A 136,756-nucleotide genomic window follows, 5' to 3' on the forward strand; every position below is an offset into this window, starting at 1 on the left:
CTAAGCAAAGTATTCCCTGATATTGTGAATGAAAGTCAAGGAGGTTTTATCAAGGGGAGGAACAATGTAGAAAATTTTATTATTTGTCAGGACCTTGTAATGTTATACAATAGGAAGACAATTTCTCCTAGGTGCCTAATTAAGATTGATCTTAAGAAAGCCTATGATTCAGTAGAGTGGGTATTTCTGGAACAAATGATGAACGCTCTAAAATTTCCTAAGAAGTTCATTGGTATGGTAATGGTATGTGTGTTCACTCCATCATACTCTTTATCTGTCAATGGTTGCTGCTTTCATTTCTTTAAGGGCAAAAGGAGGTTAAGGCAGGGAGACCCTCTATCTCCTTTCCTTTTCAATCTTTGTATGGAGTACTTATCTAAGATCATGGGGGTTATGGCACAACAAGAGGATTTTAGATTTCACCCCCTTTGTGGTCATAACAAGCTGAATCATTTACTTTTTGCTGATAATCTGCTACTGTTTTGCAAAGGAATCGAGGCTTCTATAATGTGGATTTTAAGAAGCTTTGTAACATTCTCTGCTGCATCAGGTCTGAATCTTAATAAATCTAAATCTGATATATATTTCAATGGGGTGCAGGCAAGTACAGTTGAGAACATTTGTTGAACCATATAAGATATATGTTTATGTTTTGACGATGTCAAGAGTTATTTATATTTCATATACTTGTTGCGCGTAATTGTTTGTTTAGTCTTTTAGATTGGACTTACTAATCGCAAGCATTAAGGAATTATGATGGAAGTATGATGCGTTTATATCATGATCAATCCTCAATCACGGATCAAGATATTACAAGATAGTGAAAGAATTATTCAAGCATTCTTGAGAAGATGAAACTCATTTAAAGATTGATCAAGCTTGAATGACGAAGTAGCCTACACTCGAAGATCTCCTAAAGAAGATTAGTATAGCGTAGGTGATTATTTCGTAATGGTAACGTAAGAATGGACTTCTTATATTGGTAAAGTTATAGCCTCACAACTATAACATTACTTATTTAAGAGCTCAATGTTATAGCTCTTCTATTATAACATTGAAATGTCAAGTTTATATAAATGCACGACTAAAATGTTTTCAAATTGTTTTTGAAAAATGTTTTTGTTTCTTTTAAATGTTTTAGCAAAAAGTATTTATTTTACAAGGAAGCCCATATTCATATTAAGTGTGGTTTTATTTTAAACCTATGGTTAGTGATTATGTTGGATCAACTTATAAGTTGAGCCATATTACTAATTAGAGTTTTAACATGGCATACTCTTAAACCCTAAAATCTAACCTAATCTCAAGCTAGGGTTTTCACGAATCACGAGGCATATGTGCCGTGTTATCTCGTGTTGCCTTAAGGAATAAAAGATTGTTATTGTTAAGATTTTATTCTCTAGAATTATCTTAATATATCTTTTATATTTAACTTGATATGGTTATTTATGATAAGGATATTTTTGTTATGGAAAATCTTATCATATCTTAAGATTTATGGAAAAGATAATAGAAGAATAATTTATATTTTACCTTTTGGAATATTCTCTATTATCTCTTAGGGTTTTAAGGAAAGAAATAATATGATATGATTTGCTTACATATCATATATTTCGGCCATGTAGGGTTTAAGGAAAATATATTAAGTATATATTTGATTGGATTATCTTATAATTATCCTATATCTTTTCTAAGAGATTGCTTAAATAAAATAAGGAAAGTTGTTATGATTTTTCCTTACTGTCATTCGGCATATCTAGGCATTAAGGAAAGAATATTTGGTGAATAAATGATAAGATAATCTATTAACAACTTATATCTTTTCCTAAGATTTTCTAGATAAAAATAATAAGATATGATTCTATTTTCATATCTTATATTTCGGCCTCTAGGGTTTCGTGGAAACCGAGTGCCTTGCTTCGTCCTTTATTATAAATACTTTACACTTTGCAACATTTGAAAGCAAGACCTTTGAGCATAACTTTAATTTATTTCAAAAAGCAAAACCGTGTTTTAAAGCAAGAAAACTGTTTTGTTAATTTTCAAAAAATGTCGTGTATTTTATAAACTCGTGCATTCGTTCTTATTGTTATCGTTATAAGATAATAGTGCTTAATTGATTTCTTACTTGTTCATTAACGTGAACCTTTGCAAGAATCATTAGTGCTTTCTTATTAGCGTAAGTTAGTCACTCGAGTATTTAACGGTACTCATTGAGTTACAACTAGAGTTAGTTGTACGAGTTGGGTTAGTAAATTTGTAATCCGTAGAAAGGTACTAAATTTATTAATCGAGAATAGTGGACGTAGGTTTCGATTTGTGAAACTGAACCACTTCAAAAACCGTGTGTCTCTCTCCTTCGTTCGTTTGTTTATTTTGTTTTTGTTCGTTCATTAGTTAATTAGTTAAAGTTTAATCAATAAAATTTACATAATTAATTATACATATACAATCGAAAAAGTTTTAATCCTCAATTCACCTCCCCCCCCTCTTGAATATTTCGGATTGATAGACTCTTCAATTAGTATCAGAGACTCGTCCTCTTGATTGCCTGACCGCAAAGAGGCTGATCTATCTTGTTCTTATTTATCTTATCGTTTTATATTCCGCTGCCTATCACGTGATAAATGGATTCCAAATATCTCAAGTGTCCCGTCTTTGATGGGAAGAATTACGGATTATGGAAAACCATGATGACTCACTATGTGAAGGGTCATGATTAGGAGTGCTGGAAGATAATCCAAAACGGACCAGTTAAAATCTTGGTTGCTTCCACTGCAGGCACTACTTACGAGAAGAAGGAAGAGGACTATATCGAGGCTGACTACAAGAAGGCTGAAAAGAATTCTAAAGCTATAAGTCTATTGTAGAATGGCATGACTACTAATGAATTCCATCTGTTCTCTTCGTCCTCAACGACCAAGGAGATATGGGATGGCCTTGAACTACCTTATGAAGGTACTTCCATTTTTAGGAAGCACCATATAGATCTGCTAATGTAGAAATATGAGCTATTCATTATGGAGCCTAATGAGTCATTGGATAGCATGTCTGCACGGTTTTCAAGTATAATAAACGAACTGAAAAACCTAGGAAGGAAGTTCAATACAGAGGACATTTGTAATACCCGCCCTTTTAGGGACCCGTTGACCGACCTTAGTGACATGTCTTGACCTTTGGGAAACCTTATGAGCTTTGTCTTGTGACTTGGTGAGTTTTGGGTGTGTTGTACTCGATCTATTCAAGGCTACTCGATCGAGTAGCTTGGAGGCTCGATCGAGTAGAGGCCACTCGATCGAGTAAGTTAGTTACTCGATCGAGTAACGTCTTTACAGCGAGGATTTATATATCGTGTCTCGTATAACCGCAAATCATTTTCCATCTCTTCCCAAAACCTAAATGTCGCCTCTCCTTCCCTTCACCCTAGTTCCTTCCATTGGAGCCTTTAAGGATGCTTGTGCCGTAGGGATGGGTTGCTTGAGTCAGGTAGCGGTCTTGACGCCGGAATGCTATGCGTAGCTATGTCATCATCATCATCATTATCGTTGCTGGTTTCAGTTAGGGTTGTAGTGGTTGTGATAGATGATTGTACCGTTTGTATAGGTGTGTTGCGTAGTTGTTTGACATCCTGTGATTGGAAGTGGAGTCGCTGCGGCGCGCTAAATGTAGGTTCGCCTACTCAGTACTGTTGATTGTTTAGAGTGTCTTTTGATGTGATTTGATTGATGTAGTGCCGGTGTGGTGGTCTGATTGTGATATTTGGCTGGTATTGTGTTATTTCGTTGTCATTGTTATGGTATAGCTGATTGTGTTGTTTGTCTCTGGTTCTCGAGGTGCGTTCTCGGCTGAGTGGAGTCACTTGCGGGAGAGGCTTCACATCCTAGTTTCGCCCTCCGTGGAACCCGCCACGGGAGGGGATGTGCACATCAATGGGACAGGGTTATCGCTCGGTATGATGAGCGGGGCTTAGGTGGGAATGGCTGCGGTCCCCCACTGGCAGGGCTGGTCCAGTGGACAGTCGGTGACGATGATTGATTGGTTGAGATATGGCTGGTGTGTGTGCTGTTGTGTCTGCATTGTTATGTCAGTGGTTGGTGTGTTTCTTCAGTTACTGACCTTGTGTGGTTTTGTCTTCTTGTTTGTTTCTATTGTGTCTGCTGATGGATTAGATGTCGTCGGGTCTCCCAATCAAACACATTTATGATACTCAACAAACAACTAGTTAGTGGTAAGTCGAGGTCGATCCATGGGACGGTGTGCTTTGGGTTCTAAGTCTATCTACCTCAATTTATGCTAGTGTCACAATTTTTTCGGGTTTGTAGTTGTGTTCTAGACTAATACAAACAATAAAGTATAACAAGCAATGAAAGGAAGGATGTAAACAAATGACTAAAAGTACTAGGATATCATGGGTTCATAGGGGATTCATGAGAGTTGACCATACAAACATGTTCACAAAGTTGCAAGCAATTAATGTTGTAAAGGAACCGAGTTGGTTTATGTCTTACGGTTCTTAGGAAGAGTTGGGTCCCGGAGCCGAATCGATTAGATTGTACAACACCTACAAGTCGACTTACTTTCCTCCTAATCACTTCTATGCATGGTCTAACAAGACTCTAGTTGGTTTATATCTTACAAGTCAAGTTGAATAGATAAGAAATGGTTATAAATGCAAGGATTCATAGGCTTGACATTTCATCAAACATAACATGTGCATAGGTTGACATCACAACAAGCAAGCAATTTAATTATGAAAACATATTAAATTAAGAATGATTGATCCCCATGTTGGTTTCCCCTAATTACCCACTAATCCTAGTTAAGAGACTACTCACTCATTATTATGGAAAACATGTCATTAATGGTGTCAATCATTACAACAAGTATAAACATGATAGGAGCTTAAAGAAATAAACAATAAAGGGTAAAGAGTAAGGGAATTATACCAAACTTGAGATGATCCAAATAATAAAGCAAAGAATAAAAGAAGAGAACTTGATTGATTGATGAAGGGTTATCAATCCTCCAATAATAAACCAATAGTCTTAAATTACCCAAAAGTAACAAACTTGAACAATAATTAAGGAGAGATTAATGTGAAATTTGTGGAAAGATTAAAGAGTAATCTAATCTAATCTACTCCTAATCTATTCTAAGAGGATTTTCTAATGTGAAAGCCCTCTTTGATTATCATCCAAATGGGGTATATATAGTAGTACCTCATTAGGTTAACTAAGGCTAAATTAGTAATTAATAATTCTAAGTTCTAAGTAGGGAAATGCAAGTATTTTGGAGAGATGCGCATCCTTGCTGAAGACGCCATGGTCCGCTCGTACACAAGGGTGGGACGCTCGGATTCTAGGCAGGTAGGACAAGCGGCCGAAGGTCGGGACGCTCGGATTGTAGGGGCATATGACGAGCGTCTTGAGGCTTTAGACGCTCGGATTGCTGTTCAGAATGCTTCCTCTCGCAGACTTCTTATTCTTGCAATATTGGTCTTTAGTTCTTGCCTCTTCTTGCACACTCGTTCAACCAAGATCGTCAATGTCCTTCTAAATAAGCTCAAGAGATGGGAATTTCCGCCTAATTGTCTCCTTTCCTACAAAACACGCACAAGGCGATAGGAAAGCAAAATAGAAAGCATTTGACGGATAAAATGGCTATGGAATGTTATAATAGTATGAAAATAGGCTAAATTAGGGGACTAAATGTGCACAAATATGGGTCACATTATCTGCCGTGATCCTTTATAGTGAGCAGTCAGTCTTAGCAGGTGATATCTTGGATGATAGCTGGATACTTGGCGGGATTAGTCTTTCACGAGTCATGACAGAAGTGTAGATAACATACTTGATAGTAGTCCGAGTTGTATCTTTGTATATCTTAGTTTGTTAATTACTGTAATGTAACTTAATTGTTCTTTTATCGACATTTGATTATTACTGTCCTTGGGAAACCGAGATGGTGATGCCCTTATAAGCTAGGGAAGGTCGTGTTAAGGCTCCTTGGTATATGGAGGTGTCACAAAGTGATATCAGAGCGACGATTTTAGAACCTGTAACAAATGAGCCTAATGAACGTAGTGAGTCTAATAAAATGAACCCGGTGTATGTGTATTGGGAGCCCCAGCTGATGCTAGATTTTGGGTGAGTAGGCGCCCTCATTTCAAAATCATGGCCCCATTATGCTTAAGTCAGTCACCGGTTATGGGGATATCGAGTCGGGATTATGTGCCTAGTGTGTAGAATGGTTATGCTAGGGATGTTTGTGATGGAGTCTTTATGGGTGCCAGTGTGTATAATTGTGATTAGAACTGTGAGAATCTATAGTTGGGTAGTAATGGGAGTGGTGATATGTTTATAATACGTAACAGTGTGTATGATGTGGTGTTGGTAATGTTTGTTCTAAATGATTGGTATTAGCACTTGATATGGAAGAAATTGTGAGTATGGTATGTGGTAATGATGGTAATTAGTAAGTTTTGAATGAGTTGTAGCAGCTGTCCAAGTAGTACTTGGAGAATGTGATAGATGAATGGTTGAATGCTTCCGCAATGTGGTGTAATTAAGTTTAGTAACCTAGTCGATAATTGTTGTGACATGGTTGAATTATTAGTAAGTTTTAATGATAAAGAAGGGTTAGATGTTAAATGAATGCTTAGGGTGATATGATTAGTAGTTGTATTGTCGAAGTTACAAAGGCGTGACTAGAAGTTATTTTGTTGTAATCCCAATTGTATGATTAGAAGTAAAAGAAATGTGTTGAAAGTATGCATGAGAAAGTTAAAAGTTTGGTCATTTGGTTGCGTAATGGTTATTATAGAATGAAAGGAAAAGTTAAATGGAGTAATATGTCTGTTAGAATTGATACGTTGTATTTGTGTGATAGCAATTCATCGTGAATGAGTATAATAATCTGTGACGAATTCCAAATTCATTTTGGAATCGACACGCGTTGCTGTTTTGCAGAAATCTTTAGTTAATCTTATATTTCCGATCATATACCTAGCCTTAATTGACCGAGTACGAGTGCCTACTAGACCGATTAGACCTCATTCGATCTAGTTAGGAAGCTATTATGTCGAAAAAGTTGGAATTTCCTGCGAAACCTCGACCGAGTAGCTTCAACTCGATCGAGTGGAAGCCACTCGATCGAGTAACATACTTACTCGATCGAGTAAGTTGCTACAGTGCCGCTGAAACACGGGGTCTTATACCCTTTTCTCTAATTCTTTCTTCCTTATTCTTTCACTCATCAAAACCTTAATCCCTAATCTCTCTCTCAAAGAACCCTTGTTCTTGTTGATTTTGTGCTTGAACTTTGGTGATTTCCTTGCTTAATTCGTTCTTTTTGCTTGTTAATCAATCAAGGTATGAATGTCTACCCTATTTTGATGTTTTTAATTAATTAGAAGCATTTAGGATGCTAGAAATTGCTGGAAACTCGACTTATATGGGCCAAAACATGTTGATAATTGTTGTAATATGATCTGATCACTTCAATTTGTTGATTATTGACATTGGTTATGCAAAAATCGAATCAAATTAGGGGTTTATATGACTCGAATTTTCTAGGGTTTCAGATTTTGAATTGAATTTTGGTTATCTTTTGTATGTAAAAGGCTAAAAATTGGGTAATATATGTTATACATATCATGTTTAGAGTTGATTTTGATGATTTTCTCTCAAAAATTTGCCTTAAAACTTCGTCTTAAAAGTGCCCCAAACTGAAATTCGTTTTATATTATTGTGAAATTTGTTTGTTTGCGAAGTTATTTTGAAGGAATGATTTTCAGAAGTGATAGAAATGATGTTAATTGGTGCCATACATGTCAAATTTTTACAGCTGTGAGACCGTCTGAAGATACATTTGGGGGTTTATACTTATAAATTTTGGATTGTTGGTGAAAGTGTGTACTTAGTAACTCTTTTCTATGCTTATACATGAATGCTTTGCATGTTTACGAGTATATGTGGTTTGTATATTTAAGTTATGTGTTGAAAACAAATGCCGAGACCAACCGTGAGAACCCGTCAGAGCAAGAGGGGGAGGGCTTCTGAGCCCGAGGTAGGAGCGGGGAGTGGACTTACGGTCCCAACAGTACCGGAGTACCCGTCCGTAGTCTTTGTGGACTTTACCCAAAGGGGTAACTTTGTGGCCTTGCAGAACCGAAAAATGAGACCTACCCGTTGTATAGACACAACCCTTCTGACAGACTTGGGGATTGAGACTGATGTTAGGCATATCTTCGAGACTTTAGGGATGACTGGGTTGTATCGTCTCCGGAAACATTCGTATGCTTTTCTCACCCTTAAATTTATGAGTTCGTTTAAGTACGATGCGGTGGAACAAACTGTTGAGTTCCGCCTTATGAACACAAGTTTTCTGTTGACAATGGATATGTTTGCAACTCACCTTGGCTTGGCTAAACCCGCCAAGGGAGCTCTCCATGATATTCCGTCTGAGTGTGGGGTTAGTAGCCTCATGCCTTGTCTTACTGGAAAACCCGCTCCCACTTCAAGTAACATATTGATAAACGATGTCCAACATGTCACTTTGAAGATTTTCCTCCGTGCCATGACTTGTCTGCTTTATGAGAGGAGGGATGTGAGTAAGTTAAACTCACACGAGTTGATGCTGCTGATGGCGTACCTTAACCACACCCGGTCTCAGAGAGTTATCTTTAGTGCCCCTGCTATAGTGTGCGCCAGTTTATCCCTGATGGCTTCTTCCGACACCCGGTTTCTGAGTTATGGTGCCATCGCCACTCGACTGGCAGAGAGGCTGACTTCCTTTGAGGCCTCTTCAGCCTATACCCCTTTGACCACCGCGGTGCCTATCTTGGACCGGGACTACTTCTTCGACCAGAAATGGTTGAGAACCTTGGGGGATGACAGTTTGGCATGGAGAGTGTGGGGTATGAGTTGGATGCGTATACCAGCTCCTGAGCACCTACCTACGACTGAGCCCTTACCATCGGTGGTGATAGCTGCCGATTCTGACGAGGAGGAGGAGGAGGCTCCCCAGAGGCAGCTCTACCTCATTGACCCAGACATCTTGCAGGTTATGCCCGAGCCGAGAAAAGGGGAGAATGTGGGGGTTGGGGAAGCCCAGCCTAGGATGGGGAGGGGACCACACCGAGTGAGGGAGAGGGTGGCTGAGACTCAGCCAGCGCAGCCGGAACAGCCAGTACCTCCACAGTACCAGTATCCCGGTTACCATCCTTTTTATAGCCCGGAGACACAAGTGAGCGACCTCACGGAGAGGGTGTCAGCGACCTTGACGCTCCGGAACCTCCATGATATGGCATATGTGCAGGGCATTGGGACTGAGGCAGCGCAGCCTGTGTGGTGGAGGGGTGTTGGGGACGACAGTGGAGTATTCCACTCTTTCGGCGTGGAGAGGTCTACTTGGGGAGAGCCTCAGTCGTATCCATATGGTTATTTGGCCCCTTGGTGCATGGGAGAAGATGCCGGTGTCGGTGGAGGTGCAGGTCATGATGCGGCAGGAGCGGGCACATATGGAGGCGGTGGCGGTGATGAGTTCATGGATGAGCAGCATGGGGAGTGATGATACTCCTTTCTTCTTCTTATGTTTCATGATTTGTAGCGAATATTATTTCGTTTTCGGTTGATACTTTTGTAGATCTTTGGTTTGTATGGTTGGCCATAAGGCCGTACTTGACTAGTTTCTAGACTTGTTATGCAGGATTATAGGGTCGGGAGAGCATCCCAACTCGTGATTACATGATTGCTTAGCTTACATGTAGCTTGTGGGGATTTCGGACCTGTTGGCTACTCGATCGAGTGCCCCTAACTCGATCGAGTAACTACAGGTATGGCATTGGAGGAGCGGTCTGATCTTAGCCTACTCGATCGAGTAGCTGACCAGCTCGATCGAGTAAGGCCAACTCGATCGAGTGTCACTGTTACAGGAACTTTTTGAGTTGAGATTTGTTTAAATCATCATATCTTTGAATGTTATTATGTTAATCTTTGTTGCGGGTATTTAGTAACCTTGTTTAGCCTCACCGTTGATTATATAATTGCGTGTGGTCGCCTTATGAGTATAGTTCTCGATATTATGTATATAGGTCAGAACGATAAAACAAATTGTTGCAGGAACATAATCTACGGTGGTATCGTGTTTTGTATTGGGTGTAAAGGTGAATGATGATGATGTTTGATGAACATACGTAGTGGGATGGTAATTCTAAACAGCTGTGTTGACCTGTGTCGGGTAATCGGTGGTGCTGACCTTAGTTTCTTCGTCGTGTGGTTCGGGAGAGGATGAGTCGAACTTCGGGGACGAAGGTCTTTTTAAGGGGGGAAGACTGTAATACCTGCCCTTTTAGGGACCCGTTGACCGACCTTACTGACATGTCTTGACCTTTGGGAAACCTTATGAGCTTTGTCTTGTGACTTGGTGAGTTTTGGGTGTGTGGTACTCGATCTAGTCAAGGCTACTCGATCGAGTAGCTTGGAGGCTCGATCGAGTAAGTTAGTTACTCGATCGAGTAATGTCTTTACAGCAAGGATTTATATATCGTGTTTCGTATAACCGCAAATCATTTTCCATCTCTTCCCAAAACCTAAATATCGCCTCTTCTCCTTCCCTTCACCCTAGTTCCTTCCATTGGAGCCTTTAAGGATGCTTGTGCCATAGGGATGGGTTGCTCGAGTCGGGTAGCGGTCTTGACGCCGGAATGCTATGCGTAGGTATGTCATCATCATCATCATTATCGTTGTTGGTTTTAGTTAGGGTTGTAGTGGTGGTGATAGATGATTGTACTGTTTGTATAGGTGTGTTGCGTCGTTGTTTAACATCTTGTGATCGGAAGTGGAGTCGCTGCGGTGCGCTAAAGGTAGGTTCGCCTACTCAGTACTGTTGATTGTCTAGGGTGTCTTTTGATGTGATTTGATTGCTGTAGTACCGGTGTGGTGGTCTGATTGTGATAGTTGGTTGGTATTGTGTTGTTTCGTTGTCATTGTTGTGGTACACCTGAGTGTGTTGTTTGTCTCTGGTTCTCGAGGTGCGTCCTCGGCTGAATGGAGTCACTTGCGGGAGTGGCTTCACGCCCTAGTTTCGCCCTCCGTGGAACCCGCCACGGGAGGGGATGTGCACATCAATGGGACAGGGTTATCGCTCGGTATGATGAGCGGGGCTTAGGTGGGAATGGCTGCGGTCCCCCACTGGCAGGGATGGTCCAGTGGACAGTCGATGACGATGATTGATTGGTGGAGATATGGATGGTACGTGTGTGTTGTTGTGTCTGCATTGTTATGTCAGTGGTTGGTGTGTTTCTTCAGTTACTGACCTTGTGTGGTTTTGTCTTCTTGTTTGTTTCTGTTTTGTCTGCCGTGATCCCTTACGGTGAGCAATCAGTCTTAGCAGGTGATGTCTTGGATGATAGCTGGATACTTGGCGGGATGAGTCTTTCATGAGTCATGACAAAAGTGAAGATCACATAGTTGATAGTAGTCCAAGTTGTATCTTTGTATATCTTAGTTTGTTAATCACTGTAATGTAACTTAATTGTTCTTTTATCGACATTTGATTATTACTGTCCTCGGGCAACCGAGATGGTGATGCCCTTATATGCTAGGGAAGGTCTTGTTAAGGCTCGTTGGTATATGGGGGTGTCACAACATTGCAAGGAAGGTTCTTAGAAGCCTGACTAAGAAGTGGTGTGCCAAAGTCACAACAATGGAGGAATCACGAGATCTTGAAAACCTATCCTACTAAGAACTCATTGGTTCTCTCATAGCCCATGAAATTACCCTGAATGCCGATGACGCTGAACCAAGCAGAGGTAAAAGTATGGCCTTAAAAAGCGAAGATGTTAACTCTGACATAGAAGACGAAACCGTCTTGTTTGCACGCCGTTTCAAAACTAGAATCTTTCGACACAAACAAGCAAAATCATCTTAAAACAATAACAAGTCGTCCAACAAGAAAGTAACAGAATCAAAGTCATCATTTGCAAACAGAGGTTGCTTCAAGTGTGGAGAATCTGATCACATGATCAAGGACTGTCCAACATGGGAAAAAAATCAAGGACAAGGCGAAACGCGAGAAGACAAAGAAAGAGTTCAAACAAGTAATGATGGCTTCGTGCTGGGGAGATCTTGACTCAGAAGATGATGAAGGATCCGAAGATGACGAAGTAGCCAACCTTTGTCTCAGCAGCGTTAGTCGTGACCTAATCTCCGACAGCGACGATGAAAGCACTAACTCACACTCAAATTATTGCTTTCTTGGAGAATCGGATGAAGATGACGATGAAGAAGTAAGTTATTTGGAACTCAAAAAACACGTTAAGAAATTATCTAAAAGTGCTTTAATTGAATTCTTTGAGCAATCCCTCGATAAATGTCATGAACAGGATATAGAACTAAAGGATCTAAAGGAACATATTCTTGATATTGCTGAGGAGAATCATACTCTAAAGGCTAAAGCTAAGAAGTTGAAATCTAAAGTTACAGCTGATAAAGCTACAACATTAGAAACTACTAATGCTGAAAAGAAGGAATTAGAATCCAAAGTTATAGCTAATGAAGCTATAACTTCAGATCTAAAGCTTAATATTAAGCACCTTCACGCCAAAACTATAGCTAATGAAGCTATAACTTTAGAACTTAGAAAAGCCAAGGAACTTCTTGAAACGAGAATCACATCTGATGAAGTAGTGATCTTAGACCAAAAGAAATAAATCGATTCTCTCACAAAGCAATTAAAAGAATCTAAGGCTGAGTTGATCAGTTTTAAGAAACAACATTCAGATGTTATACTTATTCTTAACAAAAGGTTCCAAGACTTTCGTGACAATTATAAGAAGGATAATGACATAGATCACAGGAAATGTCTCGAAGAAATTAAAAACCTAAAGGACTTACTTCTACACGCAAGGAAAATCCATGATAAGTGGGAAGGTAGCACAAAAGTCTTAAAATTCCTAACCGAACAATCTGACAATAATATGAAGATGGGGTTAGGATATGAATGCTACAGCCGTAGAGATCACTCTAAATGCAAATCAACACCTTCTGATTATGATTTTAGAAAAAGAAAATATGTTGATCTCCCTGAATATTTGATTTGCAATTACTGTGGTCATACAGGTCACATTCAAGACAATTGTGTCAAACGTACACATGATATACGAAAAAATACCGAATTTGTTAAAACAGTTGACACAACAGTCGAGGACGAAAAATCCCCTACAAAAGAACCTAATGAAGAAAGGAACAATATCTTTCGTTGGTTCTATGATATGGCTTTTGTTCGCACCAAAAAACCTAGCACTTCACAAATTCCTTGTCAACCTAAACAAAGTAAGCCTAACCACAAGCAAAATAGTCATGCTAGACCTAGAGAATTCCCTAGACCTAGAGAAATCCCTAAACCTAGAACTCCTCCTAAACAAAACTACCCAAGGTTTAGAAATACGACCATTAGACAAGTTTGGGTACGAAAGGATTTAGTATATAGAGTAACTAACCGTAAAGGACCCAACCTAGCTTGGGTACTTAAAAACTGTATCTAATCCTTTTGCAGGTAATGGTGAAAGAAAACAATCAATGGTATCTTGACAGTGGATGTTCAAGACACATGACTGGAGATAAGAATTTATTTCTTTCACTCAAACCTTTCAACGGAGGAAAGGTGACATTTGGGGACAACAAGAAGGGTAAAGTGATTGGTGTGAGCAAAGTTGGAATTTCTAAATCACACGCAATCAGTGATGTCTATTTAGTGGATGGTCTCAAGCATAATTTGCTTAGCATATCTCAACCATTCGACAAAGGTAATAAAGTTGTTTTTCATACTGATGGTTGTCGCATTATCATTGAAGGAACTAGTAATGTTATTCTTGAAAGCCATAGGAAAAGGAACGTATATATGGTAGATTTAAATGCTGTGCTTACTAACTCTTTTACGTGCATGAAAGTTACTCTTGATGATCCCTGTCTGTGGCACAAACGGTTCGGCCACATTAGCTCACTAACCTTGAAAAAACTCAAGAAGTGGGACTTGGTTGAAGGGTTACCTAAGATCAAGTTCGACCAAGAAAAGATGTGTGACACGTGTGCCAGGTGCAAACAAGTGAGATCATCTTTCAAACCGAAAAAAGTAGTAAGTAAAAATCATGCTTTGGAATTGGTACACATGGATCTTTGTGGTCCTATGAAGGTAAGAAGTCGAGGAGGATCCAGGATGAGGAAGAAGACTTGGACGAACCTGACTTTCGTCTTTCTAGAGACGATCCTCCAGAATTAGAATTGGAAGATAATGAGATTGAAGGAATAAGTGATGAACTTGATCATTCTTCAAAGGACAAGAAAGAGAAAACCAAAGTTATAGTTGATGATACTATAACATTGTCTCAAAATAAGGATTCCCAATCCAATGTTATAGGTGATGTTACTATAACATTGAATCCAAATCAAGGTACAGAGTCCGAAGTTATAAACGGCTCTACTACAACACCTGGATTGGATTTAGGGGGAACTTCCTCCAATTCTGAGCCAAATAAAATTGGGTCAAGTTCAAATAATGATGAAGAGCCGAGTACTTCAACTAAATGGAAGTACAAGAGCTCACATCCAATGGACAATATTCTCGGGAATATTAAGAAGGGTGTTCAAATGAGACGATCCTTGAATAATTTCTGCTCGTTCTATTCTTTCCTATCTACGATCGAACTAACAAATATCAAGGAAGCTCTTGCAGAATCAGATTGGATTATAGCTATGCAAGAAGAACTTCAATAGTTCGAATGGAACAAAGTTTGGCACTTAGTTCCTAGACCCAAGGATCGATCTGTTATTGGAAGAAGATGGGTATTTAGAAATAAGCTAGATGATGCCGGAGTCATTGTTCGAAATAAAGCAAGATTGATGGTCCAAGGTTATAATCAACAAGAAGGAATAGATTATGACGAGACTTTTGCACCTGTTGCCCGTCTTGAAGCTATTAGACTTCTGATAGCGTTCGCAGCTCATAAAGGAATGAAGCTCTTCCAAATGGATGTCAAGACAACATTTCTAAATGGGTATCTACATGAAGAAGTCTTCGTAGAACAACCCCCTGGATTTAAAGATAGCAAATTTGAAGACCATGTCTTTAAATTAGACAAAGCCCTGTACGGATTGAAGCAAGCACCAAGGGCTTGGTATGACAGATTATCAAAATTTCTACTTGACAGTGGATTTAATAGAGGATCTGTTGATAAAACCCTATTCCTAAAATCCGAGGGTACTGACCTTTTGGTTGTTCAAATCTACGTCGACGATATTATTTTTGGATCTACCAACCACGGTCTATGCAAGTATTTTTCGGAGTTGATGACTTCCGAATTCGAGATGAGTATGATGGGAGAATTGAAATTCTTCCTAGGTCTACAAATTCAACAAACTGAGGAAGGCATCAAGATTCATCAACAACAATACATTAAGGAGTTAATTAGAAAGTTCGGAATGGAAAATTCCCATGCCATGTCTACTCCAATTGTCGCAGACAAGAAATTAACTTTAGATGAAGACGGTAAGTCAATTGATGAAACAACTTACCGTGGGATGATAGGGTCATTACTATACTTAACTGCAAGTAGACCATATATCATGTTTAGCGTATGCGTTTGTGCAAGATATCAATCATCTCCCAAAGAATCGCATATGACGGCCGTAAAAAGAATTCTACGATATCTTATCAGCATGGCTAAACTCTATTTATGGTATCCGATGGAATGCAATTTCGATCTGGTCGGTTATTCTGATGCCGACTACGCAGGATGTTCTTTAGACAGGAAAAGTACGTTAGGTGTTGCCACATTCGTTGGACCTTGCATTATCAAGTGGGGTTCAAAGAAGCAGAATTCAGTTGCCCTTTCAACATCAAAAGCCGAATATATTGCAGCAGGACTGGTATGTACTCAATTATTATGGCTTAAGCAACAGTTATGTGATTATGGTGTTGACGTAGGTTGTATTCCTATTTTATGCGATAACACGAGTGCAATTATTATTTCCAAAAACCCCGCGTAGCACTCGCATACTAAACACATTGAAATTAGACACCATTTTATACGTGACCATGTTGAGAAAGGGAATATAAAACTCGAATTTTGTAGTACTAAAAAACAATGGGCAGATATTTTGACAAAGTGTGGACGCGGGCCCACGAGGGTCGCTCGGGAGGAAAAGCGAGCAAGCTTTGCATTTGTGGAGTCGCCACCAATTTATTGTGGAAAATTGGAAACCGTTCGAATACCTCGTGCCATGTCAAGACACAAAGTAGTGACATGAACACCAAAAACTCGTTACCCTTAGCATTCTATATCTAGAATGACTCTCGTGGATGCCAATGAACACGGATGTTCACAAAGATCTGGAGTAAGGGGTGAGGGTACGTATTAGGAAGCTCTTTTGATCGAACACCTAATCCCGCCCGGCTCGATAGCGGCCTCTACTAATGATTAGGGAAATCGTCTATACTCGATATGTTGAAGGTTATATGCATGCAATGCAACATTCATTAAATTAATCCTAGCATGTGAATTTAGACTAAGTCGGTTAACAATTAATTAGCACTCAATAGGTCGAAATAGGGATTTAGAATTGATTTCATGTGAGAGCAAGTAAATAATCATACAATACGATATATAAATAAATGCAATAATTAAAATTACAATAATTACAATTGATTAATTGATTTACGTCGAAAATACATTTAAAACGGATAATTTGAGAAAAGAAAGAATAAATAAATTAACGAACAGATTAGCAGCGATATTACAAATAATAGTTAATTAATACGTAATTAATAAAGTAGGTCAAGGCAGAAACGGGAGTTCAGAGACAGAATTCAACCCGGAAAAGGCGCAAGAAGAAGTGCGTCCTTTGGAAGAGCGCAACGATTCTTTGCGTCTATTTCGACGAATTCTAGTTCGTGAAGCGGAATTGCGTGTTGTTAATGTTAATTGGTGATTTAACGGTTGATTAATAATATTTGACTCAGATAGAAGTGATTTAGCAGGTTATTTACATATGAATTGGTCATAAAAACAATAAAAGACGGGCAAAATTAATTGGAATGAATCAATTACAAGATTAATGAATTATAAGATTAATAATAAGATTAACAACGAATTAAATTAAATAGGTTAAACAGGTTATTAACGAAGAACCAATGATGATGATGACGATAATTAACAGATGAAAATATACAAAAGATGAATTTCAGAGACTTGATATTGATGAATCGAACTTCTAAAAACCCGGATTGATTTTAACGACGAAAACCCGCAAATATGAATTATAAGGGATTTAAGTCGGGAATTAAAAAGATGAATTAATTATCAATGATTTACATGTCAAAATTATTATGCTAGAAATATCGTGTCAATAAAACATGAGCAATTGAAGGCAAATCAAAACGAACAGAGGAACAAAAGACGAAGGAAGAAGAAAGGAAGCAGGAACTGTGGCAGCCTCAGGAAGAGGCGCAGCAGGTGCTGCGTCCCTTCGAAGAGGAGCAACAGTTGCGGCGTCCTTTCTCGACGTTTGTCTCTTGTTATTCCGTAAAAAAGGTTTAAAACAAGGTTTTATAAATCGGTTTTGAATGTGCTTTGGACGTAAACCTTACAATAATGATTACAAAAATAAAGTACAATAATAAAATATGGGATTTACACCCTCAGATTTACATGTTTGAGGAAACGAGATTAACTAAGTTAACGTTTAGTGATGCTCGACTCGAATGTACGACGAAAGTGCCCTCTAAGAGGAAATTAAACAAGATTGATTAAGTTGATTGATGTGGAGTTGGTCAAATTGGTCGGTCATGCAAAACGAGGCTGGTACTCAGAAAGATCCGAGCTTACGTGGTCGAAAGTTCAAGCACGTAGACGCCAAAAAGCAAGAGCGTGGTCTTAGAATGCAAAGGGAGAAGAGAAGGGCGGACACTCGCATGAGAAATATGAGGAACGAATGTCCCTATTTATACTAATCACACGGAGGCATTAGGGTTTCGGAGAAACTTTGGAAGTGAATCTCGAAAAGATTTGAAAATACGCAGAAAGGAACTGGGGAAGAGGCGCAACAGCCATTGCGTCTCTTGGAAGAGGCGCAACACCTGCTGCGTCCTTTCCCAAGTGGTTTCCTCCTGCGGAAGAAAGATTTCCGCGTTTCTATTATGGAATTGCGGTTTGATCTCAACTTCCTTAATATTTTATATAATATTTCCGGGATATAATTTGCCAAAGAGATTAAAAGATTGAAAATATGGAACAGAAGTATCCGGAACATTCCCGAATATTCTGACTCGGCATTTTAAAACGGTTATTAGAAAATGAAGACGGTTTTTGACCCGGACTCCAAATGTACTCTAATTACTGTCAAAACGACTGTATCGGCGCGTATATGATAACCATGAAGTAGACACAAGTGTTTGAGCTATCACTTGATAATAAACTTACGAACTGTCATAAATCGTTCCGTGTACCAAACATACGGCCCAATCATCATCGGGTGGCTTGCGGGAGGCGCAGAAATGAGGTATCTACAGAGCCTCCACTTTGACTGAGGCTTGGACAAGGCGAAAGTCAAAGTATAGCCATCAGGTCAATCAAAGATTACAACCTGACGACTATGGCGACGCGAGGTGGCTCAAGGGGTCCGAGCCAAGGACCTGTCGTCGGGAACATTTTAGAGTCTGTCGACTATCGGGGAGGGTCGTTTAAAGTCCATTAGACTACGTAAGGAGGCTCACCAGCCATAAGAAGAGACCATACCTGAGATTCCTTGAGACTCCAAAGGAAGGCAAAATATGAAATCGAAGAGGCAGCAGGACGTCGGTAGGAACTGGGGAAATCTGCTCGGGTCGGTTTTCAAACAAACTTCAGGAAAACTTGAGGTTGATTTTTATCTCCACGTGTTGAGAGGGACAATTGGCTGTCTTGAACTCTCGCTGATGGAACATAATCGAGACTGTCCTCCGCGTCTTGAGAGGGACAATTGTCTGTCCAGAACTCTCGCTGGGGGAAAAGAATAGAGGTGTGTCGAAACACCTGTCAGAGGGTACTCGCTTATTATGGCAAGCGAGGTCTTGATAATGTACCGCAACAGTTCACAGTCGGCTTGAAAATGTGGTTCCGAGCGAAGAATAAACATCAAACAGACCAAATATATGGTATATGGTATTGAGGAAGAGGCGCACAAAAAATGAGCCCACAAATAACGAACCTATAAAGAATCTTTGAAAATTAATTTGGAAGGAAACTGAGGAAGAGGCGCAGCAATAGCTGCGTCTCTTGGAAGAGGCGCAGCACCTGCTGCGTCCTTTCCTGAGTGTGGCTTCGTTTGGGTAAAAACCCGATAAAAGTCGTGTTTTATTCATAATTTCGAAACATAATTCCGTCTAATACTCTCTCAAATTCCAACCATTTCTCGCCAAAATTTGATCAAAACCTTGCATTTTCCATGACTAATCGAGGTATGTGTATTATCTTTGCATTAATCTTCCATATTTGATCAATTTGGATCGACAAATTAGGGTTCCCAACCCTAAAAAAATGTCGAAAATTTGGGGCTTTTCCCCCAAACGATTTTACCTTACAAAATTGACTTGGTAGACGGATAATTGGTAATATAAGGATCATAACCATATGTTCATTTCGAATTTTCATTGAGTTTTGAGCATTAGGGTGAAATTGAGATGGTCTCACAGCTGAACCGTAAATTTCTTCGAAAATAGCCTTAGGATTGCCCATTTGCGATGAAACTTGATATTTAGAATCCTTGTACGATGGGTAAACTTCCTAGCATTTCGGAATTTTGATTTGTGACGGCTTTTTCAGGACACTTTTCTAGGGCATATTCATCGTTATAAAGGAATGCTGTCGAAATTCCGACTCGAACCCATGACTAGGCTTCAATTTAGACTTGACTTGAACCATACTACCACATGAGTGGTCGGTTTTTTGGGAAAATGGCCAAAGATGGCGAGAAAAGAGCGATTTCGGAGTTTTGGAAGCTCGAAAATCCCTTAACTAAGGCTCGTCGTCATTTGACGCGGCCTAAATTCACTTTAATTTTGCAGGTGATGAGGCTTCTACATTAGGGAGGGGTCCCATGGATGTGAACACGGCTCTTAACCTTTCTCGTACGCTTGAGAAGGCGTTAGAGCAAGCTTTTACTACTGCAGTGGCAGCTGATGAGGACGAGGTCGTTGAGAAGGAGGTTGTCCAGGAGGAGGAGGCCCCGAGGTGGGCTAACGTCGGACGAGGTGGTCATCAGCTGAGGGGAGCACCCCTGTGGGCTGAGAGTTGGGACAGCAGACACCTCATCTGGGCTGCGGAGGGTCACTTGTCCTACAGGACGGTGAAGAGCTTGGTAATTTGAACTCATCACTCTTTCATTTATCTTCTTTTATTCTTATTCGATATTCCTTTTCTCTTTCATTTGAGCTAAAGATAGCTCTTGCTTCGAATTAAAATAGGTGGCCGGGAACATCAGGTCCTTCTCGGGCTACACGATGATGATGGAGTTTTACGGGAGATTGTCGCCGGAGGAGCGGACCATCATCGAGCGGGGAGCATTTGGTGCCTTGGTACGAGCTTGGAGGGACATCAAGGGAAGGAAGATTTGGGCTAACCTTAGCCTGGTTCGAGCTTTCCTTGATCGATTTTGGGACACGACCTCTACCTTTCACATGCCTTTTGGCGAGGTTGGGGTCACGTTGGAGGATTACGACATGATTTCCGGGTTGCCGTGCGGGACTGAGGCTGTGGTGTGGCCGGAGACACCCATGAGGGTGGACTCGGCTGAGGCTAGGAGCTTGATTGGTTGGAACCTGATGCCGAAGGCTGCTGCGATTCAGGGCTGGTGCCTAGTTCCTACGTCTGGGATTACTTTGCTGGTAAGAGACCGGCGATGGTGGTGATCGATGGGAGGGTGACGGCTCCTCCTCCTTGCACCGCAGAGCAGAGAGCTCTTTTGTGGCTCTGGTGGTTCTTGTCTTCGATCTACCTCGAAGACAAGGGAGAGAGGCTGTCGACGAAGCTTCTTCCCTTCCGTTCTGACCCGAGTGGCCTAGGCCGTTGGGACTGTGTAGATACCCAGTATCTGCTGAGACTCCAACACACACCCGATGATTATCGGACTAACATGTTTTGGAATCGCGGCGTCTGATCGACAATTTGTGTACAACTTTACGTCGGAAAACTTAAAACGATTTCGAAAATAAAACATTTGAAAACATTTCAAAAATACCTGGAGTGTTTAATGCACGACGACGGGGTCGCAATGACACTAACTAGAGTGAAAACCGACACCGGACCAAAAACCGACTCAAAAACTCAAATCCCGACTCCAACAACGAGTCAAACAGATTCAACCACAAAAAACAAACATTCAAAGCCTTCTATGCTAAGATTTCTCGGATTTATGAATGGTCAAGTACCAAACATATGACTACAAATCCTAGGATAGAACAATTCATGATTGCTCTTGTGTGAAAGTGACAGGATAACTCGAAGAACCGCGACGTGGCTCGTGCCTCTTTGAGTAGCCCAGGTGGCCACGTCGCTCAAAACTCACACAACCACTCATTTTCCTATAAATAGCCCTCAAATGCCCCTATTTGAGAACTTACGCGAGTGTCCGCCCCCTCTCTTCTCCCTTAAAATTCCCGACTCGACTTCTTAAGTCACAATCCGACACGTATTTACGACCTACCGATCGTAAATACAAGCCTTACACATTGTTTGGTACCGTCATCGTGCATTAAATCACTTGACCGACCACTTCGACCACTACACCGTCACTAATCTTAAAACACTCTTTTTACTTACCAAAACGGTTTTAAACCGAGTTTTTTTCCGACCAAACGAGTTGTTACACTTACGTCGGTCACTCGCCATAACCAAACATGTAAGTATGAGGGTGTAAAAACCCTTCTTTTATCATGTTTTTATTTGTTTCATGACTATAACATGCTAAAACATGCATAACATGAACCAAAACATGGAATAAAGGAGCTAAAACTGATTTTTAGCCTGAGACAGAAGCCCCTTGATTCGCCGGCTTGCCCGCGCCTAAATGGGGTGTCCAGGTCAGAACTCAACCGTGTTTGTTCTCGTCATTTCCCTTTAATTCATTTTCATATTTACAATCGGTTTTTACTATTTCAAATATTTTCGAACCTTTTTATTTTATTTTATTTGTTTTAACCATAAAACATTTTTAACCCTTGGTTCCTCATACCATGACGGTTAAATCCGTGTTTCGGTGATAATATTTGGTTAATAACATTTAAAAGGTATTTTAAAGCCTTTTATTTCATTTTGGGAGGTATTTTAAAGCCTTTCATCATTTCTTTACATTTTCAAAACAAGCATATTAGTCACCAACACAAAGTCATCCTTGGTCTACATACCATGGTGGATTTTAACCCGGGTACGATGATGAATATCGACTAATTACATTCAAATGAACTTAAAACAATTAGTTCATAATTATTTTCAAAACTATTCATGTCAAGTTTGTCAAAGTCGAACCCGGCACTGAATATCATCAAATAATGATGATTATTCGAGTCTCGTTCCTCAAATCAACAAATGCGGTCTAAACGACCCCATCAAACCAAATCGGGTCAAATACCCATTTTTCAATATGTTTTATAAACGTTTTTCAAAAGGTCAGAACATGGCATATCACCGTAGGTTGACCCGTGCCTAAAACAGGCCTTTCAATTCTCATTTTCAAAACTAGGGGAAGCCCCTTTACACCGCTGGCTGGCTCGCGCCTCATGTAGCCGTCTGATACAGGGCCTGTTCCCTTTCCAGCATTAGTCTGGGACAATCCCGACTCCGGTTAGCCCGGATATAGGACGGATCAGATGACTATTTGCTTATTCAAAATCATATTTTCAAAATGCTTTACTAAGACAAATGGATCACGTTATGCACCATAAACCTAATACGATAAATGGATGTTTAATTCCCGTCTTGCATGCAAATCAACCATAAATCCAACTCGACATCTTATACTTGATACTTGGATTAAATCAACCGACTTAGAAAACTCTCACATGTTAGGTTTAAATTATTGGATGCGCATTCATGCATTTAAACCGTTTTATCAACTTTTGCATTCAACCAACCTAGATCGATCAGTAGAGGCCACTACCGCGGGCGGGATTGGGTGTCTGATTAAAGGGCTTCCCAATACAGACCTTCACCTCTTACTCAGAAACTTTGGATATTGGACGACCTTATCCAGGGCGTACGAGAGTCATTCTAGAGATAGGATGCTAAAGAGGGACGATTTCCTTATCTTTAGTACCTATGTCAAACGCTGCTTTGTGCTTCGATTTGACCGAGGTATAAAATGGATTTCGAACGGGTTCCAAGCATCCCATAAATGCTTGGTGGCGACTCCGAACATCTTGAATCGTTTCGAGACCCTTACCGAGACGAAACCGACCGATCTAAAACGATCCGGTCGAAAGCATTTTTACGCCGCCGAGCGTGGATTTCAAAAGACCGCTGCATGCCCACAGATCAAACCGAGCCAGCAGGTGGGCCATGTCCACATACTAGGTCACTGCTGGTTTTGCGGTCCTCATTTGCTATATGAGGGCCATGGTTCGTCCGGAGCTGATAGAGAAGGGGACTTCTCCTGCCACCGTTGGCCCTGGACTGTTGCTGGAGGTTTGAACCTTCATTTCGTATCATGAAAGATCATTTCCTTTTCTTATCGAATCACGAAAGATCGTTATTGATTATCTTGTCTTGCAAGCGTGGGTGTACTCCTATTTCCCGAGTCTCGCGCCCAAGAGGACGGAGCCAGGGGAGAGAGCCTATCCCGTTGTGAGGGATTGGGTGATGTGTCGCATGAAGAGCCAGCGTTCGTTTCACGACGTCTGTCGACAGGACATGAACGCTCTGCAGTTGGAGGGCGTGAGTACCTTCGACTCACCCTTCTTTGTTTGCTTCTTCATTGCTTTCTTTTAGAACTGATCATAAGAATGACCTCTTGTTTGCTTTTCATTGTGGGTGCCCAGGCCTTGGGCGGACTACACTGGCATCCCTCCTTTTGTGGCTGAGGTCCTTCGACCCAGGAGCTCGAGCCGGTTGTTGCTGAGGACGTCGATGGCTTCCGTGTGGTACTTGGGCGAGCGTTTGACTCGTTAGTGCTCTTGTGATGTCCTGACGGTCCCCATCGATCCTCCTCGGATGATGTTCAGGGAGCCTTCCGATGCTGAGAGGGAGGCAGACTTGGTAGACGTCAGCGGCGACGCCCTCCTTCTTCCTGGTGAGGAATACTCGGCATTTCTTTAACGGAGGTTGGCGTACTGGCCAGTTGTGGTAAGTGCTTTATTCTTCTTTCGATTGTCTTGAAAACATGATGAATGCTCATCAATTAATGGAAACCATTTGAATCTTTGCAGGAGGTTGAGGTGGCGGGCATCGAGCCCCCAATGTACCCCGAGACCCTTGAGTACACCGATGCGACGGAGATGACGACGATCTCCGAGCTTCGCGACTTTGACGCGGTGGTGAGAGATGCCGGCCTGGACGAGTGGCAGTATCTTATTCGGAGGGTATGTTCCCCAATTTGTTTAATTTTTGTATAAGACAAAAATACGAAAGGGAAGGCTGAAGAGTTGGGTATAGGAACTCTATTGGTTTGGGAACTTCTGGATAACGACACCTTCGTCGAACTCCGCGGGGAAATACGAAATATTGTAAGTAGCAGGACACAGGCGGGAACTGCTGAGAGAAAACTGCTTGGGTAATCTTCGAGAAACAATTGCGAGTAGCAGGACACAGGCGGGAACTGCTGAGGGGAAATCTGCTTAGGTAGATGTTAATCCTCATGCTTTAAGAGGGACAGTACGTCCGCTTACTCTCGCTGGAGACATGATTGAGAATTATTCTTCTTGTCATGAGAGGGAAAGTATATCCGCTTACTCTCGCTGGAGACATAATGAAGGTGTATCGAATTCTGTGAAGGAATAAATGCTCGTTGCGACAAGTAAAAGGTCTTGGAAGGAATAAATAACGTGCGACAGTCTGCTGCTGGCTTGGAAAATGCGGGCCGGAATGAAAGAAAATCGTCAAACGGACCAAAAGAATAAAATAGCATCGGGGAAGAGGCGCACCAAAGATGGGCCCACAAATAACGAACTCATAACGAATTTTTGAAAATCCGTATGGAGGGAACACAGGGAAGAGGCGCAGCGCCTGCTGCGTCTATTCCCCAAAGTGTTCTTTCTGCGTAAAAACGCGATAATCAGGAGGCTTATGTTCATTTGTTCGAAACACAATTCACATAATTTCTCTCTCGAATCTTCACCATTTCCGCCAAGGTTTGATCCAAAAGCTTGCATTAATCATGACTAATCGAGGTATGTGTCTCATTCTTGCATTAATCATCCATATTTGTCCAATTTTGAGCCGGAAAAATTAGGGTTTATGACCCATTTGATCGAAATTTTGGGGCTTTTCCCCCAACCGCATTTACCTTGTCAAATTAACATTAGAAATGGATAGTAGGTAGCATTAGGAACATAACCATGTATTTGTCTCGAATTTTTGTTGAGCTTTGAGCCTTTGAGTGAAATTTGAGACGGTTTCACAGCTAAACCGTAAATCGCTTCGAAAATAGCCTTAGGATTGCCCATTCGTGATGAAATTTGATATTAGGGATCCTTGAATGATGGGTAAACTTTCTACCATCTCGGAATTTTGGTTTGTGACAGCTTTTTTAGGACACTTTTCTAGGGCATAAACGCCGTTATAACGAAATGATGCCGAAATTTCGACTCGAACCCGGAACTAGCCTTCACATTAGGCTTGACTTGACCCAAATTACCACATGAGTGATCGGGTAGGTGGGAATATGGCCAAGGAAGGCAAGAAAAGAGCGATTTTAGGGCTTCCGAAGGCTCGAAAATCCCTTAACCAAGGCTTGTCGTCACGTGACGCGGCCTAAATTTGCTTTAATGTTGCAGGTGATGAGGCTTCTACTTCTGGGAGAGCTCCCATGGAGATAGACGCTGCTACTGTCGAGGAGGCTTTAGAGCAGGCCTTCACTGCTGCGGTGATGGCTGCTGGGGACGAGGTCCACGAGGAGGAGGAGGCCGTCGAGGAGGAGGAGGCACCGAGACGGGCCAACGTCAAGCGAGGAGGTTGTCAGTTGAGAGGTGCTCCTGCGTGGGCTGAGACTTGGGAGAGCAGGCACCTGGTGTGGGCTGCAGAGGGTCACCTGTCCTACAGGACGGTGAAGAGTTTGGTAAAATAGGAATTCACTACTCATTACCCATCCTCTTTCTTTCATTTGTTCAAATTCCTTTCAAATTTCATTCAAAACTAAAGATAGCTTTTGTTTCAAATCACAATAGGAGGCCGGGAACATAAGGTCGTTCTCGGGGTACACGACAGCGATGGAGCACTACGAGCGGCTGTCGGCGGAGGAGCGGGCAATGATCGAGCGTGGAGCGTTCGGTCCTTTGGTTCAGGTCTGGAGGGATATCGCGAAGAGGAAGCTGCGGGCTAACCTTAGCCTGGTCCGTGCTTTCTTGGACCGATTCTGGGATACGACTTCCACGTTCCACATGCCTTTCGGTGAGGTGGGAGTCACTCTGGAGGACTACGGCATGATGTCCGGTCCGCGTGCGGGGACCGAGGAGGTGGAGTGGCGAGAGGCGCCATGAGGGCGGACTCGCCGAGGCGAGGAGATTGATCGGTGGAACTTGTCGCCGAAGGTGTTCGATCCGGGTTTGATACACAGTTCCTACGTTCGAGACTACTTTGCGGGGAAGACCCCGGCGCTGGTGACGATCGACGGGAGGGAGACGGCTCCTCCTCCCTGTACAGCTGAGCAGAGGGCTCGTTTGTGGCTCTAGTGGTTTCTGTCTTCGATTTACCTCGGAGAGAAGGGCGAGAGGCTGTCGACGAAGCTTCTTCCCTTCCTTTTTGACCTGAGTTCCCTAGGGCGTTGGGATTGGGTCACTGCTGGTTTTGCGGTCCTCATCCGCTTCATGAGAGCCATGGTTCGTCCGGAGTTGATGGAGAAGGGGACTTCTCCGGTGCCGTCGGACTGGACTATCGCCGGAGGTATGAACCTTCCTTTAGACCAAAGCTAATTCCTTTTCTTTATCAAATCACGAAAGATCGTCGTTGATTATTCGCTACGGGCGTGGGTGTACTCCTACTTCCCGAGCCTCGCGCCCAGGAGGACGGAGCCGCTGGAGAGGGCCTATCCCGTGGTGAGGGATTGGGTGATGTGCCGGACGAAGAGCAAGCGTTCTTCTCATAACGTCTACCGGCGGGACGTGAACGCTCTTCAGCTAGACAGCGTGAGTATCTCACTTATATTCACTCGTGCTTTTTATATTTGCTTTTAAATGATCATAGGAATGATCCTTCTTATCTTGTCACAGTGGGTGCCCAGACCTTGGGCGGGGTACGCTGGAGCGCCTCCTTTCGTGGCTGAGGTCCTTCGGCCTAGGAGCTCGAGCCGACTGCTGTTGAGGAAGTCGATGGGTCCTGTGTGGTACTTGGGCGAGCGCTTGGCTCGTCAGTGCTCTCGGGACGTGTTGACGGTTCCCTTCGATCCTCCCAGGACGATGTTTAGGGAGCCTTCTGAGGCTGAGAGGGAGGCGGACTTGGCTGGTGCTAGTGGTGACGCCCTTCTTCTTCCTAACGAGGACTACTCGGCGTTCCTTTACGGGAGGTTGGCGTACTGGCCGGTAGTGGTGAGCATCTTTTACTTTTCCTCTTGATTTGATTTTGAGATTTATGATGAAAGATCATCGATTAGTGAGAACCATTTGTTTTTGCAGGAGGTCGAGGCGGCGGGCATCGAGCCCCCAGAATACCCCGAGACCCTCGAGTACACTGACGCGACCGGGAGGACGACGATCTCCGAGCTGCGTGACTTTGACGTAACTGTGACGGATGCTGGCCTGGACGATTGGCAGCATCTGATTCGGAGGGTGAGCCTCTAACTTGTATAACTTTTGTGTAAGAACACATTTGATTGAGTTTGTTCAATTGTTGAGAATTTCTTTTGAAAATGCAGGTCGCGCCGTCTCGGTTTGTGGCGTTGTGGAGGGTGGCCAACCGGCTGCGAGTTACTGCCGTCGAGGCACTTGTCGGCGGTCGAGGTCGTCAGGTATGAACCTTACGCCTATTTCATTTTTGATTTTTGATTTTCCGATTATGCTTGAATCGATTGACATGAGCCAATTTATTGCTTACAGGGTGACCGCGAGCTGGAGCGAGAGTTGACCCAGTCTCGGGAGGAGACAGCTCGCTTGTTGAGGGAGCTCGAGGTTCGGGACGCCGAGATCGCCGTTCTTGCGGCGAGAGTTGCAGAGTTGGAGGGCGCCCAGCAGTAGTTTTGTGTAGCTTTTTTTTGTTTGTTGGTCGTACTTTGTACATTTGTACATTTGGACATTGATTTTGAGCATTTTTGGACTTTGTTTGGGGCGAGAGCCCCCAGTTTGTTGTACATTTCCTTTGTTTGGTGTATATACGACGGCCTGAGTGCCTTTACTGCTGGGTTGTGTTGCTTATATCTGCAGGTTAGTTTTGAACAGGTTTGGTAGATGACGGTTTACGCCGTCATCTTTGCCGAAATTTACATAGAAAACATGCAAAGCATACATTTATATATACATATGGCCTTAATTAGCGCAAAATGAGTGACTCAAAAGAATGCAAAAAAGCAAAAATTTTGCCGGAAATGACCGGACGGTAGGGAGGGTTACCCCCTAAAAAAAGAAAAAAAAGAAATCTATAAGTTAGAAATGTAGAAATGAAATTAAGAAATTGAAATTAATATAGAAATGTTGAGATTTGGTAAAATGAATTAAATGAGAAATATTAAAATGAAAATTATTCTCTAAAATGATGAATTAAAATGAAGATTGCTTCCTAAAATGAAAATATACAAGTGTGATAAACCGGCAAAATGTCGACGTCGCCTCGAAATGCGTGCCCGCGAAATTAGGAAACCTGAAACATGATAATCTTCTCGTATTTACCAAAATAATAACCCGTAGGAATAGGAAATTATTCGTCATGGAATTAGGAAAGATCCAACGCGGAAAATCACAGAAGTGAAGCTGAGGAAGAGGCGCAGCATGAGCTGCGTCCCTTTGAAGAGGCGCAGCAGTCTGCGCCGTTCCCAAGCCGTCTGTTCGACGGATTTTGGAAACAGAAATTAGTATAAATAGAAGCGCGGGTGAAGCTTTTATTCACATAATTCTTCCGTCTCTTCTTCGTCTATTTACATAAAATTCTCAAAAGAAATTTTTCAGCATGAATACTTTGGAGATCCGCTTGAAGGAATGGACCAACGAATTTTCGAATATGGAGAAGCATGATATGGGTGCTTATAATTTTGGGTCTTTGTTGAGTTTAAAACTCATCAAGGTTGTTAAACCTTTCTTGGATGCTTGCCTTGACTATTGGGACCCTAATTACCATGTTTTTGCGTTCCCTGGAGGTGATATATGCCCATTTCCTGAAGAAATTGCTGCTATTGGTGGATGGGATCCCGAACATTTGCCTGCCATTCCTTCTACTTCGCAAGGGTACAAGAGCAAATTTAGAGACTTGCTTGGATTGACTAGACTTGAGGTGGACCGTCTAGTTACCTCGAAAGGCGTGAAAATGTTGGACTTCATAGATCGATTCATCAACAGGGCCGACCCCACCGTTTCCCATGTTGCTAGGAGGAGGGCATTTGGCTTTTGCTTGTTGCATGTGTATGTCTTCCAAGGGCATGTTGATGAAGACTTGAGAGGTGATCCCCGTCTTTTGGGCCTTGTTGAGCAGATGGAGCTGCGCAGGAGCCCAGCTTGCTTATGCTTAGGGGAGATTATTTTGGGCTTGGATAGTAGGAAATCCAACCGCGATCTACCGTATTTGGGAAGTCCCGTCCTTCTACAGGTAAAGAGTTTTTTTTTTTTGTTCTTTTTTTTTGTTTCGTTTTTTTTTTCGTCTAATACCCGCTTTTGGTAGGTTTGGCTTATGGAACGGCTCCGATTGATCGAGCCCCCAGTTCATGTGCTTTCCTATCATGCCCGCTCGATTGCGATGAGGACAAGGTTGTGCATGGTGGACTTCACTCGGGTCTGTGATTATTGGAAGAACAAGCTGAAGAGCGACGATGGCCCGTTGATTAGGTGGGTCGTACCGTGGTGGCACCTCAAATCTGTCACTGGAGTGTTTTCTTTGGATCCCACTAGGTCCGTGCGCATTCCTGGATTGGAGTTTATGGTGTGTATCTTTCCGGAAAGACTGATGAGACAAGTTGGGCTGAAACAGACGATCCCGAGGCTTGACACCGTCCCGTAGACTGCTATGGCGCTTACTACAGAGAGCCGAAGAGAGTGGGCTATTAAATGGGCCCAAAGAAACATGTGGTTCTTGAATTTCTCTGCCAATGCCTTGTGGGTGTTGGATTCTTATCTGAGATGGAGAAAGGTTACTACTCCGGAAGAGCGCGAAAGACTAAGGAAGCACGAGCCTGTTGACTACAAGGTGCGCGAGGGAGAGAAAGAGAAAGAGAAGCACATGACAGAGGGAGAAGAAGAAGCCGGGTTTCAAGTTGTTCATCCTTCAAAGAAACCAAAGACTACTCCTGTCGCGGAAATGGTGATTGGCAAGAATGGAAAGGCTAGGCCTCGAGATAGACCGTTGGTGATTAGGTCTGAAGTGGCGCAAGAGCGTCCGGCTCGAGGTCGTGACAAGAAATATGATAGGAATGACAAGGGCAAGGGGAAGATGGAGGAATAGCCCGAGTCTTTATTTATTATTTGATTATTATTATTATTTGTTGTTGTAATAAAGGTGGGGTTTTTAGAATCCTAGCCTATTCTATTTTTTATTATGTAGCGTACTATTATTATCAGAAAATGAATAAAAAAAGGTTAAATGGTTATGAAACCGTTGTGATTTTCTATCTATTATTCTTGTCGAATTTCAAATGCAATGCAAATGTCCTTCTATTTACATTTTAGATATAACGGGTTGAATCCTGTGAAGGATTGCCTACGTATTCACTTAAAAAAGTGAAATCAAACCCTTGTGCGTAGTTCGAGTAAATGTAAAAGAATAATTGTTCTAAGCAAGAGCTTGTAATGAACGTAGAAAATAAGCATGAGCTTTTGCTTACTCTGAAGGTGCGAATTTAGTTTATTTGATGATACGAGGATGACAAATTTGTCAAGATACAAGAGCACAGTGACATTAGCTTATTTCAGCTTGGTCAGGGGCCGTTTATTTAGTGCCACAAGAGCGACACGTGGTGTTACGCGAGGCGCGTTTTCGTTCCTATTCTAGGCATAGTATCGTTTTTGTTGGTCAAGGTTTGTTGGGTTTCAAAACTCATTCTCGTCTAGGTCTGTGATTCTAACCGCACCCCCTGGGAGTATGGATTTGACTAGAAATGGTCGGGCCCAATTAGGTTTGAATTTTCCCCGTGGGTCAACAGGTAAAAGAGCTCTAACCGATTTGAGCACTAAGTCTCCTTCCTTGATGTTTCTGGGCTTAACCCTTTTGTTGAAAGCTCGTTTGATACGAGCTTGGTATGTTTGGACATTATGCAAGGCGCGTAGCCTGCGTTCATCCAGGAGGATGAGTTCTTCATATCTATCCCTCTTCCAATCAGCTTCTGGGATTTGACTCTCGAGTAAGATACGCAAGGATGGTATCTCTAGCTCAACTGGTTGTACATCCCCCATGCCGTAGGTCAAATAGAAAGTAGTAGCCCCAGTGGGCGTCCTAACAGATGTACGATATCCCCACAGAGCAAAGGGTATCTTGCTTTGCCAATCTCGATAGTTGTCAATCATTTTCTTGAGAATTGTTACAACGTTCTTATTTGCTGCCTCTACCGCACCATTAGTCTGTGGTATATAGGGCGACGAGTGGTGATGCCTAATTTTGTATTTGGCTAGCAATTGCTCAGTCTCAGCTTGGAAGTGGGATCCATTATCACTAATGATCTCATGCGGGCAACCGTATCGACAGATGATGTTGTATTGTATGAACTTCGCCACATTTTTGGCCGTGAGACTGGTGTAGGAAGCCGCTTCTACCCACTTGGTGAAATAGTCGATTGCCACTAAGATGAAACAGTGACCTCCTGTTCCGGCTGGGGTTATCGTCCCGATTATGTCAATTCTCCAGGCAGAAAATGGCCAAGGAGATGTCATCGTATAGAGCAATGAAGGAGGGACATGTTGTACATTCCCGAAGATTTGGCAATTGTGGCAATGTCTTACATATTTGATGCAATCGGATTCCATTGTGGTCCAATAATATCCCAAACGTGTGATTTTCTTTGCCATCATGGGCCCACTCATGTGAGGACCGCATTCTCCGTCGTGGACTTCTTCCATCACCTTTCGCGCCTGTGAATGATCAAGGCAACGTAAGATTACACCAAGAGGTGTTCTTTTGTATAACTCTCCTTGCATGAGAACGTATTGGGAAGCGAGTAGGCGTATAGCACGTTGTCCCCTCTTGTCCATATCCGGTGGATAGGTACCATTGAGCTTGAAATTCAGGATTGCTTGGAACCAGGGTTCCTGCGCGATCTCCTCTTCATCGGTGATTTGATGCACATAAGCCGGCTCCGACCGTCGTGCGATGCATAAAGGCATTTCCATCATGTTGTCTGGCATATTAATCAAAGATGCGAGTTTTGCAAGAGCATCCGCAAATTGATTTTCCTCTCGAGGTAGATGTAGATAGGTTACGTGATCAAAGAATTGAGCAACTTGGTCTATTCTAGCCTGATAAGGTGCGAGGCTTTCGCTTCGGATTTTCCAAGATCCTGTAATTTGGTTGATGATTAGGGATGAATCCCCATGCACGCGAAGATTTTTAATGCCTAAGCTCACTGCCGCTTGTAGTCCAATGAGACAAGCTTCGTATTCTGCGGCGTTATTTGTCACCTCGAAGTCGAGTTTGACAGAGATTGGTGTATGCTCGCCTTCAGGAGAAATGAGCAACACTCTTATTCCAAATCCTCTTAAGTTTGACGCTCCATCAAAGTAAAGGTCCCAGGAGTCTACATTAGTTTGGAGTATGTCCTCGTCCGGAAATGACCAAGTATCTATTGTTTGTGTATCGTCGATGGGATTATCTGCAAAGAATTCGGCAACGGCGCGACCTTTTATTACTTTCAGAGGCACGTATTTGCGATCGAATTCTGAGAGCATCAAAGTCCATCTTGCTAGGCGTCCGTTGAGGACGGGTTTTTCGAAGAGGTATTTGACTGGATCCATTTTGGAGTATATTTTGACGGAGTAGCTAAGCATGTAATGGCGTAGCTTCTTCGTTGCCCACACAAGAGCGAGGCATGTCTTTTCGAGTTGTGAATATTTACACTCGTACTCCAAGAACTTCTTACTAAGGTAGTAGATAGCCCTTTCTTCATTTCCTACAGTTTGAGCTAGCATGGCACCCATGGCGGTTTCGGTTACTGTGAGATATAAACCAAGAGGTTGATCTCGTTGAGGTGGCATGAGCACTGGCGGTTTGGCCAATATCTCCTTTATTTTGTCAAATGCCTTTTGACAATTATCATCCCACATGGTGTGGTCTGTCTTCTTGAGCTTCTTGAAGATAGGCTCACAAATCATTGTAAGTTTCGATATGAATCGACTTATATATTGCACTTTTCCCGGTGAATCCTCCGACTTCTTTTTCGTTTGTGGTTGCGGCATTTCGATCAGAGCCTTGATCTTGGAAGGGTCTATTTCTATACCTCTTTGACTAACGACGTATCGCAGGAGTTTGCCAGACGTTACCCCGAATGTGCACTTATGAGGATTGAGCCTCATGTTGTACTTTCGTAGTCTTGCGAAAAATTTGCGAAGGTTCGCAATATTCGCTTCTCTATCCTTGGACTTGACGATCATGTCGTCTACGTATACCTCAATTTCTTTGTGCATCATGTCATGTAAGAGTGTAGTTGCGGTGCGTTGATATGTAGCTCCGGCGTTGATTAATCCAAACGGCATCACTGTATAGCAGTAGGTTCCCCATTGAGTGACAAAGGCGGTCTTATGCATATCTTTCATGGCCATTTTGATTTGATTATAACCCGCGTATCCATCCATGAAAGATAGTAATGCGTGGTCTGCGGTATTGTCCACTAATATGTCGATATGTGGTAGAGGAAAGTCATCCTTAGGGCTTGCTTTGTTTAAGTCCCTAAAGTCAACACAAACGTGGATTCTCCCATCCTTTTTGGGTACAGGTACTATGTTGGCCACCCAGTCAGAATACTCGGAAACTTTGATGAACCCGGCTTTGAATTGCTTATCAACTTCTTCCTTAATCTTGAGAGCCCATTCCGTTCTCATTCGTCGAAGCTTCTGTTTCACAGGTTTGAAACCTGGCTTTATCGGAATCCTATGCTCGGCGATATCCCTGCCGATTCCTGGCATGTCTTTGTAGGACCAAGCGAAAACGTCTTTGAACTCGTTTAGGAGGTCTATGAAATCGGCCCTTTCGGTAGAGCTCAAGGTAGTCCCTATCCTAAGTTCTTGGGGTTCTAGTTCGGTTCCTACATTGATGGGTTCGGTGTCCTCTATTACTAGTCCCCCTTCCCCTTCCTGTAGTATTTCTTTGGCTACGTAGGGAGGTATCTCGATCGAGTCTGGGTCTTGGTCATCCTCAGTATCATCGTAAACAGAATTGCACTCAAGATAACACAAAGAGTAAGCAGAACCTGATTTATTCATATTAAAATTTGAGTAGAGTTGAAACAAAGAAGCCATCTGATCCATGGTCAGTGGCGGCAAATAGACAGTGGTTGGGACATTTCCCGAACTACTGTGACTACTCGAGGCTAAGCTAGGAGAAACAAAGGGAATGGGGATGACGATAGGAGGAGATTTCCTAGTGACTTCTCTAGACTCCGACTCTGACTCCGACTCCGACTCGAACTCATCGTCTTCTGGTTCTCCTTTGAACATCTCTCCTTCTCTAGTGGTGAGCTTGAAGAGTCTTCCTTGATTGTTGGTCCACTTGATCGATTTTCTCTATCCTTTCTGCTGATTTGCGTTTGTTTCTGTGATTAACGCGTTAGGGTTGAAGTGGTCATCTTGAAGTATCATGGTAATGATCTCATCCTGCGCGGCTCTAACAAATCGATCTTCTCCGAACAACAAGCTAACAGCTTGTTCGCCTAAGCAAGGTGCTTGACGGGTTTGGACGGTAGGAACCGTTTCTGGAGGAATGAAGTAGGAATCGTGAAAGATCTCGATTCCGGCTAGCTTCCTCTCGAGATAATGCCAAGGCTCGGGAAATCCGTGAAAGAGTTCCAGGCTTCCTTCCTTAACAAAGTACCCATTTAAGGTGGGGAGATAGGGTCGCATTTGGACTCCTGTGTACTTACGGTTCTGAACTTGAGCAAGCATCTTGAGGACCTCCTCTTTAGTGGGTTTGTACCCTAGTCCAAGTGGTATTCTTTTTGAGTTGCCTTCCTTATATGGTGCGAAGGTATTTCTTCGGATAGGGTTCAAAGGCATTCCAGGGAAGTATCCCTGGGTTTTGAGTATGTGGTTGACCACCAAGTTCGAGTAGGGATCGTAGTACAAGGGTGCCAATTCACTTTCTATGACGCTTACGCTTTGGAAGCCCCCAAGCTCATATACTGGATCTGCGAGGACTTAATTATTTGACTTCTTTTCGATTATTGCTTTGATGGGTGACGAAGTGATCGTCACTACTTTGCCATTTAGTGGAATCTTGATCTTTTGATGAAGGGTGGATGTCACTGCTTTGGAAGCGTGAATCCAAGGTCTTCCTAGAAGTATGTTGAAGGAAGCTTCGATGTCCACTATTTGGAAGCTAACCTTTCACTCAATTGGTCCTGTGGCTATGGTTAGGTTAATGAGTCCTGCAACCTTTCGTCGTGTACCATTATATGCGCGAACACCTTGAATGGTAGGGGTCCAATCCGACTCTTTCATGCCTAGTTTGTATGCCGTTTTGAGGGGTATGACGTTGACCGCAGAGCCATCATCTACCAAGGTCATTGGCACATTTTTCTTTAGACAAATGACAGTGATGTAGAGAGCCAAGTTGTGACTAGCGCCGAAAGGCGGTAAATCTTCGTCTGAGAAAGTAATAGGATTACTTAGCTTCGGTGATTCTTGGAAGACCAAGTTGACTACATCTTCGGGTGTCGAGTTATGTGCTACATTTAGCTTGGCCAAGGCTTGCAGTAAAGCTTGGCGATGTGGGAACGAGCTTGCTACTAATTGCCAGACTGAAAGATCAACCTTTGTCTTCTGTAATTGCTTGAGCAAATGATCAGTGGGGTCATCTTCATTATCATTTGGTGTGACAACGTTGGTTGGACCATTTTGAGTAGTGCTTTGATATGGACGACCCGAACGAGTTAGGTGGTCCACATCTTGATCTTCGCCATTTTGGACTATTTCTTTGACTAGGGAGTTTTCAATGAGATACTCGTCCTCATCATCGTCGGCCCAAACTCCATTGATTGTAGCTAGTTTTCTCATTCTCATGATTTCATCTTCTAGTCGTATGATTTGGTCGACTAATTTATCTACCACAGTGACTATTTCTTGCATAGTAGCATTTTGAGAGAAGACTAGTGGCACATGCTCTTTAGGTGTTGCGTTGGGATCACGAGCAGTTGTCACCACATTTTCTAATTCCCAAACTTGCCTATCCACACTCCTTGCCCATGTGATGAAGTCGGAAATAGTAGGGGAGATGGTAGAGTAGAAACCTTCATTTTCGATTGCATAGATTTCATTTTCGATTGGAGAAATGAGGTGTGAACAATCTAAGGTAGATTCATCACTTGTGATCACTAGAACTCCAAGAGGATTCTGAGTGTTGTTGGGTTTACCTCCCGGCGGTATTGGCAATCGACCATCTTCAATCATGTCTTGAAGCACATTTTTCAACTTGTAGCACTTTTCTGTGTCATGTCCCTTGCCCCTATGGTATTCACAGTACGAGTTCTCATCCCAGAACTTGGATTTCCTTTCGGGTTCGGGAGTAGGTCCAATGGGTTGGAGTTTGGCTTGCTTCATTAGCCTTTTTAGAGCGTTGACGTAAGTGTCCCCAAGATTTGTGAATTTCCTTGGTGGGGTAGTTTTCTTGGATGGCTCGAGAAGGTTAACTTCATCTGTCTTGCTAGTAGAGCCGTATGAACGGCTTGTTGAGCCTTGATATCCTCGACCTACCGTTTTGGACAAGAGTCCTTTATGGATGTCATCTTCAATCCTTGTCCCTAGTACGGTTAAGTCCTTGAAACTTTTGATGTTTTGGTATCTCAAATGGTTGGCATAAATGAGTTTGAGATTATCCATGAACTTCTCCACAAGGGTAGCCTCATCCGGGCGTTCAACTAGTTGGGTACTAGTCTTCCTCCACCTACTTAGGAAGTCGGTGAATCCTTCTTTGTCATTTTGGGTAAGAACCTCTAGAGTGCGCATGTTAACTTGGATCTCGGCATTATCCGCATATTGTTTAGAAAACTCGATTGCGGCATCTTCCCAAGTAGCGACCTTCTTATGATCTAGAGAGTAGAACCATTGCTTTGGGATAGTGTCAAGAGATGAAGGAAAGATCCTTAAGAACATCTCGGGTTTGATGCCTTTGATAGACATGTAATCCTTGAAAGCACGGATGTGGTTCAAAGGGTTCTCATGACCCTTGAATTTAGGGATATCCGTCATATTGAAGTTGGTTGGTAATTTGGCATCGACGGCCTCGTACTTGCGATTATTCTCTGTATAAATGTCATCCCCCTTAAGGTACATCAATTTCTCCTCTAAGTATTGGAGTCTTTTCTCAGCTACAGTCATCCCCATGAGAGGACTTTCATCCCTGGATTCATTCTCGGTGTCACCTATTACTTCACTTTCGTGGGGAGGCAACCTTCCCTTTACGGCATAGATCCGGCCCTCGATGGTCTCAAGGCGATCATGGACTTGGTCTTGGGTATCTTGGATACGGGCTAGCGCGGCTAGGATTCGATCATTACCATCTTGAAGTTGGTTGAGGTTTGTTTCGCTGGATCCAAGCATCTTGAAAACTGGATAAGAGATCGATGACGAATCAAAACATGATCGACCATTCTAACACACTTGCTAAAAGAAGAAATGTTTTGACTCGTGAAGTGGGTGTGTGCCACCTGTGTTGAGTGAGTTTTGAAGAAAGACAAAGATTTTGAAAATGTGTATCCTAGTCAACTATAGTGTAGTTGTAGGAGTGTACTCGAAGTGAGGTTTTGAAATGGGCTTGTGGCCCGAATTTTGACTTGACAAACGGACAGAGTTTCGACTGGATTTTGCGCTAATCAAATGGCCTATTTCGAAATTTTGATTAAGAAAAGGGGTTTTGATTTTTGAAAAATCGTCATGGTTTTGTTTAGAAAATGGTGATCATGTAATGTACAAGTATTTATACAAGCATTATAACGGGATGCTGAGTGCATTTAAAAGGGTTTTGGTTTAAAGGGTGGGTTGCCATACCAAACCATCAAACCCGAAGTCTGTGGAGAGGCTCGTACCAAATAAGAGTAAGGCCGATTCCTAGTCCATTTCCTCAAGTAGTGAAAGTCCTTGATACAAACAAGAGTAAGCATCATGGTATGGATGACGTCAATCGCTATCCATCCTTAGGCCCAAATAAGAATTAGGACCGTTTAGACGGGACGATTGGTCGAATAGGTTGGGTTGGGCCTAGGAAGGCCGAATAAAACGGTCTAGGAAGACCGAGTTATGAAAACCGACAATTGTCTTGTACAAACTATTCCCTAACCTTGTTCAAGTTTCACCCTTAGCTACACGTAAGTGTATTATCCCCAACGGAGTCGCCAAACTGTGGACAGCGGGGGGCCCATGGAGGCGCTTGGGAGAGAAGAGAAACAAGCGTTTGCATTTTTGTTGGAGTCGCCACCAATTTTTATGGGAAATTGGAACCGTTCGAATACCTCGTGTCATGTCAAGACACAAAGTAGAGACATGAACACTAAGAAATCGTTACCCTTAGCATTGTATGTCTAGAATGACTCTCGTGGATGCCAATGAACACGGGTGTTCACGGAGATCTGGAGTAAGGGGTGAGGGTACGTATTAGGAAGCTCTTTTAATCGAACACCTAATCCCGCCCGCTTGGATAGCGGCCTCTACTAATGATTAGGGAAGTTATTCGTACTCGATATATCGTCGATTGTATGCATGCAATGCAACATCCAAGTTTTAATCCTAGCATGTGAGAATTAATACTAAGTCGGTGGACAATTAATTTAGCAAACAATTAGGTCGAATTAGGGATTTAATGCTCAATTACATGTGAAAACATACAAACAATAAAAGAAACACAATAATTATAAATTACAATAATGAAAATTACAATAATTACAATGGATTAGGCGATTTATGTCGAAAATACCTTTAAAACGGAAAATTTGAGAAAAAGAATAAAAGAAAGAATTACGAACCGATGAGTAGGTGATAATGCGAATAATAGTTAGTTAAATGTAAGTTAATTAAACTAAGTCAAGGCAGAAAACGGAGTTCAGGGACAGAATTCAACCCGGAAAAGGCGCAGCAGAGCTGCGTCCTTTGGAATAGGCGCACCAGACGCTGCGTCTGTTCCTGACCTGAATTCTGGTTGTGAAGCCAGAATTGCGTGTTGTTAATATTCATTGGTGAATTTAACGATGGATTAATTTATTTACTCGGATGGAAGTGATTAGTAGGTTATTTACATACGATTAATGGTCATGAAAACGATAAACATGGATGAGACGGAGATAAGATGGATTAACTACATGATTAATGATTGATTAGTAACATAGGTGAACTAAATAGGTTAAATATGACAAATTAATGACAAATTAATGATGAACATGCGATGAATGTGACAAAAGACAGATTAAAATATATCAAAGACGAATTCCAGAAACTCAATATGAACAAATCGAACTTCTACAACCCGGATTGAATTTAATGACGAAAACCCGCAAATATTGGTTATAAGGGATTTAAGTCGAATTTAATGACGAACTAAATATGTTAATGATAATGAATAATATACATGTGAAATATATGCTATTATGACGAAGAATTAAAGAAAACAAATGAAACAAATAAACTTTGACGAATTACAGAGGACGAAGGAAGAAGAAAGGAAGCAGGAACTACGGCAACCTCACGAAGAGGCGCAGCAGGTACTGCGCTCCTTCGAAGAGGCGCAGCGAGCTTTGCGTCCTTTCTCGACTGCGGTTAGTCTTCTGGAAATCCGTAAAAAGAGGTTTTTAAAGCATGGTTTAGAAATCGGTTTTAAGAGGTATTTTCGACATAAACCTTACAATTGTGATACAATAATTAAAATACAATAAATAAAAGAGAGATTTAAACCCTCAGACTTACATGTTGACGAAACGAGAAGGACTAAGATATCGATTAGTGATGCTCGACGCGAATGCAAAGAAAGTGCCCTCGTAAGAGGAAAACGATTAGATTTGATTAAGTTGATTGATGTGTAGTTGGTCAAATTGGTCGGTCATGCAAACGAGGCTGGTACTCAGAAGGATCCGAGCTTACGTGGTCGAAAGATCAAGCACGTAGACACCAAAAAGTAAGAACAAAAGTCTAGAATGCAAAGGGAGAAGAGAAGGGCGGACACTCGCGTGAGAAATATGAGGAGCGAAGGCTCCTATTTATACTAATCACGTGGAGGAAATAGGGTTTCAGAGACTCTTTGGAAGTGAATCTCGGAAAGATATGAAAAAGATACGAAAACTACGCAGAATAGGACCTGGGAAGAGGCGCAGCAAGCACTGTGTCTCTTGGAAGAGGCGCAAAGACTCGCCGCGTCTGTTCCCAAGTGGTTTCCTCCTGCGGAAGAAAGATTCCCGTGTTTGAGTTATGGTAGGACGGAATAATTTGGTTTTCCTTAATACTTTATATGAATATTACGGGAAATTGTTTGCCAAAATATAAAGATTGTGAAATATTTATAAAATATGGAATAGAAATATCCGGAACATTCCAGAACATTCTGACTCGGGATTGAACGATTATCAGAAAATGGAGACGGTTTTAGACTCGGACTCCAAATGTACTCTAATTACTGTCAAAACGACCGTATCGGCACGTAGATGACAACTAAGAGGTAGACATTAATATTTGAGCAATCACTTGACGATAAACTTATGAACTGTCATAAATCGTTCCGCGTACCAAACATGCGGTCCAATCATCACCGGGTGGTTTGCGAGAGGTGCAGAAATGAGGTATCTACAAACCTCATCAAAGATAAAGCTGTGCATAGAGAATGCACACTCTTCCTGCTTAAGGCATCTGCAACCACATTAGCTTTCCCTTCATGGTATATAATATCCATGTCATAATCCCTAATCAGCTCCATCCACCTCCTCTGTCTCATGTTCAACTCCTTTTGAGTGAAGATGTACTTAAGACTCTTGTGATCTGAAAATACCTTAAAGGTCGCCCCATAAAGATAGTGCCTCCAAATCTTGAGAGCAAACACAACCACACCCAACTCTAGATCATGTGTAGGGTAGTTCTCGTCATAAGGCTTCAGCTGCTTAGAAGCATAGGCAATCACTTTCCCGTTCTGCATCAACACAAAACCCAACCCATTCTTTGAAGCATCTGTATACACCTCAAAGTTCTCACTCCCTTCAGGTAATGCTAAGATTGGAGCTGTGGTCAAAAGCTCCTTTAATGTTTGGAACGCCGTCTCACAACTTTCATCCCAACGAAACCTGTTCTCTTTCCTCATCAAAGCTGTCATAGGCCTGGCTATTTTGGAAAAATCTTTCACGAACCGACGATAATACCCTGCCAAACCCAAGAAACTCCTAATCTCTGCCACATTCTTAGGTGCTTCCCACCGAGTAACTGCCTCTGTCTTTGCAGGATCCATAGCAACTCCCTTCTTTGAAATCACAAGCCCAGAAAAGCAACTTCCTCTAACCAGAACTCACACTTGGACAACTTAGCATACAGATGATTGTCTCGCAAAGTCTGCAACACTATCCTCAAATGCTCCTCATGCTCCTCCTTAGTCTTAGAAACGACTAAGATATCATCGATAAAGACCACAACAAACCGATCCAAAAACTGACTCAAGACCCGGTTCATCAAATCCATAAACACTGTAGGTGCATTAGACAACCCAAACGGCATCACAACATACTCATAGTGACCATACCTCGATGTAAAAGCTGTCTTTGGTATGTCCTCCTCCTGAATCTTCACCTGATGGTATCCCGACCTCAAATCGATCTTAGAAAAGACCGTAGCACCGTTCAACTGCTCAAACAAATCATCTATCCTAGGCAAAGGATACTTGTTCTTCACTGTAACTCTATTCAGCTCCCTATAATCGATGCATAACCTCAAACTCCCATCTTTCTTCTTCACAAACAAGACTGGTGCTCCCCACGGGATACACTAGGTCTAATGTATCCCTTCTAAATTAGATCATCCAGCTGTTTCTTTAGCTCCTCCAAATCCTTAGGACCCATACGGTACGGTGCCTTAGAGATTGGCCCCGTCCCCGGTTTCAACTCAACACTGAATTCTATCTCCCTCATTGGTGGCAACCCCGGTATCTCATCTGGAAAAGCATCTGGGAACTCTTCCACCACTTGTATCTGCTCAACTGTCGGACTCTCCATACTATGGTCTCTCACATGGCATAAGATTAACAGGCATCCCTTCCTCAGATATGACTTTAAGGTCACTGCTGCAATCAACTTAACTTTGGGTTTGACAACAAACCCACAATAAGACACACTAATCCCCTTAGGACCTCTCAAAGAAACCCTCTTTTGATGACAATCTATCTTAGCCTTATACTTACCCAACCATTCCATACCAACTATCATCTCAAAACTCTCCAAAGGAAACTCTAACAAGTTCACTGGTAGGTCAACGTGCCCAACTATCATAGACACCCCTCTATACAACCGCCCACAAGATACATACTCACCCGACGGTATAAAGACTTCCTCTTTTACAGAATCATACTCACTCAAACCCAACAGCTTCTCGAATCAAACAAAACAAAGGTAAAGACTCCATTAACAAGAAAAGTACCTGTGATAACGTGAGCATCATCCTCAGCTGCTTTCTTCTCCATCATAGACAGCTTACCACTGGTCTTCTACCCACCTCCCTGGACAGTACTAGCTGAGGTAGACGGCTTAGCAGCCGATCCCCGGTTGTTGTTGTTCGTCGCCGGTTTCTTATATGAATTACCGCCATTGCGGTTAGCCCCACCATTGTTGTTACGCTGGCCACCCCTGTTGTTCCACGACCCAGCCGGCCTGTTACTAGCATAACTCTGAGATGGACCCTGAGAGAAACTCCCCTGTGACGGTCTCTAGAAACCCCAACTCATAGCACTGTTGCACTCATGTCTCTTGGAGCCCATACCGCCATAGTTAAAATAAGTCATACCCCAACTGCTACTACCACCACCACGGCCACGCCCGTAAGAAGCTACAGCACTAAACCCCGAACCTGAAGAGTACGCTCTCGCTTGGTTAAGGCCGCCCTTCTTGTAACTTGACTGACCACCACCCTCACTCTTAGCCTTCCTCTTCTCAGAAGCTCTCTCACGGCTCTCCTTGGCCATCTCAACTAACCTCTCAGCCCTCCCAGCACGCTCATACACCTCCTTAATATCTGTAAGGGCTCCTACCGGTAACTTCTCCATGATCTTAGGTGTCAACCCCTTCTCAAATCTCAACGCCAATTTCTCTTGGCTCAGCCCCATGTCCTCAGCATACCTAAATTTCTCGTTGAACTTATGATAGTACTCAGCAACGGTCATGTCAGAAGTCATCTTAAACTCATCAAACTCCTCCCTCAGCTTACTACGCACATGCTCTGGCACAAACTCTCGCCTCATAGCTCTCTTAAACTCATCCCATGGTATCGCAGGTAACCCCTGTTTCACATATAACTCCAAAGCACTCACCTTAACCTTGTCCCACCACTCACCAGATGCTTCCCTCAATTAGAACGCAGCTTGTTCCACTCGAAGCTCCTCTGGGATATGAACTAAATTGAGTATATTCTCCCTCCCTCTATACCAATTATCCAGCAGAATTGGCGCCCCAGTCCCCTTGTACTCCTTAGGATTGAACCTTGCTATGTGTATACTTATCTTTGAGTGATCTGGCCCCATCTCTTTATCTTTCCCCACTCTCTTCAAAGCCTCAGTAAGAGCATCCTGGTGCTCCAACATCTTAACAATCTCATCAATACTCATGTTTTCTGCCCTGGCATACAACGCTGTTCTCTTTGGCGGCATATTTGAAACTATATAAGAAAAGGTAAACATGAACACACATACCACGTCTTAAAACACAAAAACGACCTGTACAACACCTACTCGATCGAGTACCATGACCCATTCGATCGAGTTGAGGTCACTCGATCGAATTGCCCACTTACTCGATCGAGTGCCTCGACTCCAGAATCTGACCAGAAAGCTCCCGAAAACGTACTAGATCGAGCCAACCACCCACTCTATCGAGTTGACCCCACGCGATCGAGTGCCCTCTCCTACTCGATCGAGTGCCCAAAAACAGACTTCTGCCTAGAAACGGAAAACTACCTTCCCGATCGAGTTACCCTTACTCGATCGTGTCACTCACCTACTCGATCGAGTGCCTCCCACTCGATTGAGTCATGCAGACTCGTAACTACCCGCATGTGCAAACTCACACTTCCAACTATCTATCCTTTTATGCAATCGACAAACAAAACATATATATACATATCTCTTCATATACCCAAACAACAGTAATTTCTCTTCCATATTCTAATATGCCATGTTATAAATCAACCATCATGCCATTCATATATTCAACTAACAACATATATATTCATATCATCATCTTCCTTCACTATACAACACCCATCCTCCACATACATGCATCCACCGATTCATACAACACATTATTATATAAACACACATCACATGATAAACACATAGCGATCCCGACTCACATCCCATGGTGACCGGTTCAAAGTTGTAAGGCGAGTTCACGACTTTAGGACGTCTCCCAAGTCTTTGCATTAGCTCCTACAACTCCTACCCGGGTTCATTTTAGTTTGACTCCCTATGTTCATTAGGTTCATTGGTTACAGGTTTCAAGATCGTCGTTCTGATACCACTTTGTGACACCCCTATACTCCAAGTGCCTTACCAAGACCACTTAAGGTATGAGAACACCACCAACTCGGTTTCCCGAGGCAATGATACTCAAATAAACAATAACGAAACATACTTAAATGTTAATAAAGTTTAAGTGATACAACCAACTCCAACACTGTTAAAAAGGAAATACAAATGTTCTCAAAATCCAAAAGACTAAAACTACTAATTCAAACACAGCGGAAGACTCTAAGACCGGTGGTGACTCCATCCCAGCTATCCCTTGTATAAGCCATCATACCTGCTAAATAACTAATCACCATCCCCGAATAGATCACCACAGTTTTTAAAACAATTAACGAGGTCAGTACTGATTACATAAAAACAATAGCCACAATGAAACAGTAACACAAACAGCTCAATCAGCTCAACCAATCTCCACAACTCCATCTCCAACTCCATACAACTGACTACACACTTTACACACTAAAGAGTGTAGCCCTGCCAGAGTACCCATCGCAACAAGTACTCCTCGTCGCCAGTGGGGGACCGCAGCCATTTCCATCTAAGCCCCGCTCATCTCCATCGAGCGATAAACTCATGTTCATTAATGTGCACATCCCCCTTGTGACGGGAACCACAAGGGTCAAATCAAGGGCGTGAAGCCACTCCCGCAAGTGACTCCACTCAGCCAGGGACGCACCCCGAAGATCACAGACAGTTACACAACCAATCAACAATATATAACCAACAATCACCAAACCAATACAACATTATAACTAATCAACAATCACAACAACAATTACCAACACGTTATGTAGCCAATACTGAGTAGGGAAACCCTACCTGGAAAGTAAACACCACAGACGGTCTAGCAGCTAATCAGAATCTTTCCTCAATGAATCCTCCTCCTATAACATACATATATTCAATTACTACCACAACCATACAAATCACCCAAAACCCCCAACAATACCCAATTAGGGTTTTAAAGAAACCCAACAAAACCCCAACATAAATTATACAAGGAACTTACCCTCGACATGACGATCGCAACGATGTAAAGAACAAGATGATCCGACGAACGTAGCTTAGGGATTTGCCAATGATGCGAGAAAAGCAAGATACATAACTTCTAATCGTCACTTGAAAAGTTTATGATGTTGAAAAGTGTTTAAGAAATAATAACAAACCCTTTTATATTAATCTCGCGTCATTAACAAAACCAGTCAAACTCAGCCCGTAAAACTCACTTACTCGATCGAGTAAGTGACTTACTCGGTCGAGTGCCCCTTACTCGATCGAGTACCCAACTTACTTGATCGAGTACCCTACAGGCAGTCTACTGTATTGCGTCAAAAACTACTTACTCGAAAAAGTAAGACCCACTCGATAGAGTACCCATAGACATATAAAACCGTAGTATTACAGTCATACTGCAAAACCTGAAAATATCTATACTACAGAATGGCGGCGACTTCCCAACGCTAGAGCGCCACCATTTTAGTAGCATTATTCTTCATTAGTATTCCAATGTGCTTATCAATCAGATCATTAGGGGCAGGAATAGAAATTCAGTACTCTGAGGCACCCGACTACCGTAACGGAATAAACTGCCCATCCACATCATCATCCACGTCAATAAACTAATGCGACCCGTCACTAGTCCATGTCGCAATGACGCTAGACTACGAGTACCTACGTGGCTCAATCGCTGCGGTCCATTCAATCCTAAAACACGCCACGTGCCGGAAATTATCTACATCCACTTCATCGCGGCCGAGTTCGACTCGCTAACACCCCGAGTACTGAGTCAACTCGTCGGGTCCACCTTTCCCTCGCTAAATTTCAAAATATACATCTTCCACGAAGACAGAGTCATCAATCTAATATCAACTTCCATCCGCCACTCTCTCGAAAACCCGTTAAACTACGCACGTAACTACCTAGGCGACATCCTCGACACGTGCGTCAAACGCTGGTGTACCTCGACTTAGACCTAGTCCTCGTAGACGACATCCATAAACTATATAGCACGACCGGTTTAAATCACTCGAAGATAATCGGAGCACCTGAATACTGCCACGCGAACTTCAACTCATACTTCACCTCATCCTTTTTGTCCGACCCGGAATTATACAAAACATTCTCGACCCATACAAGTGCACCATGTTACTTCACCACAGGGGTAATGGTAATGAATTTACACGGATTTCGGGAGGGGAAATACAGCGATAAAATCGAGAGGTGGATGGAAATACAGAAGAAAAAGAGGATATATGAGTTAGGGAGTTTACCACCGTATTTGCTAGAGTTTGCAGGGGAAGAGGAAGGGATTGACCATAGGCGGAACTATAAAAGATATTATTGCAAACAATTCCATAACTCGTAAATAATCGTCTTTAGGAAATTGTAACAATCAATAGTTGTCGAAAAGATTTATGATTGAATGTGTGTTATATTCATTGATTACAAGGGTTTAAATACAATTGCATGATGCTAGAATTAAGAATACAATATCTTTTCTTAGCTTGATAAGCAAGGTAGAAATCTAGAAATAAGGAAAGGACAACTATTGATAATTACAATTTCCTAAAGACGATTATTTACGAGTTATGGAATTGTTTGCAATAATATCTTTTACAAATGATACATGAGGGACATGAGTATAAGTTCAAAACAAAACTTCAAGTCACTCTTGTCATACAGATTCGTTCACTTGATTTAAAAGTTCAGTATCTCCAAAAATATGGCTATTTTTGGTGTAATGTTTGTTGGAGCTGAAAGTACATGATGTTAGCTTTCCAATGAGTGGTTACACGCCTTATTTGGTTAAGTAACGAATGAGATATGATCGTTTTAAGATGAGCTGTCCAGCTTCTACGCGGGTGACGATGTAACACCCTCATTTATTTAAGAGCCTTTAGCAAGACATTCTCAAGTAAATAAAGGTGTTACCATCTCAGTTGTCTGAGGTAATAAGTATAAAAGACAAACAAATACCAAAGTACTTTAAGAAGATGTAAATTAAAGTGCCTCAAAAGGATTTATTACAAAATTCCAACGAACAAATTAAATATTAAAAAGTATGTTTAAAACAACTGCAGTGGAAATAAAATAACTGGTGTCTGAATGAATTAAGGCAATCTCTAGACTCAAGTGATAATCTCGTTCCAAGCTCCCCCTTTAGCATCCAGCGCTTCTCACAAGCTAACCTGAAATCAATATGCTCCCCAATATTTGGTTCATCACAGGTGTTCACGAATACACAGTCAACCACGAGGTTGAGTAGGATAACTAAACAACAATAACAATACGATAACCTCCAATATGATACAATCAAGAAACTCAACCAAGACTGTCACACACGGCTCAACCGTGTGCCTCATCCCACGTCACAACCAAACGCAACACAACTGACACCGCACGATGTACTGCTTAGGTCCACGGTCCATCCCTCAATGCCACCGTGCCTGGCCTGTTGGAATATGTGTCCTCCGACAATAATGCGATCACAACTGTCGATCATAATGATCACATGTTTAAGTCTCATTTTAAAGAATACATTTGGGAAGTATTTTTACTGTCAACTGGTCCACACATATCGGTAATGATTGGCTGACTAGAGTTTGACATTACTGTCGTGCGACGGTGGTGATCAGTTGATCCCCTTAGGTCATACCTAAAGGATAATACTCTTAATTAATCATTTAATTGATCGTATGACGATACGGGTTAATTAAATTACTTAAAATTGACGGACGATTTTGGAAGTAACATTTACGTATCTCATTTATAATTTGATTAAATAAGATACAGTTTAAGTGGTCGAATTGTTTTAGTACTTAGATGAAATTATTGTTTAAGGAAACAATTGCATTTGGATGAATAATTTATTATAAATACAAGATGTTGTGATTTATAATTGGTAAAATATTTTGGTACAAGTAATTATGAATTACTAAGTAAATTTTGTATATGACGTATTTTATTAATGCGTTGATTTTTAATATGTTAAAAATACATAACATTTTTACATGACATGTCACATGTGACAAATTAACAAAATAATGTGTAAAATGGATTTTCCATTTTACACTAAATGGACCGAAATAATAGGGAGTATTAGGTATATATTATGTTAATTATGTTAGTGGTAAACATAATCATATTAGCCTAATACTAGCCATGCATACCTACTTGATCTTGTGAGACAACCTTGTGCATGCATTGGCCATTCCCTCTCCCTTCTACCCGGTTTTATGAAGAGAAAAGCTATAGGTTTTTCTCTTTATTTTACCTTATACACTACCATAAGATTAATAGAATCATTCATTCATTCAACATCTAAAAATAAGAGTTTTTAGTGAGATAAAATCTTCCTCTTTTCTTCCTCCTCTTAACCGAAAATAAGAGAACAAAAATAAAAATTTTGGGTCAATTTATTTAAATTAATATTGTTCTAGTAATAATAATATTAACTTTGTTAAGAGTATATCTTGGGTATTATTCCTTGGGAGGGATTCTATACTTGAATCATTTGTTCATCCGTTTTAGGAGAGCTCAAGAACAAGTAAGAAGGAGATCTTACTTGTGCCCAATAATCCAAAATATCAATGTAAGGGTTGATGATTTCTTCCTTATTTTCTTTATTGTTTGCATGCATAAGATCAATGTTTAATTTTATGAATAAATTAAATCACCACATATATGAATATGTATAGTAATGAGATAAAGATTTCTAACAAGCGGTATCATGAGCCTTTGGTTGTTTGCATGCAAATCGGTTATAGTTTTTCCGAGTTATACGATTAACATATAAAACTTGTAAATTTGTGTTATTATGATATATCACGAAATAAATTATGCATGTTAAAGTTTCTGATCCAAAAATGTATTTAGGATATTTTGGTTAATTTATGGATTTTTATTGTTCATCTTATATAATAATGGCATTAAAAATGTGATTTTATGATTAAAATGTCATTTTTGGACTAAAATTAGGTAAACTTCGAATTTTACAGTGGTTTTTGGATTTGTTTTCACATATATTATTTTTAGATGACCTGTATTTTTTCATAAGTTTTGGAGTTTTATGCTCGAAATATGGATTTTTCATGATAAAAATCGAATTTAAATGAAAAATGGGTTAATATGAGATAAATTTCGAATATGGTCATATAAATTTAGTATGTTGTGACATGCAATTTTACAAGATGTGTGTAAAATAATAGGCTATAATGAAGTCTTCATGCATGATTTATGAATTTTTGATGAAAAATAGCATAAATAGTGACTTAATTAGTGAATACTTGCTAAAACGTATTTCATGACTTAGGAAAAACATCATATGTTTCATTTTATTATCTATTTCAGATCTAAAATTGAAAAGTTGATGAATATAATTTTTCTCATGTTTTTATGATTATAATTGATAAATCCGATAAACCGCAACATAGTTTTTCCGATAAATTTTTCAAAATTTTAACCTAAGTTTTTTGAATATTATGAGTGTCATGGTATTTTTCCAGAATGTTCATGAGTTTAAATTTCAAATTTTGAATTTATTTGAAATTTTTGTGATTTATTTGAAGTTTATAGCATTTTTTGTAATTTTGGGTCCATTAATGAGCAATTTTAAGAAATATGAGTTAATTATAGTCAAATAGTTAGTGGAGACTAATTTTGAGTCCTAAGAGGTTAGGGTAATTAACTTGTGCATAAATATGAATTTATGTAATTTATTGTGATTTTAAAAGGTTGAATCACGCAAATCCGTAAAAACCGTTTAATATACGATATTTGCTCCTTAAAGGCGATCTAGCATAAAATTGGGCATGTTCATACATATTATAATGCTGCATTTTATTTATGATTGTCATAATTTTATTTTATGTAATTTTGAATTATGTAATTTTACTTAGTATGGCCTTAGTTTTTAATTGGTATTACCTGAAATGTATGGAAATATCGATTCAGTTGTATTTTATTGTGATCTCGTATCACCGTTTTGTAATTTAATAGATTTATTTTATTTTAATTACAAATGTATAATAGGAAATTATGTAATTTGTTATGTAATTTAATTATTTCGGAGTTCCTTGAAGACGGTGTCACTCAAGAAGGCGATACATAAAGACGGTGTTACCTCGAGATGCGTGCCATAACCGAAGTTCAAGGGACCAATGGAGTTGGTTTCCGAATATGCAATAGTTAATTAGATTTTCTATTTTAGGAAGGCCATACTAGGATTTAATTTATGCTTTGCATTTTATTTACATGTTGCATGCATTGCTAAATCGCCATAACTAAAACATGCATTGTCATTTTAATCGAGTTTATCGACCGTGTCAATTTGAATTATCGTAGTTCACCACTTTAGTTCACTTAAAACGTGATAAATAATAAATTGACATGACCTCTCGCTAAAAATAAACAATTGAGACATAGCCTTACCAAAAAGTAAAAACCATGAAAACCTATTTCGCGAGGAGGTGCACTCGGCCACCCCGGGGTACAAACCTTGTTACGTAGGGAAAGTGGGTGATAAATGTCTATCCACCGAATTCATGTTGATGAGGGTTTCATCGGCTACCCCGTGCCCAAGTTAATGTGAATTTGGATCATGGACACATTTATTCGAAATTTGGATTGACCTCAACGGAAGTATTCGTGACCGTAGTCGCATGTGTTCCGGGCTATAGATAAATATTAGAGTAATTTTATCGACCGAGAGTTCTAAAAGTAGAATTGATTAAAGAGTTAGTCCACCGAGTTATATTGATAAGGATTTCATCGGCTACCCCGTGTCCAAGTTAATGTGAATTTGGATCTCGGAATCATTTATTATAGTTGGGTAGAGGTCACTATATAAATGTTCATATCTTGTTAATTTATTTACAAGTATGATATTAAAAAGACAAATGTTAATATTTCCTTTTCCTCCATACTTGTAGTTCATTACAATGAATCCATCAAACGCTACCGCACCCATAACTATTGAGTCATACCACAATGTTTTTGACGACGTTTGCTCCAACAATGATTTCGACACTACTAGAGAACTTCATTTTGGGATAGGTTCGGATGGAAACCTTAACTTCATCACTTCTACTAGACCACCTACTACTACTAGATCTCGTGTGAGCCCGTCTCAGGAAGACCGCCTCATAAAATCTATAGGAACTTTGTCTCTGGAAGATAAAGATGCCAAAACTAGTGGGAGCTCGAGCAATCAAGTTCTTGCTTCAAAGGGCAAAAAGTTCAAGAAGAAGGGAAAGAAAGTGAAAAACTTCAAGCAAGTTGATGATGAGTGCCATTATTGCTATGGCATGGGACATTGGCTTAGGAATTGTCCCGTATATTTGCAAAATATAAGGGAAGGAATCATCGTTCCAAAAGGTAAAATTCCTAAGGAAATTTATGTTATTGATATAAATTATACTTCCACTACGACATGGGTACTGGATACTGGTTGTGGTTCTCACCTTTGTAATCATTTACAGGGTTTAAGAGACGTGAAGAGGCTTAGCAAAGGAGATGTGGATCTACGCCTTGGAAATGGAGCTCGAGTAGCGGCCGAATCCAAAGGAACTTATGTATTAGCTTTGCCTAATGGATTTGAGTTGTATTTACATAATTGTTTTTATGTGCCTACACTCTCTAAAAACATTATTTCAATCGCTATGTTAGACATGGACGGTTTTTGTTTTGTCATTAAGAACAATCATTGTACTATTTCAAGGAACGACTTGGTTATAGGCCAAGCTTCTTCTATTAATGGCATTTACATTTTAGAAACCTCGAATCCGACTAATGATATCTATAACATTCAATCAATGAAACTCAAATCAAGTGACCCAAATGAAGCGTTCATTTGGCATTGTCGATTAGGTCACATAAACGAGAATCGCATCAAAAGATTAATTTTGACTAATGTGATTACACCATTTGATTTTCAATCATATGGAACATGCGAATATTGCCTTCTTGGCAAAATGACTCGGAATCCTTTTAGTGGTAAAGGGACGCGAGCAAGTGAACTATTGGGACTCATACATACCCATGTGTGTGGACCAATGAGTATCACCGCTCGTGGAAATTATGACTACTTCATAACCTTCACCGATGACTTGAGTAGATATGGGTATATCTATTTAATGAAGCATAAAAGTGAAGCGTTTGAGAAATTCAAGGAATTTCAAAATAAAGTAGAGAACCAATTGGACAAAAAGATAAAAGCACTACGTTCCGATCGTGGTGGAGAATATATTAGCCTTGAATTCGATTCATACTTGAAAGGTTGTGGTATTTTATCACAACTTTCTCCACCTGGAACACCACAACTCAATGGTGTTGCCGAAAGGAGAAATCGAACCCTACTTGATATGGTTCGATCCATGATGAGTCAAACCGAGTTACCAAACTCGTTTTGGGGATTTGCAATCCAAACGGCAATTATATCTTTGAATAATAGTCCCACAAAGGTCACCGAAAAGACTCCATTTGAAATGTGGAAAGGAAGAGTTCCTAATCTATCCTACATGAAAATTTTGGGATGTGATGCTTACGTCAAGGCTAAGACCGACAACAAGCTTGCCCCAAGATCCGAAAAATGCACCTTTATAGGTTACCCCTCGAATTCTCGAGGATACTACTTCTACAAACCTCAAGATAACAAAGTGTTTGTGTCTTGCGAGGCTGTCTTCTTAGAAATAGACTTTATTTCTAAGAGACAGAGTGGGAGAAATTTTGAACTTGATGAAGTTCAAGAGCCACAAACCGAGGTAGAGACGCAAGAAGATGTTCCTTCGTCGTCTAACGCGGTTGTCCCTCCTTCACTAAGAAGAACGGGTCGTGTTATTCGCCATCCCGATCGATATGTGGGACTTATCGAAGAAGATGGAACACTCGATGTGTTTCTTTTAGAAAGTGACGAGCCCGCCACCTACAAGGCCGCAATCTCTAGTCCAAATTCCTCCTTATGGCTTGAAGCCATGAAGTCCGAAATGGATTCTATGCATGAAAACCAAGTTTGGGACTAGGTAGATTTGCTTAAAGGGGCAGGACCTCTTCAATGCAAATGGATTTTCAAAGTCAAGAATGGCATAGAAGGACATGATGATGTCTACAAAGCTAGGCTAGTGGCAAAAGGATTTACCCAAGTCCAAGGTATCCATTATGATGAGACCTTCGCCCCCGTAGCCATGCTAAGATCCATACGGATTTTGTTAGCGATTGCCGCATTTCATGATTATGAAATATGGCAAATGGATGTCAAAACCGCTTTTCTAAATGGGCATTTAGAATAGGAGGTGTACATGATACAACCCGAAGGTTGTTGACTCTAAGAATCCTAACAAAGTATACAAACTTAAGAGATCCAATTATGGTCTTAAGAAAGCATCTAGAAGTTGGAATCATTTATTCAATCATGTTATAAAAGAGAATGATTTCACACGAAGTGTTAAGGAACCATGTTTATACATGAAATTCAGTGGGAGCAATGTTGTGTTCCTAATCTTGTATGTCGATGACATACTACTCATTGGAAATGATATTCCGATGTTATCTTATGTTAAGAAGTGGTTAAGTAACCACTTCCAAATGAAGGATTTAGGAGAGGCCCAACGCATATTAGGTATCCGGATCCATAGAGATAGATCCAAGAGGATATTGGCACTAATTCAAGAGTCTTATGTTGATAAGATTCTTCGACGGTTCAGCATGGACAAATCAAAAAGGGGTTTGGTACCTATGGTAACTGGGACTATATTGAGCAAGACTCAATCTCCCTCCGAACCCCATGATGTTGAACGCATGAAGATGATCCCTTATGCTTCCGCTGTTGGATCAATCATGTACGCCATGATATGCACACGTCCTGATGTCTCGTATGTCTTGAGCATGACGAGTAGATATCAAGGAAATCCAGGTGAGAGTCACTGAATTGCCGTTAAGAACATCCTTAAGTACTTGAGAAGGACTAAGGATTCTATCTTAGTGTTTGGAGGAGACACCGAACTCCGTGTTAATGGTTACATAGACTCAAGTTTTCAAACAGATAGAGATGACATGAAATCACAAGCTGGTTTCGTTTTCATGCTCAATGGTGGTGCCGTTAGCTGGAGAAGCTTCAAGGAAGCTGTGACCGCGGATTCAACAACGGAGGCTGAGTACATTGCAGCATCAGAAGCTGTCAAGGAAGCTGTGTGGATCAGGCAATTCACGGAAGGTCTAAGAGTAGTACCTACCGCCAATGATCCCATCACTCTCTATTGTTATAATAGTGGGACGATCTTCCAAGCTAAAGAGCCAAAGTCTAGTAATAGATCTAAACATGTACTTAGAAAATATCATGTAATAAGAGATATCATTGAAAGAAAGGAAATTGCGATTTGTAAGGTTGGGACGGATGACAACATAGCCGATCCGCTCACCAAGCCTTTATCGCAGGCCAAGCATGATGGACATGTTGCGTCCATGGGACTTAAACGTGTACCAAGTTTATGTTAGATTTTGAAATGAAATAAAAGTGTTGTTTTTGTTCATGTTCATAATCGAATTTGTCTTTTATCTTTTCTTTATACATTGTTATATCCAAACGGGTTGTAATGACAAGTTGAACCCCGTTAAAGTGAACACGGATTAACATAGTATTTGTCCATAGTCACTTGTATGAGGTGACGTCTCGAAGTGACTAGAGTGTGATGCGATTGATGGCAAGTTCAAGTGCCATAGAGTCATATAAGAATGACTAGTCGATCACATAGGCAGACTGTTAGGAACATTTTATCGGGCCTTATGACCGCTTATAGAGTTCTGGCAAATTTATATAGCCTGGTCGTGGCGAGAGCTACTATAGTATTCTAATGAGTCGATTCTTTTGACTAAAGACTATTCGCCTAAGATGGCACAGTTTCAGATTAACTTTGATTTGGGTTACTACGACCTTCGTAAATGGGGTCAAATGGGCATATTTTGGGTTATGATGGCTGTAGCTAGTCGAAGGGAATGAGTGCGATAGGAATTGTCCACCCCTAGTCAGGGTTATAACAATATCTCAGGGCCACTCGAGGACTAATGAACTGGAAATGCGTGGCCACGCTCGGAAGATATCTATGGTAGATAAATCTGGTCATTCAGTTATTCTCCATGTAACACCCCGTAATTTCGGACCGTTATTAGATTGCGAAAGTAATTTATTAATCAAGTTGAATTTAATATTAATGTATTTGAAGTAATAATAATTCAATGAAATATAATTCTATTATATTTTGAAGTAAAGTATTTATTTTGATAGTTTCGAAATGTTTAAAAATAGTTTAAACCATGTAAAAACATTTTATTTTGAAATAAGGGCATATCGGGGAAAATGGCGATTCTTGTGAATATTGGGCAAACGATTTTGGAAATGGGTCATATGAGTACTCAATCTTCTTGTAATATCGTGTTTAAGAACTTTGGCATTGTCGGAATTTGCATTTGACGAACGGTTCTAATTATCGTCGAAACGAGCCAAAACCGACTAATAAAATTCCGCCAAAAATCCCGCTCCTCTTTCCTTTTGGGCGGCACCTTCCTCCTCCTTCCCATTTCTTCCTAGGATTCATTTGTTCTTGCTTTTGTTCCTCTTGTTCTTGACCGAAAATTCCAAAAAAAAATCAAATAACTTACAATCGTATTTTCATCATAATTTCTTCGTTTCTAGTCCGATTTTCGCAAAATTTATATTTTCGGAATCCTCTCTTCAAGATCTACATCCTAGTATGTTTTAATTTCAGTTTTCATTATGTTGATTTAAGATGATTTTGGGGCATAATTTCGGTTTTAGTGATTATTGTTGTGTTTTTGTTGTTTTTAATAGGTGAAGATTATGAGGATGATATAGGGGACTCCTATATAGTAGAGGATGATGGGTAGCTACTGTTTTTAGGGTTTTCTCAAGGGTTATTTTCCTTTTTCTAGCTTAAGGTAACATATTTCGAGTTACTCGACGAATTAATGTCACATTCTTTGCTTTTTGTATGATTTTTGTGAATGTTATTTGAGTAGTTTATACCACATGAAAATATAGGTTAAATTCATGTCTTTTGTATGTTAAGTTCACTTATTAGTATGGAAATGAAATGGGAATGATTAATTGATGTTTCAGACGATGTTAAACTGAACAAAAATGGAGAAATGGAGGGTTTGGGGTGGCGGCCCAAACGGCCCAGTAGGCCCGGCAGGCCCACGACAGCCTTGGGGTTGGCCCGGGTCGGCCCGTTGCTTGTTCCGCGGTTTTTCATGCGTTGTTCGTCGTTTCGGGTTTATTAATGTTATATTTAGTATAAGTAACATATGGGTAATCTTTTGAAATGAATTATGTTAGTAGTAAATATAATGTTAATGGTAAAATTATGCTTATATTGGTAGTTTGCACATGTTAGGATAGGTTATGATATGAAATTGTAATGAATAGGCTTAAAATGAATTTTATAGCGATAATTGAAATGTTGGATGATTATGCCGAAAACTGAGCCCTTAGTCCCTTTGATCGAATCGATGTCGATCAATTGTGTGATTGGTCACCGCGATTGAACCGTGCACTGTCGCCGCAGGTGGGGTTGCGGGTAAAAATTCGGTTGGATGAAAATTATTGTGAAAAATGGATAATTGGCCTTATTCTTGTTTTAGGCCATTTATTATGTTTTTAGTTCACATGTGTTGTTGGTTGAATTGAATGGTTTCTTATATTGTAGAAACGGCCTTAGATTCCCTGAAACCTTTAATATTGTTAATATTGCTTGAAATGGAATTGGTATTGAATACTTCTTGCAGGTTGTTGTGTTTGTCTTAGATAGGTCTTTATAGTCTTTGACGAGTATATGTTCACTGCTTAATAGCCTTTGTGTTCCTGACTTTGTGGGTTTATATCCAAGTTGGGGCATGACCTCGTTACTTAATTTGAGGGTAAGTGGTCAGCTTAAGTACTAGCCAACCCTTTGGTGGACTCCTTAAGGTACTCACTTTGTTTTAAAAAAATTGTGGGTCTTGGGTGCGGTGGTGTGTATCCGCATGTCTAGGTCTCAAGGCAGATTTTAGGCTAGGGTTGTGTTGTGTCTTGGCCATGTTTTGATAGAACCTCTGAGCCAAGATACCGGTTCGATTACCTTCCCTACCTCGTGGTATAGACTCGAGTTACAGAGTGACTATTGACGGTGCTAAGATCTTATGCCTGTCTTTGATATATTGCCCTTTCTTGTATGGTGACTTTATGAATTGTAATAGGTGAGATGCAAGCCGGTTACAATTGATAAAGTTTGGATTACTGCTTGTTATATGTTTCACATGATAGTTTAATTTGGTCAGTTTAGTGTTCATATGTTAGAATATTCGATAATTAATTGATTTATGATGTTGTTTACATGTTACATTAAATATGACATTTCGTGGCTGGGAGGACTCGAAGTTACTCCCCACTGAATTGTGGCTTTCGTGTTTGTATAAAATGCGATTGACAGGTTGATGATGATTAGATGGGGTACACGGACGAGCTAGTGAGCAAAAGAACCTTGGACCTAGTTTGGTTATATTTTGTAGTAAACCTTTAAACATATGGTTGTATTTATATTTTGGAGGGACATATGTCTCCCTCTTTTACTTTGGGTTGTATCACTTTACTCTCGCGACTTTAGCATGATTATGTAAATTAGTTTGTTAGTATTTGCAGGTTTTGGCACTCTTCGTTTGGAAATGTTTGTGAATGGTTTAGAAAAGTTTTTAAAATTACAGGTTTTATTTAGTTGAACCAATTACAAACATATCCTGCCAGTTTTTCTGTAGAATTTACGTGTTTATTTATTACTAAAAATGAGGGTGTCACAGTTGGTATCAAAGCATATTTGCTCCCGACGCACGTTTGTGCACCCCAAAATAAATAACATGACCTTAAAATAACAAACTTGAGAGATGGGTAGGATGGGTAGACTTAGGACTTTATGTTGTAGTCTCTTTGTGATTGCTCTTTGTTAGGTACTAACATGTTTGTTGATTGTCGTTTTATAATTGTTGTGCCATTGGATCAATAACTGTGAACTTATCAACGTGAAGATCAGGACATGGTGCCTACTGCCAGAAATTGAAGATTTGTTCAACTTTGAAGAATGCTTCTACTTCCTGGAAGATGTTTCTCATTCTTTGTGTACCTTGCCCTGTTCTTTACTTCTTAATGCCTATTCCTTCTTCTAAATCCTCTTTTCTTTCTCCTTGTGAGTCACTCTTGTATTTCCTAACTTGTCCTTTGTTCCTTGCTTATCCTTACTTAACGCCTTTTGATAGCACTATTTCTTTTGAGAAATGTTGACCCTGGTTGGAAATTATGACCTTTGAGGAGATAGTTTGTGTTTGACCCTTAATCCTGGTTTTGAGAGGATGTGATGTTAGAAAGACTTAGGTAAGGTGATGTGACATACTTAGTGATTCTTATACCTATAGAGCCTTGATAAAGTGAGTACGTTGGATTGGTGGATTTTGTGTGTCAAGTGTGAGTTGCATTGGTTACTAAGGTTATGGAACATGGCATTGTTGTTTATGTTTGGGATACTAGTGCTTAGTACTTGACTTAAAATGGATGAAACTGAATGGTGGATTTTAGGATATAGGATTGACTAAGTAGTCGAGTTTGTGATTGGCTTCCATAATCACTTTGGATATGTGGGTTTGATAATGTATAAGTTGCCATGGGAGAAATGTTAAATGTGGGATTATTAGTTGGTTTTAGTGAGTGATATTGATTACTACTTGAGGTATGGTATGAGAGTGAGAGTAAGCTACATTATTGGGAAGTTTTAGCACTTGTTTTAATAACTAGAAAGGGTAACGGTATGGTTGACACCAATTGTTAGGTTAAAGAACATAGTTTCAATTTATGGTTTTAGGAACTTTGAGGTGATAAAGTGTTGTTACAATTAAGACCTTGTTTCTTGAGAATTTGATGGTAAGTAAGTTTTAGGATGTCAAATTTGAAAGAATACTCCTTGGGATGTTGATGACTATAATGGATTGGTGATGTGATTTGGTATTAGTTGGCTCTTGAGAGTTCTTGAGTTGAGAGAGACTTAGTATTGAGAAGAATTTGTTAACCCTATAGTTTTATAGACCTTGAGGTCGCATTGAGTACTTGAGATGATGGGATGATGTTGTAGCTGAGTTTAGTTCCGCTTTTGGGAATCCTTAATAAGTAAAAGGATAGAGAAACTTGAGATCCTATTGATTTTTCAGATTTTGGGATTGGTATGTTACTACCTTGTTTTGAAATTAGAACCTTGTGGAATATTTGAGGAACCTTCTCTCGGAGTTTAGAACTTGGTATTGGGATTCTTGATTGAAGGTTTACCTTTTTGAGGAACCCATGGTTGACCTTAGTTGGATATGAGTATAGCCTTGTTGGAAACCTTGACCTTGATCTTGTGGAAGTTGTTTGTAGATGTTTGAGGTTTTGCAGTGGTGAAATCACATTTATAGTGGAGTGCCTTGCTTCATGGAATAGCTTAGAGTGGAGTAATATGAGTGTTTTGAGGAAATCCTTGGAAGTGTTGTAACTAAAGGTTTTGTTGTTAGGAAGTTTTCGGAACTGCTTGGGGTGATGTTGTTGTTTGAGATAAGAGTGTCTGGCGTTTCCTTATTGTCTAAATTCCCTTCTTCCTGGATCATGAGCGTTACCGCTCATACCTCTCTTCCTTACTTCATCATACTCCTCTCATAAGTTTGATGTTGGTAACCTATGAAACTCCATCTTTGACACCCTGTTGGGTTCGACTTCAATTCTTACCCCATGAAATTCATCATAGCTCTTTTGATTAGTTCAGCTTGAATCCTTTTAGCATACTTGCACCTATGATGTTTAAGTTACATTTCACGTCGTGAAATTTCTAAACATTTCAAGCTACCAGTTTTGATTCGTTGTTAAAAGTTTATGATATTTTTGCAAAACCTTACCCATTTTAAAGGTTTGAAAATGAAAATTTGATTTAGTTCCCTATTCCTTTCTTGAATATAAACTCATTTATCGTAATTTTAATTACTAAACCCGAGATTTCGTTAAGTTTTGTCCAATTTCTGTTAACTTTGATCTATTTATGACTTCTTTGTCAAAGTTTAATGTTACATTTTCAGGGATTTGACCCCCATTTGGGTTTAAAAGTGAAACCTTTAATTCTATTTTGGCTTTTTGCAAAAGAAAATTTGAGTAGATCACCTTTCTCTTATTTTGATTTTAACGTTGATCGGATGTTAGAACTAGTTATTGGAAAAGTTTGATAACTTGTTCTACGCTTGTCGGCGAATAGTTTTTGTTTTAAATTTGTCTCTGACTTGGAAGGTTAGCGTTCTTGTGTGCACGACAAGAGCAATTCCGTTCCATGAATGAGACTTATATTTTTGAAAACTCTTCATTAATGTTTTTGAAGGTATTTTGATTTTTGATTTATACAAATGATTTGCCTTTTGACCTTATCTTTGATTTGGAATGTGATGTTCTTGAATACGTAACGAGAACACTTCCGTTCCTCTGATGAGAGTTTGGTTTTGTCGGAAAATTTTAGTTGAAACTCTTGAAAGAATTTTGATTTTTACGATAAGTGACCTTTTAAATGTTTTGGTTACCGATTTCAATTCCAGATTTAGAGCCTAACTTGGCGGTTGAAGAAAGGCCAATCCGGATTCTCGAAAAAGCCAGCAAGCAACTTAGGAGCAAAATTGTACCTCTAGTCCGTGTTCTTTGGCGTTGTGGAAATGTCGAAGAAGAGACTTGCGAGACTGAAGCTTCTATGTTAGCTAAATATCCTGAATTATTCTCGTAAGGTATTCCTTTTTCTTACTCTTTTTCCGCGTTACTAAGCCGTATTTAATCATAATTAGTAAAGATATTATTCTTATATTAGAACTTTAAACTTAAATTTTGAAAATGCTTTTATGATTTTTAATGGTTTTAACATTAATGAGTGTTAAATTTCGTTATTGGAGACGTCCCAATAATGGGTTTTCTCATTTATTGGTGTAGAAATATTTTTGTATTTTGATATGAAATGTGGATGTTCTTGCCTGATCAACAAGAGTATCACCGTTTCATTGAGAAGATACCTATATTTTTCTTATGAATATATTATTAAGAGGTTGTTTACTATAATTTCTCCTTCTAAGTTTCGAGGACGAAACTTTTTAAAAGGAGGGGTGATTGTAACACCCCGTAATTTCGGACCGTTATTAGATTGCGAAAGTAATTTATTAATCAAGTTGAATTTAATATTAATGTATTTGAAGTAATAATAATTCAATGAAATATAATTCTATTATATTTTGAAGTAAAGTATTTATTTTGATAGTTTCGAAATGTTTAAAAATAGTTTAAACCATGTAAAAAAATTTTATTTCGAAATAAGGGCATATCGGGGAAAATGGCGATTCTTGTGAATATTGGGCAAACGATTTTGGAAATGGGTCATATGAGTACTCAATCTTCTTGTAATCTCGTGTTTAAGAACTTTGGCATTGTCAGAATTTGCATTTGACGAACGGTTCTAATTATCGTCGAAACGAGCCAAAACCGACTAATAAAATTCCGCCAAAAATCCCGCTCCTCTTTCCTGTTGGGCGGCACCTTCCTCCTCCTTCCCATTTCTTCCTAGGATTCATTTGTTCTTGCTTTTGTTCCTCTTGTTCTTGACCGAAAATTCCAAAAAAAAAAATCAAATAACTTACAATCGTATTTTCATCATAATTTCTTCGTTTCTAGTCCGATTTTCGCAAAATTTATATTTTCGGAATTCTCTCTTCAAGATCTACATCCTAGTATGTTTTAATTTCAGTTTTCATTATGTTGATTTAAGATGATTTTGGGGCATAATTTCGGTTTTAGTGATTATTGTTGTGTTTTTGTTGTTTTTAATAGGTGAAGATTATGAGGATGATATAGGGGACTCCTATATAGTAGAGGATGATGGGTAGCTACTGTTTTTAGGGTTTTCTCAAGGGTTATTTACCTTTTTCTAGCTTAAGGTAACATATTTCGAGTTACTCGACGAATTAATGTCACATTCTTTGCTTTTTGTATGAATTTTGTGAATGTTATTTGAGTAGTTTATACCACATGAAAATATAGGTTAAATTCATGTCTTTTGTATGTTAAGTTCACTTATTAGTATGGAAATGAAATGGGAATGATTAATTGATGTTTCAGACGATGTTAAACTGAACAAAAATGGAGAAATGGAGGGTTTGGGGTGGCGGCCCAAACGGCCCAGCAGGCCCGGCAGGCCCACGGCAGCCTTGGGGTTGGCCCGGGTCGGCCCGTTGCATGTTCCGCGGTTTTTCACGCGTTGTTCGTCGTTTCGGGTTTATTAATGTTATATTTAGTATAAGTAACATATGGATAATCTTTTGAAATGAATTATGTTAGTAGTAAATATAATGTTAATGGTAAAATTATGCTTATATTGGTAGTTTGCACATGTTAGGATAGGTTATGATATGAAATTGTAATGAATAGGCTTAAAATGAATTTTATAGCGATAATTGCAATGTTGGATGATTATGCCGAAAACTGAGCCCTTAGTCCCTTTGACTGAATCGATGTCAGTCAATTGTGTGATTGGTCAGCCGCGATTGGATGAAAATTATTGTGAAAAATGGATAATTGGCCTTATTCTTGTTTTAGGCCATTTATTATGTTTTTAGTTCACATGTGTTGTTGGTTGAATTGAATGGTTTCTTATATTGTAGAAACGGCCTTAGATTCCCTGAAACCTTTAATATTGTTAATATTGCTTGAAATGGAATTGGTATTGAATACTTCTTGCAGGTTGTTGTGTTTGTCATAGATAGGTCTTTATAGTCTTTGACGAGTATATGTTCACTGCTTAATAGCCTTTGTGTTCCTGACTTGGTGGGTTTATATCCAAGTTGGGGTATGACCTCGTTACTTAATTTGAGGGTAAGTGGTCAGCTTAAGTACTAGCCAACCCTTTGGTGGACTCCTTAGGGTACTCACTTTGTTTTAAAAAAATTGTGGGTCTTGGGTGCGGTGGTGTGTATCCGCATGTCTAGGTCTCTGTGATTTTAGGCTAGGGTTGTGTTGTGTCTTGGCCATGTTTTGATAGAACCTCTGAGCCAAGATACCGGTTCGATTACCTTCCCTACCTCGTGGTATAGACTCGAGATACAGAGTGACTATTGACGGTGCTAAGAACTTATGCCTGTCTTTGATATATTGCCCTTTCTTATATGGTGACTTTATGAATTGTAATAGGTGAGATGCAAGCCGGTTACAATTGATAAAGTTTGGATTACTGCTTGTTATATGTTTCACATGATAGTTTAATTTGGTCAGTTTAGTGTTCATATGTTAGAATATTCGAGAATTAATTGATTTATGATGTTGTTTACATGTTACATTACATGTTACATTAAATATGACATTTCGTGGCTGGGAGGACTCGAAGTTACTCCCCACTGAATTGTGGCTTTCGTGTTTGTATAAAATGCGATTGACAGGTTGATGATGATTAGATGGGGTACACGGACGAGCTAGTGAGCAAAAGAACCTTGGACCTAGTTTGGTTATATTTTGTAGTAAACCTTTAAACATATGGTTGTATTTATATTTTGGAGGGACATATGTCTCCCTCTTTTACTTTGGGTTGTATCACTTTACTCTCGCGACTTTAGCATGATTATGTAAATTAGTTTGTTAGTATTTGCAGGTTTTGGCACTCTTCGTTTGGAAATGTTTGTGAATGGTTTAGAAACGTTTTTAAAATTACAGGTTTTATTTAGTTGAACCAATTACAAACATATCCTGCCAGTTTTTCTGTAGAATTTACGTGTTTATTTATTACTAAAAATGAGGGTGTCACACTCCAGATCTAGGAAACCACTCTCGATATGATCACTTGCAAGTACGACCTGAAAGACACCTTGAATTGAGTGGGAGATAGTAATAGAACAAGAGAATTGGTGACGCACACTTGTCGAGGACAAGAAGGAGATTGTTGGAATATGTGTCCTCCGACAATAATTCGATCACATCTGTCGATCATAATGATCACATGTTTAAGTCTCATTTTAAAGAATACATTTGGGAAGTATTTTTACTGTCAACTGGTCCACACATATTGGTAATGATTGGCTGACTAGAGTTTGACATTACTGTCGTGCGACGGTGGTGATCAGTTGATCCCCTTAGGTCATACCTAAAGGATAATACTCTTAATTAATCATTTAATTGATCGTATGACGATACGGGTTAATTAAATTACTTAAAATTGACGGACAATTTTGGAAGTAACATTTACGTATCTCATTTATAATTTGATTAAATAAGATACGGTCTAAGTGGTCGAATTGTTTTATTACTTAGATGAAATTATTGTTTAAGGAAACAATTGCATTTGAATGAATAATTTATTATAAATACAAGATGTTGTGATTTATAATTGGTAAAATATTTTGGTACAAGTAATTATGAATTACTAAGTAAATTTTGTATATGACGTATTTTATTAATGCGTTGATTTTTAATATGTTAAAAATACATAACATTTTTACATGACATGTCACATGTGACAAATTAACAAAATAATGTGTAAAATGGATTTTCCATTTTACACTAAATGGACCGAAATAATGGGGAGTATTAGGTATATATTATGTTAAATATGTTAGTGGTAAACATAATCATATTAGCCTAATACTAGCCATGCATACCTACTTGATCTTGTGAAGACAACCTTGTGCATGCATTGGCCATTCCCCCCCCCCCCTCCTACCCGGTTTTATGAAGAGAAAAGCTATAGGTTTTTCTCTTTATTTTACCTTATACACTACCATAAGATTAATAGAATCATTCATTCATTCAACATCTAAAAATAAGAGTTTTTAGTGAGATAAAATCTTCCTCTTTTCTTCCTCCTCTTAACCGAAAATAAGAGAACAAAAATAAAGATTTTAGGTCAATTTATTTAAATTAATATTGTTCTAGTAATAATAATATTAACTTTGTTAAGAGTATATCTTGGGTACTATTCCTTGGGAGGGATTCTATACTTGAATCCTTTGTTCATCCATTTTAGGAGAGCTCAAGAACAAGTAAGAAGGAGATCTTACTTGTGCCCAATAATCCGAAATATCAATGTAAGGGTTGATTATTTCTTCCTTATTTTCTTTATTGTTTGCATGCATAAGATCAATGTTTAATTTTATGACTAAATTAAATCACCACATATATGAATATGTATTGTAATGAGATAAAGATTTCTAACATGGCCAACCAAAACCGTACAGGACCACGGCTCTTCCGCATCCCCGTGCCTGACCGACCAAATAATCTCAAAGCATTGCCATTCCTCTTTCACAATACCAACCAATAATAGAGAACCAACCCACAACAATAATAATATGTTTATAAGGCAACAATTATAACAATATGCTCAAGACAACAATTACGACGATGTGCTCAGAATAACTCCAAACTAGAGGAATTCAGATGGCTAATAGGTGTTCTCTTTGTCAGAATGGGCTTAAAAGTCATGAGCATCTCTTCTTCCAGTGTACTTATTCAGCTGTAGTTTGGGATGGGATGATCCAATGGATGAGTTATGCCAACTTAGGATATAATCTGATTGACATATTGGAGAATTCTGGGGCCAAGGGAAAGCACTGTAGATGGGAGCAAGCCTGGTTTCAAGTCACAGTTGTTGCTGCTGTCTATCAGATATGGGGAGAGCGTAATGCTAGGATCTTCAAGAATAGGCAGTCTACTATTGGAGCTAGTATTAGTCAAATTAAATACTTGGTTTGTGTTAGGATGTTTATGTGGAAAACACACAAATCTTATAGTTGTATTGTAGATCGACTATATACCTAGTTTGCTTCCTAGTCTAGAGGATAGTTTGCAAAATTCCTTGTAATTTAATTTTTTAATGAATGAAATGATAACTCTTTTGTAAAAAAAAAAAACAATTACAGCAATAATCATCTTTTAACTATTCACCAATTACAAATATAGTATAGTTGAGTATTTAACCTACCTTTTAGCAATTCTTCTCAATCAACCAATTAATCAAAAAGCTTCTTCAACAAATTCGCCACCTAAACAAATAATTGAATTATGTATAATTATTAACTAACCTTATTAATGAATTTAAGATGTAAACTACCCAAAACAATCCCGCAAAAATCGCCACAAACACACCCCACACAACCGGTTGACCCGACGGTGGTCAAACCCGTCGGTCAACGGTCGGTCAACGCCCCCCTCCACGGTCACGGTCAGTCAACGGGTCTTGGGTACGGCCAAGGTCAAACGTAAATAATTGATGTGAAGCGATTTGATAACTTACCACAATTTAATTAGCGAAAGGTGAAAATTCTGTCTTAAAGTTGTCTCACAAAAGCTCTCCTCACAATTATATGTATTGAGTTTTTATAGAAAAATAAATATGATGGTAAGGCATAGGGTAGGTATTTATATTAATTGGTAGGTGAAGGTGGAAGGTTCTAGAAAAGTGCTTTTAATATTAAACTAATGAAAATATCTAGTGCATAGATAATACCCAAACCACATACCACCTCCCCCATATACACGGTCCAACCCGAGACCATACACGGTCCAACCAGTGGTCACACACGGTCCAACCCAAGTCCGTCTAATTTGTTTATTTTGTTTTTCTTTTCTTTTTACGACGACAAATTTATTTCCTTGTTGTTTCTTTCCTAATTTTAGCAAGTTGTAATAAGGCAATTTTGCCAATTCTCTAAGGGTCGAGTTTAGGAAAGTTATTTTTAGGTAATTTTAGGAGTCCTCTTAGTCAGCCTAATCTACTATAAATAGAGGGCTTTGTATTCTGTTTTAATCAATGGGATATTTTAATTCAAGTTTTATACTTGTGTGTTCTAATTGCTTGCGAGTTATTAGATTATTATTTCGTTCTTGCGAGGGTGAGATAATACACATTCATCCTTGCGAGGTTGAGTGACATTCGTGTTCAGTTTCGCGTTCCTTGCGAGGGAGGAGAGTTTTTCACGTCTTATCCTAATTTTAGTTAAGGGGTCTTGCGAGATTGTCACAATCAGAGACGAAGTACAGTACTGGTCCGCTGGAGCAGGCCATGGCCCGGGCAGACTTTTGAAAAAAAAAATATTAAAAAAATCCCTTGATCTTCTGGATTCTTCTAATCTTCTCCTCCATTCTTGCACTGCGGATCACCGAAAAAGAGGGCTTAAATTTGTAAAGAAATTAACTATAATATTATTACCATAGTTAAAAATTTAACTTTCTATATTATGGGAAAAAATTCTACTAATTGTTAGTTGTTACTGCCTTACTGGAAATTGGAAAACAAAGTAAAACAAAAAACCAAAGTTATTATAAAAAAAAACTCAAATCGTGTGTTTCTGCCGATTGCGCCTTGCGGATTGCGGTTGATAGATCGAGATTGCAGAGATCAATTGATCAATTACAACTTACAAGTAATTTCTTGCCTAATTTATTGTTTTCTTTCATTAAGCAAAAGTACTTTATTAGATTAATTGTAAATTCGTTCTTTATTACCATTAGCTATGCAAATTGTATGAGAAAAAAGATCAATTTTTCTAGATAACTTACTTGATAACATCGATATCGTCGAAAAACCGCAATAGATCGCTGCTTATGAAAGATATTCTTGTAAACTTGATTAAGTTAGAATTTAGGAATAATAAGACATTGAAATAATACACAATATTGGGTAATGAAATTGTGTTGGGTGATAGGCAAAATCGAATTCGCAACTTGAAAGATGAAATTGGTGCTTGGCTGCTTTTTAATTTGTTTCGTAGAAAATGTTGATTAACAAAAATGTTTCGTAGAAAGGGATTGATACCAAATCATAATCAAATAATATCACACAACTAATATGTTACTAAAATAACCGGAGCATAATATTCTCCTCATATAGAGCATAATATTACGCCTAATAGTTTTACTGGGTTAAGGGAACTAGGTGTTTATTACTTTATTGGGTAGGAGTGTAGGACCTAGAGTTTGTGGTTTGTCTTTGTCTAGAATCCTAGAAACTAGAAAGGGATTAATTTTAATTCATCACTAGTTTGTTTACTTGCTTTTGATTTATTATTTATTTTTAGTTAGATAAACATTTGAGTTATTTTCATAATTAATTTAGTGTAACTTATTATTTTCTATAGTTGTAATGGGTAAAACTCCTACAATAATTGAGCTTTTCAAGAGAAAAAATGGTCAAACTTCAACAAATCAGACGAACGAACCATCACCAAATACTATAACCACTGAGGATAATGAGACTACTCATTTCGATGAAAGTAGACCTACAAAAATAATGAGATCGTTGGAACCAGAGACTGATTCTTATCTGGTGGAACGGGATCCTCGAAAACGTATATATGCAAATATGTCAATATCCACCCGAAAAACAAAATGAAATAAGGCGAGCTTATATTTTAAAAGGTCCATATCAACCAGTGTATAAACCAAAAGACTATCCAAAATCTGGCTCAGATTCCCATGGTCGTAGGTTTCAAGCCTCATGACACGACAAATTTCGATCATGGTTAGAATATTCCCCAGAAAAAGATGCTGCATTTTGTTTCCCGTGTTTTTTGTTTAATAAGCCAGATAGCAATAGAGCTTTTATTGTCGATGGGTTTAAAAACTGGAAGTATGCCATGGGTAAAGAAGGTGCTTATAATGTTCATGTGGGTACCGTTCCAAATTCACCTCGTCAAAATGCTAAGAAACAGTTAGAAGATTTTCTCCATCAAAAAGTACATCTGGCTAATATTTATGCCAAACAAACACCCATCGATATTGCTAAAAATAGATTGCGACTTACATCTTCTATTGACGCATTGAGGTGGCTAGCTCTGCAAGGATTGGCAATGAGAGGTCGAGATGAGAGTGAAAATTCAAGTAATCGGGGAAATTTTTTGGAACTTCTAAAGCATCAAGCGTCTTTTAATAAGGATGTGGAGAACGCTGTGCTAAAAAATGCTCCTCGACATGCTTCTTACATATCATCCATCAGACATACAAATAGAAATCTTACCAATTTTTAGGGACAAAATAAAGCAGGCAATCAGGGATGAAATTGGTGGACACCCTTTTTGCATTATTGTTGATGAAGTAGGAGATGTGTCTCGAAAACAACATATGGCTATCATTTTGAGATTTGTTAATAATCTTGGATTAGTGAACGAACGTTTTTTCTGTATTGTTCATGTTGATGATACATGTGCTTCGACTTTGATGAAAGAGATATTTGAAGTTATTTCTCATTATCACTTTGATTTGAAAAATTTACGAGGTCAAGGTTATGATGGTGCAAGTAATATGCGTGGAAAATGGAAAGGGTTGCAAGCGCTGGTCATTGAACAATGTCCTTATGCATATTTTGTTCATTGTTTTGCCCATCGCTTACAATTGGCACTTGTAGCGGCAGCAAAGGACGTCGTACCTGTTGGAGTAAGTGTCCCCGACAATAATGTCAATCATATTGATCACATATTTAAATCTCATATCAAGAATACGAAAGGGATGATACATTACATATATAGTCAACTGGTCCACACATATCGGTAATGATTGGCTGACTAGAGTTTAACATTACTGTCGTGCGACGGTGGTGATCAGTTGATCCCTTGAGGTCACACCTAAAGGACGATTCCCTTAATTGAAAAAGGTTATTTAATTGTATGTCGATACAGATTAATTAATTCCTTAAAATTGAACAAATTATCATCATAAGAGAGAAAATGACATCTTATTATAATGTGATTAAATAAGATTTTATTTAGTAATTTAAGAAGTTATATTACTAAAATTAATCGGTGTTTGCGAAACACGCGAGATGAGAATGATAAGTTAGTTATAATTACAAGATGTTTTGAATTATACTAACTAATAATTAAATGACCATTTTATGTGAAAGTAATTTTGAATTACTAGTCAATTTGTTAAATGTGATTTATTTAATTTGTAAATGATATTTAATTTGTTAAATATGCATTTTAAATTAAAACATTACATAAGACATGTCACATGACATACAATTGTGCAATTGACAAAAATAAAATGGACTCCATTTTACAACATATCAACCGAAATATTGATGGGCATTTTAGAAGTTTTGTCTTATTCATTTGTCTATGACACTTGATAGTGACATGACTATGGACAAAGGCTTACACAATTTGTCTTGTGAAGACAAAAAGGAAAAAGAAAATGGGGTCCTATAGCCCTCTAACCCACCGGTTTTTGGCATAGAAAATAGAGAGATTTTCTCAATTTTTCATTCTTCTCATGTTTTATGATAAACAATAAACTTCTCTCTCTTGTTCTTCATAAAATCAAGTTTTATGAATCAAATTTGTTCAAATCAATCACTAATAATACTAGTAGTAGTATATGAGTATTAGTAACCGATTTTAAGGTAAACCACATTATAAATATCTAGTACATATTATTTTTGTGGGATTTTAGGATAGTCTTGGGTGCTACTTATTGGAGGGCTTCTATTTTGAAGTCATGAATGTTCATCCATTATTAGAAAGCTCAAGAACTAACAAGAAGGAGATCTTGTTGGTGCCCATAAATGACCGAAATTTAGATGGTGAGAAATCGATTTTCTTATCTCTTCTTATTTAGTTTGCATGCATAAGATCAACAATTTATTTTATGACTAAATAAATTTTAACATATATGAATATGTTAAATTAATGAGATTAATAATTTCTAACAAGCGGTATCATGAGCCTTAGGTTGTTTGCATGCAAATCGGTTATAGTTTTTCCGAGTTATACGATTAACAAATAAAACTTATAAATTTGTGTTTATTATGATATATCACGAAATCAATTATGCATGTTAAAGTTTCTGGTCCTAAAATGTATTTAGGATTTTTCGGTTAATTTATGGATTTTTATTGTTCAATTTATATAATAATGGCATTAAAATATGATTTTATGATAAAAATGTCATTTTTGGACTAAAATTAGCTAAACTACGATTTTTCCAGTGGTTTTTGGATATGTTTTCACATATATTATATTTTGATGACCTGTAATGTTTCATAATTTTATGAGTTTTTATGCTCAAAATATGGATTTTTAAAGATAAAATCGAATTTAAATGGAAAAATAGGTTAATATGAGTTATATTTCGAATATGGTCATAAAAATTTAGTATGTTTTTACATGCAATTTTACAAAATGTGTGGAAAATAATTGGCTATAATGAAGTCTTTATGCATGATTTATGAGTTTTTGATGAAAAATTACATAAATAGTGACTTTAATTAGTATAAATTGCTAAAACATACTTCATGACTAAGGAAAAACGTCACATGTTGCATTTTATCATTTATTTCATATCTAAAATTGAAAAGTTGATAAAAATAATTTTTCTCATATTTTGATGGTAATAATTGATAAATCGGATAAACCGTAACATTGTTTTTCTCGATAAATTTCGAAATTTTTAACCTAAGTTTTGAACATTATGAGTGTCATGGTATATTTCCAGAATGTTCATGAGTTTAAATTTTGAATTTATTTGAAATTTTTATGATTTATTTGAAGTTTATGTCATAATATTGTAATTTTGAGTCCATTTATGAACAATATTAAGAAATATAAGTTAATTATTGTCAAGTGTTAGTGGAGACTAATTTTGAGTCCTAAGATGGTTAGGATAATTAACTTGTACATAAACATGATTTTATGTAATTATTTTGATTTTAAAGGTTAAATCACGCAAATCCGTAAAAACCGATTAATATACGATATTGGCTCCTTGAAGGTGATTTAGCATAAAATTGGGCATGTTCATACATATTATAATGCTGCATTTTATTTATGATTGTCATATTTTAATTTTATGTAATTTTTGAATTATGTAATTTTACTTAGTATGGCCTTAGTTTTAATTGATATTACCCGAAATGTATGGGAATATCGATTCGGTTGTAATTTATTGTGATCTCGTATCACCGTTTTGTAATTTAATAGATTTATTTTTATTTTAATTACAAATGTATAATAGGAAATTATGTAATTTATTATGTAATTTATTTATTCCGGAGTTCCTTGAAGACGGTGTCACTCGAGAAGGCGATCCATTAAAGACGGTGTTGCCTTGATATGCGTGCCAAGACCGAAGTTCTAGGGAGCAAAGGAGTTGGTTTCCAAATTTGTAATAGTTAAATTAGATTTACTATTTTAGGAAGGCCATACTAGGATTTTTATTATGCTTTGCATTTTATTTACATGTTGCATGCATCGCTAAATCGCCATAACTAAAACATGCATTATCATTTTAATCGAGTTTATCGACCGTGTCAATTATAATTATCGTAGTTCACCGCTTTAGTTCACTTAAAACGTGATAGATAATAAATTGACATGACCTCTCGCTAAAAAATAAACAATTGAGACTTAGCCTTACCAAAAACTAGAAACCATGAAAACCTATTTCGTGAGGGAGTGCACTTGGCTTTACCGGGGTACAAACCTTGTTACGTAGGGGAAGTGGGTGATAAATGTCTACCCACCGAATTTATAAATATGAGGGTTGTTTTTGTTAGAAATCTAGATCTCTTTACTTAACATATTCATATATGTTTTATTTTAATTTAGTCATAAAATTAAAGGTGATCTTATGCATGCAAACTATAAATAAAATAAGGAAGAAATCTTCATTCTTACAATGCTATTTCGGATCTTAAGGGCACAAGAGAGTTCTCCTACTCTCTTGTTCTTGTGCTCTCCTTAATGGATGAACTAGGATTCAAGTGTAGAATCCCTCCCAAAGTAAAATACCCAAGGCAAACTCTTAATCAAATTAATATTATGATTACTAGAACAATATTAATTTAGTATAAAATTGACCCAAAATAATATTTTGGTCTCTCTATTATTCGGCCAAGAGAGAAGGAAGAGGGAGGTGTTTATCTTTCTAAAACTTCTTATTTTTAGATGTGTTGAATGGAATAATTATCACTAGTGAATATCATAGTGAATATTAGGTAAATAATAGAGCAAAACTCTTGGCTTTGCTCCATCAAAAACCGGGTGGGAGGGGTTTGGTATGGCCAATGCATGGCATTTTCTCTTACCCATAAAAGTAGACATGTAAGGCTATAAGTTAGGGCTTATGATTATGCCTTCCACTTAAACAATATTAACACAAATATGCCTAATATCCCCTCCTTATTTTCGGCACATATGAAGGTAAAATGGGTTCCATTTTATCTTTGTCAATTTGTCAATTTGTCATATGTCACATGTCACATAAAATTGTTATGTATTTTTAACATATTAAAAATCAACGTATTAATAAAAATACGTCATATACAAAATTGACTTAGTAATTCATAATTACTTGTACCAAAATATTTTATCAATTATAAATCACAACATCTGTATTTATAATAATTTATTCATTCAAATGTAATTGTTTCCTTAAACAATAATTTCATCTAAGCAATAAAACAATTCGATTACTCAGACCGTATCTTATTTAATCAAATTTCAATAAGACACGTAAATATTATTTCCAAAATCGTTCTTTAATTTTAAATATTTTAATTGACCCGTATCGTCATACGATCAATTAAATGATCAATTAAGAGTGTTGCCCTTTAGGTATGACCTAAGGGGATCAACTGATCACCACCGTCGCACGACAGTAATGTCAAACTCTAGTCAGCCAATCATTACCGATATGTGTGGACCAGTTGACAGTAAAATATTACTTCCCAATTGTATTCTTTAAAATGAGACTTAAACATGTGATCATCATGATCAACAGTTGTGATCGCATTATTGTCGGAGGACACATATTCCAACAATCTCCCACTTGTCCTCGACAAGTGTGCGTCACCAATTCTCTTGTCCTATTACTATCTCCCACTCAATGCAAGGTGTCTTTCAGGTCGTACTTGCAAGTGATCATATCGATAGTGGTTTCCTCGATCTGGAGAGTAACTGATTGACCGGATTTATCCACCATGGATACATTCCGAGCGTGGCCATGCATTTCCAGTTCATTACTCCTCGAGTGGCCCTGAGATATTGTTATAACCCTGACTAGGGGTGGAAAATTCCTATCGCACTCATTCCCTTCGACTAGCCACAGCCATCATAACCCAAAATATGCCCATTTGACCCCATTTACGAAGGTCGTAGTAAACAAATCAAAGTTAATCTGAAACTGTGCCATCTTAGGCGAATAGTCTTTAGTCAAAAGAATCGACTCATTAGAATACTATAGTAGCTTTCGCCACGACCAGGCTATATAAATTTGCCAGAACTCTATAAGCGGTCATAAGGCCCGACAAAATGTTCCTAACAGTCTGCCTATGTGATCGACTAGTCATCTCACATGACTCTATGGCACTTGAACTTGCCATCAATCGTATCACACTCTAGTCACTTCGAGACGTCACCTCATGTAAGTAACTATGGGCAAATATAATGCTAATCCGTGTTCACTTTAACGGGGTTCAATTGTCTCTACAACCCGTTTGGATATAACAAAGTATAAGGTGAGTTAATAATAACTCAAACGACGAATGTCGACATCACATTCGGGCAATCAATACCATATTACAACCTTGTGATGTATATCGTAAGTGTGTAAACACTAGTCGATTGCAATAGAAGTTTAACATACCATGTGTCCATGTGTTTAAACTTCTTATTATCGCATTTTCCTTTACGTTCATGTTATCTTCTCATAGCATGAACCTTACCAAGTACACATCCAGGTTCCCAACCTCGGTTTCGGCTCTTTATCTTGAAAGAACTTTCTTGTCGATTATCACATAACAAACGAGTTTGTGGTGAATGATATAACTTGTACTGATCAAGTACTCTACCCACACACAATGCACTAGGTATATGTTTTGTAGAATCTTGTAACAATTGTCAAGATGATTAGCCTAGCACTTCTCACAAGTCCTAGCATTATAGGAAAAACTAGTTTTGAGTAACTTCTTATTCAACTAAGTATCTTTCCAAACTTCCTATTTCTCCTTTTAGCTTGAGAGCTTAGGATTTTCATAAATCCTTACATGTGTTCGAACTGCAATATGTGCAACCTCTTGACATACAACAGAGTCTTCTATTCAAACACTGAAATCACTCATCAAATTCTCCACGAGAATTCATGACGTTTCTTGTATGGCTTGCCAACGATTCATCATGCTTTTATGCATATGAATCATTATTGGACATGTGCATGATTATTCTAATAGCGGAAACATTAGTAACTAATAATCATGAGATCAACCATTCTTAGGTTCAAGGAACGACCATGACTGCTAATGGCAATTCCATTTTCATTTACATGAATAACCTGCGTTTCTAGTTGATTCGATGTGTATATCTCAATACTTATCCAACATCTCAAGATGTGATTGGATTCATCATAGTCCATTTTCATCCAGAATTGAAAACTCAAATACTCCTTTGTGAAGGAAGGTATTAGCTCGTCATTCTTCAATGAGTGATGAGTTATAAACTTTACAAGATGATTGCTCCCACTAAATTCCATGTCTTCACATGATAACTTCCAACTCCCACTTAATTTCACATGATCCGCAATTGACTACTCAATTGAGATATTTCAAGAATTGAAATTTATTGCTTTGCTAAGTTATTGAGATAAAACCATATATGTTCCCATCATATCCTTTCAAAATACCCATTTTGAAGTGGTCTCATCTTAACCTTATGGAAAAAGATTTTAATCTCTAACTCATTCATTTCATAATGATGCGTAGCAATGTCATTATTTAAATATAAATAATATCTAATACACGTCCTTCAAAAATACCCTTTTCGGAAGGAGGTTTAACCATTTCATTTTCATAATGAGGTTAAGTAATGACATTTGCGTGGTTAATACTTAACTTAGCTATTGAGGATATCGGTATATCAATTCTTGCAACCTCTAGTCATAAATCTTGTTTATTTTCTAGGATGTTACTTTGATTCATTTAGGCTCTTAAGTAAATATCAAAGTTGAAACTATTGGTCAAAATTTATCATAAACTAGTCAAAACTCTCGTTAAGACTTTACATTAGTCATTTTTCTTCCAAAACTTTCTTTTGGTCTCCTCGTGTAGTTATCTTAAGAAAATATTCTTTTGATTACTTCACTTGGTCTCTTGAAATCATGTAGATTTATTCGAGACCATAGATCTCATATATTGGGCATACTATATAAATAGATATACCTTAATTTAAATCATTCTCCCTTGCATAGATCTCATTTACACAAGTACACAAATTTTTAATGATGTTGTGTCCTCATTTTTATTCATTTTTCTCCCACTCTATCTTTAGAATAAATACACTAGAGATTCAAAGATAGCATATGAGACACAAATAATGATTTTTGAAGTATAAGGAGGACTATCTCATAGGTTGACTAATTGTTTTAGATTTTGTAAGTGTACTTGGTGATTAACTTTCCTCAATCTCACTTTGTAAATGATCATACACAAGTCTTTAGCTTGTGGTCATATAATGAATCCCATCATTATAGTTGTTAATTAGATCACTTTAAGTGAATAATCATATGTTTCTATGAGCAAGCATGTATAGACGAATTTTAGAACAAGGATAAAATGATAAAACGGGTGACTTGGGTTGCAAACCAAGCCACCATTATCCAAAATACAACCAATTATCCAAAATACATTTCCATGTCGAACACGGAAATCAAAAGGTTCTAAAATCCAAAACATAATTAAAATAAGACAATAAAAAGCGAAGCTTCATGGAAGCTATTCCTAGCTTCTCGAGGGTTTCTCAAGCTTGCTTTTCTTTTCCCTTGTCCTTGCTTGGTGGAGGCCCTATTTACAATAAAAAGGGGATACATTATCACAACTTTGTATCACAATACCATAGTTGAATTAGAAACATAAAAGAAATGATAGTCATTTACCTCGGAGTGATCTTTCCCTTAATATCACCAAGGTATTTGGAACAATTTCTTTTCCAATGTCCAACACCATTACAATAATGGCATTTATCAAGAGGACCCTTCTTGATTTTGGAAGTGCTAGCTTCATAAGTCTTAGCTTTGGTGAAAGTGGGAGCTTGCTTCTTACCCTTCTTCCCATTCTTCTTGAACTTCCCCTTGCTTTTGGTGCTAATGTTAAGCACATCTTTTGGTGGGTTCACATTTAACCCCATGTCCCTTTCGGCTTGCACAAGTAACTTGTGCAACTCTTCAAGAGACACGTCCTTGTCTTGCATGTTAAAATTCACCCAGAATTGAACCTATGCCTTGACTTTGGATAAGGAGTGTAGAATCCTATCTACAATGAGTTCTTTGGGGATTTCAACCTTTTGAATTTTCAAGGTCTCGACTAGCTCCATTAATTTGAGCACATGAGGGCTAACCTTTTGGCCCTCTTTGAAGTCGAGATCAAAGAATGTCGCGGCCGCCTCATATTGGACAATCCGCGGAGTTTGTGAAAACATAGTCACAAGCTTTGAGTAGATCTCATTAGCGGTGCCCATTTTAAAGGCTCTCCTTTGGAGATCCGCCTCCATCGCAAAGATCAACATGTTTTTCATTGCGGCGGACTCCTTATGGTAAGCCTCATATGCTTCCCTAGTTGCGGCACTCGACCTAGCATTAGGTTCGGGTGGAGAGGCCTCGGTAAGGTAACGAAGCTTGTCGTCACCTTGGGCGGCTAGTTTGAGTTGGGCATCCCAATCGGAGAAATTTGACTCATTCTTTTCAAGTTTACATCGATCCATGATGGATCGGAGCCATGAAGTATTAGTGAGAGGCGTAGCGTTGGTGTTTGGATTTGCCATTTGTTATGAGAAATAAGAGTGGTCTACAAAACAAAATATAGAAGGAATAAAACATATGTCGTTTTCAAAATAATACTCGTAAAAATAATTTAAACAAGTTTTATTGAATTTTTCTTGTGACCTCTACCCAACTAGATAAATGATTCCAAGACCCAAATTCATATCAACTTAGGCACGGGGTAGCCGATGAAACCCTTATCAATATAACTCGGTGGATTAACCTTTTAATCGATTCTACTTCTAGAACTCTTGGTCGATAAAATTACTCTAATGTTTATCTATAGCCCAAAACACATCCGACAAGGGCACGGGGTTGCCGATGAAACCCTTATAAAAAACTTTTGTTGAGTTCAATCCAAATTTCGAATAAATGTGTCCATGATCCAAATTTACATTAACTTGGGCACGGGGTAGCCGATGAAACCTTCATCAACATAAATTCGGTGGATAGACATTTATCACCCACTTCCCCTACGTAACAAGGTTTGTACCGGCCGAGTGCACTCCCTCGCGAAATAGGTTTTCATGGTTTCTACTATTTGGTAAGGCTATGTCTCAATTGATTGTTTTAGCGAGAGGTCATGTCAATTTATTATCTATCACGTTTTAAGTGAACTAAAGCGGTGAACTACGATAATTGTAATTGACACGGTCGATAAACTCGATTAAATGATAATGCATGTTTTAGTCATGGCGATTTAGCGATGCATGCGACATATAAATAAAATGCAAAGCATAAAAATAAATCCTAGTATGGCCTTCCTAAAATAGAAAATCTAATTAACTATTACATATTCGAAAACCAACTCCATTGGTCCCTTGAACTTCGGTTATTGCACGCATCTCGAGGTAACACCGTCTTTATGTATCGCCTTCTTGAGTGACACCGTCTTCAAGTATCTCCGGAATAAATAAATTACATAACAAATTACATGATTTCCTATTATACATTTGTAATTAAAATAAAATAAATCTATTAAATTACAAAACGGTGATACGAGATCACAATAAATTACAACCGAATCGATATTCCCATACATTTCGGGTAATACCAATTAAAAAACTAAGGCCATACTAAGTAAAAATTACATAAAAAAAAATTATGACAATCATAAATAAAATACAGCATTATAATTTGTATGAACATACCCAATTTTATGCTAAATCGCCTTTAAGGAGCCAATATCGTATATTAATCGGTTTTTACGGATTTGCGTGATTCAACGTTTTATAATCACAAAAATTACATAAATTCATATTTATGCACAAGTTAATTATCCTAACCTCTGAGGACTCAAAATTAGTCTTCACTAATTACATGACTATAATTAACTCATATTTCTTAAAATTGTTCATTAATGGACTTAAAATTATAATAAAATGCTATAAACTTCAAATAAATCACAAAAATTCAAAATAAATTCAAAATTTGAAATTTAAACTTATGAACATTCTGGAAAAATACCATGACACTCATAATATTCAAAAAAAAAAAATTAGGTTAAAATTTCGTAAAATTATCAGAAAAACTATGTTGCGGTTTCTCGGATTTATCAATAAAAAACATAAAAACATGAGAAAAATTATATTCACCAACTTTTCAATTTTAGATCTGAAAAAGATAATAAAATGCAACATGTGACGTTTTTCCTTAGTCATGGAGTATGTTTTAGCAATTATTTACTAATTAAGTCACTATTTATGCTATTTTTCATCAAAAATCCATAAATCATGCATAAAGACTTCAATATAGCCCATTATTTTACACACATCTTGTAAAATTGCATGTGACAACATAATAAATTTCTATGATCAGATTCGAAATTTATCTCATATTAACCTATTTTTCATTTAAATTCGATTTTAATCATGAAAAATCCATATTTCGAGCATAAGAACTCCAAAAATTATGAAAATTTACAGGTCATCTAAAAATAATATATGTGAAAACATATCCAAAAATCACTGGAAAATTCGAAGTTTAGCTAATTTTAGTCCGGAAATGACATTTTTAATCATAAAATCACATTTTTAACACCATTATTATATAGGATGAACAATAAAAATCCATAAATTAACCAAAATATCCTAAAAACATTTTAGGACCAGAAACTTTAACATGCATAATATTATTTCGTGATATATCATAATAACACAAATTTACAAGTTTTATATGTTAATCGTATAACTCGGAAAAACTATAACCGATTTGCATGCAAACAACCAAGGCTCTTGATACCACTTGTTAGAAATCTAGATCTCTTTACTTAACATATTCATATATGTTTTATTTTAATTTAGTCATAAAATTAAAGGTGATCTTATGCATGCAAACTATAAATAAAATAAGGAAGAAATCTTCATTCTTACAATGCTATTTCGGATCTTAAGGGCACAAGAGAGTTCTCCTACTCTCTTGTTATTGTGCTCTCCTTAATGGATGAACTAGGATTCAAGTGTAGAATCCCTCCCAAAGTAAAATACCCAAGGCAAACTCTTAATCAAATTAATATTATGATTACTAGAACAATATTAATTTAGTGTAAAATTGACCCAAAATAATATTTTGGTCTCTCTATTATTCGGACAAGAGAGAAGGAAGAGGAAGGTGCTTATCTTTCTAAAACTTCTTATTTTTAGATGTGTTGAATGGAATAATTATCACTAGTGAATATCATAGTGAATATTAGGTAAATAATAGAGCAAAACTCTTGGCTTTGCTCCATCAAAAACCGGGTGGGAGGGGTTTGGTATGGCCAATGCATGGCATTTTCTCTTACCCATAAAAGTAGGCATGTAAGGCTATAAGTTAGGGCTTATGATTATGCCTTCCACTTAAACAATATTAACACAAATATGCCTAATATCCCCTCCTTATTTTCGGCACATATGAAGGTAAAATGGGTTCCATTTTATCTTTGTCAAATTGTCAATTTGTCATATGTCACATGTCACATAAAATTGTTATGTATTTTTAACATATTAAAAATCAGCGTATTAATAAAAATACGTCATATACAAAATTGACTTAGTAATTCATAATTACTTGTACCAAAATATTTTATCAATTATAAATCACAACATCTTGTATTTATAATAATTTATTCATTCAAATGTAATTGTTTCCTTAAACAATAATTTCATCTAAGCAATAAAACAATTCGATTACTCAGACCGTATCTTATTTAATCAAATTTCAATAAGACACGTAAATATTACTTCCAAAATCGTCTGTCAATTTTAAATATTTTAATTGACCCGTATCGTCATACGATCAATTAAATGATCAATTAAGAGTGTTGCCCTATAGGTATGACCTAAGGGGATCAACTGATCACCACCGTCGCACGACAGTAATGTCAAACTCTAGTCAGCCAATCGTTACCGATATGTGTGGACCAGTTGACAGTAAAATATTACTTCCCAATTGTATTCTTTAAAATGAGACTTAAACATGTGATCATCATGATCAACAATTGTGATCGCATTATTGTCGGATGACACATATTCCAACAGTTTTCGGCTTTACCGATGCCCAAGTTGATGTAAATTTGGATCATGGACACATTTATTCGAAATTTGGGTTGAACTCAACGAAAGTATTCTCGACGGTTGCCGGATGTGTTTCGGGCTAAAGATAAATATTAATGTAATTTTATCGACCAAGAGTTCTAAAAGTAGAATCGATTAAAGTGTTAATCCACCGAGTTATATTGATAAGGGTTGTATTCGGCTTTACCGATGCCTAAGTTAATATGAATTTGGGTCTTGGAATCATTTATCATAGTTGGGTAGAGGTCACTATGTAAATGCTTTACTTGTTATTTACAAGTATTAATAAAACGATAAATGTTAAGTTTTACACTATTCCGTTATCATATTATTCTATTTCTTTACCACATTCATATACGATATCATTTCAATTTTTAATTCAAATCTCCATTAAAACATCGTAACTAAAGACAAATATGAATTTTCTTCTAAAACCTCGAATTATCCATTGTAAGGATCTCTTGTGAAGAGTATAGATGGAAGTTATTTGTGATCAAAAGGGTTTTTGATTCTTGACTAACATATCTACTTACAATTTTTCTCATATGCTTAATTAAGTTAAGTACTTTGAAACGTTAAATATTTTTGGTAACTAGATTTGTTGGAAATCAAAATTGACCAAAATACCGCAACCACTTCAATGAAAGTTTTAAGACTAAACGAACGAATGAAGAGTAGTCTTCATGAAATTAAATTTTGCTTCTCTAAGCAAAGACTCATTGAAATGAGTGGGAGCATTTTCTTAAACCGTTAAGAAAAGGATAAGGTTCTAAGAAGTAAAATTAGAATGGAATTGATACAAGGTAATGTTAAAAGTAACGTTATTGAGAATAGCAATACTAAACCTATCAATCCCGACCGATAAAGTTTCCATTGTCTTAATTGTTGGACACCAGAAAGGAAACTACCCCAAATTATTGAAGAATCAACAAGTTAGTTGTGGGACATCTAATGGGACCTTCTTCTTTAAATGTTTATTCAATTAACATAAGTTTTGCTAGTACCATTTCGTCGATATTAGAAACCGATGGTGGTTTTCATCATTGTATGCGATACATAGGATGATTAGAATATGACGACTAGCAACAATGATATCGAGAGATAGAGTCATTGTGTAATCAATCTAGTTTTGGGTTTATAGTTGTACTTAATTGTGACTATTAAGTTCATAAACTCCAGATAATAATATAAACTTGTTAAGATACAAAAGAGGTTTCACTTTTGTGACCCTATACACCACGATTTGATGTATGGCTAGCCCATTATCAAGGTGAATATATTTTAAACCAAACTAGAATGATAAATCATGTAGAAGATGCAAGACTCAAATTGGTATCCCAAGATTAAACCTTAAATTATGGAATAATGAACGCAAAGAGTTATCGAGTACTCTTGAAACCATTAGATTGTTAATCTTATGGTATATGCATATCTTGTATTCAAAGCAAGATGTCTCGTGCCTTTTGGTTGAAAAGGAGATCGAGGTTGTAAATCATTGATCCAAAATAGGTTGATCATTTTATTTTACAACGATTTAAGTTGACGCTAATGTGTTCACTTAATAAGGTAAATAGAGAAATCTTTGAAGAAGTTCAAAGAATTCTAGGAATCACGATTTAGTCATGATGGGATTATCAAAGTGAAGACTTTGATATAAGCCAAAGGAAATGTGATATAGTATCACAAGTTAATCACTCTTAACACACATTATGGGATAATGTGTGGTTGGATAAAGAAATCAAATGCTATTCGATATGGTTTGGACTTCAATCAAGTGATCCTTTTGGGGATTTTATCATTTTGTCTAAATTATTTTTCCACTAAATCTAAAACGAATCATATGAGATATGAAATGGTAGGGTGCCATGTTTGTAAGTTTTAAAAAGAAACAAATGCTAATTTTTCCTTATTATAATCACGAGTACAACGGGTTTGTGGCTCGTGAAGCTGTCTTTCTAAAATACAAGTTTATTTCTAGAAGACAGAGTGGGAGAAATTATTCAAGAACCACAAGAGCCACAAAGAATGTTATGTCGCAAGAAACTGGTCTTTCTTGGCTACATGAGAAGTTTTGTGTAAGACGTTGTTTCTTCAAACCTAGGAGGTTAAAGTCGTCACTTGTTAAAATGCTTAAGTCTATTTGGATCTTCTTAGGGATTGTGTTTTATTATGATGATATACATATAGCAAGTGAATCTAAAATCGACTTCTTCAATTAGAAGGAATGTATTCAATACATGTCATGAGTTTTATAGATTCTTACAATCCTAAGATAATGTGCAACTTAAGAGATTGTCTTAAGTAAGACATCAATGAGTTGGAATCAATGTTTTGATCATGTTATAAAACTTTTCTTGATAAGTCGAGAAGTTGTGTTTATACATAGAATTTAGTGGGAGTTACGGAAATTTTAATTAGTCTTATATGTGGATGACATATTGATCATTGGGAATGATTTAAGACTTGGAGACATATATATAATACATCTTTAATATCCAGATTTATGGAGATAAATCCACATGATAATTAGCGTCAAATAAGAGTTCTTATGTTGATAAGATTCATGACTAGTTCAATCGAGTTGAACATATTTGATTGATTCCATTTGCTTCCGCTGCCGAATCAATTAAATAGGAAATGATGTATAACACTTTATATACTTTGAGTATGATGAATTGTTTCAAATCGAATTTAAGTAATAGTTACCAAGTAAGCCATAAAGATTACCCTTAAGTGCTTGCAGAAGCATTAAGGATGTAATGCAAAATGTTTTTGATGCAATTTTGTGTAAGGGTGTTACACAAGTGACAATTGACAATTGAGATTGCGCATGGTTTCTAACAAAACCATAATCAAAACACATTAGGATGGTTAAGATACCATTGTGGCTATGTTATTTAAGAAATATATTTTCTAGAATCGTTCTAGGCAATAAAGAACAATGAGAAATGTTTACAACAGAAATTGAGTACACTTGCAATCATGGGATGTGCAAGAGGGATGAGTTCCGCACACTGTGAAAATAGTGGGAGCTATTTTAAGGCAAGAAAGCCTATGTCTAGATTGGATCTAGACACGTACTCAGAAAGTTTTGTAATGCAAATGCATACATTACGAAAGGAATACAAGTATGTAGTAAGGTTGAATAAGGTACAAGAAGTTGATAAAACCTACTAACCAAAGCCTTTTCATGGGCTTAACATGATGAGTCATGTCATTTCAATTGGATTGAGATTAATAACTACATAAAAGATCAAATTAGATTATAGAATATGAAATAGTAATCCGGTATTGACTATTCATATGTGATAATCACATTTGTCATTCGAGTTTTTTAACTGAAAAACTCCTTTTATACTTTGTTACATCCAAACGGGTTGTAGAGACAACATTGAACCCCGTTAAAGTGAACCCGGATTAACATGGTATTCGCCCATAGTCACTTGTATGAGGTGACGTCTCGAAGTGACTAGAGTGTGATGCGATTGATGGCAAGTTCAAGTGCCATAGAGTCATGTGAGATGACTAGTCGATCACATAGGCAGACTGTTAGGAACACTTTGTCGGGCAGTGACCGCTTATAGAGTTACGCAAATTTATATAGCCTGGTCGTGGCGAGAGCTACTATAGTATTCTAATGAGTCGATTCTTTTGACTAAAGACTGTTCGCCTAAGATGGCACGGTTTCAGATTAGCTTTGATTTATGTTACTACGACCTTCGTAAATGGGGTCAAATGGGCATATTTTGGGTTATGATGGCTGTGGCTAGTCGAAGGAAATAGTGCGATAGGAATTGTCCACCCCCTTGTCAGGGTTAAAACAATATCTCAGGGCCACTCGAGGAGTAACGAACTGGAAATGCGTGGCCACGCTCGGAAGGTATCTATGGTAGAAAACTCCGGTCAATCAGTTATTCTCCAGATCGAGGAAACCACTCTCGATATGATCACTTGCAAGTACAACCCGAAAGACACCTTACATTGAGTGAGAGATAGTAATAGGACAAGAGAATTGGTGACGCACACTTGTCGAGGACAAGTGGGAGATTGTTGGAGTAAGTGTCCCCGACAATAAGGTCGATCATATTGATCACATATTTAAATCTCATATCAAGAATACGAAAGGGATGATACATTACATATATAGTCAACTGGTCCACACATATCGGTAATGATTGGCTGGCTAGAGTTTGACATTACAATCGTGCGACGGTGGTGATCAGTTGATCCCTTGAGGTCACACCTAAAGGACGATTCCCTTAATTGAAAAAGGTTAATTAATTGTATGTCGATACAGAATAATTAATTCCTTAAAATTGAACAAATTATCATCATAAGAGAGAAAATGACATATTATTATAATGTGATTAAATAAGATTTTATTTAGTAATTTAAGAAGTTATATTACTAAAATTAATCAGTGTTTGCGAAACACGCGAGATGAGAATGATAAGTTAGTTATAATTACAAGATGTTTTGACTTATAGTAACTAATAATTAAATGACCATTTTATGTGAAAGTAATTTTGAATTACTAGTCAATTTGTTAAATGTGATTTATTTAATTTGTAAATGATATTTAATTTGTTAAATATGCATTTTAAATTAAAACATGACATAAGACATGTCACATGTCACATGACATACAATTGTGCAATTGACAAAAATAAAATGGACTCCATTTTACAACATATCAACCGAAAGATTGATGGGCATTTTAGAAGTTTTGTCTTATTCATTTGTCTTATTCTTTTGTCTATGACACTTGATAGTGACATGACTATGGACAAAGGCTTACACAATTTGTCTTGTGAAGACAAAAAGGAAAAAGAAAATGGGGTCATATAGCCCTCTAACCCACCGGTTTTTGGCATAGAAAATAGAGAGATTTTCTCAGTTTTTCATTCTTCTCATGTTTTATGATAAACAATAAACTTCTCTCTCTTGTTATTCAGAAAATCAAGTTTTATGAATCAAATTTGTTCAAATCAATCACTAATAATACTAGTAGTAGTATATGAGTATTAGTAACCAATTTTAAGGTAAACCACATTACAAATATCTAGTACATATTATTTTTGTGGGATTTTAGGATAGTCTTGGGTGCTACTTATTGGAGAGCTTCTATTTTGAAGTCATGAATGTTCATCCATTATTGGAAAGCTCAAGAACTAACAAGAAGGAGATCTTGTTGGTGCCCATAAATGACCGAAATTTAGATGGTGAGAAATCGATTTTTATATCTCTTCTTATTTAGTTTGCATGCATAAGATCAACAATTTATTTTATGACTAAATAAATTTTAACATATATGAATATGTTAAATTAATGAGATTAATAATTTCTAACAGTACCAATTTTCCAATTTTTCTCCAAGTTATCATTTGTTGTCAATCATATTCTTTCATCTTATAAGCGAGTTAACGAACTGCGAAAAGCGTATTCCAATGAGATAGATATGTTGATTGAAGATGGAGAACTTGAGACTGGGATTGGTTTGAATCAGGCAAGCAATTTGCAAAGGCCAGGTGATACTCGTTGGAGCTCTCATTTAAGGTCTATTTCAAACTTAATGAAAATGTTTAGTGCCACTTGTTGTGTTTTCCATAAGCTAATTGATGAAGGAGATACACCCGCTGAATGTGCACAAGCGACTACTGCACTTGATACAATGACTTCTTTTGAATTTATCTTCATTTTGCATCTTATGAAGAAAGTTTTAGAGGTATCGGATTTGATTTCCCAAGCTTTACAACGAAAATCACAAGATATCATAAATTCATTGCACCTTGTTGAGACTACAAAGACACTTTTGCTAAAGTTAAGGGATGATGGATGGGATTGTCTTATATCTGAAGTCATCTCATTTTGTGAAAGGCGTAATATAGAACTCCCCGATATGAATTCTATTTAAATAGAAAGAGGAGGTCGTGCTCGTCGTCAACATGATCAAAATACTATTGAAGTTCATTATCAAAGAAATTTGTTTTATGCTGTAATTGATGTCCAATTACAAGAGCTGCGCTACAGATTTAATAGGAAGTCAGTTGAGTTGTTAACTTTGAGTTGTGCTTTGGAGCCTAGATCAGGTGGACAACGTTTCAAGATATGTGATATTTGTAATCTTGTCACAAAGTTTTATCCTGAGGACTTCACAGATGTTGAAAAAGAGGAATTAAGAGTACAACTATGTCATTATGAGGTTAAATTATCGCGACATGAGGATCTTAAGAAACTTTCGACAATATCTGAATTAAGTCAGTGGCTACTGAATACTAGAAAACACAATATCTACCCACTTATTTTCTTATTAACAAAACTTTTGTTAACTCTCCCAGTATCTACAGCAAGTGCCGAACGAGCTTTTTCAGCAATGAATGTTGTTAAAACAACTAAACGCAATAAGACTGAAGCCGGTTTTTTTGAAAGTTGTCTACTTATCAACATTGAACGAGAAATTGCAAAAAAAATTAGCACTAGTTCAGTTATAGATACCTTTAAGGATTTGAAAGTGCGTCGAGCTCTATTGTAGTTATATCGCGATTATAGTTTTATGTTTTTTTTTAAATTATTGTCACTTTTTAATGTTGTTTATGATTATTTAAATTATTTATGTTTATGATCGTATTTTGAATGGAATAATATTATATTATATAAATCCATCGAAAAAAGTAAACTTATAGTAAGTGAACAGGAACAAAAATTCCGGCTCAGGGCAAAATTTGGTCCGAGCTTCGTCCTTGGTCACAACTAATTCATACCCCTTTATTTTCCGTGCATATTTCATACAAAAAACACCAAAAACACTTTAATTCCTCTGCGTATTTCATCTAAAACTAACAATAAAAATTGTACTAGTTTTACATCAATTTTGTAAAACTTGTGACATGGGTTAGGTGGGGATAATGTGGTAGGTTCGTGTAGGAAGTTGCATCCAGGTCCGGTTAGTTTGTTGCATTGGTCAGGGAAAGGGAAGTCGTGGGTTCGGCGGATTGTTGAGAACAAGTCTTGTCCTTTGGGTCATCTATGGCAGCCATATGATCTTTTCAAAGGTAGAAGGAAAGGGAGGGATGATTTAGGAAATCAAGCTTTTGGATTTGCTGCTTCGTTCTTTGCTTCGTTATAAATTCTTCTTCTTTCTCTTTTATCAAAGGAATCGGCACCTTGCTTTTTTGGACATATGTACAAACAAATGGGTTTTTCTTCTTTATACTTATTTACTATTGTAAATTTGTAATGTCAATGGGAGCCACATTTTTTGGGCTATTTTATTTTTCAAGTATTTACTGTAAAAAAATGTATTATGAATATTCATAAGATAAACATTGGGAAATTATGTATTGAATAATAATATTGAGAGTTCAAGTTGTGTTTATAAGAGAGTAAGTCTACCTATATATACATGTTATAGTATAAGCTAAATAAGGAGAAGATTATACAATATTTACATAATAAAGAAAGGAATAGGAGCCTTGTGATTTTCCAACGTTAACCATAATCCTTGCCTTGATCTTGTATAACGGCTAGATGGAAAGATTTGGTGTCCATACTAGCTAATACCCCCCCTCAAGTTGGAGCGGGGAGATTCGAGACGCCCAACTTGGAGAGAAGTGTATCGAATGTAGTACGTCCGAGTGCCTTAGTAAATATATCTGCTAGTTGCGCTTTGGTGTGGACGTACTTGGTACGAATAGTCCCTTTAAGCAGTTCATCCCGGACAAAATGGCAGTCCACTTCAATATGTTTCATTCTTTCATGAAAGACCGGGTTGCGAGCGATGTGTAGGGCGGACTGACTGTCGCAATGAAGGTCTATGGGATGAGTGTGGGATATACCGAGTGAGGCAAGAAGTCCTTTGAGCCATTTAAGCTCGCCAGTGGTGTATGCCATGGCTCGGTACTCGGATTCAGCGGATGATTTGAAAACCGTGTTTTGTTTCTTGGTTTTCCAAGAGATAGGCGAGGAACCCAAGAAGACGATGTATGCCGAAATTGATCTCCTACTGGTAGGGCAAGATGCATAGGAGGCATCACAATATGCATGTAACCGAAGATCACAATCGCGTCGTAGGAGAATGCCTTGTCCCGGAGAATTTTTAAGATACCTTACGACCTGTAGAGCGGCATTCCAATGATCGTGGGTAGGTTGAGACATAAATTGAGCCAAGATGTGCACCGAGTATATGAGTTCGGGCTGAGTGATGGATAGCTAAACCAAGCACCCAACTAACCTACGGTAAGGTTGTGGGTCGGATAGAGCGGCAGCGGTGGAAAGGGCGAGTTGGTGATTCGGCTCCATTGGGATAGAAGCCGGTTTTGAACCGAGAAGACCCGTGTCTTTGAGAATGTCGAGGGCATACTTTCGTTGGGAGACAAAGATTCCGGTGTCATTGCGAACGATTTCAAGGCCGAGAAAGTATTTAAGGATCCCTAAATCCTTCATGTGAAAACATTTGTTTAAATATGCTTTGAACTCGGAAATCATGTCGGAGTTATTACCGCATATAACAAGATCGTCGACATAGACGAGAACGTGGACTTCGGTGGTAGTGGTAATCATGGAGAAAAGGAATGTATCATAGGGACATTGTTTAAAACCGTAAGAGGTTAAAGCGGAAGCAAGTTTGGCATACCAACATCGGGGTGCTTGACGGAGACCGTAAAGGGATTTCCGGAGTCGACAGACACGACCATCATTAGGCGGATGAAACCCGGGAGGTGGCTTCATATATACTTCCTCATGTAAGTCACCATGGAGGAACACATTATGAACATCCATTTGATGTAAATACCAATTCTTTGCAGCAGCTATGGCGAGAAGAGTTCGGACGGTGACAAGTTTAACTGTCGGGGCAAATGTTTCATTATAGTCAATCCCTTCAACTTGTCGATTCCCCATGACAACTAGTCGAGCTTTGTATCGTTCTATTGTGCCATCGGCATTGTATTTGATCTTGTAAACCCATTTTGAACCAATAGCCTTTTTATTGGGAGGAAGTGCTTCAAGAGTCCGTGTCTTGTTATTTTCGAGGGCCTCGATTTCAAGACGCATAGCTTGTTGCCATTCGGGGACATGCATAGCATCTTTAAAAGAACTAGGCTCGTGATTGGTGGTCACGGCCGAAAGAAAAGCTCGATGGTTAGGAGAAAACTTGTCATAATTAATGTAATGTGATAAAGGAAACTTAGTACCTGAAGACGATGAGGATACGGTGAGGTAATGGGATGAGGGGCGAGTCGACGAGAGCATGAAATCCTTGAGGTTCGAGTTTGGGATTTTGGGTCGATGTCCTCGGCCCATTTGAGGGGCCTCGGGTGGAATAGTGGAAGTGGGTGTAGACAATGTGGGAAATAATCTGTATACTTCCCTTTAACATGAAGGATTATAACGATTTTACAAAGATGATCTAAGGTCATAAATAAAATACATAAACAAAAGTAAAAAGATTTAGAATTAACCTCCGGTCCTAGCAAATATGGCCTAAGAACAATACCAAAGTAGGTATTCGCCTATTGGTTGCACCCAAGACGATCTGAGATATGCCCTTTGATTATGCTAGAAATCAATCTAAAATTTTCTGTAAAATTTTATTGTCTTTATGTTCTTGTGATGAGAAAGAGGAGGCAAGGTCAGAAAAAGTATTAGGTTAGAAATAATTCTCTACCTTTCTTTTTATATAGACCGAAATCCGAAATCAATTAGGAAAGAAATAACTCTCCTAATTTTCGGCCACTGTTGACCGAAATAAGGAATAAAAATTTCCTTATTTTTGGTCTTTCCAAAAATATATAATATGTGTTGAATTGTCATCTAGTGAGGATCGAACCAATGACCTCTTGGTATGTGTACCCTCACTATTACCACTATGACACATTCAGCTTGTTGATATTAAATACAACTGATTATATTTAATTACGAATTAACAGATTAATTCGTCCAAGCTAACATTATATATATTTAATTAAATATAACTTATTATATTTATTTTACGAATTGTGATTAATTCGTCTCAACTTAATATTATTTAATTTTCATTAAATAATTATCTCATCAACACATTGACTAACTTTTTAGTCATTTTGGGCATCAATGTAATTATATTTCTATAACCACATTTCTCAAATACGTCCTATAGGTGTGACCTTTAGGGACCAGTTGATCACCGCCATCTGTATGATAATAACGTCAAACTTTCTAGCAAGCCAACCGTTATTAGGTAAACGTTAATCAACTGATTAAATATACGAAGTATACCCTTGTGAACCTGTAAGAGATTTACAAATGTTATCACACTAATTTGTGGAGGACACAAGCTCCAACAAACTCCCACTTGTCCTCACAAATGTATGTGCGATAACCGATTCTCATATCCTATAAAATTTCTCCCACTCAATGTAAAACAGTTTGCAAATCCGAATTCACAAAGGTCGTATTTTACAAGCGATCAGTATCAAGAGCGGTTTTCCCGACTAGAGAGTAACTTAACTGATAAACGAATCAACATTCGAGCATGGCCATGCATTTCAGTTACAACTCCTCGAGTGGCCCTGAGAAATAACTATACCTGATAAGGGATGGATATTTTCCTCAACTCAAATCCTAGAGATGTAAGCACAGTATGAAATGACCCAGAAAAACTCTACTTAGCCCCAGTTACGGTAGACTGTGAGAAAGAAACCAAAGTCACCCAAAGACTGTCTTAATCTCAAGAGACAGTTGATAGTCAAAAGAATCGACTCTAGGAACACAATGGATGTCTTATCCACGACCTGGCACCGGATGTTATTAAACATTTAGGACTCCATTACGTTGTCACAAAAAGTTGTCCTACGAGGTATCGTCATAATCTCGTATCTGTGATCGATTAGTCAACCGTTTTACTTATGGCTCGTTGAACCCACCATCAATCGACTGCACAATATAATAGCCGGAGTTATCAGCTCACATTGGCGATTACGGACCTAGACAAATATAATGTAATTCAGTTCACTTTGTGGCGTTCAATGTTGTCAGTACAATCCACATGAAAAACAAAATATTATAAAACCGATGTAGTTATAAATAGTATATGAAAAAGATAACGTATCGAATTCATAATCAACTACTATAACTCAGGTACACGTTTAATTCTCATGGAAATAACGTGCCCTCAAAGCTTATCATGTTTCAATGGCTCAGTAGTAGAATCTGCTACAACACACTAAGAGTGAAGACGAACCGGACTGAGATCCGTTTGGAAGCTACCATCTGCGTAACCGGTTGCGCATAGCTTAGTATCTCCTCCATAAGTCAATACCCAATCCTTAGTCCTCCGTAGGTACCTGGATTCTTTTGGTACCGACTCGTCATACTCAATGCATGTGCCACGTCTGGATGTGTGCACATCATGGCATACATGATTGATCCTATTGCAGATGCATAAGGAATACGACTCATGTGTTCAACCCCTTCAGGCGTCGTGGGTGACTGAGACTTGCTCAACTGCATCCCAGTTGTCATAGGAAGGTTCCCCTTCTCGGAGTTGGTCATGCTAAACCTCTCAAGAACCTTATTCAAATAAGACTCCTGACTAAGTGATAACGTCCGTCGTGATCTATCTCGGTAGATACGGATTCCCAAAATACGTTGTGCCTCACCCAGATCTTTCATCTGGAAATGGTTCTTCAACCATTCTTTAACCGAAGATAGGAGAGGAATGTCATTCCCAATCAAGAGTATGTCATCGACATACAATATCAAGAATACAATCTTGCTCCCACTCGACTTGATATATAAGCATGGTTCTTCGACTGATCGAGTGAAACCATACTCTTTTATCACTTGGTCGAAACGATGATTCCAACTCCGAGAAGCTTGCTTAAGTCCATAAATGGAACGCTTAAGCTTGCATACTTTCTTAGGATGTTTAGGATCTATGAAACCTTCGGGTTGCACCATGTACAACTCTTCCTCCAAATAACCGTTTAAGAAGGCGGTTTTTACATCCATTTGCCAAATCTCATAATCATGAAATGCGGCAATCGCTAAGATTATCCGAATGGAACGTAGCATGACTACAGGTGCAAAAATCTCATCATAATGCAATCCTTGCACTTGAGTGAAACCTTTTGCCACAAGTCGTGCCTTATAGATATCTGGTTGCGCGTCTTCAGAATGCTTTATTTTGTAAAGCCATTTGCACTGTAGAGGTTTTACCTTATTAGGTAAATCAACTAGATCCCATACGTTATTCTCATACATGGAGTCCATCTCGGATTGCATGGCTTCGAGCCATAGCTTTGAGTCGGAACAGGCCATAGCACCTTTATAGGTTGCGGGTTCATTACTTTCTAGAAGTAAAATGTCATTCTCCTCGACCATACCAATGTATCTGTCCGGAGGATGAGAGTCTCTACCCGACCTCCTAGGTTCCTCAGGAATATTAACCGTATCATCAGTTGGAGGTACGACTTCCTCCATCTGTTCCTCGGTTGTTGGTTGGAATCTCCGACGACTCGAAGGTTCTATTACTCGACTTGTTCTCGAGAAATTATTTCTCTAAGAACGTCGCACTAGCCGCAACAAAAACTCGATGTTCGGTAGGCGAGTAGAAGTAATGACCAAATGTTCCTTTTGGATAACCTGTAATGTATGTCTTGACCGATCGCGGGCCGAGCTTATCCTCGTGTCTCCACTTGACATAAGCCTCGCAACCCCAAACCCGAATAAAGGACAAGTTAGGTACCGTTCCCTTCCACATTTCATATGGAGTCTTGTCGTGACTTTAGACGGACTTCGGTTAAGTATAAGAGCGGCTGACAAAAGAGCATAACCCCATAATGATTCAGGCACTACTGTGTGACTCATCATGGATCGAACCATATCAAGTAAGGTTCGATTTCTCCGTTCGGACACACCATTTAATTGAGGTGTTCCAGGTGGAGTTAACTGTAAAACGATCCCACAATCTTTCAGGTGTTGATCAAACTCATTTGAAAGATATTCGCCACCCCGATCTGAACGGAGTGCTTTAATCTTTCTACCCAGTTGGTTCTGTACCCTATTCTGGTATTCCTTGAATTTCTCAAAGGACTCACTTTTATACTTCATTAAGTAGACATATCCGTATCTACTCAAATCGTCCGTGAAAGTGATAAAATATTTATAGCCATCTCTAGCGGTAATTGACATAGGTCCACATACGTCCGTATGTATGAGTCCTAATAGGTCACTAGCGCACATTTCAACACCTTTGAAGGAAATTCGAGTCATCTTGCCAATGAGACATGATTCACACGTGCCATATGCAGAAAATCCAAATGAGGGAATAGTCCCATTATCGACGAGTTTCTTTACGCGTTTCTCATTTATATGTCCCATTCGACAATGCCATAGATAAGTTTGATCTTTGTCACCAACCTTTAATTTCTTATTATTCATGTGTAATACTTCCGTGGTTTGATCTAAGATATAAATTCCATTCATGGAAACTGCTTTGTCATAAATCATTTCATTAAAAGAGAAAATACAACTATTATCCTTTATTGAAAATGTAAAACCGTCTTTAGCAAGTACGGAAACAGAAATAATATTCTTAGATAAACTGGGTACATAGTAACAATTATTTAAAAATAACTCAAAACCACTAGGGAGTTGGATTACATATGTTCCCTTCGAGGCAGTAGCAACTCGTGCTCCATTCCCGACTCGCAGGTCCACATCACCCTTTTCGAGAGGTATGATGTTCTTTAGGCCCTGCAAATGATTACACAGAAGAGAACCACAACCATTATCTAGTACCCAAGTTCCGAAACTTGCATGGTTAATCTCAATCATATGAATATAAGATGACATACCAACAGGAACGACGCGTCCTGCCTTGATGTCCTCACGGTAGACGGGACAGTTCCTCCTCCAATGTCCAGTCTTGTGACAATGGTGGCACTCTATGTCACCGCCCTTGCTCTTTGTCTTGCCCTGTGAGCCACTAGTCTCACCAGGCGCACTCTTACCCTTTCCTGGCTTCTTAAACTTTGGCTTACCTACAGCTAGGTCGCCATGAGCCTTGCCCTTACCTTTACCTTTGTTGTGAATCGCGAGAACATCCTGCTTCATGCTCCCACTCAATTTCATATCCTTCTCGGTCTGTACGAGAAGGGAGTGTAGCTCATGAGGACTATTTTTTAAGTCATTCATGTAGTAGTTCGCCCTGAAAAGGGCAAAACCATCGTGAAGAGAATGAAGCATTCGGTCAATGACAATGCTCTCACTGATTCTACAATTCAGTGACTCCAGTTTCTCGACATTCTCAATCATGTGAAGAATGTGTGGGTAACCGGTTGGCCTTTCTGGAGTTTCGCATCAAAGAAGCGACAGGTATGCTCATATGTAACGATTCTCGGTGCCTTTGAGAACTCGTTAGTGAGCGTGGTGAAAATCTTGTTTGCACCTTGGGTAATGAAGCGTCTCTGCAAATTGGTTTCTATTGCAAAGATGAGTACGTTCTTTATCGCACCCGCTTCCATAACGAAATCACTATAAGCGAGTGACTCGATGATTCCTGCATTTGGGCCTGGGTTGACCGGTATTGGCTCGATTAAATACCGAGCTTACCGTCAGCGATGGCGACATTCCGTAGTGCCGCCTCCCGGTCCCAAAATTGGACCCATCATTCTTGATCGAGTGGGTGATTCATTTGGTCCATGAACATTTTAAGCCAGGACGAACGATCTAGTGTGGCACTAGGCATTGGGATTACGTTATTTTCAGCCATTTGTTGTAACAGTATTATTGATAATAAACGTGTTCTACACTGCGAAAGAAGAATACAATAATAAGCATGTGCATCGTTTTTATTTTAAGTCTAATGTCATAACGCGAAGACTCAAAACATTTATACAATTGACCTCCCTCAAGAATTATATAAATGACCCCAAGACTCAATTCTCTGTAAATTGATAAGCTAACCTTTTAGCTAATTCTACCGTTAGAATTCTTGGTCGATAAATTTCTGTAAATACTATCTTTAGTCCATCATAATCACGAGAAATTCTTCGGACTATAATGTTGAGGTAAACTAAGTCAACACAACTACTTACCCAACGTAGAAGGGGTCATATTAGGCCTACCGACGAAGAAGGGACTCATAGATGTTTGCCCTTATAAAGACTAATCTCAATTTCCGTTTTAGAGGAAGATCCCATCAATTTTTTTTTTAATTCATTTTAAGTGAACTATAATCTAGCATGCAAGAATGATTTAAACTAAAGTGATGGCTTATAAATGATGACATCGCATGTCCATGAAAACTAACATACAACTATATGAGTCAATTTTCATGCATTTTAGTAGTAGGTGGTTTGGTTTTAGGCGGAATATGATGCAATTACTAGCATGTGAATGAAAAGCAATAAAATGAAAAACGTAAAAAAAACAGTAAAAGTCCTAGTGTGGCCTATCCTATCAAAATGAACAATAAATACAAGTTTGGAATCCATCCTTGGACCCGAGAAACTTGTCTTGATGTTCCATCTTGATCCATGTAGCGGGAGTGAGCTTGAATCTTCATCTTTAGTCTTCTTTGAAATTACAATAAATAAAATTACATAATTGACCTATTAATTACATTCTAATTTCAAAACCCAAAACTAAAATAAAGGAGATTCGAGATCTCATAATTACATAAAAATCATGTTTCCTTCATTACGAAAACATAATTGACTAAGGCCACACCAAGTATTACAAATTACAACCGATTGCAAAATTAAATACGTAAATAAAATTCATTCATTCGATTCATTCAACATAATTAAAAGCATCAACTAAAATAAATTAAACATACATAATACAATACATTAATTATGTTGATTAATTTATCCAAACCACCTATTTAAATTAAATTAAGTGACAATTCCGCAATTTAATCACATTAATTTCATTTCAATCCATATTAAACTTGTAATATGAATTCTATCTGTCAAAATTTTAAACCGCTTTAAAATAACTCGGTATCTTTAAATTGTGAACCGATTCACAATAACTAATTGGCCAAAAATAAAAAAAAAATAAAAAAAAACAATTAAAATTGGTTCGGCTGAAAAAATTAACAAAATTTTTTATTTTTATTTTTAACAGCTACTACACGGCTGATCATAAAAAAAAACAGCCCCTTCCCCTTTTTTTATTCGGCAATTAAGAAAAAAAACTTCCATAATTTTTTTCGGAAAAAAAAAACCTTTCCTTCTTTTCTTTTTTTCTGATTCGGTAATAGAGAAAAAAAATAACCTAAAAACGTTTTTTTTTTTCACGGCATACCTAAAAAAAATCGAGCCCTCAAAATTATTTTCCTTTTGCGGCAAAAAGCCCTAATGCAAAAATTGATGAAGAACAAAGTTTATAGTTGCTAATAGAACATGGTTTAGCAAATGAATTAACAATCAAGATTAATCTTATATGCTAAAACTATATAGCAAAAACAAGTTCTTGTATCAATGACATGATGATACTATATTTATTTTAACTAATCTGCATTAAATCAAAATCTACCAATTCTCATATGATAATTTTAACCGATTAAAACAATGATGTGATCTAAAGAAATTGGATATAAATCATCAAACAAAAGGAAAAACGAAAGAAGAAAAAAACAGGCCGAAAGATAAAAAAACTCGGATTTTTTTTTTTTTTTTTTTTAAGCCGAAAAAAAAAACGAAACCCTAATTTTTTATCTCGAAAATTAGGTTATAGTTAACATACAAATTTTATGAAAATCATCAAAATTAAAATCATAGCCTATTGCTCTGATACCACTTGTGGGAAATAATCTGTATACTTCCCTTTAACATGAAGGATTATAACGATTTAACAAAGATGATCTAAGGTCATAAATAAAATACATAAACAAAAGTAAAAAGATTTAGAATTAACCTCCGGTCCTAGCAAATATGGCCTAAGAACAATACCAAAGTAGGAGGCAAGGTCAGAAAAAGTATTAGGTTAGAAATAATTCTCTAAAAGATTTAGAATTAACCTCCGGTCCTAGCAAATATCGCCCTTTGATTATGCTAAAAATCAATCTAAAATTTTCTGTAAAATTTTATTGTCTTTGTGTTCTTGTGATGAGAAATAGGAGGCAAGGTCAGAAAAAGTATTAGGTTAGAAATAATTCTCTACCTTTCTTTTTTTATAGACCGAAATCCGAAATCAATTAGGAAAGAAATAACTCTCCTAATTTTCGGCCACGGTTGACCGAAATAAGGAATAAAAATTTCCTTATTTTTGGTCTTTCCAAAAATATATAATATGTGTTGAATTGTCATCTAGTGAGGATCGAACCCATGACCTCTTGGTATGTGTACCCTCACTATTACCACTATGACACATTCAGCTTGTTGATATTAAATACAACTGATTATATTTAATTACGAATTAATGATTAATTTCGTCCAAGCTAACATTATATATATTTAATTAAATATAACTTATTATATTTATTTTACGAATTGACAGTTAATTCGTCTCAACTTAATATTATTTAATTTTCATTAAATAATTATCTCATCAACACATTGACTAACTTTTTAGTCATTTTGGGCATCAATGTAATTATATTTCTATAACCACATTTCTCAAATACGTCCTATAGTTGTGACCTTTAGGGACCAGTTGATCACCGCCATCTGTATGATAATAACGTCAAACTTTCTAGCAAGCCAACCGTTATTAGGTAAACGTTAATCAACTGATTAAATATACGAAGTATACCCTTGTGAACCTGTAAGAGATTTACAAATGTTATCACACTAATTTGTGGAGGACACAAGCTCCAACAGACAATGCATCCGGCGTGGTCGAGGAAGAAGTGGCAGTTGTGGGCTGGGTCGGGGCAGGTTGGTTGGTGTTTGGAGAAGAGGAGACTGTGGGTGATGGTGGGATTAAGAGAAGGTGGTCGACGGGAGTGAGGGTGTCGTGGAGAAAAGACGAGGAGGTATCGTCGTTGGCGTCATGAATGTTTAATGATTTATAGGAAAATTCATTTTCAAGAAAAAACCACATCACGAGAATCGAAGTATGAACCATTATCCAAATCGTAAAGACGCCAACCCTTTTGGCCAAAGGGATACCCTATAAAAACGCATTTCCGACTTCGATGGTCAAATTTATCGCGATGACGATTTAAAGTTTTCGCATAGCAAAGACAACCAAAAATACGTATATTTTCCATGGGGGGAGGTTTGTTAAAAAGCATTTCGTAAGGGGTTTTTCCACCAAGAAGAGATGTGAGGGTGCGATTAATTAAATGGACTGCAGTTAAGACACATTCCCCCCAAAAGAAAATAGGTAAGCTGGCTTGAAAAAGGAGAGCACGAGCGACGTTTAAAATATGTCTATGTTTGCGTTCAACACGGCCATTTTGTTGGGGTGTGTCAATATTGGATGATTGAAAATGAACCCCATTGGCGTTAAAAAATGAATAAGACATGTAAATTCAGTTCCATTGTCACTGCGGAAAGTTTTAGGCGGTCAACCATGGCAAAAAAATTGAGTAAGGTTTGTTTGACATCGCTTTTATGACGCAATAAATAGACCCAGGTGGAGCGGGAAAAATCGTCGACTATAGTTAAAAAATATTGAGACCCACATGACCCATTTTCTGAGTAACGGCCCCAAAGGTCGCAGTGAATTAAATCAAAACTAGAAGCGGCTTTATTCGAACTTAAAGAAAAATGTTCACGCGTTTGTTTCGCGCGTAGACAAATATCACAGGTTTTGCTTTCAAAAGAAGAATGAGTACGAGAATTTTTAGAAATAAAAGGCAGAAAACTTGAAATATTTGAGGATGGATGCCCCAACCTTCGGTGCCAAAGCTCGACGGAATCTACGGAGCCAACCGCATAAGCTCGAGCCTGCTCATCTCGAACTCCCGTCAAAAAATACAACCCCTCATGCTATTCACCCGCTCCAATCACCGTCTTCGAGGAACGGTCCTGTATGAGACACAATTGATTAGAAAATTGAATAATTAATGAGGTGTCTAATAACAAGCTTGAAACAGAGATTAAGTGGCATTGCAATTTTGCAGCGTATAGGACATTTTTAAGAGTCAAACGAGAAGACAATTGTATATCTCCACATTGTGAAGCGGTTGTAATCTCGCCGTTTGGTAAACCAACAGATAAAGGAGAAATAGAACGAATATTACAAAAATGCTCTAAACAACCCGACATATGATGAGATGCACCTGTATCGATTATCCAAGAATATAAAGGAAGAGAAGAGAGAGTACCCTGGAGTCGGTCAGACGAGCCTGACTTGTATTGCTGCCATAGGCGAGTCAAGTCAGCGAGCTCGGTCGGATTAAGCGAATTAAGATCAACATTGTCTAACACGGGCAGGGAAGCAGATGTCGATACGCTTTGAGGATTAGGAGCAGCCTGTGACATACCATTTGGCTGACTACTTACCATGTTAGCACGAGGAAGGGAAGCGGACTATTTAGTGCGTTCCAGGTTCGCTCGTCCCCATACATCCGGGACAACACGAGCCTTACTTAAGTCAGTTGGGTGATTAGGATCAAGATAAATACGGTCTCTAGGGCGGTCACCCCACCATTCCGGAAATTTTCCCGTAACTTGAAAGCAATAAGGTAGGGAGTGACCCCACTTTTGACACGCATCACAGTAGTATTTGGAAGGGGGGTTTTTGGAGTCTGTATGGGTATGTCGTGTGTCATGGGACCCCCGACCTCCTACTGTCACGGTTGTTATTATCACGAGCCCGAGATGCGATGGCCAAGACATCGGGTTTAGTTTCATTACGGAGTTGGGTTAAATTACGAACCCCCTCCTCTTGCAAGAGACGATTATAAACAACATTTAAAGTTGGGAGAGGATTAATACCGAGAATATGAGACCGAGCGTTGTCAAAGCGATCGTCAAGACCAAGCAAAAAATTTCTTACCCGACGCCTGTCACTTCGAGCATCCATCAAAGCAACCCAATCATAGGGACAAGATTTGCACGAGCACGAGGGAAGCGGATCATAAGTGCCAAGTTCATCCCAAATGGTGTTGATACGACCGTAATACGCCATGAGTGATTCATTAGGACCCTGCCGACAAGACATTAAATCAGACTCAAGACGGTAAATACGGGTGTCGTTGCCTTAACAAAACCTGGTTTTGATGTCTTCCCAGACTTGTCGAGCCTCGGGTCGACAAAAAATTGATTTGGCGATATCATCCGTCATGGAGTTATACAGCCAAGCAGTAACGAGCGCATTTGTGGATTGCCACGATTCGAAAGTCGAGTCTGAAATCGCAGGTTTCTTGATGGTGCCATCAATATATCCTAGTTTGCCTTTTGCAAGCAAAGCAAGGGTGAAGGATCGAGACCAAGTATCGAAGTTATTGCCATTAAAAGACGATTTGGTAATGCTACCACCGGTGTTTTCGACATGAACGACCTGATAGGAAGGAGATTTATTCGAATTGGTTTGAGTGTCTGTATTTGTCATGTTTAGGTCGAAAATTGAAAGGAGACAGAGAAAAGTTTAGGGCAAGATTCAATTGAGAGCATATGAAACAAAAAATTGTGAGATATCGATCAAGAAGAAAAGATATCCTGGGACACTGATACCATATTATGAATATTCATAAGATAAACATTGGGAAATTATGTATTGAATAATAATATTGAGAGTGCAAGTTGTGTTTACAAGAGAGTAAGTCTACCTATATATACATGTTATAGTATAAGCTAAATAAGGAGAAGATTATACAATATTTACATAATAAGGAAAGGAATAGGAGCCTTGTGATTTTCCAACGTTAACCATAATCCTTGCCTTGATCTTGTATAACGGCTAGATGGAAAGATTTGGTGTCCATACTAGCTAATAAAATGAATAAAGAATAAAATTGGTTGATTCGATAGGATTTGGTTCATATTAAAAAAAAAATTTAAAAAAAAAAAGAACAATTCATTGATTAATAGAACGTTATACGGCACTTACAAAGGATAGGTATAATTGAAAACTAATCTAATAGAAACCAAAGAAAAATAATTTTCATACAAAACTAGGGATCTCAAAAGTCAAAACATTATCTGACAATTCGGTTCGTTCTATTATCGTTATCTTCATATAGCTTTTGAGGAGATCCTTCATTTGATAAATAAAGACGAACTCGGCTTTCATTAGTCAAGGGAGATGTTAATTCACTGTCGACTCTTTCACAACATCGAAAGATCAAAATATCATCCGAATTTAATGAAAAGCCACAACACAAATTAGGCACAATTAGGACTTTTATTCAAGTTGAATGTAAGAGTTCATCACGACCAAACACAACTTAAAAACCAGAGGAAACATAGTCAAATACAATCTAAAGTGCTCAGAAACCACCAAGAAGACGGAGAACAAGGTGGAGGGTCGATTCTTTCTGAATATTGTAGTCAGCTATAGTGCGCCCATCCTCCAACTGCTTCCCTGCAAAGTTCAACCTCTGTTGATCCGGTGGGATACCTTCCTTGTCCTGGATTTTCGTGTTCACATTGTTAATAGTATCTGAGCTCTCAACCTCCAAGGTGATGGTATCATGGTCTTCCCGGTCAAGGTTTTCACAAATATCTGCATACCGCCCCTTAGACGAAGCACCAAATGGAGGGTGGACTCCTTCTGAATGTTGTAGTCAGCAAGGGTCCGACCATCCTCCAACTGCTTTCCAGCAAAATCAACCTCTGCTAATCTGGGGGAATGCCTTCCTTGTCCTGGATTTTCGTCTTCACATTGTCAATAGTGTCTGAGCTCTCAACTTCAAGGGTTATGGTCTTCCCGGTAAGGTCTTTACAAAAATCTGCATCCCTCCTCTCAGACGGAGCACCAAATGGAGGGTGGACTCCTTCTGGATGTTATAATCTGCCAAAGTGCGGCCGTCCTCCAGCTGCTTACCAGCAAAGATCAGCCTTTGATGATCTGGGGGGATACCCTCTTTATCCTGAATCTTAGTCTTGACATTATCAATGGTATCAGAGCTCTCAACCACGAGGGTAATGGTCTTTCCAGTCAAGGTTTTCACGAAAATCTGCATGCCACCCCTCAAACGAAGCACAAGGTGAAGAGTAGATTCTTTTTTAATGTTGTAATCAGCGAGGGTTCGGCCATCCTCAAGTTGCTTGCCAGCGAAGATCAGCCTCTGCTGGTCTGGAGGAATACCCTCCTTATCCTAAATCTTGGTTTTGACATTGTGGATGGTGTCGGAACTCTCGACCTCGAGAGTTATTGTCTAGTCAGTAAGGGTTTTCACAAAGATTTGCATCTACACATAATTAAAATCACCAATTAGACGTCGGAACACACAAATCTACTAAAATCAGTACAATCAAATTATCACAGCTTAAATCATCAAGCAAAATCTTCAATTGAGAAGAATTAACGCACAATCATATAAACACTAACTTATTCATTACTCATAAAATTGATAAACTTAAAATCATGTTATATGAGTTAAATTTTACCTTTGACTTTCTTCAAAGATCGTTCGCAAATCACTTGTACCCTTTGAAAAAACACGCTACGAACCATCAACGAACTACTCTTGACTATATTACTGATAAGACTAAAGCCACGAATAGATGAAAACCCCCGAAATAAAGGACTCAAAAACGATTCTCACCAAAATGGAGACTTTTATTAAATAGAAGATAGATCTGCATACTATTAATTGTAATAGTATGAAATAATTTTGGGACTTACCATCGATTGATAATCAATAAAAACCCCGCATATAATTGATAAAGATAGGATTTTTAAAGATTTTTTTTTAAAAAGAGTTTTTTATTTACTTACAATATTTTAATCAAAGTTAAACAATGATTCATATTAAAATTGTTTTGTATTCTCTTATTGAGCTTTGAGGACCTATGATAATGTCTGTTACTAACTCCGTCCGTAGTCCGAGACAGTGACGTGCACACTCACACTGTCACACATGCTATTCCTACGTGGAACAAGCCAGAAAAATAGGAACTAATTATCCAAGAAATTATTTTTTCACTTCACAAAATTTTATATTTTTGTGAGGAAATGGATACATCCGTCTTATTTAAAACGATACTCCCACCTATTCTTAATAACCCTCCCCTTTTATGGAGGGTACGGGAATTAAGGGAGAGGAGTATTATATGGTAAAATATTGTAGTGGGGTAGGAGATTGGAGAGAAGGAAGGTATTGTGTGATTAAAATAAGGATTGTTGTGGGGTAAGATGATTAAAATATGATAAAGTATGAGTATTGTGGGATATTGTTGTGGGGTGGGGTGATTAAAATAAGTATAAAAGTTTGCCAAATAAGGAAATAGGAAGAGTATTGTGAATAGACGAAAAAGGAAATAGAGAGAGTTATTTAGAATAGAAGGGAGTATATTAGACTTAAACTTAAAACGGGTTAAGTAGTACGAGTATGAATTAATTACTCATTGTTAAGACAGATATATCCGTCTGATCTTAAGGGAGACTAACTCCATTAATAATACTAGGGTTGAGCAAAACCGGATATCCAATTCACATTTAGAATCAGGTCGGATATCTAGTTTTAGAATTCTGTAAGTTCTTGATCCAGATCTTAATCCGAATAACCGGATATCCGGTCTCCAAATATTCGGTCTCCGAATATCTGGATATATGGTTTTCTAAAATCGATCTAGTTGTTTTTTACTTATGTTTCCTAGTTTTTAATTTATTTATTTTTTTAATTTGGATCGGATTCAGATATCCAATTCTAAAATTTTGCAATTCACCTTTGATCCTATTTAATCGGAAAAAATCGAATCGCATATCAAATTTAAATGGAATCCAGATATTCATATTTTTTGAATTCGGAAAGCAGATCAAATACGGATAAAAAAATTGTATCAAATTTTTTTCTCAGCCTAATTAATATACTATAATACTCCATTGAATTATATTATTGTTGTTTGTTTATAAAATACACTCTCCCATTTGATGAGTTCAACGCGAATCGACGCGATCCGACAACTGATTTACCCGAAAGTCAACCCGAAAGTTGACCGATCAAAAAGATAACCCAACATTAACTCGAAAAACATCCACGACATAAACGAAAAGTTAAGGCGATAAAAACGCTATTGAACTAACATTATGAACGACTTTTATATATAAAGTATTTAATACTATTAACTAACCTTATAACTATACTAAATAATAATCATAACTCAACTTAAACTAGTAAAATAATTATTGGAAAAAGTCACCAAATAATAAATTGACGAGCTTGTGGATATAGGCCACCCGCGCCGCGCGCACCCGCGCGTTGGTTTCGAGGCGGCGACACTTCTCCCACGGAACCTTGGTTTGCCAAATCACGTCATGGGCCGTTACCGATTCGTGAGGCATTGAAACCGGTGAAAGGTTGAATAAGCCTGCATTTGTGGAGTCGCCACCAATTTATTGTGGAAAAATTGAAAACCGTTCGAATACTCGTGCTACGTCAAGACAAAAAGTAGTGACATGATCACTAAGAAATTCATTACCCTTAGCATTCTATGTCTAGAATGACTCTCGAGATGCCAATGGACACGGATGTCCAGAGATAACTGGAGTAAGGGGTGATGGTACGTATTAGGAAGCTCTTTAATTCGAACACCTAATTCCGCCCGCCTCGTTAGCGGCTTCTACTAATGATTAGGGAAATCGTTCATATTTGATATGTCGTCGATATAATGCAACAAATATAGATTAATCCTAGCATGTGCAATTAGACTATGTCGGTTAACACCTGTTTTAGCAAACAATTTGGTCGAAGTAAATGTTAGATTCAATACATGTGAATGCCATACAATTAAATCATACATAATAATGATTACGATAAATGAAATTACAAGGAGTACAAGGTTTATTTGATCTACGTCAAAAGCACGCTCGAAGACGGGATTTCAAAGAAGAAAATAAAAGGAAAAAATAAAATTGAAATTGAAATATTAAAATATGTCAGATTAGAGGTGATAATACGAATAATAGTTGATTTGAACCGTAATTAGGAGCTACGTCAAAGCGAGAAAGAGTTCAGGGACATAAACCAACCCAGAACAGGCGCAGCATCTGCTGCGTCCTCTGGAAGAGGCGCAACACTTCATGCGTCTGTTCTAGAGCTGGGTTCTGGCTGGGAAGTCAGAACCGCAACCGTTATTGTTCGTTGGTAAATTTAAGATGAATTATGGATATTAGACAAGAATTGAAGTATTTTAACTGATTATATGTATCTTGGCAGGTCATAAAACGAATTAAAACGAGAAATTACAGCGGTTTACATGATTATACGATGAACTCGTGTCGGAAATACAAAAAGAACGAAACTTGAGGTTAGATTAAGACGAAACTGGACAAATAAGACTCGGATGAAAAATTATGTATCAAATTAGGATTCCAGAACCTCGACATGAACAAGCCAAAACTCGAAGAATCGATTTGAATTAAAACGGCGAAAACCCGCAAGTATTGAATTACTCGGTATTAAAGATGAATTAAGCATTGTAATTTAAAAGGGAATTGTTAAAGCATGATTTGCATACTAAAACAACAAAAAGAAAACAAAGAAAAACGAAAGAAATAAAAAAGAAGAAATTTGCAGGAAGTCGAGGAAGAAGAAGAAGAGCAGGAGCAGCAAACAACCTCTGGAAGAGGCGCAGCAAGGCTGCGATCCTTCGAAGAGGCGCAGCTGCTGCTGCGTTTCTTCTCGACGTCTGACCTCTGCTGTTTCGTAAAAACGGTTTTAAAAGATGGATTTTAAATCGGTTTTCGAACGTGCTTTTGATATAGATCTACATTAATTGATACAAAATAAAGGTACAATAATAAAAATGGTATTTACACCCTCAGACTTACATGTTTGATGAAATGAGATTGACTAAAGTTATCGTTTTAGTGATTGCTCGACTCGAATATGCGTGGAAAGTGCCCTCGTTAGAGGATTTAGTAGACTGATTAGGTTGGTTAAACGTGGAGTTGGTCAAATTGGTCGGTCTATGCAACGTGACTGTGACTCAGAATGATTTAAGCTTACGTGGTCGATTGATCAAGCACGTAGGCGTCGAAAGACAATAGCGTATTCTAGAATGTAAAAAGAGAGAAAGAAGGGGCGGAACACTCGCGTGCCAAATATGGAGGTCGAGAGCCTCTATTTATACTAAACATATGGAAGAGTTTAGGAATGACAAGGATTTGGAAACAAATCACGGAAATATTCTAAAAAATGCGAAAAGAGGGCTGGAGAAGAGGTGCAGCAGCTACTACGACCCTTGGCAGAGGCGCAGCACCTGCTGCGTCATTTCCCCGGAGGTTTCCTCCTCAGCAAGAAAGAATTTCGCGTTTTATTATGGAATTTCGGTAGATATACACTTCCTTATTCCATTAAACAAAATATTACGGAAGATATTAACTTAAAATATTAATTTTAATTAGGAATTAATATCCAGAGAATTCTAGAACATTCCGGAATATTCCTACTCGGCATTTAAATGGTTTTTAGAAAATGAAGTGGTTTTTGACCCGGACTCCAAATGAACTCTAATTACTGTCAAAACGACCGTACCGGTGTGTAGATGACGACCAAGGGGTTGACTCGAGTGTTTGAGCTATCACTTGATGATGAACTTACGAACTGTCATAAATCGTTCCGCGTATCAAACATGCACCCCAATCATCACTGGGTGGTTGGCGGGAGGTGTAGAAATGAGGTATCTACAGAGCCCCCACTTTGACTGAGGTTTGGACAAGGCGAAAGTCAAAATATAGCCATCAGGTCAATCGAAGATTACAACCTGACGACTATGGCGACGCGAGGCGGCTCAAGGGGTCTGAACTAAGGACCTGTCGTCGGGAACATTTTAGAGTATGTCGACTATCGGGAGGGTCATTTAAAGTCTATTAGACTACGTAAGGAAGCTCGCCAGCCATAAGAAGAATTCATACCTGAAACACCCCTGGGTGAAACGGGACTGAAGGCGCTTCGGCAAAACTCTTTTGGTTTGAAGATAACTTGGTGTCTGAAGGCATTAGGGGTTATAGGGCTTCTGAAGAAACTTCTTAACACTTCTGAAGGCTAACTCTGAAAGCTATCTCTAAAGAGAAGGCTGAAGGATAATTTTATGAAGAACTGAACACGAGGACTTAAATGAAAAAAACTTCTGCAATTTACTGAAGGGGTTATCTGAAGGTTACTGAAAGGATTATCTGAATGAATAAAGGATTATCTGAAGGTTTGTCTGAAGGAAGAACATATGAAGGATTATCCTAAAGGAATAACTCTGAAGGATTGTTAAAAGGGAGAACATATGAAGGTTATCTTGAAGGGATGACTCTGAAGGATTAAGGCAAGTTTCTGAAAGATCTGAAAGATGCAGGACTCTTTGGGAGTTGTTTCTCTCGAACTCCGTGGGAAACCATGTGAGGGTCAGCAGGATGTTGGAAGAAACCACTGGGACAGAGGCAGGATGTTCTGAGAACCGCTGGGGACAAATGGGCTTTATAAGAACCGCTGGTACATAATCTGCTTGCATCATCTCAAGCGTGATTGTATGTAGGCTGTATAGCGACAATGAACTCTCGTTGAGGAACCCATCGACGATTAGGAACATTTTGATCGTCATGGAAGAAACCTTGAGCATCACTGCGAATACTGCTAGGGAATATCTTGAGCGTTGCTGGGGAGCATAAAGACTTGGGCGAAGCCCCCAGTTGGAGCGAGTTATGCTTCTTATACTCACCTGCATGGTTAGTAGCCACACAAGAACGCAACCTAATAGGCAAATGGCACATAGCACATGAGGAAACACACAAATTTTCAAAGCTCTTTTTTTTTAAAAAAAACTTGAAATTTGTAATGCATTATGCATATTTAATGGGCTTTAGATGTATGACTGGCACGACGTAGACCTTACACAGACGCAAGATGAAACACTAACTTAGATTTGACGCGACACATGGATGAATATGACAGACTTTGCTTAAGTATGCGCAACCCTAGCCAAGTGTGGGTGACAATGCGTATCAGTTCCAAAGGTAGAAGAATTGTAAGAATGATGACGACATATAAAAGGCAAGGCACGAGCCATGGATCAGCTGTCGATTTGGATGTCTTTCACCACCGTTTGCTGTAAAAGAGACCCTTCTTGAGGCATGATACTTCGAGACTCGATCTAAGACCTTGCCATTGTCCGGACCAAGCACTAGCTTAACTCAAAATAAATGAGGAATAAAGGAGAAGAAAAAAGGAAGGGTGGCATCTCGGAAGAGAAGCCCCCAGGAATGAGAAGACGACTCTGGAATTTGGTAAAAAGGGACTGGGCGACAAAAAGGAGCCCCCAGTAAAGAGGTATAAATGGAAATTGTGATTGGAAGGTTGTGAAATAGAAAGGGATGGTCATAAAATAGGTGTATAATTGAGGTTGAAATTTGATGGTTGGTGTGGTAATTGAGGTTGGAAGTTGATGGTTGGTGTGGTAATTGAGGTTGTAAGTTGATGGTTGGGATGGTTGTGTCCTTGAGGACTGCCTACGTATTCACGTGGAGTTAAATCAAACCAGATCATAGTTCTGAGTATGTGCCTAAGTTATCATATTAGGGGCTTAAAGTGCATGGGCTACAAGGGTGATTTCCTTTGGTGACTCGAAGAATTGATTTGAGATAACTCCCTCTGATCGTAGACCAAAGAGGTATAATTAAATTTGTAAAAATTTCCTTGACGTGTGAGCACACCTAAAAGTGGACCATAAGGATGGATTGGGTATGTCCTGTTCCGAGTAGTAAAGTATTTAAAGACTCCGTGTCTGGGTCAAGGTGAAACTGGATTGGATATTTGGAATGTGGAGCTTGGGAATAAGAAGCTTTGATGAACAAATCTCTGGAGCTTGATTTTGTAGAGTTAAGGCTTTATGGGATTATGGCTTGTAATATGGCTTGGAAATGGAGTCTCTTGGCTTGGTGTAGCCTGAGCACATAATGGTAGGTTAAAATGATGTGGGTTCAAGTTTCCATGTCTTGGCTCTAAAGGATGGGTATACTTGACATGTAATACCCGTCCTTTTAGGGATCCGTTGACCAACGTTGACCGACCTTTGGAGGTAGGCAATAGTCCTTAGTGATGCGTGCCGGAGTTACCTTGTGCCTTGATTACCTTTAGAAGTGAGTGGTACTCGATGGAGTAGAGGCTACTCGATCGAGTAGCTTGGGTACTCGGTCGAGTAGGGGCCACTCGATCGAGTAAGTGGGTTACTCGATTGAGTAACATCTTTTCAGCGGGGGTTTATAATCGTGTTATGTTAAAATCTCAAATCATTTCCGCCTCTTTCCCAAAACCTAGATGTCTTATCTTCCTCTTCTCTTCACCATAGAACATCCCATGGGAGCCTTTAAGGGCATTTGTGCCATAGGAGTGGATTGCTTGAGTCGGGTAGCGGTCTTAACGCTGTTGTGAGATGCGTAGGTATGTCATCGCCATCATTTTTGTCTATGTTGTTCCTTCTAAGGTTGTTCTGGTAGTAATAGGCTTGTATGTTGTTTGTATAGGGATTTCTTTCTTGGTTGATGTCGTATGGTTGATCGAGGAATCGCTGCTTTTGGTTAAAGGTAGGTTCGCCTACTCAGTCTCTATTGATCGTTAGAGTGTCGGTTGCTGTTTTTGGTTGTTGTTGTCGTTGCTGTGGTTGTTGTTGTTGTTGTCGTTGTTGTGGTTATTGTTGTTGTGATACAGCTATTTGTGACTGATTGTCTGTGGTTCTCGAGGTGCGTCCTCGGATGAGTGGAATCACTTGCGGGAGTGGCTTCACGCCCTAGTTTTGGCCTCCGTGGAACCCGCCACGGGAGGGGAAGTGCACATTAATGGGACAGGGTTATCGCTCGGTATGATGAGCGGGGATTTGGTGGGTACGACTGCGGTCCCCCACTAGCAGGGCTGGTCCAGTGGACAGTCGGTGACGGATATTGATTGGTGTGGGTGTGACTGTGTGTGTGTTTGGTTGTGTTTGTATTATGCGACGGTTGATTGTTGTGTCTTACCTCAGTTACTGACCTTGTGTGGTTGTCTTGTTTGTCTTGTGTGTCTGCCGTGATCCCTTATGGTAAGCAGTCCGTCTTAGCAGGTGCTGTCTTAGATGCTAGCTGGAGTCCGGGTTGGGATGAGTCCTCACGAGTAATGGCAGAAGTAGTGTATAGTTGATGAGTTATATCTTCCACTTATTAGCTTAGATGTAACACTTGTAACACAACTGTAATTGTTCTTTTATCGACTTTTGAAAATTACTTACCTCGAGAAACCGAGATGGTGATGCCCTTATATTCTAAGGAAGGCCTAGCTAAGGCTCCTCGGTATATGGGGGTGTCACAAAGTGGTATCAGAGCGACGATTTTGGAACCTGTAACAAATGAATCTAATGAACGTAGTGAGTCTAATAAAATAAACCTGGTGTATGTATAATGGGAGCCCCAGCTAGTGCTAGATTTTGGGTGAGTAGGCGCCCTCATTTCAAAATTATGGCCCCATTGTGCATAAGCCAGTCAATGGGTATGGGAATGATGAGTTGGTAATTAGACGCCTAATGTGTATGGCGACTATGCTAGAATTGATCGTGGTCGAGTCTCTGTTGAAGTTAGCATGTGTGTAATAGTTAAGTTAGAATTATGTCTGGTGAATTTTTGATGGAACTAATATATGTGTGTAATGATAATGAGGAACGTGAAAGGTTTAATACGATAGAAATATGTGAGAAGAGTAGAAACGTGTGATGCGATCTGGAACGTGATAACGGCTATAATTGCTTCAGCATGTTAGTAATGGTAGTTTTATACAATTTTATAAGTCCATAATAGTGCTAATGGTGGTAATTAAAATAGTTATAGAATTGTAATGAGAATTATAAACTGTTAATGGATGAATGTGATACATGTATGGTTGAAAGCTTCCGCATATGATATGATTAATTTGAGTAGATTAGTTGCTTAGGTTGAAGCATGATCATGTTGCTAGTATACTTGAATGATGCCTGTAAATTTGATGTTAAAGGAGCGATTAGAGTAATGTGTTTATAAGTTTATTAGCGAAATGGTAGCCAAAGGTTTAATTATGAAGTAATACATTATATATATATATATACATGAACGATTTAATAATGTGGTAAACAGTGTCGTGTGAAGTTCGTTATAGAATAATATGATATGAGTCCTAGTTGGTGAAACCGTTGCGATACAAATAAGTAGTAAGGGTATAATGTGAATGAATATGATAATAAGTGACGACTTCCGGACTTGGTTTGGAATCGACACGTGCTGTTGTTTTGCAAGAATCTTCAGTTAATCTCGTAACTTTAACCGTGTACCCAACCTTACTTGACCGAGTATGAGTGCCTGCTAGACCGAGTAGACCTCATTCGATCTAGTTAGGAAGCTATGACGTCGAGGGTGTAGGAATTTCCTACGAATACTCGATTAAATAGCGCCTACTCGATCGAGTAGAGGGCACTCGATCGAGTACCCAACATACTCGATCGAGTAAGCTACAGTACAGGAATTTCCGCGGGATTCATAAACCCTTTTCCTTTCTCATTCTTCCTATTCTTCTTCATAATCTCGCAAACCCTAACCTCCATATCTCTCACCTTGCTCTCAATCTTGTACTTGTGGTGATTTATTGGGTGATTGCTTTTGCTTATAATTGTTCTTTTACTTCCTATTTGATCAAGGTATGAATTTTTCTCCTATTTTAATGTTTTTTATCAATTAGAAATAATTAGGATGCTAGAAAAATCTGAAAATTCGATTTATATGTGATAAAATTCGCTTATAATTGTTGTAATATGATTTAGATGCTTCCCTTTTATGGATATTGTTGTTTATAATACAAAACTCAAATAGAAATTGCATATGTAGATACCGAATTTTCTAGGGTTTGAGAAATTGAATTGATTTTTGGTTGTCTTTTACATGTTGAAGGATAAAATTTGAGTAGTGTATGTTGTACATATCAGGTGGGGAGTTGATTTTTGTGTTTTTCACCTCAAACGTTTTCTTAAAACTCCGTCTTAAAAGTGCCTTAACTTGAAATTCGTCTCATATAATTGGAAATTTGAGTAGTACATGAATGTAATTTGAAGATTTGAGTCCTAAAATTTGTAATAGCTGAGTTTTTTTTTGTTAATCATGCCAAATTTTCACAGCTGTAAAGACCGTCTGAACTTTGAAAATTGGAATTTTTACTTGGCAATTGGGAATTGTTGGTGATAGTGTGTACTTAGATGAATCTTTCCTGATTTAATATGTGTACTTTGCATGTTTTGGTGAATATGTGTTGGTATATTTACGTGGTATGTTGAAACAAATGCCGATACTAAACTTAGGGACCAGGCAAAGCAAGAGGGGTAGGGCTTCTCAGCCCGAAGTTGGGGAGGGTAGTGGACCAGTAGTCCCAGCGGTACCTGAGTACCCATCAGTGGTGTTCATAGACTTTAACCAACGAGAGAGGTTTGTAGCGTTACAGTCTCGCAAGATGAGGCCGACCCGTTGTGTTGACACGACTATCTTAGAGGACCTGGGTATTGAGACGGATGTCCGTCACATATTTGAGACTTTGGGGTTCACAGGGTTATACCGTTTACGGAAACATTCCTATGCTTTTCTGACTCTTGAGTTCACGAGCTCGTTTAAATACGAGCCGGTTGAGCAGACTGTGCAGTTCCGTCTTATGAACACCAGTTTTATGCTAACCATGAACCTTTTTGCTTCCCACCTTGGTTTGGCTAAGCCTCCCAAGGATGCCCTCCGTGACATACCGTCTGAGTGCGGGGTTTGCCGCCATATGCCCTGCATTACCGGGAAATCTGCTCCCACCGCTAGTAACATGTTGATCAACGATGTGCAACATGTTACCTTGAGGATCTTTCTTCGTGCTGTGTCGTGTCTTCTTTACGAGAGGTCTGATATGAGTAAGTTGAACTCCCACGAGTTGTTGCTTCTGATGGCCTATCTTAACCCCGAGCGGACCGAGAAGGAGGTCTTCAATGCTCCCGCTATGGTTTGTGCCAGCCTTCCTTTGATGGCTTCTTCTAGTACCAGGTACCTGAGTTGTGGTGTTATTGCCACCCGGTTAGCTGAAAAGCTAACTTCTTTTGAGGCTTCCTCCGAGTACGTTCCCTTAGCCACCCCGGTGCCTACCATGGATAGAGATTATTTCCTCGACTTGAAATGGTTGAGAATCTTGGCGGATGGTAGCCTAGCATGGAGGGTGTGGGGCATGAGCTGGATGAGGATACCGGCTCCTGAGCACCTCCCACCGACTGAGCCTCTAGCTGCGACTGTGGTAGCTGCCGACTCTGATGAGGAGGAGGATGAGGATGCACCTCCGGCGAGACAGACATATTTCATTGACCAGACGATCCTTCAGGTTATGCCCGAGCTGAGGAAGGGAGAGAATGTGAGAGCTGCGGAGGACAGACCCAGGATAGGGAGGGGACCACGCCGCGTGAGAGAGAGGATGGCTGAGACCCAGCCACAACCAGCAGCACCACCACATCACCCATTTCCTTGTTACCCTTACCTTGATACCCCGGCGACGCGTGACAACTACCTGGCAGAAAGAGTGTCCTCTACCTTGACGCTCCGGAACATGCACGAGATGGCATATGCTCAGGGTATTGGGACCTCGGGACCGCATCTAGTTTTGTGGAGGGGAGTTGGGGACTACAGCGGGGTTTTCCACTCTTACGGGGTGGATGCATCCACATGGGAAGCACCTTAGTCTTATCCTTACGGCGGTTTGACCCCATGGTACGTGAGTCCAGAGGTTGGAGCAGGGGATGATGCGGGACTTAGGACTTCAGGAGCTGGCACCTCAGGTGGTGGTGGAGATGAGGATTATGTCATGGATGAGCAGCAGCAGCAGCAGGAGTGATACTCCTTTTCCTATCTTGTTCGTAGTTGTATCGGATGTTAGTTTGCTTTGGTTGGAACTTTTTCATTTCGTACTTGTTATGTTCGGTTTGTACTGGTGGCCATAAGGCCGTACTTTCTTTTCCTAGACTTGTTTGCAAGATTTCTGGTCGGGTTACCATTCCGACTCGCGGTTATGCGACCGTATATATATATATATATATATATATATATATATATATATATATATATATATATATATATATATATATATATATATATATATATATATATATATGATGTTGTGTTAGGAAGGTTGTGGAGTAGCATTTCACCTGTGGCCACTCGACCGAGTGCCCCTCACTCGATCGAGTAGCTGCAGGTGTGGCAGATTAGGAGTAATCTGAATTCGGGCTACTCGATCGAGTAGGGCCAGCTCGACCGAGTGCCTAACCCACTCGATCGAGTGGCACTATTACAGGAACTTTTCGAAAATCAAATTGTTTGAATATTTCTTTTTTTTGCATATTTTGATACTTATAATGGTTATTGAAGGTTAGTGTCATGTTTGAGTCAACTTATTAATTATGCTTGGGTCCATGCTTGACTTATAAATGATATTTTGTGGGATTAGATGTGACACAAAGGTTTCTTTTATTGCTTTTACAAGCAAGCCTAACTTATTTATTATCGAAAAGACTTGTTAATTATTTCGCAGAATTTCCATAACTAAATTAGATACAATTGATATGTGCATGTTTTATGGTTCTTAGCAATTATCCTCGTAAGGTAGTATATATATATATATATATATATATATATATATATATATATATATATATATATATATATATATATATATATATATATATATATATATATATATATACATATATATATATGTATATATATATAAGGCTATGTTAGTCATGATTAATGAGTAATGTCGACAAGGTGCGGTTTGTGTTAGAAGATTTATTTGATGGTGAACTTCGGGGACGAAGTTCCTTTTTGGAGGGAAGAGTAATGTCGCGAAATAAAAAGGCCAGTATTATAATAATTTTGTTGTATACTATACTAATTTGGTTGTTTGTTTGTAATGCTCGCTATTGTCTCTGTTATAATTCTAGCATGAAGTTATAATTGTTTTAATTGTTTTGATGAGTAATTTGTATGTTTAAGTAAAAGTTGAGTAATTTACAATGAAAAGATAGTCATAAAGAGATGAGTATGTCGGGAACGGTAACGAAGGGTTAGAATCATGCAGTGTAACAGGATCGTTGTGTGGCATGTTTTGGTGTTAATAGTTGTGTACTAGTGAAAGTATAGTCTCATAATGCGTGGCTAAGAGTTTGGATTAGTAGTATAATCGTTGGTCGTGTTGGTACATGTCGTGTGATTGGTACTCCAAGTTGTGGGTTGTAGAAGTCGGTCTATATGGTGTGTCGGACAGTGATGATGATGACATAGTGGGGTAATGCTTCTAGAGAGTAGTGACCTGTATCCGGAGAACAGTGCTATCAACCTTGGTTTCATGTCGTGCGGTTGGGGAAGGGTGAGTTGAACTTCGGGGACGAAGCTCTTTTTAAGGGGGGAAGACTATAATACCCGTCCTTTTAGGGACCCGTTGACCAACGTTGACCGACCTTTGGGGGCAGGCAATAGTCCTTAGTGATGCGTGCCGGAGTTACCTTGTGCCTTGATTGCCTTTAGAAGTGAGTGGTACTCGATGGAGTAGAAGCTACTCGATCGAGTAGCTTGGGTACTCGGTCGAGTAGGGGCCACTCGATCGAGTAAGTGGGTTACGCGATCGAGTAGCGTCTTTTCAGCGGAGGTTTATAATCGTGTTTTGTTAAAACCGCAAATCATTTCCGCCTCTTTCCCAAAACCTAGATGTCGTCTCTTCCTTTTCTCTTCACCATAGAACATCCCATGGGAGCCTATAAGGGCATTTGTACCATAGGAGTGGATTGCTTGGTTGATGTCGTATGGTTGATCGAGGAATCGCTGCTTTTGGTTAAAGGTAGGTTCGCCTACTCAGTCTCTATTGGTCGTTAGAGTGTCGGTTGCTGTTGTTGGTAGAGTGTCGGTTGCTGTTGTTGGTTGTTGTTGTCGTTGCTGTGGTTGTTGTTGTTGTCGTTGTTGTGGTTGTTGTTGTTGTCGTTGTTGTGGTTGTTGTTGTTGTGATACAGCAGTTTGTGACTGATTGTCTGTGGTTCTCGAGGTGCGTCCTCGGATGAGTGGAGTCACTTGCGGGAGTGGCTTCACGCCCTAGTTTCGCCCTCGGTGGAACCCGCCACGGGAGGAGATGTGCACATTTATGGGACAAGGTTATCGCTCGGTATGATGAGCGGGGATTTGGTGGGTACGGCTGCGGTCCCCCACTGACAGGGCTGGTCCAGTGGACAGTCGATGACGGAGATTGATTGGTGTGGGTGTGACTGTGTGTGTGTGTTTGGTTGTGTTTGTATTATGTGACGGTTGATTGTTGTGTCTTACCTCAGTTACTGACCTTGTGTGGTTGTCTTGTTTGTCTTGTGTGTCTGCCGTGATCCCTTATGGTGAGCAGTCCGTCTTAGCAGGTGCTGTCTTGGATGCTAGCTGGAGTCTGGGTTGGGATGAGTCCTCACGAGTAATGGCAGAAGTAGTATATAGTTGATGAGTTGTATCTTCCACTTATTAGCTTAGATGTAACACTTATAACACAACTGTAATTGTTCTTTTATCGACTTTTGATAATTACTTACCTCGGGAAACCGAGATGGTGATGCCCTTATATGCTAAGGAAGGCCTAGCTAAGGCTCCTCGGTATATGGGGGTGTCACATGACAAGCTTAAGAGGATTCTCAAATTTCCTAACTATCTCTCGGTAACGGTCTCGAGAAGGACTTAGGGTGTATGATGGGCTAAGTGAGGGCGCTAGCTGACCATGTTCATCGATGTCTTGATTCTATATAGACTTCAGCCGTATTCCGGTTCAACATTTGATTTCAGGCTCGTTCTTGATTCAGACTCAGATTCTTGGTCTAGAATATATCTTGGCTTTTGCTCAGATACTTGATTCAGGTTTTTGAAGATAACTTTGACTTTGGATATTGACATTGACTTGCTTGATTGAGCCTTGTTCTTTTGACTCTTTTGTCTTGGATTACGTGCATAACTGCGGCCTTGGATATTGATCTTGGTCATTTTTCTTGATTGAGCCTTTGTCTTTGATCATGGCTCTCATCGTCTTAGATTTTCTTGCTACCATGGATTTGAGTCAGACTAGCACCTTTGGTGTGAAACGGGTTGGTCTTTAGTAACACGGGTTGTTTATTGTGGGGAATGGGCTTGCCTTCTGTCATAGATCATTAACAAGGGAGATGGTTTGGATTTGTTCTAGAATCTATTGAGATAGGCTCGTCTTATACTAGGGTTATAGTGAGGTTTCTATTGCCAGATATGGAATAGGTAAGGGATGAACACGGAGTTTCGGGTCCTCTACAACTTGGAATGGAACATCATTTAAGCACACTCACATCGACTTGCCATGCGTTGTTTGTTTTAAAATGTCTCAAATCAATTCTTGTTGTCACAGGAAAAGGGTAGAGGAAGAGATAGGATAGAATATGTGGATTGAAAATTGTACTTTTATTGAAATGAATAATAAACTCGAGAAGACATGTGACTCGTTGGACAGCCCCCAGGTTGTCACTAGGAATGGAAATGGACACGAAGAAAGACACTAGAAAGATTATGGGAAAGAAAGCCTAAGACTCGGACGCAGACTTTGATTCGATCTCAGATCCAGACTCGTAATCATCGGCCCATGCTTGAACATTTATTCTTCTGGCAACTGGCTTCGGCATATGACTTTGAGCATTCATCCATTTGAGCACCTTGTCCTCATTATTGGGAACTTTGGAAGGATAACAGTCAAGAAGAGTTTCCTGATAAGTGGTATATTCATGAGGATTGCCTAAACTGCCTTGTGGGTTAAAGGTTCAGAGGGGCAATTTCCCACTTTCAATCACATCCTGGATCGCATGCTTGAGCTTATAGCACATTTCAGTATCGTGTCTTTTGCCCCTGTGATACTAGCAATATGCATTACTATCCCAGAACCTAGACTTCTTTTCTGGATCTGGCGTAGGGCCGACAGGCTTCAACATTCACCGTTCCATGAGTCTTTGAAGGGCATCGGTGTATGTAATACCAATTTCGGTAAATTTCCTAGGAGGTGTGTCCTTCTTATCGGAAGCCTTTGTAAATGACCTTGGAGAGTTGTTGGGTTTCTTTCACGAAGGCTCCATGAGGTTGCCTTTGTTGATTTTGATTCCTGGATGAGAAGAACTAGGAATAGATTGCTCACTTGTTGCTTTCTCCTTAGGACCGCCACGTTGAGGGTTTGTCTTGACTCTTTTCATCTTGAGAGGCTGGGCCTCAAGCTTCCTACCCATTTCAGCAAACTGGTTCTCCATGTTGGAAAGCCGAGAGTTTAGGTTATCAATGGCTCCCTCTATCTTGGAAAATTTATTGTTGAAGGCAATGGAAAGCATGAGCATTCCACTTTGGATATCGTCGTCTTCGAGGACATTGATTTCTTCGTTTTCATGAGGAGCGAGGAGGTGAGAACAATCTAGGATTGATTCATGGTCATGTTTAATGATATTAGGCCCAAGAGAGTCGATCTTCTTGGATGGCTTGACGGACGGTGGCACAGGAAGCTTGCCATCCTCGATCATATCCTGAATAATATGCTTTAGACAAAAGCATTCCTCCGTATCGTGTCCCATACCTCGATAGTACTGACAATATGAATTGCCCTTCCACCTAGGCAATATCTTTTCAGGGTCTGGGGTTGGACCAATTGGATGACGTTGTCCCTGGGAAATTAGTCTTTGTAGAGCTACTTCATATGTGGTTCCCATGTCAATAAATTCCCTATGGACTCGTCCCGGCCTCCTGGGTGGAGTTTCCAAGAGGTTGACTCTCTGGTCTTCATTGGCCTTCTTAGATGGGTGAGTTGTGTTGAAGCTATGACCTGGCCTTGGGGTACGAGAAAATGATAAAGGTTTCATCATGCCCATTTGGTTTTCCATATTGATGACACGAGTGCTCAAGTCTGCGATGGTGGTCTGAAGCTTAACGACTGCAGCACTTAGTCCTTCGACGATGACAGATAGACGTTCTTGAACACTTTCATTGAAAATTGCAGAATTCCTACCGAGAAGAAAATGACGCGCATTACAACTTGATTTCGCATGGGATCACGCATACTAAGGCGACAAACAAGGGATATACGAAGGAAAATATATAAGGACGAGACGAGATAACTAGACTCTTGACTTGTGAGTTCATGAAATGTCGTGAGTGACTTTTCATGTTTGGACTCACGGTGTTTGACTTTGACCTTAGACTCGAGTGCTGACTTTGACGAAGTGACATTTATATGGTTGACCTTATTGATGGGATTGATGACACTTGTTGATTCTAGACTCGAGCATAAGTGTAGATACCCGGGGTGTGCTTATAGGTGTTAAGAAGACGACTGCATTTTAAGACGTTAAACTCAAATGTGAGGCCCATTGAGACTCCTGTGTTGAGCCTCGGGACGTGTCATTAGGGCGGTTTTGAAAACACGGCTTTGAAAGAAAGTGGATTTGAAGGGTGAGTCCCATTAAGTCTTTTGTGTATGACTCAGGCACGTGTGACTCGAGATGTCAGAAACGTTTAGATCCTAACTGAATTGGGGTAGGGGGTCCAAAATGACGGCGTGCCGCCTTAGGACTTGACTTGAATTTGAAAAGACAAAAAATGTAAAGGAAGACGGGTTTATGCCTCGACAAAGTTCCGACTAGGACATAGTCGGTTTGAATTTTGACTCTAACTTAGCCCAATTGAATTTATATATTTACATTCACATGGTTTGAAAATATTTTGGTTTAAAAAAATTTTGGGGTTTTTTTTTATGTTTTTTCTGGATTTTTATGTTTTTTTAATTTTGAGAATATACAAAGGATTTTATGGAAAATTGGAAATGGATTGGACATCATTTAATTTACAAAAGGGAATTCTAATTTGAAAATCGGAAAAACGGTATTATTTGGTTTACAAATGGGACATTTGAAAGGTTTGAAAATGATTTTTTTTACACAATAATTTTGACATTATTTTGTTTATAAATGAGGAACTTAGACACGTGATGGATTTAGAAAACACATACAAAGTACACACACAAACAGGGATTATAACAATGTGCTGAGTGCATTTAAAGGGTTTCGGCTTGAAGGGTGGGTTGCCATACCAATCTATCAAACCCTGGTCTGTGGAGAGGTCCGTGCCAAACATGAGTAAGATCGGTTCCTAGTCCATTTTCTCGAGTAGTGAAAGCTCTTGATACAAACATGAGTATGTACCGCAGTATGGTTAACGTCAATCGCTATCCATCTTTAGGCCCAGATAGGAATTTGGACCGTCCGGACGGGACGATTGGTCGAAGGGGTTGGTTTAGGGCCTAGGAAGACCAAATTAAATGACCTAAGAAGGTCGAGTAATGAAAATCGACAACTGTCCCGTATAAACTATTCCCTAACCTTGTTCAAGTTTCACCCTGGGTAACACGTAAGTGTATCATCCCCAGCAGAGTCACCAAACTGTGGACATGGCCACCCGCGCGTCGTGTTCGAGGCAGCGGCACTTCTCCCACGGAACCTTGGTTTGCCAAAGCACGTCATGGGCATTTACCGATTCGTGAGGCATTGAAACCGGTGAAAGGTTGAATAAGCCTGCATTTGTGGAGTCGCCACCAATTTATTGTAGAAAAATTGGAAACCGTACGAATCCTCGTGCCACGTCAAGACACAAAGTAGTGACATGAACACTAAGAAATTCATTACCCTTAGCATTCTATGTCTAGAATGACTCTCGAGATGCCAATGGACACGGATGTCCAGAGATAACTGGAGTAAGGGGTGAGGGTACGTATTAGGAAGCTCTTTAATTCGAACACCTAATCCCGCCCGCCTCGATAGCGACCTCTACTAATGATTAGGGAAATCGTTCATATTTGATATGTCGTCGATGTAATGCATGAAATGCAACAAATATAGATTAATCCTAGCATGTGCAATTAGACTATGTCGGTTAACACCTATTTTAGCAAACAATTTGGTCGAAGTAAATGTTAGATTCAATACATGTGAATGCCATACAATTAAATCATACATAATAATGATTAAGATAAATGAAATTACAAGGAGTACAAGGTCTATTTGATCTACATCAAAAGCACGCTCGAAGACGGGATTTCAAAGAAGAAAATAAAAGGAAAAAATAAAATTGGAATTGAAATATTAAAATATGTCAGATTAGAGGTAATAATAAGAATAATAGTTGATTTGAACTGTAATTAGGAGCTACGTCAAAGCGAGAAAGATTTCAGGGAAATAAACCAACCCAGAACAGGCGCAACATCTTCTGCGTCCTCTGGAAGAGGCGCAACACTTCATGCGTCTGTTCTAGAGCTGGGTTCTGGCTGTGAAGTCAGAACCGCAACCGTTATTGTTCGTTGGTAGATTTAAGATGAATTATCGATATTAGACAAGAATTGAAGTGTTTTAACCGATTATATGTATCTGGGCAGGTCATAAAATGAATTAAAACGAGAAATTACAGCGGTTTACATGATTATACGATGAACTCGTGTCGGAAATACAAAAAGAACGAAACTTGAGGTTAGATTAAGACGAAACTGGACAAATAAGACTCGAAAGAAAAATTATGTATCAAATTAGGATTCCAGAACCTCGACATGAACAAGCCGAAACTCGAAGAATCGATTTGAATTAAAACGGCGAAAACCCGCAAGTATTGAATTACTCGGTATTAAGGATGAATTAAGCATTGTAATTTAAAAGGGAATTGTTAAAGCATGATTTGCATACTGAAACAACAAAAAGAAAACAAAGAAAAACGAAATAAATAAAAAAGAAGAAATTTGCAGGAAGTTGAGGAAGAAGAAGAAGAGCAGGAGCAGCAAGCAACCTCTGGAAGAGGCGCAGCAAGGCTGCGATCCTTCGAAGAGGCGCAGCTGGTGCTGCGTTTTTTCTCGACGTCTGATCTCTGCTGTTTATCCCCCTTAATTTGTTGGCTTATCCCCCATTTCCACCATTCTGAGCATGATTTGCATACTAAAACAACAAAAAGAAAACAACGAATTACGGCGGATATCCCCCGCAGGAACTCTTCTTCATATGGCTTATCCCCCGTTTCCACCATTCTGAGTATCAACCTGGCCATTGTTTGTAGTTGTGTAGTAGAAATGAATATGATTAAAGTAAGTAGTATAATTTCTGCATATATATTTATAAATTATGTTGAACAAAATACAGTATTTATATACCCTATCATCACCACTCATTGTCCTTCGAGTAGTTTTCCCAAAATACTTAGTGATACCAACATGCATCGATACCCCTCTCACACGACCTGGATGCTCTGCATTGCCGATTGCCCTAGCAAGAATGTCATCACGTCCTTGAGGGTTCTATTTTCCTTCCTCTACCTCCTTCTCACAGATCCTCTACATACACAAAAAACCATTATGCAACTAAATTTTATTTAAACTCACAATTATATAATCGACCACCAGTGGTAGGAGTGATATATTTATTCAAACTTACAATTTTCTCTTTGATGGCCTTTTCATATGGAGATTCTAACTGCCCATTCTTAGAAGTGTGACCGGCCACTCAAGCGTCGTGACGATTGACAGTTCCAAGCTTTGGCTTCTATTCATTCATCACATTGATATCCTCTCAAAATATGTATGATTACTATATATATATATATATATATATATATATATATATATATATATATATATATATATATATATATATATATATATATATATATATATATATATATATATATATATATATATATATATATATATATATATCGGTATAAAACACCTAATAATATAAGAATTAAGTACTTACAAGCTTCTTCTTAATCAATCTATAACCACCTCTGGAGCCATGAAAGACGCTCTCTTTCTTTGAAATGTTCTCTAGGTTCTGCTTACTCATAGTCTTCATAAAATGAATTGTATTGAGTAACGTAAGCATATTTCTTTACTTATTAAGTGATTACTAATAAAGTGATCTCAATGAGTCGGAGATAAATTACCTTAAACTTGTCAGACTGCCTATAAGCGATAAAGTTATACCAATCTTCCTGCCTGACATACCGATACTTCTTCGTTGGTGGTCTCTTGTTCATCTCCCCGGTCTTCTTGTTGAACAAGTGGTTCCGAGCAACCTTTAACTTTCATGCTCTGAAGGATTCCCCTATCTTTTTTTGTAGGTAACCATCATGTTGTTGGGGCACAGTGTAAGCTAACTGCAAAGATGGTGAGCATATTTAGTTAGTTTCGGCCAATAGCACATATCGAATACTAGGATATATTCATCTAAAGCATTTATTATTGTATATACATACCTTTATTCTCTCCCACAGCTTTTCCATCAGGTGTTCACTCAACTGATTGATACGCGGCGAACCGAGAGGCACATACTCTCTTACACAACAACCAATCCAACTCGCGAAATTTGCAGCAAAGGTACCTGTAACACCCCCATACTCCAAGTGCCTTACCATAACCACTTAAGGCATGAAAGTGCTACCATCTCGGTTACCCGAGGCAATGATAATCAAATGGGCACTAACGAAACGTATTTAAATAGTAATAAAGTTTAAGTGATACAATTCAAAACCAAAACTGATAAAAAGAAATACAAATGTTTCTCAAAATCCAAACGACTAAAAACAACTAGTTCATGACACAACGGGAGACTCTACGACATGCGATGACTCCATCCCAGCTATCCCTCGCGTAAGCCATCATACCTGCTCAACAACTGCTCACCACCCCCGAATGGATCACCACAGTTTTTAAAACAATTAAACGGGATCAGTACTGAATACATAAAACAATAGCTGCAATGAAACAGTATTACAAACAACTCAATCTCCACAACTCCAATTCATCTCCACACACCTGACTACACACTGGAGTGTGTAGCCCTGCGAGAGTACCCATCGCAACAAGTACTCCTCGCCGCCAGTGGGGGACCGCAGCTCCGCTAATCTCATCTGAACGATAAACCCATGTTCATTAATGTGCACATCCCTTCTGTGGCGGGTTCCACAGAAGGCAAATCAAGGGCGTGAAGCCACTCCCGCAAGTGACTCCACTCAGCCAGGGACGCACCCTAAAAATCACAGACAGTTATACAATAATCACCTTATACAAACAATAATTACCAAAACCAATGCCAATATGATAAAGAATCAACAACAATCACAACAATCACCAACAATAATATGTAACCAATACTGAATAGGGAAACCCTACCTGAGATAGCAATCACCACAGACGATCTAGCAACTAATCAGAAAGTCTCCTCTACGAATCCTCCTCCTATAACATGCATACATACAATTGCCACCACAACCATACAAATCACCCAAAACCCCCAACAATACCCAATTAGGGTTTTAAAGAAACTCAAGAAAACACAACATAAATTATACAAGGATCTTACCCCTGACACGATGATCACAACAGTGTAAAGAACAAGATGATCCGACGAACTTAGCTTAGGGATTTGTCAATAATGCGAGAGAAGCAAAGCACGTAACCTCTAATCGTCTCTTGAAATGTTTAGGATGTTAAAAAGATGTTTAAGAAATAATGACAAACCCTTTTATATTAATCTCTCATTATTAACAAAACCCGTCAAACTCAGCCCGTAAAACACACTTACTCGATCGAGTAAGTGACTTACTCGATCGAGTGGCCCTTACTCGATCGAGTCCTCAACTTACTCGATCGAGTACCCTACAGGCAGTCTACTATTTTGCGTCAAAACTACTTACTCGACAGAGTAAGCCCCACTCGATAGAGTACCCATAGACACATAAAACCGTAGAATCACAGTGTTCCCTCCTTAAAAAGAACTTCGTCCCCGAAGTTCAACCCATAGACAAAAACAAAACACACTAACACCACCCCGACACAACAACATAACTAAAACTCAAAACAAAACTCAAAAAACATCTCCCAAAACGACACTCAACCCGACACAAGACAACTACTAACTGCACTAAACCACCATAAAACATGCAAAAACTCTATGCGACCATCTCCTACCCCCTTAAAAGAAACATGGTTACGTCCCCGTAACCACACATACCTGATCAAAAAGAGACGGATACCGCTCCCTCATAGCCTCCTCCCCCTCCCAAGTAGCCTCCTGAACCTCATGGTTAGACCAAAGAACCTTAAGCAACACCGTTTCCCCATGTCTAGTTTTCCTAACCTTGCGATCAAGAATCTGTTTCGGCACCTCAAGGTAAGAGAAGGACTCATCTAGCTCGATGTTCTCTACATCTAACACATGTGAAGGATCACTCACATACTTCCGCAGCTGAGACACATGAAACACATTATGCACTCTATCCAAAGCAGCTAATAAAGCTAACCGGTAAGCAACCTAACCCACACGATCCAAAATATCATATGGTCCGATAAACTTCTGGCTCAGCTTCCCTTTCTTCCCAAATCTCATGACCCCACGCATAGGAGACACTTTCAAAAGAACCTTATCCCCAACCTGAAACTCTATGTCACGACGATGTAGATCTGCATAACTCTTTTGTCGATCCTGGGCCGCTTTCATCTTTTGTCTGATCAGCTTAACATGTTCAACCATCTCCTGTACCATCTCTGGCCCTAAAACCACAGCCTCAGCTCTATCATCCCAACAAATCGGACTCCTACATCTCCGCCCATACAAAGCCTCAAACGGTGCCATACCTATACTGGTGTGATAGCTGTTGTTATAAGAAAACTCAATCAAATCTAATCTCTGCTCCCAGCTACCACCAAAATCCATAACACAAGCTCGCAACATGTCCTCTAAAGTCTTGATGGTCCTCTCTGTCTGGCCATCTGTCGCAGGATGAAATGCAGTACTCATCTTTAAAGTAGTCCCAATCAACACCTGCAACTCTTTCCAAAACCGTTATATGAACCTCGCATCTCTATCGGACACTATATCCTTAGGCACCCCATGCAAACGAACCACATGCTTCCTATAAGCCAAAGCCAACTGCATCTTGGTCCAATTATCTTTCATTGGCACAAAATGAGCTGATTTAGTCAGACGGTCAACTATAACCCAGATCATGTTATTACCCTGTTGACTCCTCAGCAAACCCACGATAAAATCCATAGAAATGGACTCCCACTTCCACTCAAGTACCTCAAGAGACTGAATCTTACCTTGTGGTTGTCGCTGCTCCCCTTTAACTCTTTGACATGTCAAACAACGAGCCACAAACTCAGATGTTTCCTTCTTCATCCCAGGCCACCAGAAAGTCTTCTTCAAATCTTTATATAGCTTGTCACCGCCTGGATGTACCGAATATGGTGTGCAATGAGCCTCTGTCATGATCATCTTCCTCAATTCCTCATCATTAGGAACACACCATCTCCCATCAAATCTCACACTACCATCTGAATGAATAGAGAATCTAGACATCGTTCCTTTCTCTACTCCAGCTCTCCACTCCTCAAACTTGGGATCCAAAACCCGTTTCCTGCGAATATCATCATAAAGATCTGGCTCCACTATCAAGTCCCCTATAGCATCCCCTTTCTGTATCATATGTATCCCCATCTTCCCCACCTCATCTCTCAACCTCATCAAGGACACAGCTGTGCAAAGAGAATACACACTCTTCCTGCTCAAGGTATCTTCAACCACATTGACTTTCCCTTCATGGTATATAATATCCATGTCATAATCCCCTATCAGCTCCATCCACCTCCTCTGTCTCATGTTCAACTCCTTTTGAGTGAAGATGTACTTGAGACCCTTGTGATCTGAAAACACCTTAAAGGTAGCCCCATAAAGATAGTGCCTCCAAATCTTGAGAGCAAGCACAACTGCACCCAACTCCAGATCATGTGACGGATAGTTCTCCTCATAAGGCTTCAATTTCCTAGAAGCATAGGCAATTACTTTCCCGTTCTGCATCAACACACAACCCAGCCCATTCTTTGAAGCATCCGTGTACACTTCAAAGTTCTCACTCCCTTCAGGTAATGCCAAGATTGGAGCTGTGGTCAAACGCTTCTTTAATGCTTGGAACGCCGTCTCACAACTTTCATCCCAACGAAACCTGTTTTCTTTCCTCATCAAAGCTGTCATCGCTCTGGCTATCTTGGAAAAGTCTTTCACGAACCGTCGATATTACCCTGCCAAACCCAAGAAACTCCTGATCTCAGCCACATTCTTCGGTGCTTCCCACCGAGTAACTGCCTCTATCTTTGCAAGATCCACAACAACACCCTTCTTTGAAATCACATGGCATAGGAAAGCAACTTCCTCTAACCAGAACTCACACTTAGACAACTTTGCATATAGTTGATTGTCCCGCAAGGTCTACAACACTATCCTCAAATGCTCCTCATGCTCCTCCTTATTCTTAGAAAAGACTAAGATATCATCGATAAAGACTACAACAAACCGATCCAGGAACTGACTGAAGACCTGGTTCATCAAATCCATAAACACTGCAGGTGCATTAGACAACCCAAACGGCATCACAACATACTTATAGTGACCATACCTCGATGTAAAAGCTGTCTTTGTTATGTCCTCCTCCCGAATCTTCACCTGATTGTAACCCGGCCTCAAATCGATCTTAGAAAAGACCGCTGCACCATTCAACTGATCAAACAAATCATCTATCCTCGGTAAAGGATACTTGTTCTTCACTATAACTCTGTTCAGCTCCCTATAATTGATGCATAACCTCAGACTCCCATCTTCTTTTTCACAAACAAGACTGGTGCTCCCCACGGTGATACACTAGGTCTAATGTATCCCTTCTCAATCAGATCATCCAGCTGTTTCTTCAGCTCCTGTAACTCCTTAGGACCCATGCGGTATGGTGCCTTAGAGATTGGCCCCGTCCCCGGTTTCAACTCAACACTGAAATCTATCTCCCTCTTCGGTGGCAAACCCGGTATCTCATCTGGAAACTCTCCTATCACTGGTATCTGCTCAATTATCAGACTTTTCATACTATGGTCTCTCACATGGCATAAGATCAACGGATACCCCTTCCTCAGATAAGACATCAAAGTCACTGCTGCAATCAACTTAACTTTGGGTTTGACAACAAACCCACGATAAGACACACTAATCCCCTTAGGACCTCTCAAAGAAACCCTCTTTTGATGAAAATCTATCTTAGCCTTGTACTTACCCAACCAGTCCATACCAACTATCATCTCAAAACCCTTCAAAGGAAACTCTAACAAGTCCACTGGTAGGTTAACCTGCCCAATCATCATAGACACACCTTTATAGAACCGCCCACAAGATACAAACTCACCCGACGGTATAAAAACTTCCTCTTTTACAGACTCATACTCACTCAAACCCAAAAGCTTAGTATGACTCGATGATACAAACGACTGTGACGCCCCCGAATCAAACAAAACAAAGGTAAAGACTCCATTAACAAGAAAAGTACCAGTGATAATGTGAGCATCATCCTCAGCTGCTTTCTTCTCCATCATGAACAGTTTACCACTCGTCTTCTGTCCACCTCCCTGGACAGTACTAGCTGAAGTAAACGGCTTAGCAGCCAACCCCTGGTTGTTGTTGTTCGTCACTGGTCTCTGATATGAATTACCGCCATTGCGGTTAGCCCCACCATTGTTGTTACTCTGACCACCCCGATTATTCCACGACCCAGCCGTCCTGTTACTAGCATAACTCTGCGATGGACCCTGAGAGAAACTCCCATGTGACGGTCTCTGGAAACCCCCACTCACAGCACTGGTACACTCATGCCTCTTGTGGCCCACACCGCCACAGTTAAAGCAAGATAAGCCCTACCTGCCACTACCTCCACCTGTTGGAATATGTGTCCTCCGACAATAATGCGATCACAACTGTTGATCATGATGATCACATGTTTAAGTCTCATTTTAAAGAATACAATTGGGAAGTAATATTTTACTGTCAACTGGTCCACACATATCGATAATGATTGGCTGACTAGAGTTTGACATTACGTCGTGATGCGACGGTGGTGATCGATTGATCCCCTTAGGTCATACCTAAAGGGTAACACTCTTAATTGATCATTTAATTGATCGTATGACGATACGGGTTAATTAAATTACTTAAAATTGACGGACGATTTTGGAAGTAATATTTACGTGTCTCATTGTAATTTGATTAAATAAGATACGGTCTAAGTAATCGAATTGTTTTAATTACTTAGATGAAATTATTGTTTAAGGAAACAATTGCATTTGAATGAATAAATTATTATAAATACAAGATATTGAGATTTATAATTGGTAAAATATTTTGGTATAAGTAATTATGAATTACTAAGTCGATTTTGTATATGACGTATTTTTAATGCGTTGATTTTTAATATGTTAAAAATACATAACAATTTTATGTGACATGTGACATGTGACATATGACAAATTGACAAATTGACAAATTGACAAAGATAAAATGGAGTCCATTTTATCCATGTTAACCGAAATAATGGGAGGATTAGGAAAATATTATGTTAATTATATGAGTGGTAAGCATAATGATTTACCTAATACTAGCCATGCAAACCTAGTGGTTATTGTGAATAACACTTTGATCATGCATTGGGCATAAATACCTCCCTCCCTTCCACCCGGTTTTGTGATAAGAAAAACCATGGGTTTTTCTTATTATTTTACCTAATATACACTATCAAATAGCATTGTGTATTATTCATTCATTCATCATCTAAAAATAAGGTTTTAGTGAGATAAAAATCTTCCATCTCCTCCCTCTCTCTTAACCGAATTATTGAGAGACCAAATAATATTTTGGGTCAATTTTTATACAAAATTAATATTGTTCTAGTAATAATAATATTAATTTTATTAAGTTGTTATTTTGGGTATAAAACCTTGGGAGGGATTCTCTACTTGAATCCTTGTTCATCCACTTAAGGAAGCTCAAGAACAAGTGAGTAGGTGAACTCACTTGTGCCCATATAAACCGAAATATCAATGTGAGATGACGTTTCTTCTCTAATTATATTATTGTTTGCATGCATAAGATCATCTTTTAATTTTATGACTAAATTAAAATTATAACATATATGAATATGTTGAGTAAAGAGATATAGATTTCTAACAAGCGGTATCAAGAGCCTTTGGTTGTTTGCATGCAAATCGGTTATAATTTTTCCGAGTTATACGATTAACATATAAAACTTGTAAATTTGTGTTATTATGATATATCACGAAATAAATTATGCATGTTAAAGTTTCTGGTCCTAAAATGTTTTTAGGATATTTTGGTTAATTTATAGATTTTTATTGTTCATCTTATATAATAATGGCATTAAAATGTGATTTTATGATTAAAATGTCATTTTCGGACTAAAATTAGCTAAACTTCGCATTTGCCAGTGATTTTTGGATATGTTATCACATGTTTTATTTTTAGATGACCTGTAAATTTTCAGAATTGTTGGAGTTCTTATGCTCGAAATATGGATTTTTCATGATAAAAATTGATTTTAAATGAAAAATGGGTTAATATGAGATAAATTTCAAATCTGGTCATATAAATTTAGTATGTTGTCACATGCAATTTTACAAGATGTGTGTAAAATAATAGGCTATAATGAAGTCTTCATGCATAATTTATGGATTTTTGATGAAAAATAGCATAAATAGTGACTTATTTAGTGAATAATTGCTAAAACATACTTCATGACTAAAGAAAAATGTCACATGTTGCATTTTATTATATTTTTCAGATCTAAAATTGAAAAGTTGATGAATATTATTTTTTCTCATGTTTTTATAATTATAATTGATAAATCCGATAAACCGCAACATTGTTTTTCCCGATAAATTTCGAAATTTTAACCTAAGTTTTTTGAACATTATGAGTGTCATGGTATTTTTCCAGAATGTTCATAAGTTTAAATTTTGAATTTTGAATTTATTTGAAATTTTTGTGATTTATTTGAAGTTTATAGCATTTTATTGTAATTTTGGGTCCATTAATGCACAAATTTTAGAAGTATGAGTTAATTATGTTCAAATAGTTAGTGGAGACTAATTTTGAGTCCTAAGAGGTTAGGGTAATTAATTTGTGCATAAATATGAATTTATGTATTTTTATTGTGATTTTAAAAGGTTGAATCACGCAAATCCGTAAAAACCGTTTTATATACGATATTGGCTACTTAAAGGCGATTTAGCATAAAATTGGGCATGTTCATACATATTATAATGCTGCATTTTATTTATGATTGTCATAATTTTATTTTATGTAATTTTTGAATTATGTAATTTTACTTAGTATGGCCTTAGTTTTTAATTGGTATTACCCGAAATGTATGGGAATATCGATTCTGTTGTAATTTATTGTGATCTCGTATCACCGTTTTGTAATTTAATAGATTTATTTTATTTTATTTTAATTACAAATGCATAATAGGAAATTATGTAATTTGTTATGTAATTTAATTATTCCGGAGTTCCTTGAAGACGGTGTCACTCAAGAAAGCGATACATAAAGACGGTGTTACCTCGAGATGCGTGCCATAACCGAAGTTCAAGGGACCAATGGAGTTGGTTTCCGAATATGTAATAGTTAATTAGATTTTCTATTTTAGGAAGGCCATACTAGGATTTATTTTTTATGCTTTGCATTTTATTTATATGTCACATGCATCGCTAAATCGCCATAACTAAAACATGCATCATCATTTTATCGAGTTTATCGACCGTGTCAATTAGAATTATCGTAGTTCACCGCTTTAGTTCACTTAAAACGTGATAGATAATAAATTGACATGACCTCTCGCTAAAATAATCAATTGAGACATAGCCTTACCAAAGAGTAGAAACCATGAAAACCTATTTCGTGAGGGAGTGCACTCGGCTTACCGGGGTACAAACCTTGTTACGTAGGGGAAGTGGGTGATAAATGTCTACCCACCGAATTTATAAAGATGAGGGTTGTTTTCAGCTTTACCGATGCCCAAGTTGATGTAAGTTTGGATCATGGACACATTTATTCAAAATTTGGGTTGAACTCAACGAAAGTATTCTCGTGATTTGCGGATGTGTTTCGGGCTAAAGATAAATTTTAATGTAAATTTATCGACCAAGAGTTCTAAAAGTAGAATCGATTAAAAGGTTAATCTACCGAGTTATATTGATAAGGGTTGTTTTTTTTCGGCTTTACCGATGCCTAAATTAATATGAATTTGGGTCTTGGAATCATTTATCAAGTTGGGTAGAGGTCACTAGATAAATGCAATAAAACTTGTTTAAACTTTTTACGAGTATTATTATATTGAAAATGACATATGTTTTATTCCTCCTATATTTTGTTTTGTAGACCGCTTTTATTTCTCATAACAAATGGCCAATCCGAACACCAACGCCACGCCTCTCACTAATACTTCATGGCTCCGATCCTTTATGGATCGATGTAAACTTGAAAAGAATGGGTCAAATTTCTCCGATTGGGATACCCAACTCAAATTAGCCGCCCAAGGTGACGACAAGTTTCGTTACCTCACCGAGGCCTCTCCACCCGAACCTAACACTAGGTCGACCGCCGCCACTAGGGAAGTATATGAGGCTTACCATAAGGAGTCTGCCGCAATGAAAAATGTGTTGATCTTTGCGATGGAAGCGTATCTCTAAAGGAGAGCCTTTAAGATGGGCACCGCTAATGAAATCTACTCCAAGCTTGTGACAATGTTTTCACAAACTCCGCGGATCGTCCAATATGAGGCGGCCGCGGCATTCTTTGATCTCAACTTCAAAGAGGGCCAAAAGGTTAGCCCTCATGTGCTCAAATTAATGGAGCTAGTCGAGACTTTGAAGATTCAAAAAGTTGAAATCCCCAAAGAACTCATTGTAGATAGGATTCTACACTCCTTATCCAAAGTCAAGGCATATGTTCAATTCCGGGTGAATTTTAACATGCAAGACAAGGACGTGTCTCTTGAAGAATTGCACAAGTTACTTGTGCAAGCCGAAAGAGACATGGGGTTAAATGTAAACCCACCCAAGGATGTGCTTAACATAAGCACCAAAAGCAAGGGGAAGTTCAAGAAGAATGGGAAGAAGGGTAAGAAACGAGCTCCCACTTTCACCAAAGCTAAGACTTATGAAGCTAGCACTTCCAAGATCAAGAAGGGTCCTCTTGATAAATGCCATTATTGTAATGGTGTTGGACATTGGAAAAGAAATTGTTCCAAATACCTTGGTGACATCAAAGCTGGAAAGATCACTCCAGTAGGTAAATGACTATCCTTTCTTTTATGTTTCTAATTCAACTATGGCATTGTGATACAAAGTTGTGATAATGTATCCCCTTTTTATTGTAAATAGGGCCTCCACCAAGCAAGGACAAGGGAAAAGAAAAGCAAGCTTGAGAAACCATCGAGAAGCTAGGAGTAGCTTCCATGAAGCTTGTCTTTTTATTGTCTTATTTTAATTTATGTTTCGGATTTTAGAACCTTTTGATTTCCGTGTTCGACATGGAAATGTATTTTGGATATTGGTTGTATTTTGGATAATGGTGGCTTGGTTTGCAACCCAAGTCACCCGTTTTATCGTTTTATCCTTGTTCTAAAATTCGTCTTTATCCGCTTGCTCATAGAAACATATGATCATTTACTTAAAGTGATCTAATATACAACTATAATGATGGGATTCATTATATGTCCACAAGCTTAAAGCTTGTGTATGATCATTTATAAAGTGATATTGAGTTAATGAACTCTCTTAAAGGAATGTCAATCACCAAGTACACTTACAAAATCTAAAACCATTAGTCAACCTATGAGGTACTTCTCCTTATACTTCAAAAATCATTATTTGTGTCTCATATGCTATCTTTGAATCTCTAGTGTATTCATTCTAAAGATAGAATGGGAGAAAAATGAGGACACAAAGAACACCAAGATAAATTTGTGTACTTGTGTAAATGAGATCTACGCAAGGGAGAATGATTTGAATGAAGGTATACCTATTTATATAGTATACTCGAATAGATGAGA

The 136,756-nt window shown here is 38.6% G+C and overlaps 2 pseudogenes; one reads left to right on the forward strand and one right to left on the reverse strand.

Moving 5' to 3' along the window:
- Positions 1–13,902: 13,902 nt before the first annotated feature.
- Positions 13,903–89,798, forward strand: LOC141618346 (putative galacturonosyltransferase-like 9; annotated as a pseudogene).
- Positions 89,799–104,042: 14,244 nt separating this feature from the next.
- On the reverse strand, positions 104,043–105,027 carry LOC141621601 (polyubiquitin-like; annotated as a pseudogene).
- Positions 105,028–136,756: the final 31,729 nt, after the last annotated feature.

Source organism: Silene latifolia, chromosome X (assembly GCF_048544455.1).
Source record: "Silene latifolia isolate original U9 population chromosome X, ASM4854445v1, whole genome shotgun sequence".
Taxonomy (NCBI): Eukaryota; Viridiplantae; Streptophyta; class Magnoliopsida; order Caryophyllales; family Caryophyllaceae; genus Silene; species Silene latifolia.